At 37.4% G+C, this 144,179-nt stretch overlaps 2 protein-coding genes and 1 pseudogene across 2 annotated transcripts; all 3 read right to left on the bottom strand.

The window, feature by feature from the left end:
- Positions 1 to 13,948: 13,948 nt before the first annotated feature.
- On the bottom strand, positions 13,949 to 17,898 carry SPINK14 (serine peptidase inhibitor Kazal type 14 (putative)). Its single transcript, XM_049648879.1, has 4 exons — positions 17,829 to 17,898; positions 16,710 to 16,747; positions 15,465 to 15,601; positions 13,949 to 14,215 (listed from the first exon to the last, which is right to left on the bottom strand). Exons 1-4 carry the CDS (start codon positions 17,896 to 17,898, stop codon positions 14,170 to 14,172), a joined length of 291 nt encoding a protein of 96 aa, XP_049504836.1. The 3' UTR covers positions 13,949 to 14,169.
- A 24,114-nt stretch (positions 17,899 to 42,012) lies between these two features.
- SPINK5 (serine peptidase inhibitor Kazal type 5) lies at positions 42,013 to 116,578 on the bottom strand. Its single transcript, XM_049648878.1, has 33 exons — positions 116,524 to 116,578; positions 115,030 to 115,055; positions 111,040 to 111,167; positions 109,061 to 109,133; positions 93,305 to 93,432; positions 91,211 to 91,274; positions 89,986 to 90,113; positions 88,496 to 88,562; positions 84,573 to 84,700; positions 83,165 to 83,252; positions 81,942 to 82,069; positions 80,612 to 80,693; positions 79,131 to 79,258; positions 77,559 to 77,637; positions 77,110 to 77,237; positions 74,483 to 74,531; positions 72,355 to 72,482; positions 70,426 to 70,513; positions 67,634 to 67,761; positions 66,922 to 66,988; positions 65,692 to 65,819; positions 64,018 to 64,120; positions 62,476 to 62,603; positions 59,222 to 59,291; positions 58,192 to 58,319; positions 57,692 to 57,770; positions 54,679 to 54,806; positions 53,584 to 53,656; positions 52,371 to 52,498; positions 51,378 to 51,477; positions 47,609 to 47,739; positions 45,269 to 45,359; positions 42,013 to 42,305 (listed from the first exon to the last, which is right to left on the bottom strand). Exons 1-33 carry the CDS (start codon positions 116,576 to 116,578, stop codon positions 42,297 to 42,299), a joined length of 3,186 nt encoding a protein of 1,061 aa, XP_049504835.1. The 3' UTR covers positions 42,013 to 42,296.
- Positions 116,579 to 119,605: 3,027 nt separating this feature from the next.
- Positions 119,606 to 120,563, bottom strand: LOC125935141 (transcription elongation factor A protein-like 3; annotated as a pseudogene).
- Between the last annotated feature and the right edge of the window lie 23,616 nt (positions 120,564 to 144,179).

Raw genomic sequence — 144,179 nt, 5'->3', positions numbered from 1 at the left:
GGGGCACATTCTTTGATGATACTCTCTCTCTGTTATTTGAAAAAATGCCCCTTTCCCTAGTTCTTGGCAGTTCCTGGCTCTGCCTTCTGATAGGATCTTACTGGCCTTTGTTTCATCAAGGACCAATCTAAGATGGAGTTTGGGAAACATGTTTACCTTTGGAGCTACATTACTTTAAAATCTACTTCTTCATGGTCAAGTTCAGGGGCTTAAACTTTATTTAAGGTAAGTGGTTCTTTTAACTTGACTTATGGTTTCTCTGGCAATACAAATCCTCAAACTTTAGATGTTTCCTAAACTATTTCCTTTTACTTGCTTCCATTTTGGGGTCTGTGTTCAAAGTTCTTTCCTATAGCCATAATTCTAAGGCCTACATTATGTCTTTATTTTATTTTATTTTATTTTATTTTATTTTATTTTATTTGTTTAGTTTAGTTTAGTTTATTTATTTATTTTGAGAGACAAGAGAGCAAGCAGGGGAGGGGCAGGGACAGAGGGAAAGGGAGAATCCCAAGCAGGCTCCACGCTTGGTCAGCACAGAGCTGGAACTCATGAAACTGTGAGATCATGCCCTGAGCCAAAACCAAGCGTCAGATGCTTAACCGACTGAGCCACACAGTGCCCCTGTCTTTTCTTTCTTGATCTCCAGTCCCTGTCTCTACGTTTAAGGGTGGATGGTTTGTGACCATCTGAAGCAATAAGCTTAGGCCGGGAAGCAACATTTCTAATATGATCTTAGCAAGAAACCTGAGTGACTTTATTCAATGGAGGAAATGCATGTGTCTTTTGTTACTAATGGGGCTTTTTCAGTCTGCTTCTTACCATGCAGGTGTTTAGAAGCAAACAGCTTTTCAATCTCCTCGGAAGCCTCACATTTCTGAGGGTTCTCTATGTTCCCTTTAATTTCTACTGGCAAGATTCCAAATACTTTTCTCAACTCATGTCTTTCTCATTATATGTTAAAATAAGAAAATAAAACTCAGAATATACTCTCACTGTGACTCTTTCTGATCTTTCCCCCTAGAATTACAGGCTCAGTAGGCACATGGGATAGCTTTTGATTCATCATGGTGTGGCAGTCGTAAAAGCCAGTCTCAAAAGTGTTCACACTCATTGAGGGGTAAGGCCCTTAGCCTGTCTCCTTCAGTCTGGGCAGGTTTGGGAGTCAGTCATCAGAGTATGCCAAAGTGAGACTATGTAAGCTACTAGATGTTATAGGTCATATAAGTCCCCACAGTGTGCACCTGTCAAAACACCTGTTCTTAGGATGCTCCTTTTTGGTGTGCACTTTGAATAGATTTGAAGTGTGACTTTTGTTCAATAAAGTGTTATGCAGACTGATGCATAAAGAACCCAAAACATTTTTGAAGAAATTGAACAAGCCTAGAATGAAAGAGATAGTAAGAAATGTAGAGGCCATGTTTTGTGCCCTGCAATACAAAACATCTATGGGCAGGAGGCAGGCTGCGAAAACTACTTAGCTGTAAACACAGGCCATTTTTTACAGGAGTATGTGCTAGGCGTGGGGGAGCAGAGAAGATAACTCAGAGAGAATAATCAAGAGACCAGAGGACAGGGCAGAGAATTAATCCCAGGTAGCAGTGTGGGGCCTTTATCAAAAACTAGCAACTTGTAGGGGCACTGGGTGGCTCAGTTGGTTGAGTGTCTTACTCATGATTTCGGCTCAGGTCATGAGCTGACGGTTGTGGGATTAAGCCCCGAGTTGGAATTTAAGAAACAAAACACACTGGGTGTGGAGCGTGCTTGAGATTCTCTCCCTCTCCCTCTCTCTTTCTCCCCCTCTGTCCCTTCCTTGCTCCCTCTCACTCTCTCAAAAAAGAAAAAAGGAAAAGGAAAAGAAAAACTAGCAACTTGTGCCCAATTACTGAGATTTATAATGAAGGAAGTGGCATGATGAAATTATATTTATATGGAATCATTCTGGCTGAACATATTGTGCTGATGTGTAATGTTGAATGTTGAATGCATCCTGAAAGAGTGGAAGCAAGATGGTGATTAGAAGATTACTGTAATAATTCAAGTGAAAGAAGACAGTGGTTGCACTGAGGAATTAACAGTGAGGTGATGAAAAGTGGTTAGCTGTAGGATATATTTTGAAGATGGAGCCAAAGGACTTTGCTGACAGATTGCATGCTGGGTGTGAGAAAAAGAGTGCAGTCAAGTATGATTATAAGGTTTTTGGCTTAACGACTGGAAAAACTGGACTTGCCATTTTATGAGCTGGTGAGCAACGAGGAAGAAACAATGGTGGAGGGAAAGAATGTCAGGAGCTCAGTTTGGGACACAATAAGTTTGAGATTCTGACTAGATACTCAAATAAAAGTGCTGAGTGGGCTGTTGTATACAACAATCTAGATTTCAGGGAAGAGGTACAGATTGGGGGTACAAATCTAGTGGCAGGTGAGATCACTAAGGGAATAAGTATGGGGAAAAATCCAGTATGGGTTCAAAGGCTGAAACCCTGTAGGTGCCACCTGATGAAGGGACTCATGGAGACTGAACTGGAGCATCTTGGAAGTGTGATGGGGAAAAAAGTACTTTATAGAGGAGGGAGTGTTTCATTAAATGAAATGTTGTTGATATATGTAAACTGAATCATGGAATGTTATTCAATCTTAAAAATGAAGCAGATCCTGCCATTTTCAACATGTTATAGCTGTAATTCTTCATATTGGTAATTCATGTCTTCTCTTTTTTTTGTTTTCAGTCAGTCAGACTAGAATTTTATCAGTTTTACTAATCTTCTCCAAGAACTAGGTTTTGGTTTTGCTGATCTTTCTGTACTGATTTTCTGTTTTGTTTTTCTTTTTACTTCATTATCTTCTTTGCTATTTCTGACTTCCTCTGTTATACTTACTTTTGTTTTGTTACTTCCACTTTATTTATCTTCTCAAAGTGGAGTTTGAAGTCACTGACTTTAGATCTTCTTTCTTTTAACAAAAGAAGAAAATGTTCAGAATCGGGTTGAGTGTTGTACCACAGTAATGGGCCAGAGTGAAATCTGCAGGTTGATGGTGGTCAGGGGCTAAGCAGGCCATTCAGAACTGATTCTACTTTCTCAAAGAGGAAGTTTCCTCATCTGAGAGTGAGGATGCTGAATGAGATTCACCTAGTGCTTTCTGACTTGATTTCAGCTTATATAGTTTTGACATACTTGGTGTTTTTCAAATTTTTATGTATAGCTTCACATTGCTTTTGTAACGTGACTTTTGTAACATTTTCATCTTCTTGTAATTATACTAGTATATTTAGTATAATGATTGCTATTTTAGGTATTCCTGTCATCTTAACTATTTGCATTTGAAAAAGCAGATTTGGTGTTCTGGATGTCACAGACGAATGATTTGAGTTTGAGTATCTGAGACAGGATAGCTGAGAGCTCAGAGCACATTTCAGAACACAATACTTGTGAAAATGTGAGAAAAATAGGACAGTTGCTTTTGTGTCTCTTCTTCTCTATAAAGTAAGGTATTCCTATGCATTCACCTTTCTTTATGCATTCATTCAAAAAAGCACAAAAAATAAAAAACACAGGAAACAACAGTATTGGCTAGGATGTAGAGAAAAAGGAACCCTCTTGCGCTGTTGGTGGGAATGCAAACTGGTATAGCCACTGTGGAAAACAGCATGGAGTTTCTTCAAAAAATTAAAAATAGACCTACCCTATGACCCAGCAGTAGCACTGCTAGGAATTTACCCAGGGGATACAGGAGTACTGATGCATAGGGACACTTGTACCCCAATGTTTATAGCAGCACTCTCAACAATAGCCAAATTATGGAAAGAGCCTAAATGTCCATCAACTGATGAATGGATAAAGAAATTGTGGTTTATATACACAATGGAGTACTATGTGGCAATGAGAAAGAATGAAATATGGCCCTTTGTAGCAACGTGGACGGAACTGGAGAGTGTTATGCTAAGTGAAATAAGCCATACAGAGAAAGACAGATACTATATGGTTTCACCCTTATGTGGATCCTGAGAAACTAAACAGGAACCCATGGGGGAGGGGAAGGAAAAAAAAAAAGAGAGGTTAGAGTGGGAGAGAGCCAAAGCATAAGAGACTCTTAAAAACTGAGAACAAACTGAGGGCTGATGGGGGGGGTGGGAGGGAGGGGAGGGTGGGTGATGGGTATTGAAGAGGGCATCTTTTGGGATGAGCACTGGGTGTTGTATGGAAACCAATTTGACAATAAAGTTCATATATCAAGAAAAAATTAAAAATAAAATTATTCTATGATCCAGTCATCATACTACTGGGTATTTGCCCCCAAAATACAAAAACACTGATTCAAAGGGATACATGCACCCCTGTTTATTGCAGCATTATTTGCAACAGCCAAACTATATATATACATATATATATAAAATGACATATTTTTAGGTCATAAAAACAATGAAATCCTGCCATTTGCAACAACATGGATGGAGCTACAGAGCATAAAGCTAAGCAAAATAAGTCAGCCAGAGAGCTACAAATACCAGATGTTTCACTCATATGTGGAATTTAAGAAACAAAACAAACAAGCAGAGAAAAAAAAGAGAGAGACAAACCAAGAAACAGACTCTTGACTAAAGAGAACAAACTGATGGTTACAAGAGGGGAGGTAGATGAGGGGATGGGTGAAATAGGTAATGGGAATTAAAGAATATACTTATAATGATAAAAAAAATTAAATTAGAAAATGCACATTCATTGTGTTGTCTCACTTTGAGTCTCACAATCTGTGGGGGTACTTATCAATAGGTGAGCTGCTATCTCGTTTTACACATGCTGTAACCATGTGCAATGCCTGACTAGCAAGACTGTAAGTAGCTTCATAACAGATATGAAACAGCCAGTATTTCCTAGAATTAGCCCAAAGGGCACTACATTGACACAGTATCACCTTGTGTAGAATTCTTATGTGGAAGACATATGAATTATGTGAAGACAAAATATGTAGTCACTTAACAAATGTGTTAGGAGGGTATGGTAGATACCCCCATGAAGGGTACACTGACTTTTCCCCTTACTCGGCAGTTATTCTAAAAGAGTGAACTCTGCACAACTTCACTGAAAATAAGACACAAAATTTCTGCTTGACTCATTAGGATGAAACCCTGAAATATGGGGCCTTTCCTCTCCTAAAACTTAGTCACGATGCTAACAAGTCATAATTTCCCTTGGCATGCTGACGTAGGAGGAGGTTGAGTAAATGTGTAATCATTGGAGCTAAGTTATGATTACATACACACAAAAGTCTTGCTTTGACATCTTTCCTTAAGAGCAGTTTCCTCTCTCAATGCCAGAAAGTGTTAGGCAAACTAAGGAAAGCCCTCGCCACAGCAATGTACCTATTCCTGCCTTACTTTTGGTCACACACATATTTCTTTTTTATTTCTTAAATGTTTATTTATTTTGAGAGAGAGAGTATGTGTGTGAGTTGGAGGAGGGGCAGAAAGAGAGAGAGAGAGAGAGAGGTGAGAGAGAGAATCCCAAGCAGGCTCCGTGCTGTCAGCATGGAACCCCATATGGGGCTCTATCTCACAAACCGTGAGAACATGACCTGAGCTGAAATCAAGAGTTGGACACTTAACCGCCTAAGCCACACAGGCACCCTTTGGTCATACAGATATTTCAACAACACCAAAAAGTTAAGAATTGTTTAGCTATGTTAACGTATAAATACCTTCTGCTTGATAGTCCCAGGGGCTTCTAAGCTCTATTATATCAAAACCTAAACCCCTCTTGATTGCTACTGAATCTGCCTCTTTTCCATGTCTTTTTATTTGATTAGCAGTATCTTTATAGATGAGTGTTCATCTCAGACTTATATTTGGTTTATACCTCTACACTAGCTAGTCATTAAGATGGCATATTCTTCCTTAGTAATCATCTCTAAGAAAGGAAGAATCATAAATCATTAAGTTTGCAAAGGTCTGATTTCAAAGATATTTTTTAATTTTTAATTTTTAATTTTTTCAAAGATCTGATAGTAATCATATAGATGTTGAATAGGTCACACAATGCAGAACATTTTTGAATATGTAAGTATTCCATAGCTTTTAAATCAATTCCAAATACTTAATTTCTTTCTTAATTTTATAATCATTCCTTGATAATTATTTCTATTTCTATCATTTTCTGAATCCTGCCAGTAAGGGCCAGATCTACTTACAAGCAAGTTTTAGGAAAGTTGAAACCTTCAAAATATAAAGTAGAAGTTCTCCATCTACCAAAAGACCAGATAATCTGAGGAAGTTCCTCCTTCCTACTCCTATTGTTAGGCAACTGCCATCATGACAAGGTGAGATGAAGCACAGAGGCAATCTGAGAAGATTTTGCCATGTCTTAGTTTAAAACATACTATGAAAATGTTTTAGAGCCAGACGTCATATTGTTAGTTACGGCTTCAGTGGGGTGATAGATCTCAGGTGGTTAAGTCCTTTTCATTTATTTCTTCATTCGCTTGTTGAATAAACACCTACATTAGGCCAGGCATTAGAGTAGGTATAGGGAATATTACAATGAACAGTGATATAAAATGTCCCTGCTCTCCTGAAGTTCATGGTCTAGTTATGGAAAAAGAGGTTAGTAAAAATTATCCTTGTGATATGATACGTACAATAAACAGGTTAGACAACAGAAACATCCATGAAGAAAAGGAAGCCTGAGGAAAGCTTCTTATCTCCTTTTCTTCCCCATAGCTACAAGCAAAAATATTATAACCTGCTATTTTATTTCCCAGATTTAGCTTCCATCCTATACTTTTTTCTTCTGGGAACCAGACTGTGATTCACAGGTTTCTGCTTCCCCTGAATACTACCCAAGGTATGACATCAACCCTAGCTTAACAGCAGGCACAAGGAGATTCTTCTCCCACCCAGCTTCTCATGAGAGCCTGCCTCTGGGGAGCTAGTTTGCGACAGGAAGAATTGGATAGCAACAGAATCTGTCCTCCTCAGGTCACTGATCAAACTCTGTTCTGTACTCAGTTGTCCTAAGTTTTGTCTCATGTGGTGCAGTTGCATGCATAGAGAAGATAAACATAATTTCTAACGGCTGAGAAACATTTTAGATATACAAAGCTTGCACCTGGCTGCAATCTTCCCACAGCCTCTGTAAGAGCAGTCATTAAACCTTTACTTGACTATTAAGCGGGGACTTTACTCCTTTGCAGCGAAGCCCATTCCTTTGTTAGATTACACAGTTAGACAAAGCCTCCCTAATTTTAATTGAGACCTGTCTTTCTGATGATTCAATTTCCCTAATTTTCTACCTTGAAGCTACACAGATCACAGTGTATCTCTCTGTCCCTTGATAGAATCTCTCCCTTTTTTCCTTTCTCTCTCCCATATCCTTTGTTTATTTCTTTCCTTCCTAAACATATCTCATGCTCTCTATCAATATTCTCTTCCATGAGCTAAATGTCTGCAGTTTTGCCTTTTATGTTTAAAATTATTTTATTTTTAAGATTTTATTTTTTTAAAGTAATCTCTACATCCAGCACAGGGCTCAAACTTACAACCCCGAGGTCAGGAGTCACATGCTCTACCTACTGAGCCAGTCAGGCATCTGTGCAGTTTTGCCTTTTAAAAATGGAATGATTTTTAGCACTTTCATTATTTCGATCAAGTTTTTCTATACAATTTCCAATGTCCCATATTTTTCATTAAGTTTTCTACCTATACAGGTGCACAGACACATGCATAATATTCCTGTATATATAATCCTATATCTATTATGAAATATATGATATTCCAGAATCCACTTCATCAAAATAGAATTTAGCAGGGGTAACTTCTGGCCATGCCAGCACTCCAGCTGACCCCAGGGGAAGCAGATGAATGAAATGGCTAACTCCCCAAATTGTGAAAATAGCAAATTGTTATTGCTTTAAAATGCTCAGTTTTGGAATATCTGCCATTCAGCAGTAGATAACCAAAGCAGGGTGGCACAGCAAAACCAGACCACAGAATTGCCTTCTTCTGAATTTTAACAAATGAACTGCAAAAACAAGAAGTGTGTCAAAATTTCATGTCAGCATGTTAAAAAAAAGAATTCCGGGGCGCCTGGGTGGCTTGGTCGGTTAAGCGTCTGACTTCAGCTCAGGTCATGATCTCACGGTCCGTGAGTTCGAGCCCCGCGTCGGGCTCTGTGCTGACAGCTCAGAGCCTGGGGCCTGTTTCAGATTCTGTGTCTCCCTCTCTCTGACCCTCCCTCGTTCATGCTCTGTCTCTCTCTGTCTCAAAAATAAATAAAAACGTTAAAAAAAAAAATTAAAAAAAAAAAAAAAAAAAGAATGCCTGGGGACCAGATCTTGAAGTACATTGCAAAATTTGAAAATAAGAAAAGAAAAAGAACAACCTGAGATGTCAAAGCTTAAGTCTTAAGTTGAAACTTACCCTCAGAAGCAGAAATTATAAGATTACAGATTTCTCCACAATTTCTATTGAAAAGACTATTTGAAGAGTAGGAAGAGGGTTTTTTTTTTTTTTTTAATTGTTTTCCTCTTTTGATAGATTGGATAGGTGAGGAAAAAAAATGAAAAAAAGATGCTATGAGATGAAGGATGAAAAAAGCCAATTTTAAAAAAGTAGATTCACTCATCTCTGATGGAAACTTACACTCCAAATTCCCACATCCAAAAGGGGAAATAAATGAATCAATACAAAGCTATTCTTTCCATGTATATAAGATAAATTGCCACTCATGTCAATTGAAAAAGAGAAGAGACAGCAGAGAGGGCCTAATTCTTCCAGCAAAGGCCCTATTCTTTCCAGCTGAGCTCTCCCTATTTAATCACAAACTTCTCACCACAGGAAAAAAGGAGAGAGAACTAAAATAAGCCCTTATTTGATAGATCAAATGGCAAGGCAATAAAGCTGCATTTAGTAGTATACAGATGATTAAGGAAAATTAATTCACTCTATGTCAAAGAGAAGTATGGCTAGAGCTGTACATTTTGAGGTTGAAATTAAAATGGGAAAGCTGAAAGGTATGCCAGTCCCTGATCATAGCCAAAGAAAAATTAAGGAGAGCTATGTTATATGAAAGAAACATGATGACGACTATCTGAAAATAAATATAATCCAAGGAAACAAATTACGTTTTTCTTCAGAACTTCACCTTAGTAAAAGAACAGGACTTATTACAATGTAAGATCAAAAGCTAGATAAGGAAAATACAGCTGAAATGTAAAGAAAAATGGAGGTAATGCATAATTTATTAGCCTTTTGATAACTTCTTCCTTTATTTTGCACATTTTTCTATTGGGCTGTTGTGTTTTTCTTATCATCTATAGGAGTTCTTCATGTATTTCTAAGAGCCTCTTGTTGGATACATGTATTGGAAACATTTTCTCCTAGTAGGTGGTTTACCTTTTACTTTACTAATCTTACTAATTTAATTTACTAATTTGCTAAAATTTTGATGAATTTTAATTTTAATATTTTAATATTGCAGTTTACCATATTTTTATTTACACTTCATGCCTTTTTTTGCTAGTTTAAACAATATCTGTATTCTCTAAATTCATGAAAGTCTATTTCCTTCTAAAAGATTTTCTGAATTGTTTTTTTTGAATATCAATTCAAACTGACATTGTTGAGTCAAGATTCACTTTCTCGCATGCGCATATCCAGTTGACTCAGTATAATTTGATAAAGAGAACATGCTTTCAAAATTCTACTACTACTAGGATCTTTTTGTCATAAATCTAATGACCATACATATGTGTGTCTGCTTCTGGACTCTCAATTCCATTCCACTGGTCTATTTGTCTATCTTTGCAGCAGTATATTTTCTTTATTATTATTGGCTGAGAATAAATCTTATTACCTGGTCATGTGAATCCTCCACCTTTGTTCTTCCTCAAGATTATCTTCTTTATTCCTGTTACATTTTCATACAAATTTGAAAATAAAATTGTTGTTCTCTCAAAAAACAAAAAACAAACACTCCAGCTACCAAAACAAAAACAAAAACAAAAAAATAATTCCTGCCACATTTTTGAGTCAGATTATACTGAATCTATAAAACAATTTAGAGTGAATGTATTTCTTTATAATATTGAATTTTTAAATTGATGAATGGGTATGTACTTCCATTTCTTTGGGATTTCTTTACAATCTTTGATTAATATTTTATAATTTCAAGGTATAGATTATACATACCTTTTGTTAGAGTTTTTTTCCTTATACATTTGTTATTTTGATATTCTTGGAAGTAGTATCTTTAAATAAGTTTCACTTTAATGTATTTATTGCACCCATTTAGATATAATTTCTTCTTCTTCAATGGCATATTGACCTACTATTCAGTACATTCTCACTTCAAAAGTAGCATGTGTAGTGTGATCCTATTTTTATTTCCATCACAGTCATTAAGAGAGAAAGAGGAGGAGTTCAGAAAAGATTTTAATCTAAAATCAGTGACAGTAAGTCTTGATTGTAATGTTTTGCTTGCTTTTACTTTTTTAAATTAAAATGTATTTTTCTGTATTTCTGAATTCTTCCTGAAGAGTACATATTACTATCACAAAGCAAAATAATTTTAAATTACAAATTAAAAATTTCAATTAAAGAAAATGAACCAGGGTGTAGATTGGTCTTGTAGTTTGCATGGTATTTCAATGAACCTCTTTGGCTGCCTACACATACCCATACTCCAAGAAATTCCTAATTTTGTTTGGAAAATATATGATAAACAATTTACTCAAGTTTGTGCCTTTGAGTTGATTAACTTTTTTTGGATAAAAAAAAAATCTAATCAGAAAAACAAAAGAACTCCACAGAATTCTAAGAGTAATATTTAGTCCATTAGATAGAACATTTCCCAACTCTCTCATCCATAGAGAGAGCTCTTCATGCACTATGATAGGAGACTTCACCTTCCTGGGGGAAAAATAGGACAGTAACATCAGAAATTGCTGAAATCCTTTTTCATCTTAAGTTCTTCCCCTTCATTAGGTTCATAAACAAGGATTCACATGCAGGCAGTGAAGGAAATCTCTCTTGCTTCTACCCAAGGTCTTGCCCCCATTTGTTATTCACCTGGTCATACCTATTTAAACATTTTGGAGCGTCACTTCTCCTCAAAATCAGGTGTGTGCTGTTAATATGATCATTTTAAATGATGATAAATCTGTAGCTCATAGAGCATTAGAACTTGTCCCAAATCACATGGTTGGTATGCGAGGAGTCCGCTGTAGGGCTGGTCAGTTATTTATTGGTCTAAATGGCAGTGCTTTACTGCCACCTTCTGGGTAAATAGGGTTTGTTGCAAGTCCTAAGTGTTCATTGTGGCTAAAGTTAGGCTTTAGGCAGTGTCTGTAACAGATGAAACAAATATCTTACAAGTCGTACTAAGATGTTTTTTTCTATTATAACTCACAGGAGAGAATTGTTTTTAACAGGTCAGGTTTAAAAGATTATAGAATGGAGGCAGGATTATAGTTGAGACAAGAGAATGGAGGTAATTCCAGGAGCCAGTGAAATTAAGATGTCTAATATCTGATACTAAGTATATGGGTACAGTCTTATCATGTGAATATGCAAGTTATGAGTGTATAGACAGTAGAATAATTGCAGATGTGAGTGGGATCATCAAGCAGAGCAAGATGGGGAAAGGGAAGATAGCAATGACAAAAACCTGGGACTGATAAATAATTAGAGAATGCAAAGTAAAGGGAACGTGACGGCGGGAGTTCAAAATTCAAAACAGGTGCCGGAGCTAGGAATACTACCGGGAAGCTCCCTTAATGTTGGCAATGAGAGCATGTGTACGACAACGACTAGGTTTTAGAGACAGCACTGAAAGGAGGGGAGTCCTGAATTTGGATAAATATGCTGCCCTCCTTTCTTTGGAGATGTCTACTGTCAAGTAACAGAAAAAATATCAAGTAACAGAAAAAATATACACAGTACTGCTGTGTATTGAACATTGAAGTAAATGTTTTATTATCCACTGAAAAATTTTGTATTATTACAGAAAACGAGTCTAATCCTTTGGAATTCTTAGAAAAAGGAGAATAATGACAACTAAGTACATTGACTAAGCTACTCTAGACTTCAGAAGGTGTCAGAGGAAAACCTAAGTCTCATGACATGATAAAGATGAAGCTGACTTCTACCTTCAGATAATATATAGTAAGAGAAACCAGATATATCTCCTTCTTGGAAAGACAACAAAAAATCAGACAAAATATATGAAACAATGACACTAGACATCAGGCACTGAAGGATGCCAAATCTTGAGAGATGGGAAATAAACATGGTGAGCTCTGTGATTGGCCTTGATTTCAGCATTGTGGGAGATTCCCAGGAAAGGAAAGAGGATCCCAGATGGAGCAAGTAGATTCCCTGAATTGAGGAGACAGAGCTGAGAGGAGAGAGACCAATGTGGCCATAGTTTGCAGGACGACAGCATGAAAGAGCTGGACAGAAAGCTCAGCATATCACTGATCGATGCCTGTGCGTGAGGAAAATACGTAAAGCCAGGAAAGAACCACTAGAGAGGATTAGAGGTAACAAAGCCCAGATCTCATATAGGGTAATAGTGGCTGTTCCTGTTAGCCATACTAGAAAACTTATAATTCAGGGAACATTTATTAGACCAACAATTAGACTAAGTGGCTAATAATGACCAACAATTAGCCACTTAGTGAATACTGTACTGGTCCCACCTAACAACTCTTAAAAATAATATTCCAGGGGATCAGACTGTTTCCAAGTAATTGATCTGTGTCTCAGAACAAAACTCAAGACTATTTCTAGAAATATCAAAATATTTGGAGTCAAACAAGATAAAATTCATAAAATTATGCATTCATAAATTCATTCATAAATGTGCATATCCTAAGATATCATCCATAATGAAAAGAAAATCAACCATCCCAGAATTGACACAGATATTAGAATTAGCATTCATAAAAATAGTTATTATAATTATATTCCAGATGTCAAAATGTTAGAAACATGAAAGGTAAATCAAACTTGTAGAGATGAAAATTAAAATGTTTGAGATGAAAAATATACTGCATGGTGCTCATGGCCAATCATTACAGAAGAAAAGATTTGTGAACATGAAATCAAGGCAATAGCATTAGAATACGATCCTCCTCAGAGTTCTCAGTGCTCCTGCATGACCTAGGACTTAGAGCGGTGGAAATGGACATACATAAAGATAAAGCCTATTTCATTTCCCCCAGAGCAATTTGCTTTTCATATTCTAGACCAAAGGTGATTTTTTCCTTTTTACTGGAGCCCTGTGTCTACCTTGTAATTAGCATAGTAGTTAAGGTCAAAGAGCTAACAGAACAGATAAACACGGACCACAGTCTTACAAGGATATTCAGAGGCAGAAGAGATGCTCTTCCCAAGTCAGCAGGGAGCAAACTGGCTGAGGGGAAGAGAGCATATTAGTGTATGTTAATCTTCTCTCCATATTAGGAATGAATATATACACAGAAGAAATATAGCCCAGAGAAGAACATGTCCCAATAGGTTTCAGAGGTTAAAATGTGTCAAGAGAATTTTAAAAAACCACTGGAACATTCATGGATGCCACTGATGTAGGCCACCTTCTATGGAGAAAAGTGGGACCAGTGGAAATGTTGGGTCTTGCAGAGTCAAACCAGATGTGTGTAAATGTCTCTGTTTCAAAACTGAGTCTAAAAGTGAAGTTGTTTAACAAGGAGTTTGCAGCAAGTGGGCAAGAGGAATGGCCAGGAAGAGCACGATGCTCCATAGTTCCTAGTAGTTGTTTTTTTTAAGAAATGCTATAGGAATATGGAAGAAACTTCTGTTGTGTTCCTTGGAAGACAACTTGGAGCCTTTATATAGATTCCTTCGCCATTCACAGTATCAAGAAGCTGATGAATCCCACTGTTTGGTTTTGACCTTTGGCTCAAATGTTCATTTTGTTCTATTTCTGAGAATTGAGACACAGATCTGAGGACCAAGTTAAATCAGACTTTCAGAAAAGTTTATTTATTAGAATACGGAAGGCAGTGCATCAATGAGGAAAGAAGTCTAAGGAAGGAACCTTTGGTTATCTGATACAAGCACGGCAGGGGCAGGTCTCTGTCACTATCAAATGCAAGGAAGGGTTGTCATGATAGAGAAAAAAAGGTATCTTCTTTGACATCCAAGTTCACTCAGCTAGCATTTTCCATCATTTTGAAACCTAATCTTCCCATGAGATTTCCTAAAGGCAAGAATCAGAATCAACATTGCATTAATAAAATGTCAGACCTACAAAAACTTTTTAAAATTATTTTATCTACCATCCTTATTTTATATTTAAGGAAACTAAGAGCCAGAGCATAAAGGGAATTGACTACATACAAAAACTAGGTTTTTGGATTTTCCTATCCAGTTATCCTTCCGTGATTCTAAGATGCCATGGAAGATGTTATGGCCTATGCTGCAAACTCTTTGAAAATAAGTTATTTGGGGTTCCTGGGAGGCTCAGTTGGTTGAGAATCCAACTACTGATTTTGGTTCAGGTCATGATACCAGGATCGCGGGATCAAGTCCTGCTTCGGGCTCTGTGCTGAGCATGAAGCCTACTTAATATTCTCTCTCTCTCTCTCTCTCTCTCTCTCTGTCTCTCTGTCTCTCTGTCTCTCTGTCTCTCTCTCCCTCTGCCCCTCTCCCCTGCTTGCTCCCTCTCTCTCTCAAAAGAAAGAAAGAAAGAAAGAAAGAAAGAAAGAAAGAAAGAAAGAGAAAGTAAGTTAGGCCTGAGCTTGTGATCTATAAGGCGTATCAGTCCTCATCTTTTTCTGTTAACACCCTCACACTTTGGTCCAATTCCTCATTAGTCAGGATGATGTGGAATTTACACATTCCTGACACTGATCCTTGTATAAAATTACAAAATGATTGTTGGCATTGTGATGCCATAAGGAGCATTTTAGTCCCTGTGAACTGCACTGGCTTAAACAGAGGTCAAACCTGAAGGGGTGGTTTTGTGAGATCTCAGTGTCTAATCACTGATAATCATGTCCCATAAATCCAAAAACCTAAACAGGGGCTCTTAGCAAAAGGACCCAAACCTTGCAGTCACCTCATCATAGCTCAGAGTTTCAGACACATAAAAGATTGAAGGTATCTTAGAGACGGCAAACCACAATTTCAAACCAAAGAATTTCAGGACTCAAAGGAATAACCAAAGCTTCATGTAGCATAGGGGATTTGATCCATCACTTGGCATATGGGAATGTGAGGGTTCAGACAGAAGGCCCTGAAACACCACAGAGTACACTGAGTCTGCTTTCTACCCCAGTGGGCTTTATATTACCACATGCTCTTATGACTGGGGACTGATTATTATCTCTGAAAACTGGAGCAAATTCCTGGCTTCAAGGCTGATACGCTTGGTAGAAGAGGTACATGGTAACTGTGGTGGACTAAGTTTCTCTTCCTTCTCTTCTTTCCCCACAAATAGTACTCACATGCTCTCAACACACAAGATACAGGGGTTTTCATAGGTTACAAAATTAGTGCCACAGATGGGTTGATATAAACCAGGGCAGGGGTTCACTGTTCCAGTGAACCAACTCAAGTTTACTTTCTTATATGGACATTTCACCTGAAATTGATTTGAAAAGAATGACATTAGAATCACACAAACAGGTAGGTCACATCTGGACTTGATTAGGAAAATCTAAACATAGTTAGCATCCTATCACAGTCACACAAAGCTCTTACAGCTGTCCCTTCACAAAGCAGTGGAGGCCAAACCTAAATTTATCCTGTCTGACAACCACAACACCCTCATTGTGAGGACCTCCTGATGGTAATGGGGTACAGAGGCCTGCTACACTATGGTGGGAAAAAGAAGAGTGGATGTATTTGTGAAATTTAGCTTCTCTGTCAATCTCCTTCATTCCCAGAGTATTAGACATGGGAAAAGTCTTAGAGATTTCTGGGCCAAGTGGGCAAAAAACCCTGAAAGCTCATAATTGGAAAGAAATGCTCCACTGACATTCATAGGCTTCAATTTAAAATATTTATCATATTTCATCCACTCTCAAAATCCCCAAGCCAACTCTCTTCTTGAAGTTGTGAAATGTGAAAGCATTTAGCATAATGCCCTGATTTTTTAGGGAAAACTAAAAACAAAAGAAGGGACATGTCTCATCAGGGATGAAAACCCACATCCAGTCACAATGCTGGTGTCAGTGGCAGCTTGAAGATGTGACTCTGTTTGCTGGAACTTGAGGAGATGGTCTCAGGGGCTCTATGAGTGTCATAGAAAGATTGGTAATGTGCCTCCGATACAAGGTGGGAGAGAGTTTCAGCTGAGTAGAGAAAGAGGGATCATATTTGAGCTTAGAAACTCTTTTCCTTCTTCCTTATCCAACACCACCACCATGGCCAGGCCACCATCATCTGCCTCCTGTATGTCTGTCACCCAACTAATCCCTCCACTTCCTCTATCCCCTGGCAATTGTTGGTACTCATTTTCTAGGCACTATGGAGGGCTATCTGGTGTCCAAATGACCAAATCTCATCTTGGTTCCCAGTATGGATCACTCTACTTGGGGCTCATGTATCTACAGTGTACCTGCCATGTTCATGTGAGTGGACTTTGGAGAACATCACAGATGACCTTCCTGAAGTAAGATTCTAAAACAGCAAACCCAAAGAAAACTCAAATTAGAATCTCAATCCTGAGGAATATAGTGAAAGATTACCTTAACAGCTCCATGTGGTGGCCACCAGTGTCGAGGTTCTAAAACCAAGACATAAATGAAAATAGTTGCAGAATGTAATACCTGGTAAACCATAGCTTAATCTGTTGGCAGAATTAAAGAATTCTAATTTATTACCAAGAAAGCTTGCAATAACAGAAAACCTTTTTAAAATTTTATTTTATTTATAATTTTTTTAGATTTATTTATTTTGAGAGAGAGAGAGAGAGAGAGAGGGAGAGAGAGAGAGAATCCCAAGCAGGCTCCACACTGTCAGCACAGAGCCTGACACAGCTCTTGAACTTACAGACTGTGAGATCATGAGCCAAAATCAAGGGTGGGACACTCAACTGACTGAGCCACCCAGGCACCCCAAAACTGTTTTATTTACACATGCATTCATTTTTTTCCCTAAAAAATGTGGAATAACTCTTCTACTCCTGATGGATAAGTAGCAAGCAATCACTGGTCTCATATATGTTGCCAGTCTAGTATAACAAGTAAAGTTTTGATTAACCTGTGGTTAACCTGGGCTTGAGAGGATTCATAACAGGCAGCCAAAAAGAAAAGACATTAAGAAATGTTAGAACTTTAAAGAGGCCTTTAGCCTAATCCCCATATTTTACAGAGAGAGGAAAGACAGTTGCTACTGCCCAGGATTTCATGGTAGATGGGTAAAAAATCAAGTTCTTCAGTCCTTAAGGCTAGGTCTCTCTAAAACTCCCCACAGAACTCTTTTATAAAGGAGGACAAAAAAGGTAATGACCTACTGAAATTCATGGCAAAGCATTTTCAAAAGTTTTGCATTTTTGAGATGTGGGCATATTGCCAATCACTTTCACATTCTACCTTGAATTGCCCAAGCCCCCTGGTCCCCATAAATTAGGTTTCATGATCTGCACTAATAGATGGGGAAACAAAGGCCCTTGCACATTGGCTCGGAGTCTTTTATTTGTGGACCAACTGCATAGTCTCTCTCTATAGATACAGATATACAGATATAGTAAAATGATACTCTTACACAAATAAATACAAAATAATTCTAAAGCATTCTTTCAGATTACAGTGTCAAAGCTCACAAATCAACTTTACATAAATGCCAGAACCAGCCAAATTACTCACCAGAGGGTAATGCCCCATGTATCAGGATGAAGAACAAAAGCGAGCAGAATACTGGATGACATTTGGTCATTTTTCCTCCTGGTGCGTATGTCCTTAGAGTGATGCTCTGAGATATTGCCTTGGGATGTTCCCCTCTAGTACAATCACTAAAGCAGAGGTATTCAAGATATTAAGACCATCTTTAGGGTGAATATCCATCTCCAGCCTGCCCACTGTAACCTCTGTATACCACACTTGGAAAGCCTATTATTTCACTCTTCCCCAAGAACAAATGCTCAGGAAAATGGCAAAATTGGCTGGTCATAAATAAAAGTCTAGAACTCAGTGACCGACCTGTGACTACTTAGAAGACAGAAGTCAATCAGAGGTTACTCTTTGGGCATAATTATATTATTTTAGTATGGAGGTATTTTAAGTGTCTTTAAAAGGCAACCCCTTACCTGAAGATTAACCCAAATTTGTTCTTTGAGGGGATACAAAGAAAATGAGACCACTAGAAGCTTCCAGAAAATAAGAGCTTCTCAACAGGGGAAGCAGGTCCGTACTTGCTCATGAAGCTGAGACTGTCTCTTGGGAGTAAGGCAAAGATTGTAATATTCCAGACTTACTTGGCTGTGCTAGAATCTTCTGGTGTGGAATGCTCAGCTCTCCTGAAGCACTCTGAGAGAGTGCACAGGGAGAAATACCATTCCACACTATCTAATGGGGGCCCCGAAGTTATTTTCATTTAGACATTCAGAAAGGGAGAAATCAGTGAGCAAATCCTCCTGTGGGAGGATCCCTTTCTGAGGCTAGAGAATGGTATGCAGTTTCCAGGCCTGCGCAAGGACCACATTGAACTCCCCTATCTTCCTAATCCTAGGGAGGTGACCTGATCCTCCCTATGCCATCAGGCCTTTTTCTCTGCTTTGTAGCATATGTGAATAGGCAACTGACATAAACCAGTTGCGATATGCTGTGGTGTGATAGGTGAGACATGGTAATGTCCCTAGGGTACTCTACTTCCCAAGATGGTTGGAGGTGCTTGGCACAATGTCCAGGGCTTCCTACCCTGCCTGCTCCTGAGACAATCGGAGCTCCTGCGCTTTTTGCTAAGCATACCCCATCTCTTCCTGACATCTTCCCTGGATTCCTTTGGGAATGGAGCTGCAACAATGGAAGATCCAGCTGCAGTAAAGCAGGATGCCAGATGCCCACTCCCCCTACCACACACACGTCCCCTTCTTCGACCCACCTTGGAAAGAAGAGAAAGGAAGAGAGACGTGGCATGTTCTCTGTGGTTCTTGCCTCTTTTAAGAAGCAGGTATCAGGGCCTCAGGAGGGGGTGGAATAGCTATGTAAGAGAGAGAGGTCACTGAGGCATTGTGTGCTGGGAGGAGCAGCCCCTGGAGGCCCAATATTCAGGGTAAATCAAAGTCAAACCTCAGCAGGAGGCATTGGGTAAGGAAGCACCGAGCTGCCTAGAGGACTTGGGGGTGGGAACAGATCACTGGACAGGGAAGCCTGTGGCAGGCAATCTAAAGGGGCAATGGCATGAAGAAACACATCACGGTAGGGGAGAGCACAGCAGAAAAAGCACAGTATGTTCCACAAGAATTAGTACCTTTGGCCAGCATGCAAATCATGGAAAGAGCTGAGTAAGGAAGGACATTGGTGATGAATGAGGTCTCTAGACGCCATTTGCAGTGAGTCCTGCCTGGTTCTTAAAGTAATCCACAGCCTTCGCAGCTTTGTAACATGGAAGATATGTTGTCATAACCGAGTTTCCTCCTGTTGTCTGAATGCCCTATGTTCATCTTCCTTTCTGTAAAGAACAATTGTTCTTTTTCTTTTTTAAAAATTTTTAATGTTTTATTATTTATTTTTGAGAGAGAGAGAGGGACACAGAGCACAAGTGAGGGAGGGGCAGAGAGAGAGGGAGACAGAATCTGAAGCAGGCTCCAGGCTCTGAGCTGTCAGCACAGAGCCTGAAGAGGGGCTTGAACCCACGGACCGTGATCTCTTGACCTGAACTGAAGTTGGAAACTTAACCAACTGGGACACCCAGGTGCGTGAAGAACAATTGTTCTTATAACAAGGAAAGATATGTCAACTTTAGAAAATTGGAAAAATAGGGGCGCCTGGGTGGCTCAGTCGGTTAAGCGGCCGACTTCGGCTCAGGTCACGATCTCGCGGTCCGTGAGTTCAAGCCCCGCGTCGGGCTCTGTGCTGACAGCTCAGAGCCTGGAGCCTGTTTCAGATTCTGTGTCTCCCTCTCTCTCTGCCCCTCCCCTGTTCATGCTCTGTCTCTCTCTGTCTCAAAAATAAATAAACGTTAAAAAAAAAAAAAAAAGAAAATTGGAAAAATAGAAATTTAAAAAAAGAAATAAGAAGACATGAAATCTCAAAACCCAGACATAACTGTTAAACATATATTGAATTATATTGTTCAAGTTGTTAAAAATCAAATTTTTGTAGAACTGTATATTGTTTTCTGTCCTTTTCACTTAGAAATGTACTGTGACATTTTCTTGATCTTCAAATATAATCATATAGAATATGAATTTAGAGGCCTGGTGCCATATTTTGTCACATATTTGGATTTTTATTATATTAATATTTTTCTGGGCACCTGGGTGGCTTAGTTGGCTAAGCATCTGAGTTTGGCTCAGGACATGATCTCACAGTTATTGAGGTTGAGCCCCACAAAATCGGGTGAGCTTGAGCGCTACTTTGAGTGAGCCCTGTTTCTCTCTCTCTCTCTCTTTCTCCCTCTCTCTCTGCCCCTCATGGGACTCTCTTTCTCCCCCTCTCTCTCTGCCCCTCGCTCACTTGCTCCCTCCCTCTCTCTCAAAAAGAAATTCTTCCCTTGTTGCTCAGTTAGGTTGATTCCAATTTTCAATATTATTACAATGCTAGAAAGAACAAATTTTTATTTACCTCACTTAATGTACTTTTTATTAAATAATTTTAGTAAGTGCCAAAAACAACCTACTGGAAACTTCCAGAAGGACCTGAGTCACCTAGAATATGAAAGCGGTGGTTTTCACCGAATTAGTGGGCTCCATGCTTGTAATCCAACATGGAGCATTTTGAAAATACAAGGCCACCTTACTAAGTGAATCATTTGTCCCCCAGTTCAGAGAGGTAGAGGGACTCCATTGCATAGAAAGGATTCCAGAGGAAATAAAACATCATAGGAAAGAAATAAGCCTAAAAGAGCTTTAGCTTTTCCAAACTCCCCCAAATTCCAGTTGAACTAATAGTATTGGGTGAGGAGAATAAATAAGATTAAGGGATCACATTCCCGTCAGAAATTCCTTAGTCTATGACTTCCTCATCATCTATCATATCCCTGGCTTAATTCTAAATTATTTTTTAGTGTTTTTATTTTATTTTTGAGAGAGAAAAAGAGAGAGAGACAGAGCACAAGCAGGGGAGGGGCAGACACAGAATCCAAAACAGGCTCCAGGGTCTGAGTCTTCAGCACAGAGCTTGAGGAGGAAGTCGGATGCTTAACGGCTAAGCCACCCAGGCGCCTCACCCCCTGGCTTAATTCTAAAAGCTATAGCTTGGGGCTTTTCCTCTGGATGTCAGGCTTCTGTTCCTACTTTTGTTTCAAGTTACTTCAAAACAACATTTTCAAAAACCAGCTCCTTGCAATGTAGTCCAAAGCAGATGGTTATCACCTTTCAGGGATACCAAAATCCTCTACAGGATTTAACCTACAGTTCTACTGTTCTCCCACAGAAAGGAAACTTAGCTCCACAGCCCATTAATTACAGAACTTTCATAGTCTAGCCCATTCTGTTAACCAGTCACAATCCCACCAGAGCATGGAACTGCCTGTCTTTAGGCCTCGACATTTGTGTCCGCCCCCCCCCCCCCCCCATAGAACAGCCACCACACAAATGTCAGTCCAAACCTGGGCTAGAGGACAAAGTCTTTCCCTTCTCAAGGATTTCATGGAAGCCATAGGACAGCATTACCATTTTTCCCCCTGCTGCAACGTGTTTATTATGTGCCAAAAAAACGACACCACGGCTAATTGCACACGAACTAGAAGCAGAAGAGCAAAGACACCTCAACCCAGCAGAAGAAGAGAAATAATGAAGATAAGAGCAGAAATGTCTGTAGGAGAGTGCAGTCTTGCCTGCATAGGCTACAATGACTAACAATGTCAGCTCAGCAGGAAGAGGGGGGTGTATGTGACCCTGGTTCTCTGACACACAGCCTCCCAAAGAGGGGCAAGTAGGTTTTTTTCGTGGTTTTTTTATTAAAGAAGAAAGAAAAAGTCAAGTTTTCAACTTCAGTAGTATTTCAGTGACTGCAACTGTTTCTTCATACATTTTTCAACTGAAAGAAATAAGGAAAGGGTATTTGTTCCCTCTGAGAGAAAGGGCTCCTGGGAGCCTTCATCTGCCCCCACCAAAAAGGAGTCCTTTTTTAGCTCAGTTACCAAAACAAACAAACAAAAAAAGTCCTGTGACTTTGGAATTAAAAACTTCTATCAACCCCACCCCCCCGCCATAAGTACAACTCAAGAAGGTGGATAAACCATTTAAAACTATATACAGCAGCCATCAAATACCGTTTATCCAGTCCAGTTTCAAATACAAAACACATTTTTTTGTTCTTGTTTGCAAATGTCTTGATCTGCCACTGTGAGAGACAGTGACCTGCAGTTGCTCAGACACAGGTTTGCTATAATGTTAAAAGCTGCCAGGAAAGGGAAAAAAAATCTCTTGTTCCAAACGACTTAAAAAACTGTTTGAAGGAGTGTAAAAAGGAACCGGTAAAAACCCTCGAGTGTAAAATACGATTTTGGTTTAAATGAAGACCGAAGGCTCCTTGTTGTTTACAGTAAAAGACACCAGGGGCGCCTGGGTGGCTCAGTTGGTTGAGAGTCCAACTTCGGCTCAGGTCATGATCTCGCAGTCTGTGAGTTCGAGCCCCGAGTCAGGGTCTCTGCTGACAGCTCAGAGCCTGGAGCCTGCTTCAGATTCTATGTCCCTTCACTCTCTGCCCCTCCCCCACTCATGCTCTGTCTCTCTCTCTCTCTCTCTCTCTCTCTCTGTCAAAAATAAATAAACTTAAAAAAAAAAGACACCAGCGGAATACTCCGTTTATGCTGATCAGGTGGGGGTTAAATAAATGGAAAGGTGCTGTATGGCAACTCCAAGAACAAACCCATGTTCTGGTCTGAACACTGATCTGGATAACAGAATTCCTCATCTGTTCTTTGGACTAAGATGACCTTAATGGCCTTCAAGTTCCCCTCAGCTTGACTAAAATTTAGATAAACTTCTACCTGACTCTGAGCTCCTGACCTCCCTTATCTTAGAGCATTTACTTTAGAAATCTTATAATCATAAGTTCTTTCTCCATTGCCTTGAGATGTAATTGTTTTTAGAAACCCCTTGCCAGTTTTACAACCCAGAACCCAGGAAGGGTTCTGGAGGACCCAGGAGCCATCCCTTTGAAATGCAGCCACCAGGAAACACCAGGCAGGCTATCTCCTAATCTCTGTGGAAGGGCAGGAGCCTAACTTTTTGTGAGCACTTTTCTCCAAGTTGCAAAACTACCTCCTGTCATAAAGATATGGGTTTATTTTTCCCTTAGATAAAGCCAATGAGCTAACACAGATGGCCTGTAATTTCCCCCTACCCTCCTCTAGTACTTTTTCACTAACTCACCCAGACCTTAAAAATCCTCCTTCTTGTCTTTCAACCCCGCTGAGTTCATTCTGAGCTCTGGCCTCTCTTACCTATTGCAATTACTGCATTGAATAAAACCTTCCTTGCCTATTTAACTTTGTCTGATGTAGTTTTCGTTTTGACAGGACCATCCCACATGCCCAGTAAGATGAGTTTTCTTGTCTATTTCATTTGGGCACAATTACTGTTTTGTGGCTATTTCTATTAAGACCAATCCTCAACCTTGTGTAGTTCAAGTGTCAATCTCCCTACCCTGAAGACATGCAAATACTCTAGTGTAAAATGGAAGCACTCACTTCTTGTTAACCTTACTTCTTTCCTTAATTGCCCATTTATTTACTCTTCTCTGGCATTCAGAAGTCTGCCCTGAGCTACCCACTCACTGGCCTGCTGGTCCCTGTTGGCAGCTTCTAGCAGCTACTGCCTGTCCTCTAGGACTAACCAACAGGTGGAATTGAGTCAGGCCACGCTTCCCTTTTATTTGCCCTAATCCTTTGTTGTCCCTAAAATCCCTCCCCTGGCTGTACAGATGTACGTGAATTTCTTTACTAACAGGTTGGAGAAAGGAAAATCTTTAAAGGGAATTACCGAGAAGGGGGAAAGCTAAAATGCTATAACATAGAGATGAGATTCCTCAGAGACAAGAAGGAAAATAACTAAGAAGTCCTGAAGGCACGGCCCTGATGGTGAGCTCCCCCAGTGTCTCATCTGATTCCTCTTCCCTCAGGCTTTTCAAAGACTGATTTGCTTTTCTCCATTTCTCTTTGAGGCAGCAAATCCTGTCCACAATATCTTATGGAATATTTGGAAGAGAGGCTCTGACAATTGAAATTGTGAAGGCCCAGGTTAAGCGTGGGCCCTTAGGGTCAACTCTCCTTTGCAATGTTCTGATCAGTGTGAGTTGAAGATATCCCTCTTCCTTTTCATTGTTGCACCTAACACATACACAGACACACATACACAGACGCAGATTTATGTTCGACAAAATTAAGTGTTAATTCTCAGATGGTACAGTACAGAAGTTTTCAAATTACGTATTGTGACCCTTTCGTGGGCTGTGAAACTTATTTTGTTACCATCACTATTTTTTCAATAAAATATAGTAAAACAGAGTAAATAGAATAGAATAAAATAAAAATGACAATGCAACTTCAAAAGTGTGTGTGTGTGTTTCTAGGTGGTGAGATAACATATTTTGTTCACTGTGGGTCACATTCAATAAAGTTTCAAAGCCTCTACAATACACCTACAAGTAAGGAAACAAAAATTTGCTATTTGCAAGCTGTGTACCTCTTGCAAGGAGAAAACAAGTTTTTTGGGTTTTTTTTTTCATGTTTTCTGCCAAAAGCCTAATAGAGTGCTTTGTTCTTATTGGAATAGTAATTCAACAAGCATTTCTTATGTTCCTACTTTGAACCCTTCTCTCTTCCTCTTCATAGTTAACTGGAAAATCAGAGGCACCTAAGCTTATGTTTATTGAAGAACTGAATGAAAACTTGGGCTAGTTGCAACATACCGTACTACCCCCAAGAATCAATCTAACTTATACCAACATTTGAAAAAACCAAAGTGTTGTGGTGAGTGTTTCAAATGACACACTGATGTTATGAAAAGTCTAAGTGTAAAGTCTAACGCAGTTGGCATAAGATGAAAACAGCAGATGGGCAATCGTAATTCAAAATGTGTCATGAAAATATGTTTTCAAATCAAGTGTTACTAGCGCTAGTAATGCTAGATAAATATACTTATACTTGTTTTAAGGCACAGGATATGTTCCATCTTGGTAATTTTTTCCTTAATATACATATTTAGTAATATAAATTTTACCCTAACTACTGCCTTAGGGAGATTTTCACAAATAATATTATTTTCTTTTCTTTTCATTTACTTCAAAATGCTCTTAGTTTCTCATTTGATTTCTTCTTTGACTCAGGGCTTATTTATTGGTGTGATGTTTATTTTCCAAATATTGGGGATTTTCCAGAGACTTTTTTTATTTTTTTGTTTTCTTATTCAATTCAGATGTGGTCAGAGGACAAATACCATTGTGACTTGAATCCTTTTAAATATATTGAAATTTGTTTTACAGACAAGAAAGTGGTCTTTCTTGGTACGTATTTCTTGTTTACTTGAAAAGAAGGTTCACACTGCTCTTGTTGGGGGCAGTGTTCTCGGGTCACGTGGTTGTCAATCAGGCCACATGGTTGATTGTATTACTCAATTCTGCTGCACAATTGTTGATATTCTACTTACTTGTTTTATTAATTTTTGAGAGATGGATATTGAAATCTCTGATCATAATCATGGATTTGTTTTTTTTTTCCGTGCACTTATATTCATTTTTGATTTGAAAATCTTGAGTTTCATAAACATGTAAGATTTTTGTATCTTCTTAATTAATTGAGAATTTTATCATTATAAAATATAACTCTCATCCTTTGAATAAGCCTTTCCTCTAAAATCTATTTTGTTTATATCAATAATGCTACTCCAGCTTTCTTTTGACTAATGTTAACATGGTAATCCTTTTATTTTTCTCCTATTTGTGCTTTTATTTTTAAAGTGTGTTTCTTATAAACACACTTAATTTTTTAAAAATCCAGTCTGAAATCTCTTCCTTTAATTAGTGTTTAGACCATTCATATTTAATATGATAACTGATATACTTACTGTAACAGTTAATTTTATATGTCAACTTGGCTAGGCCACAGTGCCCAGATATTTGGTCAGACACCAGTTGAGATATCACTGTGAAGGTATTTTTTCTGCTATGATCAATATTTAAATCAGTAGATCTCATTGTTTTTATTGTTGTCTGTAGTTAAATTATTTATTATTATAAGATCAACATCTATGTACTCACCATCCTAGTGACAAGCTAGAATGGACATCATCCTAAAAGCCTCCCACATGTTATTGCCAGCTATACACTGAATATTTGTGTCCCCAGTAAATTTATATGTTGAAGCCTAATCCCCAATGTGATGGTATTAAGAGGTAGGACTTTTAGGAGGTGATTAGGTCATGAAGGCAGAGCCCAGAGAGCTCCCTTGTGCCTTGGTCTTAGACTTGCCAGACTCCAGAACTGTGAGAAATAAACGTTTGCTGTTTAAGCCTCCCAGTTTATGGTATTTTTGCTATAGGAGCCCAAACAGACTGAGGCACTGCCTAACTACAGCCCCCTCTCACAGACTCTATTCTGACTTCTGTGTTAATCACTCACATGCATTTTTAATAGTTTTACTACCTATATATGCCTCCCCAAAGAGAGATATTTTAACCTTTGGGATTTCCTCTTTGGTGAGGTGTCTAAACCTGTAGACTCTGGGTGAAGCATAGTATTTTCTGTAATGTGGGTGGGCCTCCTGTGATCACTTGAAGGCCTTAAGAGAAAAAGCCTGAGATCTCTTAGGGAAGGAGCGTTCTGCCTCTCGACTACCTTTAGAATTGAGCTGCAACATCAATACTTCCCCTGGGTCGCCAGCATGCTGACCTACTCTGCAAATTTCGCACTTTCTATAATCACATGAACCAATTACTTAAAATAAATCTTTTTCTTTCTCTCTTGTCTCTGTCTCTTTCTCTGTCTCTGTCTCCCTGTCTGTCCCTCTCTCTCTCTCCACACACACACACACACACACACACACACAGAGTTGGTTTTGTTTTTCTCAAGAATCCTTAACCAACACAATTACCTTGAGTCTGCCATCTTGCTACTTGCTTTCTATTAGTCCAATATGTTTTTCCTCTTTACCTCTTTTCTTTGTCTCTCTTGCACAAATACAGTATTTTTTTTCATTATTCCATTTTATCTTCATTGTTGGCATATTTAGTGTTGCTTTAGGATTTATAATATACATTCTTAACTTTTCACAGTGTACCTTTAAGTGGTATTATATCATTTAACTTAACACAGAATCTTATAATAGAATACTTTCATTTCTTCTCTCTGTGTTTATGCTGTCATGCATTTTATTTTCACATATGAAAAATGAAAATAAAGTTCTGGCAACCCAGCTGCTATGGATGAAATTGTGTCCCCTCCAAATTCAAATGTGAAAACATTAACCATCAGTGTGACTGTATTTGGAGATAGGGTTTTAGGAGGTAATTAATGTTAAATGAGGTCATAAGGGTCAGGTCTTCCTTTCAGTTTTTACTGAACCTTTAATGGTTCTTGATTATAGTCTTTTTTCATTGCATAGTAATCAACTCTTCAAAAGATTGTCTCTGACTAGTCTACAAACTCCTTACTGACATGAAATCTTTGCCCATTTGTATTGCCTCTCCCTACACAACACACTGCTTGACCCATAGTGATCTTTCTATATGTGTTGTTAAAAAACACACACAAATCTCCACAAAATAGCTGGCAAGCATTCAACCAGACTTTACTACAAAAGCAAATTGTATTGGACTGATGAACTTATAGGGCATAACTTTGTTCCTATTTGCAGATGTACTGTTAGAAAATTCTTCTCTTTATGTAAGCAAAATATCTGTCTTTGCATATTATGTTAATGACATGACTCCTTTCTATGGAGCCCCAGAAATGAGAACGTTCTGATCTCTCTTGTGATAGTCCTGCATATGTCCTCATCTTTCCTAGCTACCTTGAACTTTCCTTGGGTCTTTTAAAGACTTCAACAACAGTTTAATCAAATTCTATTATTTTTAGTCTCTTCCCAACATGACCAACAAAATGTCTTCCTTTGTGGATTCCCACCTGTGACTGAGTCCTCTTTAAATAATGGTATCTAACATCTAATGTTATTCCTGGTCTGATTAGTTGATAGTATTATGGATTCTTACTCTATCTTCCTCCAAAGCTGAACCTTCCACTTTTCATTAGTGTTGCTAAAGGTACTAGTGTTAAGACTAATGGTCAGATCTGCCCCTTGACCCATGTTTACTTAAAAATTGTGAGTTTTTGTAAAATGGGATGCTATGAACAGATTCCTCTCCTATTAGTGTGTATATAATCTCTCCAGCTCCCAACTTGAGTAGAAATAGAAGAAATCTTTCCTTGTCACTTATTGAGAGAAATGACCACAGACATTTTCCTTAAGAGACTACAGTTGCATCCAAAGACATGCCTGAAAGCTTTCTGCTAAAAATCTTTTATTGAAGAATCAAATCTATATATTTGCCCCACAGCCATCTGAGAGGGATTGGTTCTCTATGTGGAATCTGCCAAAGGGAACTTGGTGCCCTTGAGCATCAGGGAGACTCAGCACTGTCCATACTTTGCCAAAAAAAGTGTACCACGTCTCTTCCTACAAGAGAAATCATTTTTTTTTAAGGGAAGGCTTTGGAGATCTTAAATTGAAACTTTTATATTCTAAAATCAAGCCAGCCAAATGAGCACAGAGCATGAAAGGCGAGCAATTAGTAACTGAGCTCCAGCAAGGTGGAAAAAGGAATTCAGTGTGCTAGTGAAGCCAGTGTTAGGAGCCAAAAAAATCTTTAAATATCTCTTGCTATTTGCCATTCAGTAATACTATGATGTTGATAAAGTCTCCTTTTCGAGCTTCATTTTCCTCCTACTATCCACTATCGTTCTTCCTCTTGCCTCTTTCTCTTTCTTTTTGCTTCTTTTTGTAAAATATTATAATTATCGCAAGCTATCTCACTCATACACTTCATAGGAGCAGCAAGCTTATCAGGTAGCTAAGATGGCTTCAGGCTCTGCAGGAGACGCCATTACTGCAAATAATATGTTAAATTCAGCACTTACACAACTTCATTGCAAAATGAGCATTTGTTAGAATATACTTTTCCATCAGATCCGCAGAGAGGGAAATATTCCATGGTACAGATCGCAGAATAATTGGTGCACTCAATTTGCTCCAGTCCAAAAAAAGAAAAAAAAGAAAGAACAATTTCGAATTGTTAAATCACAGAAAATGAGCTTTTGAAAGGTCTTGAGAGGTCATTTAGTTCCAAATCTCACTCGTAAAAAGACAAACCCTCTTCACTTTACAACATCTGACCCAAAATGGTGGCACTCTCATCACAGAAAGAGATGGCTTAGCCTGAGTTTACGGCTTCCCTCTCCCTCATTCTCCTCAGGGAACTGATGAATAGAATACATCTTCTATCTTGTACTTAATTTTTGAACCAGTCTTCTCCTTGCCATGCTGTCATCCATTTTATCCAGGTCCTCATGGTGTTGCCTGCATAGTCACAGTTGCCTGCCTGTTTGTTGCCCTAAATCTACCTTCATCTGACATTTCAATCACCCTCCACACTGACGCCAGAGTGATCTTTCAAAAAAAAAATCATTTTTTGTTTTTTGATTACTTAACTGATTCCCCGTCAACAAAAAGTCCCCTCATGAGCCTGGCTTATCTCTCTTATCCTCTGCCTCTTACTCTAGCTAAACTTAACAACCGAATTCCCGGAGTGTTTCCTGCTCCTATACATCCCTGTGCCCTTGCTTAAGGTGTTTTTTCTATCTTGCATCACCTTACCCCCTTTCTCCATCAGATTGACTCCTAAGACCTTAGGACTCCTTAGTCCTCCTTAAAAGTCAGTTTAACTACTTTTGTAACAGTTTCATGATGATATTTCTCTCCCTCACCCATCAAATTGGCGTAGATGCCTCTCCTTAAAATCTTTACTACCACAATCCCATGTGTATAATTCTCTTGTCACGTTTCAAACTCTATTAAAATTATTTTAATATTTTAACCCACTCACATAGCTCTTTACCCCTGAATTGTCTTTACATGTGTTCTTGATTTTTTTTGTCTATACATAGTCATAGACAGATTTTAGAATACCTATTTTAAAACTTTCATAAAGTGAGAATTATTATAACATTTTATATTGAACATAAATGAAATTTCTGTGTATACTTACACATTTATCATCATAAAGTTTTCTGAGTTGAAATTGTTTATTTCTGAAAGAAAAGATTTTATTGAATGGGTAATGCATTACTTGACATTTCACAATCTATAGAGTAAAATACAGTCATATGTTATTCTGTGTTGTCTAACCTGTACTGAGAATGAGGAGTTCTGGTTAAATTCTACTCTAGTCGGCTAATACTGACCATTAACGTCTTTTATGGGTGATCGTTTTGTAAACAAATAAAAGTATGAGAAAATACAATCAGCACTAAGAGGAGACTGGGCATTTAAAAAATAGTCCATGAATATTCACATAAAAATCAAAGGTGTAATATAGTGTGAAAACATTTTTTTGCAGTTAAGAAAAAGAAAATATGTTCAAATCCGTCTCTGGCACTCACAGTCTGTGTAATTTTGTTATAGTCACTTCCTCTTTGTATTAGATTCCTGTTTCCTAAAAGGAGGCTAGGTGATGCTATAATCAATAAGATCTTATCAGTCTTTAATCTCTTGTGTTGTTTTTTTTTCAGCACATGAGTTTGCATATCCTGAGAGACTTTATTCTGAATAACACTTGTTATTATACTTGACTATAAATTTTAAGAAGGGTTAGAAAAGAAGGGGAAGATGATAAGAAGGAAGAAGAGCTCATTTCTGTATTAGCTGCAGAGCTAATGTTTGATACGTTTTATCACAGTGAACCCTAAACACCATTATAATTTCTATCTTACAGAGACTCTTGGGTGGCTCAGTTGGTTAAGTGTCTGACTCTTGATTTTGGCTCAGGTCATGAACTCATGGTTTGTTGGATGGAGCCCTGGATCGGGCTCTGCTCTGACAGGGCAAAGCCTTCTTGGGATTCTCTCTCTCCCTCTCCCAATGCCCCTCCCCCACTGATGCTTTAAATAAATAAATAAATAAATGAATAAGCTTTAAAAAATAATTTATATCTTACAAATGAGGATAGTGAAGTATGTAGTGGGTTGGGTATTTGTCTGATGTCACATATTTACTAAGTGCAATCTGGATTCTAATCCAGATGTGTGACACCAAAGCCCATGATTTAACCAGTAGTCATAAAGTGGTGAATTCAAATTCATGGAATGGCTAGTAATAATGTTTCTTTCATTTGCCTAGAGGCTGAGATGTTGTTTATAGTGAGGACTTCTTGTGTAATTTGTGGGTCTGCTGGTGGGGATTCCAACTACCCATTTGTATTTTTAATCTCTTCCTTAGACTTTTCCAGATAATTCTAAGAAGGAACATGGATTTTCTCTGGGTTATAAAAGATAGATCAAATTCTTATAATAGTACCCATGGCAAACAGCCTAAATAGAGAGAGTTGTCTTCTGAGCTCTCATTATACAATAAGAAAGATATAAACAGAAGATTATGGAACTTTAACCAAGATACATTTTCTGCCTGAGACTCAGTTTCCTCAAATGTAATGTGAAAATAAAAATGTCTCTATGTAACAGCTAATGCCTGAAGGACAGTATATAATGTGAATGAGTATTTGGCTGGATAGCAAAGAAATATATATATCCTTAGAGATATTTATTTATTTACTTATTTATTTTTATTTTAACAAAGCAATGTCCAAAGGGTATTGGAGGAGTGTGACAAAAGGTAGGATTTATTAAACCATGTTGTTAGAAACCAAGCATATTTTAGCCAATGTGGACTTTGTAATCTTTAAAAAAAGAGGGGCTCCAAACTGGGTATTATACTTACTGGTTCAGTAGGCAAAACATGCATTCATTACTGTAAGTTTTATGATCTATGCCACATATTGGTTTCAGCTCCTTTGAGCATGCAATCCCAGAGCCTTTTCTGTTGTATTGTGAGCAGTTCACCTATAATTAGAATAAAAAATAATGGCCTACATTGTTTTCCTTCAATTCTATAACCATTCTTCTATCAAGCTGGGAAGAAAGAGAAGAGAGTGAAAAGAGTACCATAGCCTGTTCAACTTTTTAGCAAATATGTCTAGAAGACCTTGTATGGTCCAGGTGCTGTGCTACACAACTAGGCCAGACCTGAAATAATCTGTAAATAAAATGATAATTAACAGGTTAAGAAGGAAATGTTAATCTCTCCTTTTAGAGAGAGACAGCTCTGCTGACAGCTCAGAGCCTGAAGCCTCCTTCAGGTTCTGTGTCTCCCTCTCTCTGCCCCTCCCTCACTCATGCTGTCTCTCTCTCTCTCTCTCAAAAACATAAATAAATATTAAAAAAAAATTTTTTAAAGCTACCTAAGGTAAAAGTTTCCTTAATCTGCTGTTCCCCATTTGCAAAGAGATTCCTTTTGCAGCCTTTAAAGAAAAAAACACCACCAGGAGAAGTGGAGTTAGGACTGGTTTTACCTCCCTAGGAATTAGTTCCATCCACAGTGATCCAGGTTAGCTACTTTCACAGCTCCATTTACGAATTAGCTCTGATTTTATTTTTACAAAGACCCCACAGAAAGGGGCTATACTCACCTCTATGATCCCCAGAAGAGTGTGGCATGGGACGCATTTGAACAGAAGGAAGTGGAGAAAGAGCAAATTCCATAGTTAGAAATGCAAGGTTGAATTCACTGTCTACAGTAACTAAAACCCATTTCTAACATCCCTTGCCCCCATCAGACCTAAGAGGTCACTTCTTTACTTATGGCCAGTTCAGGATGAAGCCAGAAATGTATGCAATTCTGACTTAAAAAATAAATAAATAAACATGGGGGAAATTTCTGGTCATTGGAGAAAAGGTTGTCATAGGTATCTAGGAATTCCTGTGAGCATGTCAAGGGTAGGGGTTGGTTACGATCTCAAAGTTGCGTAAGTTGTTTCTGAAAGGGCAATTCAGAAGCCTGACATCTTGATCAGCAACTGAGCAGGCTGCCCATAGTCCTTTTATTCTTTTTTTTTTTTTTAAGTGAAGTATGATTGACACACAATGTTACATTAATTTCAGGTGTACAACACAGTGATTTGACAAGTCTATACACTATGCTGGGCTCACCACAAATGTAGCTACCATCTGTCACCTTACAACCCTATTAGAGTGCCATTGCCTATATTCCCTATGCTGTACCTTTTATTCCCATGGCAATCTTTTTATTCTTCTTCTCAGTCTCTCTTCCTCTTCTGGAAGGTCTGACCCCCACCCCCTCTTTGTTAATCAGAACAATCCAGATAGTTAACTTCTAAATTTTCTTCTGACTTTAACATCCTATAATTACTGGAGGTTGAACAAATTGCAGCTAACACATGGGTATGGATACTAAAAGGAGTCCCAACTCACCAGGAGGAGAGGCAGCCCACGTGGTGGCTGCCAGAGTGATGATGGCAAAAGCAGTGATGCTCTTCATCATGATGATGAGTGAGGGTGGCAGAGATATGCTGCTCTGAGACAGGAAGTCCAGAGAAAGAGAGAGAAAGCAGTCTGCCAAATACATACACGTACACGTATATATATACACACATGCATAAGGCAGGGTCCCACCTTCGTTAAAAATTGACCTTTTCAGTGGTGATTGGTTGCTAACCCAAACTAGGGTATTAACTTCACAAACTTCCTTATTATCTTGAATTGTAGCCAGTGGAAATAGTTATACCCTGAAACTCACCTACCAGAAGCTCTCTTGCATAAAAATCCTCTGGTCTCTTAGCAAATACAACAGCATGGCTATATTTAAGAACAAATAAAAATCACAGGTGTAGTAAAGAGAAAAAAACATTAAGATGGTATGCGTAAAGGGTTTTAAGGTGATATCAAATGTAGGAAAGTTGAAACAGAAAACAGAAGCAATGAGGACATTTCTTGTTGTACAGACGTGAATACTTAGCGCTGTAATACCTTGCTTTTCTAGAGTAGGAAGACAATTTCAATATTCTATGAAGGCTTGTTAAGTGATTATAACAAACTTGTGAAATATGCAGTATTATTGCTACTTAGCAGATGGGACAATAAATACAGAAAGATTAAGTGCTTTCTATTTAGTCATAGAGTTAATAGTTGTAAGAGCCAGTTCTCCAGAATCCTAGACCTATGCTTCTATTCTGTATTTTTTTATTCATATATGCTATGTCAATAGCAACAATGATTGTTTATAATGAAAATCCAGATTTTAGCATAGAGTGTCATGCTTCTTAAGATTACAAATATGATATTCTGCTTAACACATTCTCTGGTGCCCCTATCTATATATGTCTGATAACCAACCTTTTTTTTTTTTTTTCCCAATAATATAGGCCTAATGATTTCCAAGTACTTAGATGTGGTCATCAACATCAGCTGTCCAGAAGATAAATTTACTGTGGAGTTAAGACAGAGTTAATTCCGAAAGGACAAACTCAGAGATTGGAAGAATTAAGAAACTTGACCAAAGTAGACAGCTAATGAGTAATAGAATCTTGATCCAAAACTAGTTCCTCCAATTTCAGAACTTACGATCTCCCACTTTTCATCTCCAATATCACTTCTTTTTCTCAGAAATAATTTTATAATTTTGGTTTCTCCTATTGTGAAATTTGAGTACTTACACCTCACCCATATTTCAATCCTTCTTCAGCATTTGAAATATGTATATTATAATGAAATGTGCTCCAGAAACTCTTCTTAATGGGGTAAATGATCTTCTTCCCAAGTTATAGTGGAACATCTGATTAGAGTCACAAGTTCTAAGTAGATAACAGAAATGAGAACCATGGCTCAGTGATGCTGGATCTGGCAAGGCCAGGGGCAAGCATTTAGGCCTGTGACTTTCAAACTCTTCATTACTGTTATTTAATTAAGAAATGGAACTTTACATTTCTTTCTAAATCTAATTTTATGAGGTAAGCAACAAATGAAACAGTTTTAAAAAGGCAGTCACTTAAATAGAAGCAAGACAGGATTCAAGAGCCCCTGCTTTTCCACCACATACTATAAGGCTCCATGCAAATCCATTTGAAAACTGACCTAGAAAACACACACAAAAGGAAGTGAAGCCCTGGGAGGGAGAATATCTTGTTCAAGACCATGCAGTGAAATAGATCCCTAGATTCTAGCACAGGATTTATTCTGCTAATGCCGTAACTTCTCAAACCATCACACAGCCCTGAGTCAGCATGGGGTTTCTGTCCCAACTTGGTATCCCAGAGAAGGTGAGGAAGTTTGCTGCCTGGGTCCTGCATTCATTTCTCTACTGCTATCTGGACATCACCATCCTGGCATCCCATAGGATCTTCTAGTTCAATATGTTCCTAGCAAACCTTGTTGCTAAATCTCATTTTTAGTGGCTTCTCTCCAGTTTCACTCTGCTAATATCTGCCAGTAGCAACCCAATCCAGGAAAGCTTAGAGGAGTCTTCGTTTCTTCTGATTTTCATACTCACAGCCAATCTCTCACCAACTAGGCTTTAATTTGTGTGTGTGTTTCTCTCCAGAAAGAATATAAGGGTTTTTGTTTGTTTGATGTTTTTTTTTTTTTTTTTTAAATTCAGAGTTCAAGAATAATACCTTATAAATCTACTTCCATATTCCTTCCTTTCTGGAAATTCCCACAGGAATGACAGAGAAATTAACCCTGTCAACAAATTCTACCAACACTACATTTTTCTTCCTTTTGCCATCTACTCAGTAACTGTCTAAAGATTTAAAATGAGTGTGTAGGATTGTGTAAAATTCAGCATCATCACAATACACTGCCCAAATCAAAAGTTGTCTCAAAGCGACTTCAAATCCATACCAACTTCTGTTACCAGTTCCTTTACAGGTTCAAGATCTTGTTTCAGAAATAATTGATTGGCTGTGATTCAAGGGAAGCAAGCCCTTGATGTGGATATGTATCTCACATGAATTCCTGGCAACCCTCAATAAGACCCCACACATAGTAGGTGTGAGCTTTGATCAATAGTGTAGATGTACAAAATTATCTATTCCTTCTTTTTCTCTAAATAAAATTATAAAATTTCTCTAAATAAACTGATTCCAAGTCCTCTGTTCTGCTGGGTTTTGGGGACATTTGGTCTCATTCATTATTGGGGTTTATGAGGATCTGAGCTGTTTAAGCAGGTGCCTAGAAAATCAGAAGAGGCCCTCTGATCTCTAGACAGTCATGGCAGCTGCCTGCATCTTGATGGTCCAATCCAGACATAAATGGTTCCCTTCCCAGAAGTTGTTCCCTGATTCTGTGCCACTCATGGGACAGAGTGATTTTTGATTGAGATTGAGAACTGTTGACTCCAGGGTTCAGCAGACACCTTTTATAGTCAAGTATCAGCAGTCTTTTGCCGTTTGAGGATGCTGCCAGGCAGCAGTGTTAGGCAGTGTCAGAACTTGGTCGCTTTCATTTCTCTTGAAAATTTTACTATTTGGGTTACTTCCCAAAGCACTCAAGCCATGAAGGATAATTTCTTGCCTATTATTTATGCCTTTGTCCAGTGTAGCTGAAATAAACTACACACTGTTTTCTTAGAGCTTTGTGATAGAGGGGAAGGAAAGATACAAAAAAAAACCCTAGTTAACAGCTTTTGACTATTGCTTTTATTGTGGATGTTGTGTTATTATTTCTTCTTTGATTTGACATGCTGACATTAAAATGACTATCAATGTTGGTTTTTCTCTGGAATATCTTGTGCTTCTGGGTAAGTGCTAATTGGGCTATATAGCTCCACCAGCAAATCTTCAGTGGGCACTTATAACTGGAAATCACTCAGCTGTCTACTCCTCTTTTGAAGGCATAGGAACAACCTCTGGGTGGAGAAGGATGTGGCGTTTCCTGCTTGATTTATTAATGTCTGTCCTGTGATCAAAGGCTGTGACTTACGCAAATATCCCCTGTGAACACACCTTGTCCATAACTCACTTGTAGAGACTGTGGCAAGTTCTGTTCTCAGAACAGAAGTTCTGGAAACTTTCACACTTAAAATTCCAGGCACAAAATGGATCCAGAGGTGAGAATATAATAGTTGAAAACTTCTTACTTTATTACTGCTTCCAAGACTTCTTTCATGTAAGTCAAGCCACTGGAATTCACTTTTCATCACTAATCCCATTACTATGTGCTAAAAAAATCAGCACATGTACTCTCTGTCCTGCCACACACTCCCTAGATTTGGAATTGAATTATTCCACACATAAACAGAGGTGACCATTTCTATAGGACATGAGCAATATTCTGGATCACTAGATGAAAAATCCATTCCTTTTTATCTGAAAACATAATCAGATAATGTTATTTGTATGAAGAGCATGGAACTAGGGTTCATGAAGCCAGAGGGAATGGTGTAAGGAACATGAGATTAAAAACCATTTAGCTGAATTTGTATTTCTGATTTTGGGTAAGCTCAGAAAATCACTTCCCCCCCTCTGGGCTTCAGGATTCCCATATCTGAAACATGTTGGATAAGTCATCTCTAATTTTTCTCTAACTCTGTAAATCTGAGATTTTATCAACCTTAAATACAATAATCTTTTGCTGATTGAGACCTTATCAGTACATATTACATATTTAGCTGATGACAAAATTAGTTGGTTGAAAGTACAATGTCAATTACAACAGTACACTTCACAACATATTTTCTGGGCTCAGGCTACTCTTTGCATTCCTCTTCAGCTGCAGCTTTTGCTAATATTTCTGAGAAACGCCTCATGAATCTATCTAGCCTACGGGGTAGTGGGGAGGGAGATACATCTTATAAGTTCATATTTTCAAGTAACTAGTTTGTTTTCAGCTATTAGTGTCAGCAATTTTTTATTTGTACCAGGAAGAGTTTCGAGTTAATCTTGGGGGCTAGAGAAGCCACTTATAGGTTTTAAGAATAATACCATCAGATTTGGATTTCAGAGCATTACCCTGCCTACAGTAAAGAATTCAATGGAAGGGAGAAGGCTATAGAGGGAGATCACTTATAAGGATGATATGGCCTGTCATGAAGGGATTGACCATGGATTGAACTGGAGTTTATCGGATGCGGTGATTGACTCTATGGAGGATGAAAAGGAGAGGAGAATATAGAAGACAATGCCTAGAGTTCAGGTTTGTCTTGTTTTGCTTTGTTCTGGTACAGTGTGGCTGCTTCATAGGAGTCTTCAAAAATTTAAACTGGGGAATTAAACAGATCTGTGTTTGGAATAGGTCATTTGGAGTTTTTCATTTTTTTTTTAAAGTTTATTTATTTATTTTGAGAGAGAAAGAGTGCACACGCAAGTCGGGAGGGGCAGAAAGAGAAGAGAGAGAGAGAATCCCAAGAAGTCTCTGTGCTAACAGTGATCCCATGGGGCTCCATCCCATGAACCATGAGATCATGACCTGAGCAGAAACCAAGGGTCGGATGCTTAACAGACTGAGCCACCCAGGTGCCCTTGGAGTTTTTTCTTTGTTTGTTTGTTTGTTTGTTTTAAGAGAGAGCTGTAAAGGAGGGAAACAAACAAGTCTGTTGAAAGGCCATTGGAAAATTCTGTTGGAGAGAAAAAGAGGGTCTAAAATTCATTAAAATATTACAAGTACTGTAACAGATTAGAATGGCAAAAGTACATCGTTTTCTGATAGCTTCGTGATACAGGAGAAGCAAAGATATAATGAAAAGTAGTTAATAGCATAGAATGACTTGGAGGAAGACAGCACATTATCCCTCAAAATAATCTGGAAGGAGCTCTATGGTCATATGAAATTTCCATTAAGGATGACAAATATTTTGTTTGATTTCTTTCCTGGGACTAATCCTCATATGACAAAGTCCTTGCCTCTGTTCTCTCCTCATGCTCAAAGAATGATTTATAGTCACATGTTATTTAGATAGAACTTTCATGTCAATACTGGAAAGAAAAAGGGACTTATGTGCCACAATGGCATCAAAGAAAGAACAGGAATGTCTTGCTATGTTTTTTTTTCCAGGAAGTAACCAGATACCCTCATCATTATAAAGACCACAGGACATATTGACTTCATTTACCATTATCTCTGTGTAAAATATGATATTGGCTTTGGTCAAAGTCAACCAAGAAGGCCACAAAGAATATTGGATTGGGGTACAAATGTGAGTCTTGCCACATGCTTTTTTCAGTTCCAAGCACATATTAAATGTTTAGAAATGTCAACATTTATTATTTCCCTTATTTTATTCTATTGTTATATTTCTATTTTATTTTCTATTATCATGGAGTGAGAAGTGTGGTTGGTGTTTAAAAGTACAGAAGGGGACAAAGAGAAGACAAACATGTTACAAAGAAGAGGAACAACTAACAGATTCCTACCCATTAGTGAGTTCCAGCCCACAGGTCAAACCTGGTTCACCACCTATTTTTATAAATATACATGGAACACAGCCACGTATATTTATTTACATAATGTAAATTTATTTATTCACACTACAACAGCATAGAGTGGTTGTGACAGAAACTATATATCCTACAAAGCCTAAAATATTTACTATCTGGCTGTTTACAGAAAAATTTTCCCTACCCATAGTGTAGATAAGTACTCTCCTTGGGTGTTTGTGTAGCCTTGAGAGAAAGAGGAAGATCTCAGGTGAGTCCCTTACATGAGAAAATAAAGGAGTTGACAGTGGTAGATCTATGAAAACCCATATTCTGAAAGTGGAATCTGAAACAGCATCAGTTATAGAGAAATGGCATAAGTCTGTGAGAGTGACCAAGAAGAGGTGATATAAATAGTTTTGTTTTTTTTAGTTCCAACACAGGATCATTTGTCACGTCCTGGTCTAGAATTTTAGAGCTGGTTTGTGTAACCTCAGTGATATGGGTCCAGTTTTCATCTGCCTACCATCCATTAAGACATAACTCAAGAAGCAACTCAAAAATTAGTTTACTTGATTATTAATGCAGCTATTTTGTTGTGACTGTTGTGACACAGATGACATTTTATATTCACCTCTAGTTTGTGTCCCCCCCCCCAAAAAAAAATCAACTTTCAGCTTTGTTTTAAATTCCAAGTAACATGTTCAACACATTCACACTCAACCCCAATCCCTGCATCTCAGTCCACTCTCTATTTTTCTTGGTACCCATCCCATTCCTGACATCTGCACCCCCCACTTTACTCTTGACCTTCCCTGGGTCCCTGAGCCTTTTTCCATCTCCCTGTTTAATCCCACTCCAGACCATCTTATCCTCCACTCCATCCTATTCCTAAGCCACACTTTCCCTGGTGCTCAGAATGATTATCAAGGATTGGTTAAGTCTTAAACATGGGTAACAAAGTTTTTGTGCATGTTAGCTAATAATGATAATCATAACAGAAAAAATAATGAAAGAATATTTGTAAACGGTTTATTGTTTATATTTCAAATGTTCAAAGTGACATAAAAAAGCAACTACTTCTCAAAAAACAATATGTCTTGGCCATGAAGATAGAGTTTCTGGATTTCCGAGAACTACCCACTTAGGAGATAAAATCTCATGTTAAAGAATCTCTAACCCATCCCTTATATCCTGGAATTGCCAAAGAAGATAGCAACATTGTTTTCTCACTTTTTTTTTCTTTCCAGAAATGACAGTATTTTCATGCTTGAAAAAAAAAAAAAGGATTTATAACCTTCTTTTTTTTTTTTCTGTTACCTTAATGATAACATAAGGGGAAAAACAGCATAGAATTGATTTTTCACGCAGTTACAAAGGACAATGATTACAAAATCCTAACTGTAATTGCCCTAGCAACAACTTATCTAAGAGAAAAGGGCAGAGGGAAAAAACAAAGTTAACTCCCCAAATCCAAGTAGACCTACCATTCTGGGTACAGTTCTTCAGCTGAGAACAACTTCAACCATGATGGATTCTCCATAGCTTTTTCCCTCTAGGATGTGTTTATCCCATCTAGGTGCTGTCACAGGATGTCAGTATCAAGATGCTGAACGTGACAGAGTTTCAGCGCTGAGGCAGGAGCTTACAAGCTGTTCCATCCCACCCCTACCTAGCACTTGTATTCCCTGGTTAATTTCTCAAGTGCATTAGCTCACTGTCTCATTTGGTGGCCTCTAGCTACATGTAGCACTTGAAATGTGGTTGGTCCAAACAGATATGCTGTGAATATAAAATATCAATGACCTGCTAAAATGAAAGTGTATATTGACTATATTTTGAAGTGATAAGAGTTTTGACATACTGGGTTCTAAATAAAATACATTATTAAAGTTGATTTTACCCATTTCTTTACCTACTAGAAAATTTGAGATTACATGTGACTTGAATTCTTTTTCTATTGGATTGTGCTGCTCTAGAGACTTGCAACACATTGGTAATTCTCATCTGCTTAGTCTTCTCCCAGACTGTGATATAGGAAATGGTCAATAGGCAACATGACCGAAAATGAGAAACTACTGGTTTGTGTCTTTGGATGGTATCTGTGTCACAGAGGTAGTTACGCTCTGCATGGAAATACGGAAGTTACATAGGAGAGCTGGTAAAGTGACAGATATGGAAGGTGATTCATAGCTGGTTTGGCTTTATACAGCTCTTGAATGCCTGGAGCCCATACCTCCCTACCTCTCTTCTAGACAGTTCTTCCTAACTAGGACAGCAACTTGAAACTGAAAAAAAAGTGAGCATTTTGTGTCCACCAATAGCTTAGCAAGACAAAAGGGTAGTTTTCAGCTTCTGTAAAGCCTGTAAATCCAGGCAGTGATGAAGAAATCCCAGAAATGGTGTTCTGCTGGGTTTACTTTTATTGAACAAGTAGTTGAACAGACAGCATTGTGATCAGGAGATTTTCAAGCACAGATAGATGGAGATATCTCTGTGCCCTTGGATCACAGATTCTAGGAGGAAAGAGATGGGAAAGACTGAAACTCAGTGAGTCCATTCCCCCAACAGCACTGTATCATTTTCTATAGTAAATAATAAGCTCTGAAGAATTCTTTGTATATACAGATGGTGAGAGGCAATTCAGAATTAGGGCATATATTTTCCCTCATGGCTTTCTCCAATTCTTCCATCATTTGTCCTGGAAGAGAAGATGGATAGTTTAGGTGCTAGAAACTCAGAGATATAATAGAGATGTGGGCTATACATTTATAGTTATGTTGTAGTCAGAGAAATCCACAGATCCCTGCATTCTGCCAAGAACTCACCATTTAAAATCACTTCCACATTTATTCAGTTGATTCAATGAGTACTGAACACCTAGTACATACTACCTGTTGAGACAGATACAAATACGAACTCTGGGCTTGATTACATGTGGTCCTCATGGTAATGAAAAGAGGTAGGTGTCATTAACATCGTGTCACAGAGCAGGGAACCGAGCTCCAGAGAAGGCTAGTGACTTGCCAAGGCCTTACATTTGGTCAGAACTTAAATCCAATTCCTCCAACACTAATGCTTTACTATTACAGCTTCTTTGGGTTGTAAGAATTTAATCATCTCTCTGATTTTTAGAAGAAGGCAAGGGCCTCAGGAAGTTTTCTTCCATATTACTGTGCGTTATCAGCTAGTACCACCTGGAGCAGCAGCAGCACTGTTGTTCCAAACCTAAACCTCCAGTTTAGTCCTCACATCCACCCCAGGAGATTTACTTTGGTTTGAAAGTGGAAATCTATGGTCTTGTTACATCTTTGAAAATCTTTGTCAGGAAATTTCCTTTCAAGGTAGCTAATTTTTATTTAATTGAGATATGTAATCCCTTTTCTAGAGCTCCTGGTTTTCAGAATCTCCTGATAACCAAGGGATAGTAGCAGAGCATAAGCTCTGAAGTCAGAAGACCTACACCAGACCCAAAATGTAATATTGAATAATTCTGATAATTGCAGGATCTTCCCCGGGCTGATTTTCTATAAAATGGGAAAGATAATAATCCCTGTCCTAATCACAGGCCTACTGTGAAGATGCGCACAAGGAAAGAGCACATAAAATTCCGAGTTACATAAATCATAGTAGTTATCGTACAATAGAAAATACTTCTTAGATATTAAGTGTAAGTATGTGTTCTAGGATCCTCGGTCTGTTATTCCAGGAAAGTTGTGATCTGGCATTTAATTCATTCTTCAGACTCCAGACTGTCTTATAGAATCTTTCTATACAGGAACAAAGTTCAGGCAATAGGTTTCGACCTCCAGGACACACATCATCATAGTCATCAGAGCAATGCTGGGCCATCACCCACCTGTACCCACCTTGGTGTATCCAAGATCACACCACGAATCCTACAGAGGGAACTGAACCCATGTTCTGGACATCTTTTGTTCTAATGATTTATTCCATCATCTAATACCATAAATAAGTCCTGTTGTTAATAATGTCTGTTACATAATTCTAGTGGAAAGAACACACCCAAAAATGAAAGGAAGGCACTCTCTTACAAAACCTTTTAAAATGCTTAGCCCTGGCAACTTCCTTATTTGAATAAATACATCTTATCAGTATTTCCTATGGCAAATTCCTCATAAAGTACTTTTTGTCAAGTTGTCTACATGAGATAACAGCATGATATGGTCTGAGGTGTGGTCTTTAGGATTCACATAAAGAGTATTTTTACATCCCTGCCCTGAGTTATATGTAACAGGGTATGTTTGTGAGATGGGAGGGATAATATATTCTGTCAATAAGGAACAAACCACTAAGAATTTAAATGTAATAGTTAAAAAAGAATTTATATTTAATAAGACAGCAAACACAATAATAGGAGTAGAGCAAAAGTTTATACCTTTTCTTTATGGATGTGTAGAATCCAGAGAAAAGAGATGACTGTCAAGCACACACGAGAAAAAGGAAGGTCTCCTGATTTCACCCCTATACTCTGCCTACTCTACCTGGCCTTCTAGCCGCTAACGTAAAACCCAAAACACCTAGCTTACGTCTCTTATTTTTCCAGTTTGCCATGTCAAGTCTCACTGAGTAGTTCTTTTGAACATGGTCTCATCTAGTGTTGCTTCGGAGCCCCAAATCTGGCAGAGAGGTTTCCAATTCCATTATTGCCAAAGCTTTTTATGGCAGTGGAGTGGCATGAAACCAGTTGTGAATAATAAGAAATATTTTTTTAGTAAATGTAATTGATTAAAATATTTTGTTTTATTGAATACAAATATATATTTTAACATCAAATGTAAATTTATTAAGCTATAATTTGTTAATATTATTAAAAATACATAAGCACTCTACCAGGGTCTGTTACTCTAAGTTTATACTATGGACTCTTTGTCTAACTTCATACTTTGGTCTCTTCAACATAATAATAATAAATGCCATTAGTTTGTAGACACTGTGCCAAATACTTAAAAGTCAGTATTTATTGAATATTTTCAATAACTTGGTGAGATCTTTGGTTTAGATCTTTGATTTGCCAAAGGTCTCATATATGAGGAATATAAAAAACTGAAATTTAAACCCCTAGTTACCTGAATAGTTTCTCTTATTTGAAAATTCCTACATTTTCCCCCAAGTTACATATCATCTTGCCTGAGGAAGAGCATCCTCAACTGCAATCATCAGGGAGAATGGCAAACCCAATAATGTGTGTCAAAACGTCTTTGCAGGGATTTAAGAAAGACCAGCTATTCATGCCTGGAAACAGCTTAATGCACTATGAAGTGCAAGAACATGTGGCTTACACAGAAATGGTTGAAATTTGGTTCTGTCACTGTGTGACCACTCTCAATCTTTGTCCTGTCTTTTTATGGTAGATCACAGAAAATAAAACCTACTTTGCAAAAGTCGTATGTCAGGGACATTGCTTATAAACAATCTATTAATGATCCCAGTAAACAGTAAATATTTTAAAATATTAACTATTATATTATTATCCCTGCATATTTCAGTAATTAATTATCTTCCCAAGGAAGACGTGACCAGTTCTGGGGTCACGTGACCCAGTATCACTTCCCTAGCCGAGAAACGTCCATCAGCCAGTGGAAGACACAGAAGCGGAACCAATTGGCTCTGACACTGTAATCACGAATGTGGTGTACTTACAGATGCTGGCACATCGAGAGGTGTTGTTCCTGGGGTGCTGTTCTCTTCACACCTCCCTTCACTGCGTATGTGTGTGCTAGTCTGGCGTATTCTAAAACAGAACAGAGGAAATTTAAAGGCTGGAAAAACTCACAGTTATAATGAGAAAACAACAACAAGGATCAATGTGGGTGACATCTGGGCATCACACCAGAACTGAAATTAAAGGTAGGACCTGGGATCTGAATTCAACTATTTTCCAGTAGGGATCACCCAGGTTCAGTCCTCTCTTCAGATTCAGCTCCAAATTCATTCCCCAGTCCTAGATCCATTACATAGCATTTCAATCCACCTATCTACTTATGAAATTGTTCAACATTGGAAATAAACCTGGAAACTATCTAGTCCAAAGCCATTATTTTACAGATGGGAAAACTAGATAATGTGGGATTACAAAATATAATACATATACATAATAAAATACGTAAAATATACTAAATATAGAATATAGATTTTATAAAATATAACAATACATAATCAGTTTGAATTTTATTGCTGGAAAAATCTTAAAAGGTATGAAATTTTAATGCCTCTCTTAAGAAATATCATATATTAAACATCTACTTGTTTGCCTCTGTGATGAGAAACTCACTATCTATCAAGATAGTTTGCCTTGTCTTTGGACATTGCTCAAGTCAAAATGGCTTCCCTCTAACTTCCTCTGAAAACACAGAAACCAGTACTATTCTCTCTTGCTTGGATAGCCTGGATCTTCTCTCCGTAATATATATTCCCAGTTCCTTTAGGTAAAAAATCCATCCTAAGGCATGCTTTATTAATATTTTTACCATTGAAGTGTGTGACTCAATGTTCCCTTGACTAGAGTATCACTTGTTATGGGTTTATACAGTTAATGGAATGACTAAAGAACACTGGGTGGATAATTTAGGCTCTGACCTTTACAGTAATGGGAAGTTGAAAATTTTCTGGGCTGAAGAGAAGGCATATATAAAACAAATTCCTGAATGGTTGCATTAATTTCTTGAATGGAGATTTCTTAATTCTTAAAACTCTGTAAGATCCATGGATGGATTTCAAGAGATTTATGAGCCCATAGATAATAAACATACAAATTATTAATGTTGCTTCATTTTTTTTCTTTTCTGGAAAGAGGTAACTTTCTCCATATCGACAAAGAAATTTTTGATCCCCAAATGTTTAAAGAACTACCACCTTGGATATAACAGTAGTGTAGTGGAGAGAAAAGAAAACTGTATTTAGATCTAAACCAACAAGGTTAAAATCCTGTCTGATCTACTTCTTAGCTTTGCGACTTTAAACAAATTACCTAGACTCTCTGAGCCTCAGATTCATCCTCTGTACAATATAGTGAGGATTCAGTGAGAGGATTAAAGTGCAAGTGCTTTACCTACAGACGTGAGAACACATAAAACTCTCTTCAGATGTTATTCTAAGTATATGAACTGCAGAGGGTACCATCCTCACATTCTGACCTTTGCTTATAGTGTCCTCAGAAGACTAGAACACACATGGACTATAGTGTAAATCTAGGTGGGGTGAGGCAGGATGGAAAAGTCAAGATTTGTCACCATGCTTTCACTCCGAGCTGGTCCAATGGAGGCTGGGAATGGAGGGGAGGGTAAGACAGTATTTGAGCAGAAAAGCAACAGAGCTAAAACCAATGATGACAGTATTAAAACAAATCCCTTATATTTAATTTCAAATAAAAATGGCAATTCTTAACAACCTAGTGAAGTCAGCTGGCTCAGAGGACAGTGTGCATTTCTCCAGTGGAAAAACTGAATCTCCGAATGATAATATGCCCAAGATGCACAAATCTGAGAGCCCACAGCAAGTCTGCCATTTGTTCCCAGTTGCTTTCTCTTGCATGACACCACTTCTTCACCAAGAAGACTTGGAGAGGATCTGAAATACCTGGCTATCAGGTAGTCAATAGGCCCAGTAGAGGTTATAGGCTGGGCTGACTCAGCATAGCAATAATTCTCAACTTTTTCCTTTTTATATAGTGGGTGGACGATGTTCACATTCTCCTGAGTACACAGGGGCTAATAGAAACTTTCTCTAATTGTTATAACCCCACCACTTTTCCTTTTTCTTCTACTCAGTAAAGTATATAAGCAATTTAGCCAAAAGGATAATCTTCAATGTTCTCTATTTTATATATGAATAAGATCATCCACAAATTTTGAATTTTTAACTGCTATGGTTAGTAAATTGGTACAACACACCTCAAATTGCTATCAGTGCAGTACTGTGGGTCAACACCACAGTCAAGAACCTCTACCCTTGAAGATATAATAGTGCAACTTGTAGACTTACAGGTTTTCATGACAGAGCATGCAGGGATTGTTGTATGTCTGGCCATCATCACCACAGACAGGATGTAAATTCTTCGGGCAAAGGTAACCCATCTTGGGTAATACTCGGTAGTGTTTGCACATCTCAGAATCCTAAGCAAGCAAAACATAAATCAGATTTTGTCAATGGCACTCAAGAGGGATGGGCTTGGAAAAACCTTTTGATTTCCTCAGTCACATCTGAATAAAAGATTAGTAAAGGAACTGTAACATAGGTCATAGGCACTCACTATTTAAAAATCAACCAACCCACTTCTAAATAACTCATGATTCAAAGTAATCATAATGGAATGTAGAAGTGTTTTGAACTGAATGATGACAAAACTACCAGATGTCAAATCACAGCAGCTAAAGCAGTGATATGGGGACAGTTGTAACAATTTTATAATTGGCAAAGAAGAAAGTTTTAAGATCAGTGACCCAAACTTTCATGTCGAGAAGCTAGCAAATAATAAACAAACTAAATTCAAAGAAAATAGAAGAAAACAATAATACAGAAGAGAAATTAATGAAATAGAAAACAGAACAAAGCCAACCACTAGTTGTTTAAAAAGATTAATAAATTGATAAACCATTTGCAAAACTGATAAAAAGTCAAGAAATATACATTACTAATATTAAAAATAAAAAGGGGTTTCACTAGATATAGATATTAAAGGATGATGTGGATATGTCATAGCTATATGCCAATAAACATGACAACTTAGATGAAATTAATAAATTCCTTGAAAACCACTCTTTGAAATAGACTGAAAAGATAGAAAATTTAATAGTATCATATCTGTAGCCATTCATACAGAAATACTTGTTTGCTAGTGTAGTTGTTTAGATAAATAATTAAAACATCCAAATGGACTGCTTTAGATTATGGTGAGTTCCATATTAATAGATAATCAGGGAGAATTTAGACAAGCACTGTCTATGAATCACTGACAAAGGTAGGACTGAACCACATATATCCTTAGTATTTTTTCATGTATCTGCTGCTACAAGGTTCAAAACTACTAGGATAAAGCATTATACAGAAGCAACAAAGACAGGCTGCTTTTCTTTTTTTTATATATTAAAAAAAAATTTTAATGTTGATTTATTTTTGAGAGAGAGAGACAGAATGCGAGCGGGCGAGGGGCAGAGAGAGAGGGAGACACAGAATCTGAAGGAGGCTCCAAGCTCTGAGCTGTCAGCACAGAGCCGGATATGGGGCTTGAACTCACAAACCGCGAGATCGTGACCTGAGCCAAAGTCGGATGCTTAACTGACTGAGCAACCCAGGCATCCCTGCTTCTCTTTTTTCTTATGTAGTACAACAACTCTGAACCAAGTATGGTTGATTCTACCTTCAGAGCAGACCCAGGATCCAACCACCTCTCATGACTTCTACCACCCCTGCTGTGGTATAAACTACCTCCATCTCTTCCATTGATGACTGCTATGACTAGCCAGCTGTCCAGATTTTGCTCTTGCCTCCCTGTAGTTTATTTTCAATATAGTATGCAAAGTTATTCTTTTAAAAAATAAATCAGATCACATCACTCCTCTTTATAAAACTTTGGTTCAGAATGATAGTCAGTGTCTTTATTTTTTTAATATTTTTTAATGTTTTATTTATTTTTGAGACACAGACACAGCATGAGTGGGAAGGGGCAGAGAGAGAGGGAGACACAGAATCTGAAGCAGGCTTTAGGCTCCAAGCTGTCAGCACAAAGCCCGACATGGGGCTTGAACTCATGGACCATGAGATCATGACCTGAGCCCAAGTCTGACGCCCAACCAACTGAGCCACCCAGGGGCCCCTCAGTATCTTTAGTCTGGTCTACAAAATCCTATATAATATGGCTTTCTGTTACTTTAATGACCTCCTCTTCTATGGCTCTCTTTGAGGTTACTCTATTTCAGCTACACTGGATTCTTTGCTGTCTTTAACCCCTTCCTTGGAGCTTTGCTATTCTTTTCTTGGAATGCTGTCTTCTCACTTACATGTATGGAATCAATCCCATTAGGCCTTGGTGTAAATGTACCTGTACAGGCTACTTAAAATTGTATCCCCCTCCTTACTCCGATCCCAGTACAATGTAGCAAACTACATCGTTATTTTATTTTATTATCCCCTTGGATTTACGCTTTATTCATTTATGTTATCGATTACCTATGTTCTTCAAATATAAACTCCATGAGTGTAGACAGTTTCGTCTGCTGTGTTTATGGCTATCATTCTCATACACATAAATAATGCTTGGAAAATGTGGGTGTTCAATAAACATTTGTCAAATGAATGGATGGATGATGAAATGAATAATGGATATGGTTCTCATCTCCAAGGAAAAGCTCAGCTCAAAATGAGATTGTACATTAGGAAGAACCTTGATGAGGCTTCTGGTCTGCTGGCAATACCTCATTTCTTGACTTAGGTGCTATTATCACAGGTGTGGTCCCTTTGTGATATTTCATGTAGCTGTACACTCATGAAAAGCATACTCCTTCTATATGACTATTATACTTCAGTAAAATGTTTAAAAAAAAAAGAACAGTGAATAAATCTTAAATGTTCTCAACACACACAAAAATGGTAATTATATGAGGTGATGGCAATGTTTGCTAACACTATGGTGGTATCATTTTGCAACAAAGAAGTGTACTAAATCCACACACTGTACATCTTAAATTCACACAATGTTATATGTCAATTATATCTCAATAAAGCTGGGGAAAAAAAGAACAGATTTGTGAATAGTTTATTTTCATGGTTATGGGATTCCTAGCGAAGTGTCTAATTTACTGGAAATATGTCATTACTATGTATTTCACTAGTGCAACTCATCTATTATCCTACTTAAATTGGGCAAATAATAAGATAAAATTCATGTTTGATACTTTTCTTTCTTTTTTTCTTGGTCATCGGACTAGGTGCTAAAGTCTTACTTTTCGGGGCCAATTTGATATTCTACTTCATGAGTATACTTCATGTTCTCTTACCCCCCTTTCCTCCTTTCTAGTCCCCACCTTGGCAAAGCTCTAAAAAAGCAAACAGTGGGGCGCTTGGTTGGCTCAGTTCATTAAGCGTCCAGCTTCGACTCAGGTCATGATCACACGGTTCATGAATTTGAGCCTGACATTGAGCTCTCTGCTGCCAGAGCAGAGCCCACTTCAGATCCTCTGTCTCCCTCTCTCTCAGCCCCTCTCCCACTTGTACTCTCTCTCTCAGGCTAATTTACACTAAGGTATACATTACTGATGGCCTTCAACTTGTATTGAAGTTGAATACAATACAACTTCAATGTTGCTTGAAGAAGCAAGTTTTAACCACTGTGAATTGCTGATCGGTGGAATTTCACAAGTTTGAACATGCTCAGCATACCCCTCTGGGCTATTGGGAGGAGGGCTGGTTTGGGGATGAGGAGCACAAGGAAGCTGGATGAGGAGTCTTTCTGGTCTGCTAAAATTATTTATTGGACCACATGAGCAATAAGTCACATTCATGTTTTAAAATGTTGAAAATGTACTAAATTGGCTTGGAGCAGGACTAATAATCTAAAAGAGCACAAAATAATATGCCCAGTCATCCCAGAACTCTCACTGAGCATGAACTACAGACAAAGGATTTGGAGTTACACTGGATTAGCCTTTCCAAGGCCTTTCCATAGAAATGAAGTTCATGGAGAGCGAGTGGCAACACGCCCCAAGCATAGGTGCTTTAAGTTAATGAGTAGCTTTTCTGAAGCAGCCATTCTTACCAGAGAAGAACTGGAGGAAGCTGGGCTGTTTTTCTCTGCAGAAGATCTAATGTGGGATGACTTTTCTCGAATTCTTGCCCTTTCCAAAGCTTCTTTTTGACTATAGAAGAAGACAGAAAGTAGTTTAAAGGTATAGCCACAAAGACTACCTCCTATAACTTCCAGGGGGATGTTAAGTAACCCTGAATAAAATGTGATATAGAACATTCAACCAGAGGATGATGTAAAGAAAGGTACACAAAGGCGAACTGGTTTAGAGTGCTCATCACTTAATCGACATATAACCTTGGACAAGTTGCTTCAATTCCTTGAGATTAGCTTTCCTAGAACATAAAAAGAGGGTAGTATTGATGATCCTTATCTCCAGGAACATACTACAAAGACCTAAAAAAAAAAAATACTGATTATTATTATCATGTTCACACAGTGTTTTTCATAGCCATGCTCATTAATCTCTACCATGTCCATTGTCCCCAAATATGGTTGTTTGTCAAAATAACCTAGAAACCCTTTCTAAAAAACAAGTTCCTTAGCTCTGAATTTTCTGACAATATATTTTGGGGTGTGTAAAAATCTATATTTCTTAAAAAGAGACTTCTCTGATGAGTCTGATCTAGTCACAGAACAAAGATTTGGAACAATTTCTTGTAGCTATGATCCTGAGAGTTGAAAAAAATTTTTCTTTTGAGTGACACAGTTAGTAAATATCATAGTTAGAATTTACACCTGGATTTCCTGTCTCCAAGTCCAAGTGTTCTTTCTCCTATACCAGGTGTTCTCAACTTTTAAGGGCCTTGAATCTAAAGACTTATTTTAAGGATTCCATTGATTTGTGTGCACACATTTATTTAACCAGCAGCTCCTAAAAATGCAATTTCCACATATCCTATCTCCATGCTTTAATAAAAACTCCTTTTTGCATTGAAAAATATAAAAATAAAAATAAAAATGCAATTGCCCCACTGAAGAGGGTAACAGGATCCTCTTACTCACATGATAGTTCTGCACATGTAGCACTTGTTTTTGTATAACTTTCCATCAGCACCTCGCACGGGGTCATTCTCTCGCGTGCACATGAGCTCATCATTCCTCACGTACTCCCGAAAGTTACTGCACTCATCCTAGAAAATGAGAAAGGGCAAGTGAACAGGATTTTCCCCCTTCTTGGCTTGGTGGCTTTCTCAAGCTTGATTTCAGAAAGTCTTTTCTTAGCTCTGAGTTCAGACTCAGTGCACTTCCCCTGGCAATTTAGGCCAAGGAGCACCCAGACTTTAAACTTTCCATCCCCCACTTCATTCTGAATCTCTCTGCACTGGTCCCAAAAATGCAGGGGGGTAACTCTTGACAGATCTCCTTGTCTCCCATACCCTTTCCTTCCTTGCTTCCTTTCTTCCTTTCTCTCATTTTCCACATGAGGTGTACTCTTGACCCAAGGACAATATCACAGGAATCTAATGCTACAAATGTGATTATTATTGCAAAGGACTGAACATGTCTTCTTTGCATTGAAAAGTAAATAGAAAAGGCAGCATCACACATACACACTATTGAGTCATTGATGCTCAGAAAGCCATCTGGAGGAAACAGAAAAAAGACATCAAGGAGAGAAGCTGAAGAGGAAGCTTTGAAATTAGTTTATATTACCTGAATTGTAAAAATCAATGTCAACAAACTACCTGAAACCTCATTTCACATTTAGTGTCAGAGATAAGCATGCAGTTGAGGTTGTAAAGATTTTTACACTCTATTTTTCAATCCCTATTTCTCCCAAAAAGGAGAGAATAAAGCAATAGTGGACACACACTGCAGGAGAATTCTCTACAAAATTGAGAAAAATGTTAAACCTTAAGGACAGAAAAAAATGTTGTTATAACCAAAATGCAAATATTAGCAGAGTCTCTTTTCTTTGAAGCAGAACATTAGCATTTTTATTATCCAAAAACTGGAGAATGTAAGATGCTGAGGATAAATGGCAAAATAGTCATCTTCATATCTTTTAAGAAATAATCTTTGTGGGGTGCCTACGTGGCTCCGTGGGTTGAGTGTCCAATGTGGGCTCACGGTTTGTGAGTTCCCAGCCCAGCATCGGGCTCTCTGTTGTCAGTGTGGAGCCTGCTTTGGATCCTCTGTCCTCCTCTCTCTGTTCTGTCCCTCCCCTGCTCGTGCTCTATCTTTCAGAAATAAATAAACATTAAGAAAAAATAACCTTTGCGTCATTTGAGGGCTTGGTGTTTGATTTTTCTTCATCGTTCTTTTTTCTTTCATTAGCTTCTCGCTCACTGCAGAATAAAAAAGGCTAGATCATTTTTTTTATAGGGTTATTAGTGAGTTTTTTAAACTAAGTATTTCTCTAATTCTAAACCTTAGCAAATCTAACACCATTTTCTTGTATCTAAAAAATATCTAATATCTATCTATATATATATTTACTAATGAGTCCTAATTGTTGGAATTGTCATAATTCATTTTTGGCAATGTTATCAACTTTCATAAATTCAGCTACTATGATGTCACCCGAATGATATATGCTCCTAGAAGGCCATTGCATGTTTTCCTTAGTAAAATATTTGTATGGCCCTCACGTGGTGTGATGTTTCATTTCTCTTTTTTCTTTTTCATATTAAATTAGAACTGAACTCTCCAATATTCATTTTCATTATATAGTTATATTGCTTTAAAGTTTATAAATGTTTAAAAAATATTATCTCCTTGAATCCCCACAGAAAGTCTATTTTGTAGTAATTTCTTCCTTTATATATAAGAGGAAGTGAAACACTGCAGAGTGAACTGGCGTGTCCCGTGTTCCTCAGCTCCTGAAAGTCCGTGATTTTGGCACACTTTACAACAGCTGTCTCCCTGTCCCAGATGCTCCAGGTACAATTATGCTTCTCATTATCAAAATGAAAATTTCTTATGAGAGTGTTCTAGAAGCTTACTGTCCTCTTCTAAAGTGAAGGTCTACTATATTTTTAATGTGTGATGCCCAGGGTCTTAACTTTTAAATTAAAAAGAATTATCTCTAGGGCACCTGGGTGGCTCAGTCACTGGTTGAGTGTCAGACTTAGGGTCAGGTCATGACCTCACGATTTGTGGGTTCGAGCCCCACATTGGGCTCTCCAGTGTCAGAGCAGAGCCCGCTTCAGATCTTCTGACCCCCTCTCTTTCTGCACTTCCCTGACTCACTCTCTCTCTCTCAAAAATAAATATTAAAAAAGAGACAAAAAAAACATTACAAAAAAATAACTATCTCCTCACAAATGAGCACAACGTGCCAAAGTGATTGATAAACCTCTTCACGTACAAGATGCTCTGACACATAGCACACTTGTTGACGTGCATCTTGCCATCGGGGCCTCGAACAGGGTTATTTTCTCTTGTGCAGATAAGCTTTCCCTCTCTCACCATGTTCCGGAATTCATGGCATCGATCCTGAGGAAAAAAGAGATGTTACCATGATAGTCTGATCTCTAAAACTTAAAAAAATTTTTTTCTAATGTTTATTCATTTTTGAGAGATGGAGAGAGACAGAGCACAATCAAGGTAGGGGCAGAGAGAGAGGGAGACACAGAATCCAAAGCAGGTTCCAGGCTCTGAGCTGTCAGCACAGAGCCAGATGCAGGGCTCGAACTCACAAACCGTGAAATCATGACCTGAGCCAAAGTCGAACGCTCAACCGACTAAGCCACCCAGGCGCCCCTGATCTCTAAAACTTTAAATGTAACTTGCGAGATATAAACTTATAATACTTAAGGGGGGAAATAAAAATCTAGAGAAAACAAAATGTTGGAGATGGAATGTGTTTCAAAGGAACTTTATTCAATATCTGCTTATGAAGTTAGAATCCTCTCCATAGCATCCCAGTGGAATTTTACTGTGTCAGGCAGCCTGTAGTGTGTTAACACAATTTTCAGCAGGCTGAGTGCTACACCTGTCTCCCTGCACCTCTACGTAATACTCCACACATACAAAAGCCCTGGAATGAACTGAAAGATGCTCTCTTGGCAAAAATCAAGTCTGTATTATCATATGCCAGGCATTTTGTTGTGTGCTCTAGTGGATTTCCTTGGGTTGTCATAAAAAAAACCTAGAAGATAAACATTCATTATCCTCATTTTACAGATGAGAAAATAAGGCTCAAAGTGATGAAGTAATTAAAGTCAACATTGGAATCGTGTTCAGAAATCTGTCAACAAGCTTTCCCGTCTTCTGGGCTTTCACCTGGCAGAGAATAAAACTCCTAAGCACTTGTAAGAAGGTAATGTGGCTTCGTACATTCATTGAAAAATAAGAACCTTAAAAAAAAAGGCAATGGAATGGAGTCCACAGGATCTGGAAATTTTTGGACATCTACAGAAATTTGTAAGTTCAAAGAGCCAAAGTAGAGATATGGGAAGATGCCCTTGAAAGACACCGCTAGTAACCTAGATGATAGTTAACCTTCTTTCTTTAAAGTGTGATACCCATGAACAACTCCAGAACTACTTTTAACTGCAGCAGTAAAAAAAGTCCTCTGGAATTGAATACTTGATCCAAATACTAAATATCTCACAGCCATCATTTTTGGGAGTTGCTGTATTTCCTTTTCCATACACTCTAAATGCCACACACTTATATGTTTATGATAGCACCATATTGCAATCTTTGCTTTATGGGTGCAATCTCCGGCTTTTCTATTTATTACCTCTGTGTAGTTAACTTCCCTTGAGTTTTTCTCAACTGAAAAATTGCAACAGTACCGCCTACTGCATTGATTTTGGGAAGGCCTGTTTATTAGTTTTTTTAAGGAGGTATAACTGACGTACAATATTATACTAGTTTCAGGTATACAACATAGTGATTTGGCACTTGCATACTTTGCGAAATGGTCATCACAATAAATCTAGTTACCATCTGTTACCATATAAAGTTAATACATTGTTACTGACTATACTCCCCATGTGTACTTTATATCCCCATGACATTTATTCTAGAACCAAAAGCTTCTACTGGGCTGGTTTATATGATGATGCATGTGTTCTGTGAAAAATTTTACTTTGCATTTGTAGGTAAGACCATAGTTCTCTTTTTGCCACAAAACACACACAGACAATGTCTGGATATTTTTCATATATGAATGTAGAGAGTATTTTTTGTTTGAAATTTCTAAAATAGATAATTAAAAAAAGAAAAACATTGACCAGGATTACAAATAGAATAGATGGCCCGAAGAGATCATTTAAAGTTGGATAACAAAATCTTTTCTCAAGCCCATTCATTTACCAAATGCATATGCCCAACATATTTTTAAAAAATGAAAATTACTATTCATGGTTCATTTTGTAAGTCAGTATAGACCTAATGAAAAGTTCCCTCATTAATGGGAAAACTTCCCTGGGGAAACTTCACAATTTCTCTTTTCTAATTGGAGTCCATAGATGGATTGGAGGAGATTGTGCTGTGTCACAGTCTATGTGTTAGTAATATAAAGCACTGAACATTGTTTTTTCTATTTTTTTTTAATGTTTATTTTTGAGAGAGAGAGACAGAGACAGAGACAGAGACAGAGACATGGGGCTCAAACTCACAAAACAGGAGATCATGACCTGAGTTGAAATAAAGAGTCTGATGCTTAAACGACTGAGACACCCCATTGTACCTTGAACATTATTTTTAAAGCCCAAATTGGGGGCACATGTGTGGCTCAGTTGGTTAAGGATCTGACTTTGGCTCAGGTCATGATCTCACGGTTTGTGGGTTTGAGCCCTGCAGTGGGCTCTGTGCTGACAGCTCAGAGCCTGGAGTCTGTTTCAGACTTCAGTGAGCCTGGGTCTCCCTCTTTCTTTGCCCCTCCCCCACTAGCACTCTGTCTCTCTCTCTCTCTCTCTCTCTTTCAAAAATGAGTAAACACTAAAAAAATTAAAAAAAAATGTAAAGCCCAAATTGAATACAAGATGACACTGGACCACCAAGTCAAGAACTTATCATCAGAGCTCCAAGTTTTTGATATTTGCTTTCTTGTTCGTAATTTTGGTGTCTGTTTGCTTAATTGTTTGTTTATTTGTTTGTTTTAAAACCTCAGAGAAGAAATCCCCTTGATAACAACCAAAACTTGACACTTGTCACTGGTCCTGCAAACAGGTGGTTAAGTGCATCAGAGTTGCTTTTAGGGCACTGGTTCACATGCTATTTCTTTGCCACATCTGGCCAGGGTTTCCTGTTTATCATTATGCCCACAATGAGTGGGTTCAGTTGGCATTCCATCAATATTTGTTGAAAGAATTAACCTTACAATCAAGCATCCAGCTTTAAGTGTTAGTATGTCTAACACGCACTACCTGGTTTTCATTGCTCTTTTCCCCTGCGTTTCTCATGTTGTCCTCCTCTTTCTTTTTTTTTTCAGCTGCTTCCCTTTCCCTTGAAGAAAAAAATGGGGGAAAAAAAAAACAAAAACATTTCAGCCAGAGTGAACAAACACCTCATTAATAATTAGATCTGTTTTATTTTTTCATTAAAAAACATTTTTTTAATGTTTATTTATTTTTGAGAGAGAGAGATAAACAGAGCATGAGTAGAGAAGGAGCAGAAAGAGAGACTCATGGAACCCGAAGCAAGCTTCAGGCCTTGAGCTGTTAGCACAGAGCCTGATGCAGGCCTCGAACTTACGAACCACAAAATCATTACCTGAGTCAAAGTCAGATGCTTAACTGACTAAGCCACCCAGGTGCCCTGATCTGTTTTAAAAAAAAAAGTCATTTTCTCAAACTGATGAGAAAGGAGAAACAGTTATTATACTGTAATATTCACAATTAAAGCCCCATTTTTGAAAAATACTCACAGTTTGTCCTTACACATGGCACATTTATTGCCGTGTGTTTTGCCATCTGGACCCCGAACAGGGTCACTTTCTCGGGTACAGATAAGTTGCCCATTTTTCATTTGGCTTCTAAACTCATCACACGTATCCTAAAAATAAGGAAAGATGAAAATAAGGAAAAATAAGGAAAGCCCATAGTATTTGATTGGGCTTGAAAGTCTGAAGATTTTGACTCAAGAGTCAGGAAGCCACTTAACCTTGCTGGGAGGCAATATAAATGACCTACAAACATGACCAGATTCTAATTCCTGGAACCTATAAATATGCTACCTTACATGGCAAGGAAAAATTAAGGTGGAAGATAGAATTAAGATTGCTAATCAGCAGACCTTAAAATGGTGACAGATTATCCTAAATTATCTGTGTGGCTCAGAGTGATCACAAAGGTTCTCAGGAGTGAAAGAGGGAGGCAGGGAAGTCAATATCAGAGTGATGCCGCATGAAAATGATTCAAGTGGACACCGCTAAGTTTAAAGGTGGCCATGAGCCAATGCAGGAAGCCTCCAGAAGTTAGAAAAGGCAACGAAACAGATCTTCTCTACAGCCTCCACAAAGAAACGCAGCCCTACTGACACCTTAGTTTTAACACAGTGTGAGATCCAGTTAGGACTTCTGAACTCCAGAAATATAAGATAATGCATCTGTGCTGTTTCAAGCCACTGTCGATAGCAATTTGTTACAGCAGCTGAGCCTCATTCTCCCCATCTATAAAATAAGGTTAAAAAAATGTATTTGATCAGGTTGTTGAGAGAATTAAATAAACTACGATTTATAAAAGTGCTTTGTAATGTGTTAGACTGAAAGATTTCCGTTTGGCATGAAATTTCCACACTGAACAAGTTATCAGCAATACTGACGTTTATGATGGCTTCTGACCTTCTTAGGGCAAAGATCTTAGTTGGCAACATTGACATTCTCTTTCTGTATTTTTGATAGCCAAGTGTTGACTTACAGAAAGACCGTTTTTATCAAAATCTAGTTAGTGACTCACCTTTTCTGATGCTGATTGAGTCTCATTTGATCTATAGTCAGAGTGCTTATTTTCCTCTGCTTCTCTTTCTCTGGAAGAGACAAGAGTCAATAGTCATCCTGTTAGTAGAAACTCAGGTTTGGAAGGAGCCTTTGAGTTCATATCCTACATTTCCTTCACAGAGAATCTCTGTGCATCCTCAAAGCTGAGAGTCAGCTTGGTTATTAAGAAGCTTCCTCATCACAGGGTCTATAGGGTAGATAGGTATTCTAGGTAGACAAACTCAAGTAATTTCAAAGTCTCCTTTATTTGTGTCCAAATTTACCTTTAACTTTCGTCCTTTGGTTTTCACAATCCCAGGACAACACAGAACAAGTTTGCTGAACCCATTAGCTCTTCTCGATATTAACTCATCAGATATTTAGAGGCAAGTTTCAAGTCTCAGGCCCAGTGTCCTCATCTTTTCATGCTATGTCTTGGTTTTTAATACCTCACCAATTCACCAGTCTAGTGCCTTGACTTGTAGATCAACCCATTAGGGTATTAGTTTTTAAAGTATGGAACCCAAGATAGAAAGAAGATAAGTAATCTAGAAAATACCTTAGGATCATGTTTTTTTTTTTTTTAAACTCTTTTCTGATAAAATATTTATGCCAGTGGTCTCTAAGTTTTCATGCACATTAAGAAACACCTGTGAAACTTTTAAAAATTCAGATCCACTGACTATCCCAACAGGTTTACTGACAAGATCTAGACTGGGACTCTGTAGCCTGATTTTCAACAAGCCAGGTCATTCTGATGCAGTTGGCTCAAGATCTAGTACATTTACTTTTCTTTCCAAGTTTCATTTGGTGTTGTACACAGAACAACATGTGTATGTATGTATATAACATATATACATATATATATTCTTTTTAGGGAGTTCCCTTTGCATGTATAAGAAATAGGGAAGTGGCAGTAAAATAGATCCTGAAGATTCAAACAAATATAAAATCATGAAATTTTAATCAAGTACTATTGGATGAAGAGGGTACTGTAATGATTCAGTTTAATGCCACTCGAGGGATAATCATGGCTCTGATCAAAAGCCTCCAGTGACCTCTGATCACACATGGAATAAAATCCAATATCCTTCTCTTGGCCTAAAAAAGCCTTATTTAATGTCCCCATACTCATTTTCTGCAATCTTCTATGCAATAATTTTGAGACATGATGACCTCCTTTCTGTTTTTCAGCTTGGTAATTTTACATCTTCAAAAGTTTTCACTGGTTCTTGCTCTGCCTGAAACTTTCTTCCTCTAGATGTCCACATGGTTCACTTCACTTACTCTTTACAGGTGTCCCTCACACGCCAGGCTTTCCCTGAACACCATAAATAAAGCAGCAACTGCAATCCCTTTATGTTGCCTTACTCTGCTTTATTTTCCTTATTACCATCTAGCCCTGTGCTATGTAGTTATTTGTTTATTTATTTATAACTTGTCTGTTCTATATTACATTATAATTACATGGCAGGAACTTTGTCTTGTTCACATGAAGAATGCTTGTCCATGACCAGTGCCTATTACAATGCAGACAGTCAAAAACCATTCATTGTCAGATGAGTGATTTCTAAAGATTGTAAAAAATATTCCATGTATGTTGTGTTTTGTTAAATACTCCAGATGAGTATCTTATAGTATAGATGACAATTATTACATTGGCAAAATTTTATCTTATACATTTTTTGCATTGGAGAATCGTCATTTGTTCCTTAACAAAATTATCTATTAATATATGTGGCAAAAAGAAGCAAAGTCCTAAGTGAAATGCTCTCTCAGTTATGTTAGTCATATCTGCAAAGTACAAGTTGTGCAAAAGGACAACACAGTGTAGTGCAGGAAATCATAACATTAGTTATTATTTATTACTATTCATGCTGATGCCTATTATTTACTGGACACTACTGATGGTATTAATAGTGACAATTCACATTTATTGAATGCCTTCTTTGTGCAAGGCACTGTGTAGAGAGTTTTACCTGGTTCTTTTCATTTACCTTTCAAAACAGACACTAGTGGCTATGATGATTATTGTTGCCTCTACCACCATTATAAATATGAGCAGATGGAAGCCTAGGAAAGTGGAATAACCTGTCCAGAACATGAAGCTGCAATTATCTGATGCTAAAACCCTAGCACTGCTCTACTCTACTGCCCTGCTTCTATTAACAAATTTTCGTAATGTGAATAAATATTAGGCTAGTATTCAGAGGAACTGGATTCTGATTTTGGCTCTGAAGTTCACTTCCCCATGAGACCCTGAAGTTAAAAAAATTTCAGGGGCGCCTGGGTGGCTCAGTCGGTTAAGTGTCTGACTCTTCGGCTCAGGTGATGATCTCACGGTTTCGTGAGTTCAAGCCCCGCATTAGGCTCTGTGGTGATGGTGCAGAGCCTGCTTGGGAGTCTCTCTCTCTCTCTCTCTCTCTCCCTCTTTCTCTCCCAGCCCCGCTCTGTCTGTCCCCTAATCACACTGTCTCTGTCTCTCTCAAAATAAAAAAGTTAAAAAAAGAAAAATTTCAGTTTTTCTCATCTGTAAAATGCAACATTTGAACTAATCAGATTTTCTCACATGGCCTACACTATCACAAGACTGTAATTTCTTTTCAAGGAGAAAGGTGAAAAAGATGTATGTGTGGAGAAGCATTAAATACTTATTAAATTCATATTGATTAAGTGTCATAATTAATAGCATTATGATATATGCATCAAATTTTAAAACTATGAGTACCTATCAAGGTCACCCAGAAAACTATCTCCGTGTACAAGGGTGGTTATGCTCCTTGACCCAGTAACACAAATCAAGAGTGGCTGAGTTGGATCAGAAAGCACTCCAATTCAGTACACTCACCATGGGAAAACACACAGAAGAAACACTCTGGATTATGCAATAAATGTGTTCCACACACACCGCAAGAAACAACCCTCTTAAACTATGCTGGTCAACTATTCCAAATGACCTTCGCGAACTCTCCACAGGACTTAGGCATTATATGTTCTAAAGAGAAATGCTCTATCATGATGGCAATTGCAGGTCACAGAATTATGAGAGAAAACAGACTAGGAATCAGACAATGATTAGCTGCCATTGCTAAGGCTCATTGTTTCTTACGGGATACAAGGGAAAGAGATAATACTTGGGAATTAACAAAAACAATTTTTCAGGAGGGAGCTATAAGTAAATGAGAAATAGCTAGTCATTCAGCTTTGAGACTGCCAGCTGAAAGAAGTACTTACAGTATCTCCTTACACATGGTACATTTATTGTTGTATGCCTTGCCATCAGCGTCACGTACAGGATCACGCTCCCGAGTACAGGTGAGTTTTCCGTTTTGCATCTTTCCCCGAAATTCTGCACATTGGTCCTGAAAAAGGAGAGGAGAGTAGGTCTCTTGGATTACTTGGTTTGTTGCATTGTTAAGTTCATGAAACGATTTGAGTTTCTGTTATTACAATGTCCAGCACTGCTATCTACAGAGAAAGAGGGACTGGAATCACCCATATTCTAAGAGGTCAGTTGTCATAGTTAATGATGTTGCTTCTAAGGTTCTACACAAGGAAATTATAAAGCTGGCTGGGATTTAATAGCACAGATGAAGGGTCGGCAAACTATAGCCTATAAGACTAATCTATGCAGCTGTTCTTATATATGGGGGTTTTACAAATCAAAACTGGAAACACACCCTCAACTCATTCATTTAGATGTATTTATGGCTGCTTTCCCACAATAATGTCAGAATGGAATAAGAGAAACAGAGTCCATATGACTCACAATGCCTAAAATATTTGCTATCTGGCCTTTTACAGAAGAAAAAAAAAGCTGACCTCTGGTGTAGACAGAAGGGAGAAAGAATTGCTGGAAGAAAGTACAAAGTTATACAAAATGCTAAGGAAGACAGGCTCAAGACAACTGTGGAGAAGACAAACAGGGGACTTTTGAGTCCTCATTCCTGAGAGTGAGGATGTAGCCTCCTTAAGGAGAAAAGATAGAAAAACAGAATAGCCAGAACTTATCAAAGACATATGTCAGGCCTGTGTCAGATCTGGAAGCAAAGAGAGGATCTTGATATCCGAAGGTCGTAAGAAGTGAAATCAAGCAGCTGTAATCTTATGCAGTAGTGTTCACAGGCCCAAGGACTGGGTTTATAGGCAACACTGTCATTCTGACTCTTAAAAATGTCTCAGCAAATGTGCTAAAAACTTGCCTAAATTATTTTATTTTGTCCCTGTAAGAGTACTGCTAGATAAGGGAAGCTAGAGTTCAGCGACATGAAGTAATTTATTCAATGCTGCATAATGGGTTGCAGGGTCTACCCCTAAACTATGTGGTTCTGAAAACCATGCTCTTTCACCATATTATGCTGCCTTGGTTCAACAGAAAAAATGCCCTGAAAAAGTGACCCTATCGAAGGAAAGAGAATAATAGAAGAAAATAAAGAGCATGTGATGCTGCTGAGGACTATCTCCATGTTTATACCACCTAACACTCTTATGATCAATTAATGGCCTGAGAGCTACACTATATAAAAAGGGGTCAGGAGTCTGGGATGAGGTCATCATGTTAATTATTTCCAGGGTTAAAGAAATCAAAACGAGCCATAGAGAGACTAAAATTTGCTGAGATATTACCCTGCAGTTTCAAGGGGAAACTCCCCTGTCCTTCAGAGAATGCTTTCAAACTCAGCCTGACATTCATTCCCCTTTATGCCAGGCTCTGCCATGGTGCTCTTGTCAGATACTTGCGTCCACCCTGGTCGTGGAAATTAGAGGTCCTCTCACCTGCTCTTTCCCTCCTCCGCCGCCACCACCATGAGAACTATGCCCCGCAGCGTTTCTCTGATCTTCCTCTTCTTTTCTCTTTCTTTCTTCATCTTCTTTCTGGCTGGAAATTAGAAAGGGGGAAGTACGGAATAACAGATTACAGAGAGCAGAGCCCATTTCTGTGAGTTGCTCATCGTGTGACCCAAATAGATTTGTACAGAATCCACCAGCATTTACTGAACATCCACCATGTTGCAGGCCCTCCTTTGAAAATAGAAAGACGAATTACATGGAGTCCTTCTGCCTAGAAGAGCTCTCACTACTGTAGAGGAAAACCAACATGTACACAAACACAAGCAAGGCCACGTGAGCGGTTTACTACCACTTCCTAAATGCTCACTGTGATTCTCCAGCTGGATTCTTCTCAAACACCTCATATTCAAGAGGTCCAACAAGAACTACCTCCTCCACCAAATGTGTCCTTGCTCCTGGATTCTCTACCATTCATGAAGAAGAAAACACTAGAGCCATCTCTGTCCCCTTCCCCGCAGCCCCCATGGCTGTTGACACTGTGACACTGTTTTCACATCTCCCATGTTGATCCATTCACCTTCCCTCTTATTCCTCTGGCTCTGATGAGATCTAGTGGCTCCTGGATTCCTGCAAACCCCTACCATCACCAGTAGCATTCTGAATCTTAGTCTTTTCCTTCTCTTTCCCCCCCTTTTTATTGTTTATGTATGGATCTTCCCAAAGGAACCATATTTATGCCACTTACTCTCTTACCTGAAAAATGTTAGCAGCTTCCCACTATGTATAGCATTGACTTCAAAATCCTTGATCTGGCATTCAAAGCCAGCAAAGTGGCTAAGTTCTAACTAAACTACATGACTTGCTCTTTGTTGTTCAGATTACTGTTTTCTTAATTTCAGAGCTTTACACATGCTGTTGCCCTCTGCCCCTCTCATTCCTTCCTGTACAGTTCATACCTTATCCAAATTATAAAGACCAGTTCTATTCCCCCTATAAAACTTCCTATTAACTCTCTCTTCCCTGAAGTACCAGAATACACTGTACACATCATTTTTCATTTAGCAGTTCCTCCTTCATATTTTATTAACTTGTACCCATGTCTAATCTTTAGTCAACTATATGATTTCTGAGAAGATTATTTAATCCATCTATGAACAATCATTATTCATGTTGTACATTGTAGATAGTCAGTAAATGGCTATTAAATGAGTTAAATATTTTATGTGTACTTCTGAGCTTTGTATAAAGAATTTATTTTCATTCTGTGAAAAATGTGATATTTTAAAAAATGTAGGTAGAAGAGTTAGACTGATAGCAAAATATGTGTATTATATTCCCAGTGGTAATTATAATCTAGAGAAGGGATCCATTTGACAGCAAAGGACCTAAAATTTTACCAAGAAAGATGTTGTGATCTATTAATAGGTAGGCTCTACCCCAGAACTAAGAGAGAATGTAACAACCTAGATATATTGTCTATTTCTAGAAGTGTAAATCTTGGCCTTTATAGAGGAAGATTTGCCTAAAAATGCTCTACAGATAATAATTTGCTCCTTTTATATGTAAAGAAAGGACAAACACAATGTATATTATTATCCTGGCTCTTTGCCTTCCACCATATCTTCCAGCTCACAGCAGGGGCTTCATTTGTGTACTCACAAGACAGCTTTACACATGGCACACTTGTTGCCGTGGGTCTTGCCATCTGGGCCACGCACGGGATCGTTTTCTCGTGTGCAGAAAAGATTTCCATTTTGCAAAAGGCTCCGAAATTCACTGCATGTATCCTAAAGGAGGAGAAAGGGCAAGAGTAGGGGTATTTCCTTATAAATTACTTTGTTGGGTTCCTACTAAGTGCTTCCTAGAAACAATAAAAAATGACCTATAGATATATTTTTTCCTGGCGATTGAATTTTTCAATCAATTCCTACTAAACACACACGATTTATTTATTTATTTTTCTTTTCTTTTTCAATATATGAAGTTTATTGTCAAATTGGTTTCCATACAACACCCAGTGCTCATCCCAAAAGGTGCCCTCCTCAATACCCATCACCCACCCTCCCCTAAACACACACGATTTAAAAAGAGGTTTCTCTTCCTTTTTCCTTGAGGTGTAACCCCCAAATCCAGACTGAATCTGCAATCACACATAAGACTCATTTTTGATGGGGGCAAGGAAATGACCACAAATTTGAAAAAATATACTTGGAATCAGTCTTTTTTTTAAGCCAAGAAAATGTTATCCTAGATATCCTAGTGCACCCAATGTATTATTTTTATTTTCCCCCAAATGCTGTCACCAGAAATAAAGGTAAGGCAAGGAAAACAACTGATTTCACCAAATGTGGTCATCGAAAACTACATGGTGGATTAGGAGTAATGCTAGATTTGGTGTCCAGAGGTCTAGGTTTCAATTCTTTTGTTTCCATTTTTTAACTGTGAGTACTTTGAAATATGAAGATGTGGATTCAGATACCAATAGTCCCACTGCCTTTGTAAGCAAGTTCTTCCTTCTCTCTGGATTTTAAACCTTCATTTAAAACTCGGGAATGAAGTAAATCATATGTTTGCCAACTATGGCCTGTAAGCAAAATCTGGCCCACCACCTCCTTAAATAAATAAAGTTTTATTGGAACATAGCCATGCCCATTTGTCTGCATATCATCTACGGCTGCTTTACAGCTACAACAGCAGAGTTGTGACAGAGACTGGATGGCCACAACCTAAAATATCTACTATTTGATCCTTTAAGAAAATTGTATCAATTCCTAGACTCGATGAACCTTGAGTTCTCTGACACAGGCTTTCAGTAATTGCATGTTATTTTTACAGAGAAACTGCAAAACCTCATCTTTTAGTGTGGTATTAAACTTCCAGGACAACTACCTTTTCAGCTTCTCTCTTAGCTTTTGCTTTGGATTCAGCTTCTTCTTTTTCTTTTGCTTCTTGCTGGCTGCAGGAGGGGGAGGGAGAAGAATCTTTCCTAGTACCCAGTACATGTTATCCTAAATGGGAACTCTCTCTAGATAGAAATATCCCATTACCTCCATACCTCTACCAACTCAGTTGGGAGTAGGAGAGTAAACGCACACCTGTCCATATTGTTTTCTGTGTTTAATGTTGCTTAAAGAATAAGACACACATGTCATAGCAAACCAGTAAACAAATTTACCACTACAGTTTTCTGGAAAATAAAGATATGGTTTTTCTCCCCAGAAAGCAATAAGGATGCTTGAAAATATTTACTAGATGTTAGCAAATGTTCCATTTGTTACCACCTAACGATCACATCTTTGGATTATTCATGGTAGTATGTAAGCAGAGAACAGATTTCTCAGTCCTTGTATGCCATTAACTCTGGGGGACTTTGCCCTTAGCACATAGTACTCCCTGGAACAATTCAAGTACAGTTTAGAACACTGAGAACACCTCAAAGAAATGTGTTAAGGATATGGCTTTTTAACTGTAAATCCTTGAAAATAATGCAAAGATAGCTTCCATATCTACCTCCTAGAGAAAACCTTCAAAATCACCTCCCTTGCCTGTCCCAGGCCTATCTTCTCTCACACTCAGCAGCAGTGGCTGTGGTTCTACTCACAAAAAGGCCTCACACATGGAGCACGTATTGCCATGCATTTTTCCATCTGGGCCTTCGATGGGGTCGTTCTCTCTGGTGCAGGGAAGTCGTCCATTTCTCACATAGTTACGGTATTCACTGCACAGCTCCTGCCAAATGACGGTGGATTTAAGAATCAGGTAACTAAATACTGGAAAACTTCCTCTACATTACCCCTATAAAACCTATGATACAACGCCCCCAAACATAGCAGATACATCAAAACGGTGATATAGAAGGTCAACATTAGCCAAGATGCTTTTTAGGGACTTTTTAAGGTCACACATTATCTGGAGTATAAGATTACTATTACTTAGTTCATTAGAAAACCTTCAATTCAACTCAAATATTATTCTGGGCTAGATACTGTGAGACACATAAAGAAGAATTGAGCAGGGGTGCCTCAGTGGCTCAGTCAGTTGAGACTCTTAATTTCTGCTCAGGTCATGATCCCAGGGTCATGGGATCAAGCCCCACATCATGCTCCATGTTGAGCATGGAACCCGCTTAAGATTCTCTTTCTCTCTCTCTCTGCCCCTCTTCTCCACTTGCACTCTCTCTCTCTAAAAATATACAAATAAGAAAGAAAGAAAGAAAGAAAGAAAGAGAAAGAAAGAAAGAAAGAAAGACAGAAAGAAAAAGAAGTAAAGAAAGAAAGAATTATCTATTGTTCTTTTTGTAAAAAATTTGTGGTTGGCAGAACAACAGCTCCCATCCCTCCTATTTGTCCAAGTCCTAACACCCAGAGCCTGTGATCATATTACCTTACAGGGCAAAAGGAACTTTGCAGGTGTAATTAAGTTAAGAACCTTGAGATGGGGAGATTCTCCTGGATTATCCTGGTATGTCCAATGTAACTGTAAGGGTCAGTCCTTAACAATAGGAAGAGTGAGACAGAAGAGATGGAGAGGGAAATACAACTGTAGAACAGCAGTCAGAGATGTGATGTTGTTGGCTTTGAAGATAATGGAAGGGACATGGACGGCTTCTAGAAGTAAGAAAAGGCAAAGAGACAAATTCTCCCCTAGAGATTCCAGAAAGGAACAGAGCCCTACCAGCCCTTTGATTTAGTTCACTGTGACCCAGGTCAGACTTCTAATGTAAAGAACCAAAGACAGTAAGTTTGTTTTGCTTTAGGCCACCAGGTTTGTGATAATCTATTAGAGCAATCAAAAAAAGTAAATACAGAGTGTTTAGAGTCTTTGAAGAAAATGCATAGAACCATCTATAACTTGGAATAAAAAGAATGAGATAATTGAGAAATAAAGGAAAATTTCTGGCATAATAGATGATAGAGCTATTAAGTATATTGTATAAATGGGGAAAATCTTTGGAGAGCAGCTAATACTTATTCCGAGCCATGGAAAGTGGCCAGAATTTTGACAAATAGAAGACAAGGACAATCATGTCTGAGTATGAGGAAAACCACATAGAAAGTAAAGTTCATTGTGTGTATAATATTGAAGACTTAAGACATGTGCTGTTATATATGGGTAAGTTCCTTGGGACTTCATAAAAATAATATACATAAAGATAGTTTATTATTTTATAAGTGAAGAAACTAAGATGCAAAAATGTTAACTGTCTGCCTTATTGGTGGGGAGACAGAGCCAGTATTTGAGCCCTGACAGTCTCAGCCCAGGTCTTTAACCACAATGTGACTGAGTCCATGAGATGGGATACCTTGAATTAATGCTTGGGATGTCCGAGAAACAACAAGGTGGCCAGTAGAGCTGGCACAAGGGCAGCAATGGGTAGAAAATAGGAAATGAGGCCTGAGAGGTGGCGGAGGTCAGATCATGGGTGGAATTATAAGCCACTAAAAGGGCCTTGGTTCTTACTCTGAGTAAGTTAGAAGCCATGGGTGGCACAGATTGCCTTATGTTTTGCAAAACTGCTTTGGTTTTGGAGTTAAGGGTAGATTGTAGGAAATAAAGATGAGAGCAGAGAGAACACTAAGGAGTGAGGTCTTCCAAATTAGAAAAGGACACAGGAGAGGAACAATGAAGATCTGAGACACATCCTGTAAAAATGATACAAATGGTGATAAAGTGCAAAATCTAAGGCGCATCATGGGCATTCAAGCCAGAACTTGTGGTCCAATTGCTAGCTCTCAAATTTTTAACTATATACATTTCCTAACTTCTAATCTGAGCCTCTGAGTCCTCTTCTATAAAATACAGATAACAATCACATACTTTGAATGGTTATTACAAAGATCAGACATAAAACTGTTATATCACATGACATATGCCAGAAACTAAATAATTAATAGTCATCACCATCATCATCATCATCACGTGAGAATGTAAACCCAAGGCTCAAAAATGCTGTTAAGTAATTTTCCCAAAATCTCACAGATAATTAATTGGGATTAAAATTTAGGTTTTATTTGTTTTGTTTTGTTTTTTGTTTTATTTGTTTTGAACTAAACATCCTTATATAAAAAGATATGGAGAAAACTTTGAAATCTGCCTCTATTGATTTGCATTCATACAAGATAGCAATCTGTATATGCTTCTTTTTTGGGATACTACAATTCACATGGTAAGTGGAGAAAATGGTGATTGACTTCTTCTCAAATGCACAAGCAACTAAATCATACTTGGAGTGAATAAACTGAATAGGAAGAAGGGATCTTCTTATACACGAGAATCCAATACATGTCCTCAGTCTGAGAAGTTACTAAGGACATGGGATAAGGAGGTGGGAGCAGGAGGCTTGCCTGGAGAGAATGGAACAGTTATGTGGCTCTGATGGCCTGGAACAACTACCTGGACTGCTTCTCTCTTCACTTTCTCAGCCCCTACTTTCTCCTTTCCTTCCTTGCTATTATTTTTCTTCTCTTCTTCTTCAAGTTTGCTGCAATCAAAAATAAAGAAGATACAAGCTAAGTACAGTTTTCGATTCTCTTTGGTAATGTATTTTAAAAAGGAATGAGGATCTTTGAGACAAGGTCAGATTCACTCTTCGGTACAAATTTATCCAGACTAAGAGGTGCTATTACTTTGCAGACAATAATAATAAAAAATAAATAATTCAGTAGTTTACAATTCTCCTTAAAAAAATAAAACTAGCATTTTTTTTTTTTTTATCAGTATGTGACCCTCATGTAGTCTTTTTCTATCAGTCAGTGACTTTAGTGATCTGACTTTAGGCAAGCCACATTGCCTTGATTTTTCTAAACTGTGCAACTTTTCCTGTGTAAATAACAACCATATCAATGATCAAAGCAGAGGTGATACCAAGTCAGATGATGGGCCCTAGTCAAAATAAACCACGTTTCACTATAAAATTAAAACTTTAGATATTATTTTAAGGGCATTAATATTCAAGTTGAATTCACGTTTTAAAGTATAATAATGATCCAAGCCCAAGAAAATTCAACAACTAACATTTTGAGGTTGATCAAGAGCCTAAGCTTCTGGCATTCTTGCCATGTTCTACTGATACACAGCTTATCAAAGCTTGAACATCTATAGCATGGATCACATTATATCCGGTCATCTCCAAAGAATGAACAAATGGAGCAAGTAAGAGAAGACCCTTGATTTCCTGAATCTGAGCCCATCGCCTGCCCTACTGGCCTAGTGTGTCAACCTTTCCTTTAAGGAGCTATGTGCATATACCTGAGATTGGGCGAGGACATGCAAAAAGTTACAAGACAGAAATCAACTTTGCACCTCTTTCAACAGATACTATTTAAACATTTTCCTCAGGGCTCCTGGGTGGCTCAGTCGGTTGAGCTTCCGACTTTGGCTCAGGTCATGATCTCACGGTCTGTGAGTTGGAGCCCCGTGTCGGGCTCTGTGCTGAAAGCTCCGAGCCTGGAGCCTGCTTCGAATTCTGTGTCTCCCTCTCTCTCTGACTCTCCCCCGTTCATGCTCTGTCTCTCTCTGTCTCAAAAATAAATAAACATTAAACAAAATAATAAAAAAAATTTAAACATTTTCCTCAACATTTACTTTAGCGTGAGACTCTGTAGAGGACTAAGAATCTAAGGAGGAGGAGAACCAGAGGAGGTAATAATCAATTTCTCCTATACTGTTCCACACAATGGAGCTCAGGTCCGACTCACCAAAACAGCAGCAAAAAAAGTCCCTGGACCTGGGTTCACAAGAAGACATTTCAATAAACACCTATTACATGGCCCTGCCTATTAGGGGTTTTACTCTCTACACTAAACCACTTATCAAAGTATTTATCTCACCTGGGCATGGTAATGTTCCTAAAAGGATAAATGTAATTCTCTCTATTCCATTTCTCATTCAGGTTATTCTAACAGTTCTTGCACACTGGCCTCATAGATCTCTGTTCAACTGGTTCTTCCTTAGCCAATATTTGAATATATTCACATAATCATAAAATGTCAGAGGTGGGAGAGAGACCAATGATATCAGTGCATCCAGATCATCAAACTTCTGCTCCCTCTTTGTTATGAATGATGATTATCAAGTGTTACAAACATACCAGCACTAAATTAAAACTTTCCCATGACTTACCTAGAGGACAGAAAGAAAACTGAATAGAGAATCACATTGTCACTGTGTGATTCAATATTACTTTCTGCCTTGTCCATGTGCTTTTCAGCTTACCTAGCTCACAACCCATGGCATATATTCTACACATTTCTAAAGAAACTGAGACTCAGACGTGATGGATAATAAAGAGATGCAGTAGAACAGATGAGCACCGGTACTCACAATAGACTTGCACACATGGAACACTTGTTTCCATGCATTTTGCCATCTGGGCCACGGACAGGGTCATTCTCCTTGGTGCATATAAGCGTCCCGTTCCTCACCTGGTTCTGAAATTCACTGCAGAGCTCCTGGAAAATATTTTCTCAGAATGATTTCTTACCCTGACTATTCCTTTGCCTATTCTGAGGAATAAGTGATGCAGAGTAAGAAGGAAAAGAAAAAGTGATTATGTGTAGCAGTAAATCAGTAAGTATTTACAAAACTTCCATCACGGACCCAGCATTGTCCTGGCACCAGAGCAGGTCTGGAAATATTTAACATCATCATTCCCCTGAGACTGCTTACAATCTAGGTGCAGAAGAAGGCTGACAAAATTGGTAGAGAACAATATAAAATGTATGTTTGTGTTGTGTTACATATCAAAGTCTATAAATTATAAATGAATGATCAAAGGTGAGGGGGGTTCAATGGACCTAGAAGAAGAGGCTTCTTGGAGGAACTGAGAATACTGGTCAGCCTTCACAAAAAAGAAGGAAATCCTGCCTTTTACAACTACTTGGATGAAACTAGAGGGAACTCTGCTAAGTGAAATAAGTGAGGTAGACAAAAAATACTGTATGATCCCACTCATATGTGTAATCTAAAAAAGCTGAACTCATAGAAACAGAAAGTAGAACGGTACTTTCCGGGGGCTGGGTGGGGTGGGGGAAATAGGGAGATGTTGGTTAAAGGTTATAAACTTCCATTTAAAGATGAATTAAGTTCTGGAGATCTAATGTAGAGTGTGGTAATTACAGTTAACGATACAATAGTATGCAATACAGTATACTTGAAAGTTGTTAAGAGACTAGATCCTAAATGTTCTCACCACAAAAAAAGAAATGTATTTGTGTAATTATGTGATGTGATGGAAGTGTTAGGTAATGCTATGGGAGTATTATTTTATAATATATAAGCGTGCCAAATCAACACGATAGACACCTTAAACTTATACAATGTGATATGTCAATTAAATCTTAATAAAGCTGGAAAAAATTAAAATAAGAATATAGTCTCCAAAAATTATTGGTAAACCTCAATTTGTCTTTAGAAGGCCGAGAAAGAAAAGAAAATGATGCCCAAACTAAGAAATAAAGACATATTTCAAAAAAAGATATGGAGGAGAAAACAAGTATGATCCCTTGGATAAACTGACACCTTTCTGGGAGTCACTTGATAAAGCAGAGGGATGCAGATTTCATACAGGAGAGGTACAAGAGAAGCAGAGAGAAGGAAAAATGGTTTAGGACCATTTGGAAAATCTAAGATGACTTAGCAGCTGATCAGATATTATGGATAAAACAAGTGTTCAGTTTAAAATAAAAAGATGGCTCCAACTAACAGAAAGAAAGTTAATGAGCAAGTGAGTCAGTGTAAAGGTCAACTTTTAAACTGTGTCAACTTTCCCCAAATAAATAGTAGGCTTACACCTTGCAGCTGTTAGGAAATAAAACACATAAAGGTAAATCCTGTTTATGGCCATTATATGAGAGTATTTCAATATCATATATGGACAGATTTTATTGTGTTGCCTATAAAATTATAAAATTAATCATGTACAGTAGATTAAGAATAATTAGAAAGTCAAAGGATTTAATAATTATTAACTAGGATGAGAATATTAGTACTTTCTCCATGTTTAGAGGGTGAGAAAGATAAAATATGATAATATATGTGTACTTTGTTTTATAAATTGGACTAATGAAAGCAATAGGGACATTGTACTGTGTATTTGAAATAATAGAGGTTGGAATGATGTAAACTGAAATTAGTAAATTGTAAAAATTGATATTAATAATCTGTGCCTGACAACAGAAATCTAAGAAAAGCCAAATATGGAGAATATACCTTACCAAGTAAGTTAACCCTCTACTTTTTATAAAATGAAACTCAAAATTTGAATTATCATGCAATATAATTGATACTCTGGAAACTTCTAATCAAGACCTTTTTTTCAGGGTTTTTGTTGTTGTTGTTCATTTCAGGCACGACAATTGAAAAGGAAAACATTTCTGCTAATGAGATATCTAGAATGCTTTAAGGAGAAAAAAATGTCAAGGCATAGCATTAGTAGTCCTGAGAAAATTACCTTTGTAGCTTCCCTTTTAGTCTTTGTTCTTGTTCTTTCTTCTTGCTGACTATAAGGAGCAGGGGAAGAAAAAGAGAGAAAAAGAAGAAATAGGTCTTAACAGAGTAGATTCTTAACGTGTACAGGTTGATCATCCGTTGCTTTAACAGGTCTCAAACACCCACAAAGATCCACTCATAGCAGTTTGTCATTTTAGTGGATAATAAACTGAAATGATTCACTTTACCTCAAGATAATAGTCTGTAAGAAAAAGTCCCTTCATGAGCAAAGGCAGCAATAATACTTCCTGTTTACGGATTCTTTTGCATCTGCGATAACTCCTTCTACTTTGGTAATATTTGGCTTCTGTGGGGCAGTCAAGCATGGTTAAGGGGACAGACTCTGGAGTCAAACTGCAGAAGGATCACAAGAAATGTCTGACCCTCTCTGTGCCTTCCTCATCTTTAAATGGGGAAGGGGAAGGGAGGGATAAGAGAAGTAGCAATGAAATTAGTTTTATAGGATTGTTGTGAGTGTAAATGGGTTAATACATGTAAAACAAGTAGAATAAGTATTCGGTACATGATAAAGTGATTGTCAAAAGCAATCGGTGTCATCATCACTGTAATTATTATTACGAGTCAATCCTCCCAAAACAGGCATATGATGGAAATAAAGTGGGGGTGGTGGATCTTAACCATTTTGGATAACTAACAGGGCTGCAAACTGAGTTCAGCATAATTGAACCTACAGCACAATTTAATCCTGGTGTACAGACGGAAAAAAAAATTAAACAACATGTAAGAAGTTTTAATTTTAAAATGCAAAAATGTTTTAGATAATATGTAAAAATTAGGTTATGTTTCAGTCAACATAAGGCTTGCTCCCATTGATCAAATTAAACTTCCTTAAAAGGTGAAAAGACAGTTTGCATTTGGTATGAATGTGTGCAAGACGAGACCATGGAGGGAAGAAGGATTCTCAAAAAAGGCAACAGCCTTTGCTAACATACCCATAAAATATGAGGTAATAAATAAAACTTTATTTCTTTTTGATAAGGAATTAAAAATTTTTTTTAATGTTTTTGTTTATTTTTGAGACAGAGAGAGACAGAGCATGAGCAGGGGAGGGGCAGAGAGAGAGGGAGACACAGAATCCGAAGCAGGCTCCAGGCTCTGAGCCGTCAGCAGGGCTCAAACCCACACACCTGAGATTATGACCTGAGATCATGACCTGAGCTGAAGTCGGACGCCCAACCGACTGAGCCACCCAGGCGCCCCTTGATAAGGAATTTTTATAGGGATGGGAGAAAAGTACTAAAATAGTTCCAAAATTATGAGATTTCTCATACTTTTTTATATGGAAACTGACCTAAACTTTGCCGTGAGTCTAAGCTGACTAAAATATTTAAGAAGCATTTTCTTTCCATCCTGGGAAATCATCAGAGGAAGCAGCAGAGCTGACCACTAGGTGGCAGAATTCCTTCCTCATCACTGAAAGACTGATGTGGAGACACAGAAAAACAGACTGAAACAAGCCTACGTTCAGGCAAATATAATTACTAGAAGTTGATAATGGCATTGCTAAATGATTATCTTCTATCTATACCATAGGGTGAGAAACATCATTTTCTTCATTTTTTTTTTCCTGCACTAATGTTTCTAACTTTCCCAACTCTCTGGGCCTTTATTTTGTCATCTATAACTTGTGATAATGTAAGAAAGATCTATTTCATGTTTGTCTTAAAGATCAAATGAGACTAGGCAGCAAAGCTTTTTGCAAATATTTGTCAATGATATGCATTCAATAAATGTTGGTTATAATGATTATATGTTCATCATCTTGACTTCCATCTAAGAGGTTTTTAACGTTTCCGTGCCCAACCACTATGGGACAAATATTGTTCTCTACCGGGAAAGACTGAATGAATCGTTTCAGAGATTCTGAGTTTATAGCAAATCAATTGGAGTGTTTCTTGGGACAGAGATCAAAGCCTTAAGGAATATCATAGACTCTTTTTTTTTGAGAATACATCATGCCATTTATTCTACAGTTACCCTTTAGTCCCCTGTAAACAAGGATCCAACTTCCACTGTTCCTAAAACAGGCTTCACCTACTTCAAATATTACAAAGTTCATCTTTGTGTTGTGCTCAAATCTGTGTCCCTATAGCTCTCATCCATTTTAACTCTACTTCTTAAGATCACACAGAATGAGTAAGAAGAAAGGTAGTAAACTAAAACAAACACTCTCCTAAAACCTGCCATGCACCATAATGATATTTTATATGTAATCTCATCCATTTCCTATTTTAGCTGATAATCCTTCAAGTAACTAAAAAGCAATTAGTGTGGTTACCACAGAGTATTCTCTTCTCTGAATCAAAGATCTTGAGTTCTCTCTAAAACCTCTTTATATCGCAATCATCATCATCTGAAAGCTCTCCACTTGCTTTTAGGTTTTGTATTTTAATGTGTGTGTGTGTGTGTGTGTGTATGTGTGTGTGTAGTTCATTGAAATGTGACACCCCAAATAGACTGCTGTACTGAAGAGAAAAATGCATTATTCACAACTGATTATTCACAAATGTTTGAAAACTTCGCTCGGTTCCTTCTCCCCCACCATCAGCAGTCCTGAGCTTTACTCACAAGAAGGCCTCACACATGGAACAGGTGTTGCCATGCACTTTCCCATCTGGGCCCTTGATGGGGTCGTTCTCTCTGGTGCAGAGAAGCTGTCCGTTCTTCCTTAATTTGCGGTATTCGCTGCACAATTCCTGTGAAATTGAGGAAGGAAGTTCGAGGTCTTGAACATAGGTTAGATCAGACTGGCAAAACAGCTGCATTTTTTCTCAAATGGGGATCAGCAAGTGGCTTATTTTAGAATAGGTCTTAGAAGACATGACTATTTTTAAAGGATGAGTTATAAACACTTAACCTAGAAATAGTCACATATGCACATGTGTATATGCTCACATGTAAACAAACACAAACTGTACAAACGTTTCCTACAACTTCAGGGGATTTATGAGTTCCCTGAATGCCATCTATGGAGCCCAGGTCCACATGCCTCTGACTTTTGGAAAAGTTTCCCTTACCTCAAAGGAAGTTGTGTTCTTAGATTGTCTCTTATTTCTTGACTCACTTTCCTTCTTTTTCTTTTCTTCTTCTGCTTGACTAAAAGAGAATATAGAAAGAGATCTGTAAGGATCATAGAACGCCCAAATTGCAAGTGATCTCAAATATCAGTTAATTATTGTAGTTAACATTTAGTAAATTCTTACTATGTACCTAACCTCATGCTCATACCATGAAATCTTCTCAACTGCATGTTGTAAAACTTCTATTACGACCCCACAGGTAAGAAAACTGACAGACAGAATGGATCACTTCCCCAAGGACACTTGCAGTTTTCCAATCTTCCAGTACTCACAATTTTCAATACTCAGTATGTCTCATTACTATCTAGCTTTGCTTTAATCTGCCAGTAAATTCTCTACTTACATCATCCGTGAAACCCCACACAGGTCATTCTACCCCTGAAGTCCTCAAACTGTTAGGAAGTTTCTCTTGGCATTGAGCTGGACCCCTTCCAGAGTTTCAACTCATTGTTCCCACTTTCATCCATACAGACAGCCTACAGTGTTGATTCCACATTTAAAAACAAAAGATACTTGGGTATTTCAAGGCCATAACTCTCCCCTTGCTAAGTATGCCATGTCTTAACAGTCCTCAGGGGAGATGGTTTGTATTCATTTCCTCTAAATATGTTTTTGCTTTTCTGCTGAAGTGGAGCTCTCACAAAGGAACACAAAGTTAATCTGGACTCAGTGCTTACATTTTCTAGGATCCCTTCTATAACAACAACAATTGTCTATTGAAGAGAGAGATGTTGAACATATAGCCACACATATCAATTTACAGCTATACTAATTGTGGTTAGTGCTATAAAGGAAAGTCCTCGTCACCAAGATGGAACAATTGAGGGGTTAGGGGCATGGAGTAGGCTTCACCATGATTGTTTCAGCTGACAAGTCAACACATGGAGGGGTTTACTGTGCCAGATACTCATCTTTCCTATTCCAAGTCGTTCCCCCAGGTCCTGTGTATGGACTAATGTACCATTTTGCATACTGATATGTTTGCTTTGTGATTTGTTGTGTGATTTCAGATGACTTCACAACCTGCTCTGTAGGGGTGAGATCCTTGTTTTATATCCTGTACACTTCCAGAGGAACTCAACCAGTGATTGATATGCAGGAATTATTCTTTGGAGTTGGTTAGGAGTGACATCACCATGATGGCAACATAGGTGGTTCCTAACTTCCCTCCCCCTCACGAGAACAACCGACTTCTATTCAAGAACACGACATGACTGAGAGAATCCTACAACACAGGGGTGAGGCTGAAGCACACACTGGACCTGAGACCAGACTGCATTAAAAGGGTAAGAGAAGGAGCTACACGTGGACCTCTCTGCCTCTCTCTCAGGACAGAACAGGAATTATTCTCTGATAATTATGACATTGTGCAAAACTGTCACTGACAAGAAATAAAACACAACTTAATTTTTAAGAAGTAAATACAACAAAGCTAACATTAAAAAATTTAAAAAATGAAGCAGAAAGGACAAAAGTCTCCCTCATTTTTCCAGCTACAGCGCTACTCACAAGAACACCTCACACATAGAGCAGGTGTTGCCATGCATTTTCCCATCCGGGCCCTGGATGGGGTCGTTCTCTCTGGTGCAGGGGAGTCTTCCATTCCTCACAAGCTTACGGTATTCACTGCACAGCTCCTGCCGAAACAGAGAAAGCAAGTTGGGGATACTTGCTTTTATGCCTATTCCAAGCAGAATACTGGAACATCTACAGTGGCAGAAACTAGTGTTATGTTTCTTTGATTCCAGGATTTCAGCTGTGTTTCTCTCACATGTAAAATTCAGTTCAACAAACAAAACTCATCATTTGCTAAGAGATGGGAACAAGTTGAACACAATAGGATGTCAAAATATAATAAATGAGGTGGGCAAGTAAACTCCATTTTAATCTAAATGGAATAAAATAAGTGCAAACATGTAGGTACAAGAAAATTTGAGAATGCAGAGGTTGAGGCCATGAGATCTGATTGTGAAAAGCAGAGAAGATGTCATGGGACAGGAATAATTTGTATGAGACTGAAGAGCAAACGGGATTTTGTGGGTAAGAAGACGATTGGGGAATACGCATACTAGATTGTTAAAACAAACTAAGAAACAAAGTTGTAAACTACACGGGCATATAGCAGAACATGAATTTCTAAATGAAGGTAAGAAGCCAAATAAAATAGAGATAAGGAGGTTGAGGTGTATGTTGCAGTTAATGATGAGCCATTTGTGGGCTTTAAGCAGATTAATATTTTGAAACTTCAGTTGTGTTAGGGAGGATAGTTGGATAAGGGAAAGACTAAAACCTAGAGGGAGAAGTAGGAGACTTTCATCATCTAAACAATAGGTGATGGGGGGCCTGGGTGGCTCAGTCAGCTGAGCATACAACTCTTGATTTTGGCTCAGGTCATGATCCCAGGGCTGTGGGATCAAGCCCTGCATCAGGCTCTGTGCTTACTTGGGATTCCCTCTCTCCCCTTCTCCCTGCCCCTCCACCACTTGTATGCTCTCTCTCAAACACACACACACACACACACACACCCCAAGGGAAAAAAACCCCAAAACAATATGTGATAATAACTTAATAAAAGGCTATGGAAACAAATATTATAACATTTCAGGGATAAAAATCAGGCTTTCTGTGTGCAGAATGAAGGTATTTTTATCCCAACTCAGATGTGAAATTTCCAAAACTCGCAGGTAGAAAATATACACGTAGAGTCTCTGGAAACTGGTTTGCCAAAGTCTAGCACAGTCTGTACTGGTGAAACCAGTACTAGAAGTCAGTTTTTTCAGACTTCAAAGAAGTTATTCTTATTGTACAGGATTAGTCTCTGAAGCAGCGAGAATGGATCAAGCACCCATAGCAGTCATCTCAATGTCATCTCCAGAGGAAAGGGTTAAGATTTCCTGGGAATTTTTGCAGGACAATATTCTACCCTATAGACTCTGAAATATGTTCAAATTATAGTGCCCAGTAGGACTCATTGGGTGGGTTCCACTCACTGCGTATGAAGGTGCTTTTCCAGATTCTCTTTTACTTCGTGCTTCATCTTCAGCCTTTTCCTTTTCTTTAGCTTCTGCTTGGCTGAATGAGAGAAAACGAGAAGAATCCATAGGACCAAATACAGGCAATTATTTGTCCACATTCCTGCACTGATAATTTCTCCTCCCTCTTTAGGAAGAGCAATTTTGGCCTTTTATCGCTAAACCAATGAGAAACAACAAAATAGCCTCCAGTATGGTAAGATACCATAACTTCTTCATAGTTTTTGCTTAACATTGAAAGAAATATAGTGATTGTGGATTTGGAAAACTTGCTTTCTGTAAATTACCTTTCTTGCCTGAGGTCAGAACAGAAATGTCATCAATGTCCACAGAGGAGGTATCAAAACTGGTACCATAGTGACAGTATACCTGGAGGCTGAAAGTGGCCTTTACAAGCACATTGACTGGTTCCCTTGTTTCACAGTGAGGCAGAGACAGTTTTGGCTATACTCTTAGGACAGGACTACAACTAAACAAGTTCTCTCCTCTTAAGTCTATAGTCTATCTATCACATCATGCACACTCTAGCTTTATTAATTCACCTTACGTGTATTGTTTACTCATGGCTGTGTTATCTAAAAACAAAATATAGGGTGGTGGGAAAAGACCAATAATTTTCATACACTGATAAACCAAATGAGCTTACATTTGCTTGGCACAATGGAATTGCATAGTATGTACAGCTAACTGATGGCATTTCAATTACACAAGGCTGTCAATCAAAACAAAAGACCATAGATTTGAAATGTAAATCAACTACTTAATCTGAGCTCAATCAAATAAACTGGGAGCAATTCCAAATTTTGAAAGCAAACTGTCAATTCTAACTTATTGAGAAATGTCACATTATATATAGTAATATTTAATTTTATAAGGGTTCATGGTCGTTTCATGGGCAACACTAACTCTAATAATCACTTTCTGCTTTAGGTGTTCACTTTGGGCCCTAACGTCTCCAGAGGATGAGATGCCACAAACTTGTACAACAGGTTCACATATGATGCTTCAGCAGTGGGAAGAATCTGATATTTGCACAAGCTCATGGTTGTCAGGATGTTCCAGTGGTAAGAGAATGAATGTCGGGGAAACAGACATATTGGAATAAATAGTTCCCAGCTTTATTGGCTTTATTGCTAACATTCTATGTAAGTATTCAACTTATTCAACTCCTTTCCCTATTTTGAGCCACAGCTTCCCCATCTATGAAAGTAGCTAGTTCTATTAGACCATCTGTAAGTTCCCTTCTCTCTTTGGTGTTCTTTTAGACACTTTGACATTCTATACTCACTAGAAGGCTTGACACATGGAACACAGGTTTCCATGCATTTTCCCATCTGGACCACGAATAGGGTCATTTTCTCTGGTACAGAAAAGTATTCCATCCTTTGCATGATGCTGATATTCACTGCAGAGTTTCTAAATAATGAAAATGAGACACTTTAGATATAGTTCTCTATTCTGTTTATACATTTTAGATACTGTGGAGGATTTGAGTGACAGGAGACTGAAGTTAGAGAAAATATAGAAAAAAATAAGGAAAGAAAGGGAGGGAAGAATTGAGGAAGAAAGGAAGGGAGGGAGGAAGGGAGGGAGGGAGGAAGGAGAGAGTGAAGGAAGGAGGGTAAAGAAGGAAGAGAAGGAAGAAACTGGAAATGAAAGATAAAAGGATAGTTTTGATTTGAGAACTAAAATTAAAGGATTGTGGGAAAGAAACCAGTTGAAGATGAGGGCTTGACAAAAAGATGGAGTTACATGAAGTCAGAAGGGGACTAATGAGGTAGGCTGTTTTATGAAACTATGAAACTGCACACTAGAGAAGGTGGGCTAACTCACTGTTAGAAACAACTTAAATAGAGTTTCTTCATGGAGTGAAATGGTCCAAATATCCTCCAGGATACCTTCAAATGTTGGCTTGTCATACTACCACTGGATTGTGCCAATATTTCTGACTCTATGAACACAATGTGGAAGATGAACTGAATCTTGAGGACTGAGGGAGATGTTGGCTACAGACATGGAGACTAGGCAGAATGCTAATACCCTGACACAAAGGAAATCTATTAGAGATATGAGCTAAGTCAGTAGCAGGAGAAAAAAAACAACAACAACAGATGCCTGGTTAAGATATGTTTAGAAAGTAGAATGTGGTATGATTTTAAAGGAAGCATATTAAAATGTTACCCTGAAGACCTCCAAACAACTACCACACATATCAAACTTTGAATTCAGATAGTGCTTTGATATATTACCTTCATTTAGGAACTATTTTACTAATATGACTTGATTAATTTTCTCCAAATAGAGCTAAAAATTGTAATGCCATAATTATTCTTATAAATCTTATGAATTAATAACTATAAATCACTTTCCAGAAGATCCATCAGTAATGGAGGAAAAATGAACCAACATCGAAAAGGCTTTCTAGAGTAAAATGTAAGCACACACACACACACACACACACACACACACACCCCGCAAAAGTCAAAACAAGGTGATCAAACTAATCATCACCTCAATTTCTCTTTTAACTTTAACTTTTTCTTTAGCCTTCCTTAGGTTTTCATGTGCTTTATTTTTTTCATCTGAAAAACGCCGTTTCCTGGAGAAAAACAAGACAAAATAAATGTATACAGATGCTTCAAATCTTTATGTTACAAAATAGTCATTTAGGTGAAGGTGGAAAAACAGCCACATGTTCATGAGTTCTAATACAAACATTTTCCAATCAACTTAAAGATCCTAATTAGATTGAAATCTTCACTCTTTACCCCCCCAATCCCTTTCATTTTGCTTTCATGTATCCACTGCAGTGATCCTTTTTGTCATCTTCCTTTTTTTAAAATACCCTTAGCTTAAATTCTACCTTCATTGAGAAGACGTCCCAGATCTCAAAGTGGAAATGGGTTGTATAACTGTCACTGTATTTTCATACCTGAATATTCTCTTATGGGATAGTTCTCACTCTGTCTTGAAATGTGTGTGTTTGCAGAGGCACTTATTTGTACTCTTTAACTTTAAGCTTCTTGAGAGCAGGGATCTTCACTTGTACATTCGTTCAACATTTGGCCAGTAACAATTTTTTGTCAAGTGCAGGGCACTTGGGCATATACTACAGCAGCATACAAAACAGACACATACCCTGTGTTCTTGGAATTTAGAACCCAGTAGAAAAGACTAACAGTCAACAAATAGTCATAGGAATAATTACACAATTACCAGCTGTGATGATTGTTAGGAAATAAAATTAAGAGTTACAAGGATTGATTTCAATTAGGAATTTCAGGAGTCTTATCCAAAGAAGGATAATCTTGAAATGCAATCCACAGAGGGGGAGACACTAGCTGGCCAAGACTGAGACAGACTTGCTGGAGGACAGCATAAAAAAAAGAGCTTGGAAAGATCAAGGATATGAATGAGTGACAAGACCTTGTCTGAGACATCTTCATAAATGCCATGATTTCTATGTTGTGGGATTTGCCCTTCCCCAAGGTCAGATGCCCGAGATGAAAAGATAATCTCATTCACATACGAACCTCATGTTTTTGTGGGTGTCAACATCTGTCTATCACAATGGGATAATTACTGAAGGAAAACAGTCAAAGTCTTGGTACCTGCTTTTACCCTCATTCTGTATTATGAGTAGCTCATAAAAAGGCTTACAAAAGTGGTGGCAGGAAATATTAAGAAGTATTTTGTAATCCAGTCTTCTAACTGGAAAATCGAATCCATCTGTACTCAGAAACAGACATACATCATGAGGATCTATTTACTAGGTGATATCATGTTTTGTAGAGGGCAGAAAACTGCTCAAAAAATTCTAAACAACAAAGCTGTACCTCAACATCGTGCTTATTCACTGTGCCAATCAATCTCCACTTCACGCGCCCATTCACTCCAAAGAAACTGCATCTATACTCACAACATTTCAGCACACAGGGCACATTTGTTGCCATGCATCCTGCCATCAGGGCCACGAACTGGGTCACTCTCCCGTGTACAATAAAGTCTTCCATTCTTCACTTGGGTTTCAAATTCCTTACAAAAATCCTTCAAAAAGATAACTAATTACACTTAGCACTTTTCTACTCTTGAACACAGAAAATGTATACCATGGATTTATAGTCACAGAATGTCAGGTGTAGAAGATGTTGGTAAACATGTAACATATTAATGAAGATTAGTAAGAAATAGAAATAGTAATTATGTCATGACATTACTTGGTACCTGTATCTACTATTTGGTTTATTAAAAGGTAAAGAGCATTATAAAGAATAAGGCTGAGCATTTATTTCGTAAAACGAGATAGCTCTTGTTAACTTCCAAGTCTATGAAAAAAGTATTATAAAAAAAAAAAAAAGATCTTTCAACTAGTCCCAACAAAGACATAACAAAACGCAGCTGCCAAGACAAAAGCAAAAATTTGTCAACAAGCAGAACAGAGAATCTGTGAGATGTGATGCTTAAACACTATTTAATATGGACTGAATCAAGAACAATCCAATATGGCTTGCAAGGAAATAAGGTGGCATCCAATGACATTACACTTTCTTTCATTTGTTCTCTCTGTGAATCTGGGGCCTCCTTTACTTATGTTCATTTTTATGGGCTCTGCTTCCTTTATTGATATCTATTTCTAATACGGTAGATAGAAAGCACAGAAAATGAATCTAATTTTCATTCACTTCCCACTGTAGAGAGAGGAAAAACATCAAGACTAATATTTATTTAGAAAACCTTAAAAGGCTGTGACTTCCCCAAATGTTCCAAGAAAGGTTTGTATCCAGATTTCCCAATACTTTAGTTCAGTGGTTTCAGGTTTTTCTCTCTGTTTGGAAATCCTACTATTAGATGAAGGCTAAACTTTATATCTATGTCTATATTTCTATCTATACCTCCCCTAAATTGCTCTAGACTTAGGGATCTCTCATGTCAACAAACATGTTTTGTGATGGTGTATATTACTATATAACCTACAAAAAATGCTTTTCAAAGCCTTTTTCAACTGTGTGACCCTCATTTTCCCATTTCAGCCAAGAAAACATGAGCACAAAGAATGTGGTTTGGAGTCTGAAGACCTGAGCAGCTAGATTGCCTTTAACTCCCTGGGAGATCACAGCAAAGCCCCATCACCTTAGAGACCTCAATCTCACCTACCTACACAATGAGGCTTTTGGAATAGATGCTCTTTAGGACTTTTTCTAGATCTAGTATTCTCAATTTTTAAAAAAGAACTCCTATTTCATGAGGACACTTTAAAAAAGGACTCTAATTGACTCTTAATAAGAAGATACTTGTTTTTGGAGGAGCAGTGGGTGTGCTCCAAACTTCCTGGTTATAATGATGTAGGAATAAAGACATAGAAGACAATCACCTGATAATCACAGCATAGTAACAAAATTACTGTTCAATGGTTCCCATAAGAGAAACAATGATAATTTCAGTTTATAAGTTGTGATTCATCTAAGGAGATTCTGAAGAAATACTTTTGTGAGCAAACCACTGACAGGTTAATTATGGGGCAGTTATTGAGCCATCACTATAAAGCATCCCCATTCAATACAATCATGTCCTGTGACCCCACCAAAACAATGACCCCAGCTACAGAGAAAAAGAGGGAAAAATAGCCAAGACATGATAAAAGACAATGGAAAAGATCTGTGTTTCTGAAGTAATAAAATGCTCGATATTACAAGATGACCCAACATTTTTGACTGAAATTTAACCACCAAAAGAAGTGCTTTTCAAATCTTAGTGAGTATTCAACAAATTACTGACAACTCTGAATGCTCCACTTTTCTTCATTTAAACTCTCAACACTCTATTTAGGGTGGAAAATATGCTTCATTGAATAGTAGTATGAGGTGGAAGCTTAGCCCAGGTCCACCAAAAACTGGACCTATGACTATCGTAGGAAAACATTTGCCCATCATCCACAAAAATAGTATCTTGTGATGCCTCTCCCGATCTGATGGGGAACCCCAAATGTGGGGTGAAAGAATTCACCCAAGGCAGAACAAAAGAGATAAAAGTTTATTGAATACATCACAAGGGTGGGGGACAGGAGAGCAAAGGAGAGGCTACCTGCCAGGAGGCAGTGGGGACTGTATTTAAAGAGGGAAAGTGAGGAGGTATGGGAATGTTTGGAATTTTCCTTTTTTGGTAAGAGTGCCTGGTTGTAAGTAGCTGATTTGTTAGTTAGGACTTGTGAATATTTTGAGGTGGGTTGCCCCAGGGGCCTGTCTGTATTCAGCCAGGGGTTAATGTGGGTCCTTCAGCCTTGATCAAATTTCCATTGCTCAAGGCTATTGTCTAAAAGCAGCTTCTAAACTTGTATTATCATGAAAAGGTACAGAGTGTGTAATCACATTCCAACAAGAAAGTAAAAATTGACATTTATCCAACCTCTTTAATTTGGAACAAAGAAATTGAGGTTCAGAGAGAAGAGATGACTTGGTCAGTTTCACAGAGCCAGAGCATAACAGAACTATAGCTAAAATTTAGGTGTTCTGACTTCTCAACAAAAAGTCATTTAGAAACATAATTACTGTCACTGTCATTGAAAGTACGGTTTAATAACTGTGGTGATTTAGGAAACCCAAGTTGTATGATCTACAATGCTTATTCAATTACGAAAGGAATAATTTTTGTATACTAGGTTAAACAATAAAATCATACAATAATTTGAAAAAACTTAAAGGGTACTTTAAAAACTACAATCTCCGAGTGCTTGAATGGGTCAGTTAAGTATCTGACTCTCGATTTCAGCTTAGCTCATGATCTCACAGTTTGTGAGACTGAGCCCCACATTGGGCTCTGTTCTGACAGCATGGAGCCTGCTTGGGATTCTCTGTCTCTTTTCCACTCTGTTCCTCCTCTGCTAACACTCTCTCTCAAAATAAATAAATAAACTTAAAAAAATAAAATAAAAATAAAACCTACAATCTCAATATTTGTGTGGGGTTTTTTTTGTTTAAACAGAAGCAATACTTTTATAAACATAGGCCTCATTGAATGTAATAACCATAATGGAAAAATAACTCCAATTTGTATCAGTGGGATCATATATAAAATACACCAGTGATATACTGTTTAAAAAACTCTAACTGGGTGTTGTATGGAAACCAATTTGACAATAAACTTCATATATTGAAAAAAAATAAAAAATAAAAAATAAATAAAATAAAAATAAAAAACTCTAGACTTATTTAGAAGTTATTCTGTCTATATTTATGTTGCATTAAAAAAATTTATTCAAAGCAAAATTAATCTACACTAAACCAGAGAGAAGTCTGGGGGAAATTAAGTAGAACTTAATTTGCATGTTTTCTTTTTTTTCTTTCTTTTTTTTTTTTTTAAGTTTTTTTTAACGTTTATTTATTTTTGAGACAGAGAGAGACAGAGCATGAATGGGGGAGGGACAGAGAGAGAGGGAGACACAGAATCGGAAGCAGGCTCCAGGCTCTGAGCCATCAGCCCAGAGCCCGACGCGGGGCTCGAACTCATGGACCGCGAGATCGTGACCTGAGCTGAAGTTGGACACTTAGCTGACTGAGCCACCCAGGCACCCCAAATTTGCATATTTTCTGACTTACATTCTTTCTCTCTTTTTTTCTTAAGCAAGGAGGGAAATTGCTTGAACTTTAGGTGTGGAAATGCTATTTTAAGATTGAATCTAATGATTAATATACTAGGAATAGTGAATGTGGTAAAGTTTGAAATTAAGGGAAACAATTTATTGTAAAAATTAAGGACAATGACATTATTGAATTACCTCAAAGTGTCACACCTAAGTCTGTTAATATTTTGGCCACAAGAACCAAATTATGTTGGTGAGTAATTTACCTTTTCAGCACTTCGTTGAATTCTGGTTTCACCTTCTTTCTTGGCATTTTCTTGAGCTTCTTTTAAGCTGTTATGAAAGAAAACTGTTGGTCAGTTTATGGCTCAATCATATTTTCAGCATCCCTGTGCTAGGTACTTTCACATCCTTGGCCATAACTGGTTAAACCGATCCATTTACATGAGACAAGCTTTTCCCTGTCTTGATTGAGCCAGAAAATTGCCAAAGATAAGGAAGGGTGTGAAACTGACTCACTGACAGTCAATTAGAAGCTCTGTTCTGTAAAAGTAGATGGGTGTGACTCCTTGATTGACAGAAGATTGTTAGGAAAATCCCCTTTAACAGGCAGAACTAAGAGCTTTAATACAATGCTGTGACTACAGTGAAACCAAACTAAGCATTTAAAGTATTGCCATCCACGCCCTTATGTAAACCTTTTCTATACCTTGTAAAGTATTTGTTTGCCTTCATGTAAAAGCACCTCTGTTAAAAAAAAAAAAAAGCTACATTGAACTGAGCTTCTAAGTCCTCTCATATCTATTACCTACTTGCAGTCTCACCCTGGAGATGGGCATTATTAGTTCTACAGAGGAGAAAACCAAGAGTTAGAGAGGTCAAATTCTCTTTTTTAGCTAGTGCATGAAAAGAAACAGAAAGTCACAGAACTGAGGCAGGCTGGAACACTAAAATCACATGCCTCCTAGATAAGAAAGTGGAAATTAGGCTTATTTCCTGTCTGGAAACCGGTTATAATCACTGTTTTGCAAACCTGATAGGATGTGCCCCTGAATTCCATAAGAGCACACTGTAATTTTCAAAGGCAGGTGTGAAGTTTATTAATCTCTTAAATCTATTGAAGTAAATGGAACATTTTAAAGCTTGCTGACATATAGAGAGTCCATACCTTGTTTAACAGCCAGAATGTTCAAAAGACTCACTGGATGGTCTTCATATCTCAGCCTCAGTACTCACAACAATGTCAGACACTCAGGAAAAGATAACCCAATTCTTCCCTTTCATAAAGTTCCACCTTTTATTTTAATAATGAATTCAGCCACATGACATTATTGTTATTATTATCATCTTAAATTAGACTTACTTTTAGGAAGAGTCTCTATACATATTCAAATGAAACAATGCATGTCAAATGACTGACGTAGATTATTCCATATGAAACTGCTTTCTAAATTTTAAAATATTGTGCCTTATAAAACATGGTGCATTGTCCTGTCGTTATAATTAAGCAAATTAAGAGTACTGAATTTAATAATGTGATCATCTCATCCACTTCTTTTAAGAAACACTAGCAGATGACATTAATCAAAAAGAAAAGCCACTCTGAGAGCAAGGACTATTTCACCTTATGAAGACAAAGAATTATATGCTTCATGAAAAGGACTGTATCTCTCTGTGGAGTGGTTCTCAACACAGCAACCAAATGCATCCTCACCAAGTCCACCTACGTGCCCTGCTTGGGGATGACGATACTTACAAAAGCTCAGCACACATCGCACATTTATTGCCATGTGTTTTTCCATCAGGTCCAAGGACGGGATCATTTTCCCTTGTGCATCCAAGTCTTCCATCTTTCACATAAGGCCGAAAAGCACTACATACATCCTGAAGAACAGGGAAAGGAACTTGACATTCACCATACTGATTGTAATGCCTTCCACACTGTTTTCAGAATTTTTATAATTCTCAGTGCTTCTCTGCCCAATGCACAGTAGCCACCTGGAGCAGTGCCAGATGCCTAGAAGTAGCTTAGTAAGTACTGCATTAATCATGTGGTTTAGTATGGTGCCCATTTACCTATTCATTTACTATTAAACACAGATACCCTAGTATGTACTAGAACCAAGGTAGAACACGGTCCTTGCACTCAATTTGCTCACTATCTACTGGGGGACACAAAGAGACACTTAAAATATGATGTGTGGGGCACCTGCATGGCTCAGTTGGTTAAGCGTCTGACTTCAGCTCAGGTCATATCTCACCAATTCATGAGTTTGAGCACCTGATTGGGCTCTGGGCTGCCAGTGCAGAGCCTGCTTGGGATTCTCTCTACCTCTCTCTGCCCCTCCCCCACTCATGCTTTCTCTCTCTCTCTCAAAATAAATAAATAAACTTAAAAAAATATACATGACGTGCTAAATGTCTTGGTAGGTGCTCTACGAGCATAGAAAGGGCACCAAACCTTGACTTAGGCAAAACATTCATCTAGAAAAAGTCAAACGTGACATGTCTGAGATACTTATTTCTTTCTCCTATCATCACAAGTGCATAGAATTTTAGCCTAGAGAAAAGCCATTTAATACAAATCTCACTTTTAGATATGGAAACACTGGTACAGTGTGGGTAAGTAATTTGCCGAAGATCTCCTGACAGCAAGTGACAGTGTTAGGGTTTCAATTCAGGTTAAGTGCCTGATGCATAATGCCCTTTCAACTACAAATGTAGTTTTGTTTTGATTGATTGATTGATTGATTGATTTCTCTTTTTCATAGAAAGCAGAAAGAGAGCTGAAAGGTCTCACTACCAAAATAAGCGGTTCCAGTTTCAGGAACTATCAATTGCTTTTCATCTAAATGAGCCATGTTTAAATGAGCAGAAGTTGCCTCCTTCCTCACACCCCACCCAAGAAGGAAGAGGAGAGCATCTTTTCTCTCTCTGGTCAGCCTCCCAAGGGTTTCCACCATTTTGACACTTGTCCTCACCTGCTCTGGATTACTGGTCTCACATTCCCCTTCACTTTTTATGCCAACTTGGGACCTGGTTTTGCTGGAATTGAAAGTTAGTAGACACAGAAGTTTAGCATCACAGAACATCTTACCATTCAAAAAATAACTTATTTTCATTGTATTACGATTCTCTTTTACCCTTGAAAACAGATGTCACACTGCATTCTTTTCCTGACTTACTCTTTATAATGACAGCCTGTGTTTATACCTTGGAGTCAAAGAAATAGAATCACGTTGGAGGGCTAATAAGATTCAGACCTGAAAATATGATTTCCAGAATTTTCCTTCCTGTGTCTAGAGGGGATCCATAACAGGAGAGAGGGAAAAACTACATCTTGTAACTAGATATGCCCCCAAAAAACTATGCTGCTGTCATTGATGGTTTTTTTTAAATATACAAATTCAAGTTTATTGGATGTAACTTGCTACTATACTATTCTTTGTTTGGTTGATGCTAATATTTTAGTTGTCATGGAAAGTACCTAAAGTCCTAAGAATTTTATTTGGTCTAATAGACCTTTAAACCATATCTGAAAACAGAACCATAAATGTAAAAAACACTTTCTACTTTATAAAAAGATAAAAACCACAGCATTTGTGTAACAATAAAAGACCAATATAAGGAGAAAAATGAAGTCATTAAAAGCGATAAGAAAAAAGTTATATCAAAAGATATCATCTGAGGGAAAGAAAAAAATTGAATCCTAATGTTATTGCAGAGTCTTCTAGCAGACAGAGCTAAGACAGAAACACAATGAGCAGTATGGCTGTCACTGTATTATAAAAGAAGTATACCAGAAATCAGGAGAGAGAAATTTACACCTAAAACAGAGAGTTAAAGAATCTACCACAGGATCCCCACATAAAGCACAGTAGTCATTAACTGTTCAGTGTGCTCATAATAGTATTACAAAATGCATATCTAACAAAGCCTGTCTGTTCTCCCTAATGTCTATTTGTGTTTTCATTTATGTTGGCCACTGGTGAGAGTTGAAGGCATAATTTCAGAGTACATCTCTGAAAATGGAGTAATGTGAGGGACTAGAGTGATTTAATTCAGTTGTGTTTTGGTAAAGATACTAATTACAAGGAAAGATAAAGCTTGCAGAAGCTTGAAGACCGAATATTTATTATATCCTTTACTAGCCTCAAGCACTGGTTCTTATCATTTTTGCAAAAACTGAAGAGTAGACAATTCAAGACTGAGGGCACAAACCAGAACCTGAAAAGCAGGTATGCCATCTTGTTGACTGAAGACAATTGATAACCAAACTAGCACTGAGGGTGGAGAAAGAATCAAAGAGGGACAAAATATTGGACAGTGAGATGCTTTAGCTATGTGACAAAGGTCGAATAAATGGAAAGAAGTTCAATATTAAAAGTTCCAATTAATCTACTCTAATATTATAAGTTACAGAGTATTTAATAAAAAAATACTTTGATGATTAAATAATTCTCTGTGAGAAAAGATACACTCCTAGACACATAGAAATAGATAGGTGTCTGTATGTATATGTATGGGTATGTATGTGCATATACATACATGTGTACTTATCTGTGCATGTACCTAGATATATCAGATGTCTACTTCACAGAGACACTGATAACTATTTGATAAATTACACACAAAAGTGCTTTGTAAAATATAAATTGTGACACAACATATTTTTTTCCCTAAGAATATAGTAAAAGGAGGGACACCTGGGTGGCTCAGTCAGTTAAGTGTCCAACTATGGCTCAGGTCATGATCTCACAGTTTGTGGGTTCGAGCCCCACGTCGGGCTCTGTGCTGACAGTTCAGAGCCTAGAGCCTGTTTTGGATTCTGTGTGTGTGTCTCTCTCTGTCCCCACCCCACTCATACTCTGCCTCTCTCTGTCTCTCAAAAATTAATAAACATTAAAAAAATTAAAAAATTAAAAAAGAATATAGTAAAAGGAGTGGTCCTCATAATTTATGGATGGCTAACTCCCACAAAATGAACTGCCATTTTAAAGACTATAAGAAAAAAATATGTCCTGTAATTATTCGGAGAGCATGCATTAGGGAGAAAGTCTGCTGCCGATACTCACGCGTTCTCAGCACACAGCATACATTTGTTGCTGTATGTTTTCCCATCAGTGCCACAAACAGCTGCATAATCCAGAGTACAGATAAAACCCCCATTTCTTTCTCCTTTTCTGAAATCATCGCAATTCAACTGCAAGAGACATTATCAAGGAACATCAAAATACAAGAGATAAAATATTCCTTAGGTACATAAATGAGTTAATATTTTAAACCCACAGCAATATAACTACACTGGAGAACAAAACAGGTTTAGGAGACTATAGTACACTAAAAAAGTCATGGATAATAAAACATGGTCCAAGAACAGAGATACAATTAGATTTCAGGAGAAAGAATTTCTATGTGATTTCAGTAGGGCAAGTCAGGCACCTCTGTGAAATTTAGTTTCCTGTTTGTCTGTCAAATCCTGCCTGTCTTCTCTACAGAGTAGTAATGAGGCCCAGTAGATAATGGATATGAAAACTCTCTGTAACTATAGGCTGTAACAAAGTTTTTATTATTACAGATGAGGATAGTGATCAGAAGCCAGATTGCTGGGTTCATAATTCTAACTCTCCCACATACTGGCTTTGTGATTTGGGAGTTACTTAACCCCCCTGGGCTGTAGTGTTCTTACTTGCAAAACGTGTACAATATTACTAACTTCTTAGGATTACAAAGAGGTTTCAATGTATGAATACATGCCCAGCACTTAGAATAGTGCATGGCATTTCGTAACCATCGACTGTTGTTGTTTTGTTGTTATTTTAAACATTTTCCCCACAGACAATCAGGCCAATAAGACTAAACAACCTTTTTTGGATGACGGAACAAATGCCCAAATCTCAGCTCTAGTGATACGACATGTACTTAGGGACACAGCTGTGCAGGGAGAGAGCAACTGCTTGAGGTGATACCTGGAGACCAGCGTTTGAATCTCAGACCTGCCACCCACTCACTTCACCTCTTTGAACCTCGCTTTCCTCCTTGCCTGACAAATGGAAATTCACACCCTGTCCATAGTACAGATTTATGCTGGGGATCAAGTGAACACTTGAGAAACCTTATTTGGCAACACTATTGTGACATGAGTTAACTAAAGAAGACCTCAAGTTAACTTGCATTTAATTTCTATCTAAAAGCAAATAATAACACTAGGTATTTTTTCAGTTATCAGAGGGCAACATAAATTTTTGATGTTATTGTCATAACAAAAATATTTTAAATGAAAATGTGGAAAACTTACAATGTATAGATCTGTGACCTAGTATGTCACACAATACAAAGAATAAAAGTACAATGGATACAAATATATAATGAATTTGTGAACCAAAGGTCACATTGAGGACTTCGGAAAGACAATAAAAAAGGAAAAAGAATGTAGAATAGTGAAGAAAAGCTATGGGACATGCCCAACTATTCATGTCATATGTTTAGGAAGAAGTTAAAATAGAGGCAAAACAGGGTAAGTAATGGCTCTATGTGTTATTTCACTTGTTCGGTTGTTCATTTGTTCACTTGCGTTGTGATGAGAAGACAAAGACCATAAATATGATCATTTTAAATTATAATAAATGCTATGAAAAATAAACTGAACAATACCCACAATAGTGGCAATTTTAAATACAGTGTCGAGAATGGTCTCTCTGTAAAGGTAATATTTGAGGTGAGATGGGATTAATAAGAAGTAGCCAGCCACTGAAGATCTGAGGGAAGACTATTTCAGGCATAGAGAAACTACAATTGCAAAGGATTTGTGATAGGAACTAGACTGTCCTGTTTAAGAGGCACCAAGAAGTGTGGCTGAAGTAGAAGGAAAAAGCAGGAGAGCTGCTGGCTTTCTCTCTAAGGTCATTTCTGGAGAAACGACAGAAGCATGGGTGATAGGGATTGATTTTATTAACTTGGAACAATCACTGTGATTCCCCTTCACCAGCAAAAGCAAAGGCAGCATACTAGGTCACAGGTGTTGGCAGGGTGATGACAGGGCAGATCAAGAGCCCAGCTGTGAGGTGATGAGAACAGGTGCAGGTAGTTACTACTCCACTTCCTCCTCCCCCTCCAAACTCCAAGGGCTGGTAGATCACAACCTACAGAGAACACCTCTTCCTATTGCTAACAGATTCTGAGAGCGGACAGATGGATTTCTAACCTGTGGAGTAGGGAACAAACTGGAGGAGCAACACTGGTTCCAGAACATTCTGATCTGGGCTTCATCCCTTTTCCTATCCTTACACTCAACAGGAGAGGCAGAGCCTGAAGTGTGGCCTTAAACACCATCTCACTCACTGTAGCAGAAAAAGTAACTAAAGCTATCATGGAATCTTAAGAGTAAAAATATTTGTTTACATGAGGAGCAAAACAAGGTAAAAGAAATATGGTAACGTGAGCAATATTCAGTATCAGTTGAAGCAGAATTATTGGAATGCATAAAAAAATAATTTATCAAAAGTGTAACTATGCTTTAGAGAGATAAAACATCTTCAACGTGAAACAGGAAAAAAGTTATAATGGGAAAAAACTGGAAGTTTTAGATATGGAAATATTTAAACGGCAATAAATAAAACAATATAAAGAATAAAAGAAGGATAGGTGCACATACCTAATGAATTTGTGAACCAGACAATCAGATCAAGAAACTCTTATAAAAGGCAATGATAAAGGAAAACAAAATTTAACATAAAAAATTTAAAGAACATGGTGAATAGAATTAGAAGTCCCCCAAAGGAGGCAAACATATATAGACAATAATATTTGAAGAAATAGGGAACATTTCTAGAACTAATGAAAATTGAAAAAACAAGAGAAAGAGAAATAGACATAGCAAATCAAAAATAGCATCTGGTCAATAACAAATTGGGGGAGGTTTAGGGAATTTTAAGCAAACCAGACTAGCCTAACATATGTTAGGGGAGAAAATACATATATTGACAATAAACAAAGATGTTAGCAATAGTGATAAATAATTATAAATATGGATATTTGGTTAAGGGTAGTCATAATAAGAACAAAAATAGGTATGCGACCTTTAACTCATCATCACACAAAAGCTGGAAAGAAGAGACTACTTTTAAAATATGTTTTTATTAAAGTCTGGTAACTGAAACTATGAAACATTAGGAGAACCAAGTCCTAGAAAAACAGAAATAACAAACTGTAAATGGGCTAAACACACAAGTTAAAATATAATTTGTTATTGGATTTTAAAAATTAGGATCAAATCAGGTATGGATGATAAGAGAAAAGTTAACATTAAAAAACACACAGATACTAAAACAACAGGATAAGAAAGGATACAAGGTAAAAATGAATAAGAAGAGAGCAGATGCAGTAATATTAATACTAAAAGTATAGAATTCAGTTCAAAATGCATCATAAGTGACAAAGAAGGACTCTATATAAAGTAAAAGAAAAAGCAGAACATGAAGACATAGTAATCACTGAGTATTCATTCAGTTAATTAAACAGGCTTTAACTATGTCAAACTACAACCATCAGAATGTGATAGAATTAGATAACCAGGGGGCGCCTGGGTGGCTCAGTCGGTTGAACATTCAACCCTTGATTTTGGCTCAGGTCATGATGTCACAGTTCATGAGATCATGCCCTGCGTCGGGCTCTGGGCTGAAAGCATGGAGCCTGCTTGGGATTTTCTTCCTCCCTCTCTCTGTCTCTCTTTGTCTCTCTTTCTCTCTCTCTCTCTCAAAAATAAACTAAAAAAAAAAAAAAAAAAAAAAGAATTAGATAGGGGTGCCTGGGTGGCTCAGTCAAGTGACTTCAGCTCAGGTCATGATCTCACTGTTCATAGGTTCAAGCCCCACGTTGGCCTCTGTGCTGACAGCTTGGAACCTGGAGCTTGCTTGGGTTTCTGTGTCTCCCTCTCTCTCTGCCCCCCCCCCCCCCCATCAGTCTCTCTCTCTTAAAAATAAATAAATATTTTAAAAAATTAAAAAAAAAGAATTAGATAAATCAGTAGCTGGAGTTACAGACTTCAGCATGCACTTCTCAGAAATTGATAGATCAAGAGTAAAAAGTTAAGATGCTTAAGCCATCAGATTTTGATAGAAAACTACATCCATGACACAGAAAATAAACTTTTTCCAAGACATAAGAAACATTTATAAAAGTTGAATACTTATTAGGTCACTAAAAAAGTGTTAGGAAATTCCAAAGGATCAATGTCATATGATCTATGTTCTCTGACCAAAATTCAATAAAATCAAAGTTAATATAAAATAGGCAAAAATCAAATAATCAAATCAATAATATAAAGAATGTATTACTGAATAACTTTGCAAGGGAGGAAAATTAAAGAATGTTTGGCAAAGAATGACAAATGGAAACACTTGAAGTACCAATCTTTAGATAATCATTAATATCTTTAAGTACCCCGGTCACAGAATTTTAAAAGTTAAAAATTTTAAACTAGGTATTGTGCAATCCATTATAAGATGTGCAGGAGAACAAGATTAAAGAAACAAGAATGAGTGACACAGATAACATAAACAATAGAGAAGATAAACAAAAACAGCTGGTAAGATAGATTTCTAGTACAATTGATATGAGAAAGAGAAGATGGAAATAAAAAATACAAGCAATGACCATTGAAAATAACTGTGTAAATGTTGAGATATACGTACAATAAAAGCATATTAGGAGTATCCATATGCTAAAACATCTGAAAACCAAAATGGAGATATGGCTTAAAAAAAAGTGTAAAACACTCTCCATTGTTTAATAAGAAAAGTTGAACAGACCAAAAGCATTAATCCAACTGATATACTGGCCTGAGATAATCCCTCCCCAAAATGCCACAGTCCTAATAGCCTTAAAATCCATTTTTCTAAAGTTTTAAATTAAGAGGAAAACTTATATTGAATAACAATAATTTGTTATTCCAAAAATTGAGAAAGCGTGTAAACTGAGAAACAATTACAGTTTTACTGAGGTTTTACTTAACATAAAATTCATGAATTTTAAGTGTACAATTCAGTGACTTTGGGTTAATTTATGGAGTTTTACAACCATCACCATAACTCAGTTTTAGAATATGTCTGTCACCCCAAGGGGTTTCCACTATGACCATGTACAGTTAATCCCAGTTCCCAGCTCTAACCTTAGGCAACCACAGAATTTTCTGACTATAAATTTACCTTTCCTCTATATTTCTTATAAATGGAATCATAAATATGCAATTGTTTGACTCTGGCTTTCACTTTGCCTAATGTTTTTGAGGTTCATCCATATCATAACAGTAACAGTAGTACTTTCTTTTTATTTCAGAATAATATTTCATTCTATAAATGTAGCTCATTTTGTTCCATTATCAGTGGACTTTCAGACACTTAGATCATTTCTAGTTTTGGATTATTAAAAAGAATGCTGTTATGAACATTCACATGCATGGCATATGAGAGAGAGAATTTTAAATAGGCTCCACACTCAGCGTGCAGCCCCACTTGGGGCTTGATCCCACGATCCTGAGATTATGACCTGAGTCGAAATCAAGAGGCAGACGCTGAACCCACTGAGCCACCCAGGTGCCCCCAGTGTAGCTACACTCTCGAGTACTCTTACCAGAAATCTGCAAGTGTTCCAGTTTCTCCACAACCTTAAAAACATTTTGTTTTTTTTTTTTTTTTGTTTGTTTGTTTTTTTTTTTTTGTCTTTATGATTATAGCCATTGTAGTGGGTGTGTAATGGCACCTCATTGTGGCTTTAGTGTGCATTTCCCTACATAATAGCAATGTAAAACATCTTTTTAAGTGTGCACTAGCCATTAAGATATTTTTAGTGTAACAGCTGTTTTTAATTGAATTGTCTTCTTATGTCTGAGCTGTAAGCGGTCCTTATATATTGCAGATAGAAGTCTTTTACCCAGTATATGAATATATGAAAATCAGAAATTTTCTCCCAGTCCATAGGTGCTTTTCTGTTGTTTCAAGGATTTCATTTGAAGCCCAAATGTTTGTATAGGCATACTTTGGAGACATGGCAGGTTTGGTTCCAGACCACCACCATAAAGCAAATACTGCAATAAGGCAAGTCAAATGAATTTTTTGGTTTCCCAGTACCTGCAAAAGTTATGCTTACACTATGCTAGTGTTTTAATAGTGCAATAGCATTATGTCTAAAAAACACCATGTACATACCTTAATTAAAAGATAGGTTTTTTTGGCTAAAAAATGCTAATCATCGTCTCAATTTTCAGTGAGTCTTCATCTTTTTGCTAGTTGAGAGTCTTGTCTCAGTATCAATGGCTGCTGATAATCAAGGTGGTGGTTGCTGAAAGCTGGTGTGGCTGTTGCAATTTCTTAAAATAAGACAACGAGGAAGTGTGCCATATCGATGAGCTCTTCCTGTCATGAATGATTTCTCTGTGGCATGCAATGCCATTTGGACTTCTTTCAAAATTGGAGGCAGTCCTCTCAAACCCTGCCACTGCTTTATCAACTAAATTTATGGAATATTCTAAGTCCTTTGTTGTCATTTCAACAATCCTCACAGCGTCTTCACCAGGGGTAGATTCCAGCTCAGATTACTTTCTTTGCTCATCCATGAGAAGTGACTCCTCATCCGTTCAAGTTCAATCACAAGATTGTAGAAATTTAGTCAGATCTCAAGCTCCACTTTTAATTCTAGTTCTCTTGCTCTTTCCATCCCATCTATAGTTGCTTCCTCTGCTGAAGTCTTAAACCCTTGAAAGTCGTCCATGGGGGTTCTCAACTCCTGTTAATATTGATACTGTATTTTGACCTCTTTCCATGAATCATGAATGTTCATGAATGTCAATTTCTACCAAAGAAAAAGACTGCCACAGGATTTTGGTAGGGAAGATGTTGAATTTATAGATTACTTTTGGGAGAATTGTCATCTTGATAATAATTTCTCGATTGTTCATCAGTATACAGAAATAAAGTTGAATTTGCATTATTTATTTGCATGCTGAAATCTTGCTAAACTCACTTATTAGTTCTAGTTTATTTTCTTTTTGGATTTTCTATATATAGTATCATGTCCCTACAATGAAAAAAATTGTTTTTTTCCCAAGCAGAATGTCTTTAATTAACTAAAACATTTTGCCTTATTATATTGGCTATACCCTCCAGTTCAATGTTGAATAGAAGTGGTGTGTTGAATAAGAGCGGTAAGAACAACCATCTTTGCTTTCTTCTCAATCTCTTTGGCCTCTAATCATTAAGTATGATTTTAGTTATAGGTTTATCATAGATGTCCTTTATCAGCTGAGAAAGTTTTTGTCTATTGGTAGTTGTGTGTGTGTGTGTGTGTGTGTGTGTGTGTGTGAAAGAGTGTGTTTATCTTGAATGAGTGTGGAATTTTGTTAAATGCCTTTCTGCATCTATTAAAATAATCGTGTAGTTTTGCCTTTATCAATGTGGTGTAATAGATTTTCTGTTGTTAAACCAATCTTGCATTCCTAGAGTAATTCCTACTTGGTCATGGTTTTATCTTTTTTATGTTGTGGATTCTGTTTGCTAATGTTTTGTTAAACATTTTTCCATGTACGTTTATAAGTAATATTTGCCAGTAGTTTTTCTGTAGTTGTGTTATCTTCATTTGTTTTTTTAAAACTTTTTAATAATGTTTATTATTTATTTTTGATAGACCGGAGGAGCGGCAGAGAGAGAGGAAGACACAGACTCTGAAGCAGGATCCAGTATCTGAGCAGTCAGCACAGAATCTGATGCAGGGCTCGAACCCTACAAACTGAGATATGACCTGAGCTCAAGTTGGATGCTTAACCGACTGAGCCACCCACATGCTCCACTTCTTTTGGATTTTGTATCAAAATAATACTGGCTGGTGTTACCTCTACTTCCTGAATGAGTCTATAAAATATTGATACTGTTTCTTCTTTCATTATTTGCTGGGGATCACCACTAAAGTCTGAACTTTTCTTTGATTTAATCATGGATTCAATTTTTTTGCTTGTTATACATGTATTTTGATGTTCTAATTTTGGGGTCAGTTTTTAATAATTCATTTATTTCTAGGATTTTTTCCATTTCATGTCAGTTGTCTACTTTTTTGTGGCACAAATTTATTCATAATACTCTACTATAATCCTTATAATTTCTCCAGGGCATATATTGATATCCCAAATCGCATTCCTGATTTTGGTTAAGTATTGTCTTCTCTCTCTCTCTCTCTCTTTAGGTCAATTTATTTAAAGATTTGTCTCAAGGAACCAATGTTTGGTTTATTAAATTTTCCTATTGTTTTAATAAAGTTTTGTATTATATAGATTTCTGCTCTAGTCTTTATTATATCCTTCCTTCTGCTTGGTTGAGATTTAGCTTGCTCTTCTTTTTCTAAGCTTCTTAATGCGGAAGTTAAGATTATTAACTTGTGAACTTTCTTCTCTGATTTATGCATTTAGAGCTCTATAGAATGCTTTAGCTAAATGCCCAAGTTTCAAATTGCTATGTTTTTAAAAATTTTATTCAATTCAAATTGTGTTCTAATGTCTGTCAGGAGTGTTTCTTTTATCCATCAATTTTTTAGGAGTATGCTGCTTAACATGCAAATATTTGGGAATTTCCAGAATTTCTTTCTCTTGCTGGTTTTGTATTCAATTCTATTTTTCAGAAAACATACTTTGTATGATTTTAAATCTTTTAAATTTATTGAGATACGGGCTCCTAGGTGGCTCAGTTGGTAGAACACCCAACTCTTGATCTCTGCTCAGGTCATGATCCCAGGGTTGTGGGATCAGCCCTGCATTGGGCTCTGCGCTGAGCATGAAGCTTGCTTAAGATTCTCTCTCTCTCCCTCTCCTCCTTCTCCCCCACTTACACTCTCTCTCACTCTCTCTCAAAAAAATAATAGATTTATTGAGATAGATATCTTATAGAATGTTCCATTGTTTCTTAAAAAGAATGTACCTTCTGCAATCATTAGGGAAATACTCCCTATATTTCAGTTAGTTCATAGTGTTGCTCAAGTATTCTATATCTTTGATGGTATTTTCTCTAGTTGGCTCTTTCAACTTTTAAAAGTAGAGTATTAAAATTTCTGACTATTATTGTTGAATTGTCTCTTTCTTTACTTATAGCATATTTAGTTTCACACATTTCGAGCTTCTGTGAGTAAGAGCAGTTATAATTGTTATATCTCCTGATGTATTAATACTTTTAAAATTATAAAATGTCCTGGGGTACCTAGGTGGCTCAGTTGGTTGAGTGTCTGACTTCAGCTCAGGTCATGATCTCACAGTTCGTGAATGTGAGCCTTGCATCGGGCTCGCTGTTTTCAGCACAGAGCCTGCAGAACCCACTTTGGACCCTCTGTCATCCTTTCTCTCTCTGCCTGCCCACGCTCTCTCTCTCAAAAATAAAAATAAAAACATTAAAAAAATAAAATTATAAAAGGTCCCTATTTGTCTCCAATAATATTTGACTTAATGTCTATTTTGTTAGATAGTAGTATAGCAAATCCTGCTCTCTAGTGTTATACTTGTCATGGTATCACTCTTCATTTCAGACTCCTGTGTCTGTAGATCTAAGGAGTATCTATTGGAGATAGTTTATAGTAGCTTTTTTTTAATTAAACAACAATCTCTGACTTTTGATCAGAATGTTTAAGTCATTTACATTTAGTATAATTATTGATATAGTTGTATTTATATTTGCTATGTTTCTGCTTGTTTTCAATATACTCTTACCCTTTTTACTTCTCTGTTCTTCCACTACTGCCTTCTTTTGGGTTAAATATTTCTAGTATGTCTTTTTAATACTTCTGTTGATTTTACATATTTATTATATATATCATTTTATTGCTGCTTATTCTAGTGATTATCATATTCAGCCCAGTTTATCCCAATCTATTACAGATTAATATTTAATTCTGGTAAAATATAGACATTTTGCCCCTATATAGCTCCATTTCCTTTATTCCCCTTTGTACTATGGTTATCTTAAATATTTTATCTATACACCCAATAAAACAGCATTATAGTTAATGCTTTATAAAATATTCCCCTTTGTACTATGGTTATCTTAAATATTTTATCTATACACCCAATAAAACAGCATTATAGTTAATGCTTTATAAAACATTATATTGTTAAAAGAAACTAGGTAAAAATAAGGGAAATATATTTATAAAGTAGTTCATTTTAACCCATGTGTTTACCATTTCTGGTTCTTTTCACTTCTTTCTATAAATCCAAGTTACTATCTGGAAGTGATTTCCTTTCATCTAAAAGACTACCCTAGGGGCGCCTGGGTGGCTCAGTCAGTTAAGCGGCCGACTTCGGCTCAGGTCATGATCTCGTGGTCCGTGAGTTCGAGCCCCGCGTCGGGCTCTGTGCTGACAGCTCAGAGCCTGGAGCCTGTTTCAGATTCTGTGTCCCCCTCTCTCTGACCCTCCCCTGTTCATGCTCTGTCTCTCCCTGTCTCAAAAATAAATAAAACATTAAAAAAAAAAAATAAAATAAATAAATAAATAAAAGACTACCCTATTATTACTTGTAAAACAGGTCTGAAGGCAATAAATTTTCTCCAATTTCACTTATTTGGAAATGTCTTTTTTTGACTTAATTTTTATTGGTTAATTTTGGTGAATATAGAATATGGATAAACATTTTTTTTCTTTCAGTACTTTGAGCATGTCATACCATTGTGTTCTGGCCTTCATTATTCTAGATGAGAAGCCAGTCATTAATTTAAACCATTATATACAATGTGTCATTTTTCTTTTTCCACTTAAATTTTTTTCTCTTGATTTCAGCATTTTAATCATGATAGGCCTAGGTGTTGATCTCTTTGTATTCATACTATTTGGGACTTGTTGCAATTACTGAATGTGAAGAGTAAGTTTTTAAAAATCAAACTTGATACATTTTAGGCCATTATTCCTTCATATAATTGTTCTGTTTATTTGATCTTTTTTATTTTTGGTATTTCTATTGCACATGTATTGACATGCTTACTACCTCAGGGATTCTTTGTGTCCATTTTTAACCAATATTTTTTCTACTTCCATTGTTAATTTTTATTTATCTTTCTACAAGTTTACTAATTCTTTTTTATGCAGCCTCAGAGCTTCTTTTGAGCCTCTCTACTGAGTTTTTTGTGTGAGTTATGCTATCAACTCCAGAATTTCTATTTGAGGTATTTATCTTTGTCTATCTCCGTCTCTATCTCTATTTACTGAAAATGTGCATTTATTTATTCTTTGTTATTATACTTTCCTTTAATTATTTCAGTAGTGTTTGAACTATTTAAACACTTTTAAAATAGCTGCTTCAAGCCTTTGTCTGCAAAATCTAACCCCCAGAGGCATTCAGATAGTTTCCATTGGCTTTTTTTCCCCCTGGGTAGGGGTCATACATTCCAGTTACTATTTTCATATTTCATAATTTTTGTTGATGGCTAGACATTTTGGATAATGATTTCACTATAAAGAATATTTTTGCTGTTGTGTTGCTTATTTGCATCTTCGGCTGGGCTAACTCTCTGATTTCTTGCTGTCCCACAATGTACAGTTGTTGATACATCTGCTAAAAAAATGTTTATAGTTTTTATTTTTTTAAGATTGGGTCTTTAGGTTTTTCTTTCCATATCTCTATAGCTTAGCAGATGGCCAATGATTAGACACAGTTTGTGCTCAAACATCTCAAGCTAGTAAGGCTTCCATCCCCTACAGATAGGCCTGTGTATATTGAGGAGGACATTCAAAGTTCAGAATACATTTACATCTACCTCAGCATTTGCTTTCCACTGGGATTTTTTCATGTGTGTTTTCTAAGTGCTTGTGCACAATATTATGGCCAACGAAGACTTTGTGAATTGCTCAGCCTTTCTTTACTCTCTGCTGCCTATATATGAAGACCCAGCCAGAAATATGCTTGCCTCAACCATGTTACCACTTCAGGCCATTGTCTTTACTCTGGGTGAAGATCATGACATCTACTGGAAACACCTCTGGATACAATTGTTGCCCACTGCTCTAAATTACTTCAATAAGACAGTGCAGTTGCTGACCCTCATAGTCTGCCCAACTGGTGGACACTCTATACCAACCCAACAACAAGAGTGAGATGGGAGTTTCCTTAAGAAGAACATCACAGACTCCCATTGTTCTAAATCAAAGTTCAGCAGTTTTTCAAGCATAAATGCTTATCAGATTGACATAGGCTACTGGTCAATTTCCAGATGCTATAAGGGTTGTTTTGGTCAATTTTGTCTAGATTTATAGTTGGTTTTTGAGGAAAGGATTTGCTAACCTTGTTATTCAGCTATAGCCTTAAGTGCCACTTCTCAGGGTAATTTGATATTGATTTCAAAACCAGATAAGAATAATTAAAAAGAGAAAAGCATACACTCATTTTACTTAGGAAAAGAGTTTCAAATTTTCTAAATAAAATACTAACTATAATTCAACAGTGTATTAAAAATATTAAAAATATATTAAGGTTAGTATGATTTACCCTAAGAAAACATGAATAGTTTAACATTAGCAAATTTATCAAGAAATTTATTACATTAATAGACTGAAAGAGGAAAGTTAGAAAATTATTTCAATAGTTGCAGAAAAGGCATTTGACAATGATCAAAACAGATTTAGAATATTAAGAACAGAAAGAAATTTTTCTAAACCTGCTATAGTTTATTTAAAAAACACTTACAGTAAACATACTTAGTGGAGAAACTTTAGATATATTCCTTTTAATATATGAAGAGAGTGCAATCTGATGTTCATTATCATCACTACTATTTAACTTTTGAATTCTAGATCCTGGCCAATGATACAAGAAAAGAAAAAGAAATAAAGGGGTGATGAAATGCAAAAGGAAGTTATGAAACACCTACTATCTCTTATTACCCAGATAATGTGATGAACTACCAAGAAAAAATGATAAAATTAAGAGATAAACTATCAGAATTAACAGAAGATGCCATAAAGCTATTCAGTGTAAGATTAACCTGTAGAAATCAAAAGAATTTTTCTATACCAGCAATAACCAGAAAGAAATACCATAAATAAAATACCAATCAAAATAGCAATAAAATTACAAATTTTGTAGGTATTAGCAAAAATCATAAAAATCTCTGTGGAGAATATAGATTTCATGAAGTTCACAGAAATTATTATGAAGTAACAATAAGGTATTCTGTGCTCTTGAGTTGGTCAAGTTACTACTATAAAAAGTCAATTTTAGGGGCATCTGGGTGGCTCAGTCGGTTAAGCGTCCAGCTTCTGCTCAGGTCATGATCTTGTGGTTTGTGAGTGCAAGCCCCACACCTGGCTCTGTGCTGACAGCTCAGAGCCTGGAGCCTGTTTCAGATTCTGTGTCTCCCTCTCTCTGCCCATCCCCCACTCACACTCTGTCTCTCTCTTAAAAATAAATAAACATTTTAAAAAAGTCAATTTACTCAAATTAATTTATAAATTATTTGTATCCCTAATCACTTTGGGTTCCCAAACTCAAGTTAGATTTTTTCATAAACTGAATAAACTGTTTATTTGTAATATAGGGGGGAAATATAGGTCTATACATAGGTAAGTCAACTTTGAAAAAGATGAATTAAGAAAGGGGACCTGCCTTATTAGTTATTAAAGCAATGAATTCATCTAAACAGAATAGGTAACTCAGGAACACATACATACACACATATGAACTTAATATCCTACACAGTTGGCAACCTAAATCATAAATAAATGAATCAATCAATTAAAAAATAAAGTCTCTACACAGACCAAATACATTAAAGACTATGAGGAATTAGACGAGGGTGGTAGAAATGAAAATGGTAAAAAGGAGTCATACTTGGGATATACTTTGGAGGCAACACCAATGACAGTTGTAGATGGACTGGATATTAGAGTTGGAAAGTGAAAAAATGACATACTAGTGAAGTAGAAATTGATGCAAGAGAGAAAGGATTTCTGTAGGAGGAAAATTCTTGAACTGGAAGAGCACCTTATTCTGAAAGTGAGTATCAGGGTTGATTTTTGATGGGAGGTATCTAAGCACAAAAAGTGGGTAGATTTTTCTCTCTTATAGTAGACAGAAAGTAACAACAAAAACAGTGTAATTACATGAACTGATTCAAACACAAATAAGTAAAAATCTAAACAGAAATTATCTGAAAGGCCCAGAGACAAATATGAACTACCTTAATTTACAAGTACTTTCCTAGGTGGGAAAAAGTAACCATAAGAACTTAAGAGGTAAAAATTATAACTCAGGCATAAAATGATAACAGAAAGGTATAATGTGTTCAAATTCTAAAATTTTATTTCTTAAAAATCCTACTTGATTAAAATTCAGCAAATATATGCCTACATGTGAAAACATCTGACTAGCAATATTTAGAAATAGTTTTGTTAAAATTGGTATGTTTGTATAATTCATTTTTTGGTTTGTATTTCCTTGTATTTTATATTTTAAAACATCACTGATTAGTTTCTCATGAAGGAGAAAGATGGGGAAGAGAAGGTGGAGGAGAATAGATCTTACTGAAGGAGCCTCTCTCTAAATGTGACCAGTAAGGGCAGAATTGGAACTTACCAGTAAACCTTTGGGATCTCCACAGACTTTACAGAGCACAGAAGCAGCTTGCTTTTGCTCAGATAAAGGATTTTCAGGGATTGACCAATTGAGTGGTGACTGTGTTATTGTTTTGGAAGTGAGATTGGTTGAGTTCAGGCAAAGAATTTGGTTGACTAGATTTACTGTGGAGGCTAAGATTCTCAGACAGACCTGAGTAACGTTGACAGGGAAAATTTTAGCTCGGTTAGCCCAGGGACGTTACAGCAATTTGGGTGTGCCTCCCCTGACTGATCATTTTAATTATGTGTCAGGGACAGGAGTGGAGGAGAAAGAAGATGTTGAAAAAGAAGCTACAGAGGAGATCTATAGTGATATGAGTTGTCACGATTCCTAGTGGTAACCCCAGCTTTGTCAATAACTTACTGTGACACGGTGTACCCTAGAAATTTCCCTTAATCTGGGTCTAGAATTCTTATTTTTTTGTAGAAATACAAAAATTGTGTATACATAAAAAAATAAAAAGTGAAATCATTGTGTGGTGGCTGGCAGCTGTATGGTTTCATTTTATTTGATTTTTTATCAAAAAAAAAATTTTTTTTTTTTTTACCACAGAGCACTTTTCTCAAACAAATATTAGCCTGTATTCCAATCTACAAAATAGATACAAATAAGCAACTCTAGTTGAGTTAGGGAAACTACAGGTATCAGAAAGGACATGAGTAGGAAATAAAAGAAGGAAAGAAAAAACAAAGAAAAGGAATTAGATGCCTGCTAACACGTGTTAAACCTTGTACTTGGCTTTTTAAACCTAGTTTCTCATTTGGTCCACATTCCATTTCACAGATGAAAAAACTGAGACGCAGAGACACATAAATTGTCCAAGTGACATAGACAATAAATAAGAGTTCTGAGATTTGAACTTAGTTCTAATAGTTCCATGAAGGCTCTTGGTGAAGCCGAGACAGGACAGGAGGAATGAGAAATGGCTATGGAAGGCAGACATCACACTTACTTACTCCACCTCTTAGCGTCTGTCAGTGCCCAAAATGTTTTCTGAGAGTTAGGTCATGGGTTGGGCATAGGGACAAGCTGTACCAGATAGTTAGCCCACCCCTGGACTAAGCCATGTTCCCTCCCTTCCTAAGTAGTTGGCTTCACAACAGGTATGACCTAGTAATTAGGAAATAAACAAATAGTTTTAAATAGTCAAACATAATCTTGAAAGTAAATATGACAAGTTGACTTCAAATAATCTCACCGTTTCTGGGGCAGCGGCCTGAGTGGCTCTTGTTAAATGCCTAGCCCTCTTCTGGGATTTTGCTTGTTTTTCCCTGGAAGAGAGCAAGGAAGAACATAGCTTGCTTAGATATGTTTTCCCAATTTGGGGGATAATAGCATACATGTCAAACTTAATTTTGACTCTTACCCTGAGCTCAATCAGGTATATCAGAAGTGAGGTACATGCAGAAATGAGCCAAGGTACCATAAATGTCTCCTCAGTACTGAAAAATATCTCAGATATGGTTCCACAGAAGGCAAGAATCTTTACCTTTAACTGCATAATGACTACTCCCCCATCCCTTTCAGTGCTTTCAACATCTAGGTGGTCACCAACTCTAAAAGCCATCTCTGCCATTGTTGGAATAGTCTCTTTGAAAGACCATGTTCACACTGAACCAAAATCTATCTGTTTGTTTCTGGTTCTACACTCTAAGGTCCCACAGAGAAAATTCAGAAATTTGAGGATAGCTTTTATGCCTTGCAGTTTCCTTTCCAGATTAAGAAACCGAGTTTATTCCGACATAATTTAAGTAAGTGATAAAAATAATAATTGAGTGAATGACTTCAAAGAGATAAACTGCCTTGTATGTCTCAAGGCATTCTACTTTTGTTTTAAATTATTTTTCAATAAATGTACTAGGTTCATAGTTTCAGTCTCCTGTCAAGACAATCCTATGTAACAAGGAGGAAGCTTTGTAGTAACTAATACAACTGCTAGTTTACATTCAGGGTTCAAGAGAATAATTTGCCATAGGTCTCCCCCCATCCCCACCTAAATCTTGATCTTTTTCCTTCATCTTCCCCCAGTTTCTTCACTAGCAGCAGCATGTGTGATCATGGCTTCATTATCCCAATATTATTGACTATGTCAAATTAAATCCCCTGAGATTTAATTAGCATTTAAAAAGCTAATTATAACATAATTATCTTAAATGGATCAGCTTAGTGTTGGCTTAGTATCAGTGTTGAAGTTTTGATGGTGGTCAGAAATTAAAGATGACCTCCCTATTCAAAAACAAAATAGAACACTTTGATTTGAGGATTTTCTATTGATAACAAGCCTTCTTCCACCTTTGGGTGTCATCAAAGAGAAGGAAGTCAAGTTAAGAAGCATTACATGGATGTTGGTAAACTTTCAGGACACTCAGCCTTTCTGAGCTGCCGGGATGTAGAAAATAAAATTAATTCTTTAGACCTTTTCATCCTACTGTAATCCTAGGTGTCTACAGACACTGGCAGCTCACAGGGTCAGAGTGCAAGATGTGTCCTGCTTAAAGCCTTCTACTGTTTGGCTGCCATAAGGAGAGCCTGGCATCATTCCCAGGGTGGGGGGGTGGGTGGCTTTTCTCACTCCTGAGGGTACCACAGAGTCAGGGCTTAACACATCTAAGAATTCTTTTTTCCCAGAGTCAGGAAACTCAAACTGGAACTATATCCTTAAAAGACTATTAAGTGCTACATAAGGTATTAACCCTCTACCCTCTGGAATGTTTTAGAATACCATTTGAGTGATTTAAAAATCTTTCCAGGAGGCACCTGGGCGGCTGAGTCAGTTAAGGGTCCACCTCTTGATTTCAGCTCAGGTCATGATGTCGAGGTTAGTGAGATCAAGCTCCATGCAGGGCTCTGCGCTAACAGTATGGAGCCTGATTTGGACTCTCTCTCCCTCTTTCTCTGCCCCTCTTCCGCTCCCTAGCGTGGTCTCTCTCTCTCTCTCTCTCTCTCTCTCTCTCTCTCTCTCTCAATAAATAAATAAATAAATAAATAAATAAATAAATAAAAGTTAAAAAAAAATCTTTCCAGGTAGGAGGTACTTATCCAACTTCTGCTAAGCATTTTTATTTAACCATTTAGATTTAGAAAAGTACATTTGATGGGATATAAAAAGAATACATTTACTATTTCAGAGAATAGCTGGTAACTCAAACACTCAAAAGAACGAGAACTTTTACTCACAGTATCATTTTGCATGTGGCACACCTGCTGATGAATGCTATTCCATCCGGGCTTTGAAAAAGTTTTTTATCTTGGGAACAAAATAATTTTCCATTTTTCATCAATGCCCGATATTCATTGCATGTTTCCTAAGGAAAAGATTTAAAGAACTGTGTTTACTGAAGCTCATAAAACCAAGGCTTTACCTTCTAAGAAGAACTTCCTTGAGCAATATTATTTAATGACCACTACCTGATTTCTGTCGAAGCCAATCACTCAATTGACACAAATAACACGAATTCAAATAATGACTGGATTGTCCCTTGGGGATTGAAAATCCACTTAATAAGCATTCATCTAAAACAACGAGTAAAATGGAAAGACCTGACCTCATATTCCAGGGCTGTCATTCCCAAGCCCAATAGCCTTCTCAAATTAAGTTCTCAATGGCTAACTTACCCTATCTGTAAAAACAGGATATAATTTCATATGTTTCATATGTCTTGTGAACATTAAATATTATAAGTATGTGAAACATTCAAAGGTGCTTGATACATAGTAAATAATCAATAATTACATTCCTCTCCCCTCTTCTTCCTCCTTTATTATTATTGTTGCTATTATTATTATTATTGGAATATGATGCATATAAGATACCCAGAACACAGTAGGTCAATAATAATTGCTGTCAAAAGGAACACGAAAAGACTACTGAAAAGGTAAATTCAATATATTTCATGGAAGGCTTTCTGTATGTCACTATTTTCTAGGAACTTAAAATCAATGGTGCATTTGCACTATCTCATAAAGTACTAATTTAATATGTCATACTTGCTATCAGTTTAGAAAATCCACTAGGTATTTAGAGCAAGCCTTTAGAATGTAAGTTCTGTGGGGTTTTTATTTTGTTTTGATTTTGCCAAAAAAAAAATACTGCCTCAAGATGTTTACATAAGAAAAAAAAATTAAACGATGCTTTTGTGTCCAACTCTGACAAATACAACCTCTTCAAAAGAATTGATCATAGAATTCTGTCCAGCCTCCTATATCTTTATAATAATCATTCAATAAGTTAACAAAAAGTCATTACAATATTAATATACTTTGCTAAGTGCCATGTATATAGCTAGATGCATGGATAGAGCAATGAGGCAGGAGCATCCTTGCCTGAATTGTGCTTACCATCTAATGGATACTAATGGATAATGATGTACTTCACTTAGCTTCTTTAACATGGGAGGCAGTTGGTAGCACTAGCAGAATAATTAATGGAGAAGAGGAATAAATAAATAATATCAGTGACAAGCCCTGGGAAATTTTGCTAATGGTGACCTACTAAAATACCTCAGAAAATGATTATCACCACCCAGTGATGTTATCTGAGTAGCACAGTAATAATTTCTGGCAACTGACTGATGACTAGGCTGCTTGAGCTCTGTGTAGTCTCTGATTCTATAGTATCTTTTTTTTTTAAGTTTATTTATTTATTTATTTTGAAAGAGAGAGAGAGTGCATGAGCAGGGGAGGGGCAGAGGGAGAGGGAGACAGAACCCCAAGCAGCCTCTGTGAGCCTCACAAACTGTGAGATCATGACCTGAGCCGAAACCAAGAGTCTGATGCTTAACCAACTAAGCCACCCAGGAGCCCCTGATTCTACAGTATCTTATGCCAACATGGAAAGTTACTGCTTAGCTTGCTAGACATAACTGATTCTAAAAAGTCTAGATGCAACTTTGTCATAGAGAGAAGAGCCTGGTATTTTTTGTGATGGAAACATATCCCTTGTGAGTTAAGATAGAACTCAATGCTATTTTTCTGAGTTGTGAAATAATCCAATGGATTCTCTTGGCAAACAGAAAAAAGGCCATAAAAATTAAAAGCAGGAGGTGGGTTTTTCCCTGGAAAAACCTTTGGCTTGTTTTCATTTTGTTTTGTTTTGCTATTGTTGTTGTTGTTCATGTCTTCTCCACACGTCTCAGAAAAACTAAAGCCCTCCAGGGCCAAGCTCTTTCCTTTACTGTCTCTGACATAGCTCATTGTCTTCTACTGTCTCTCCTCCAATATCATAATACAATCCCCCAGGAGCTGGCATCACCTCCATTCTGTGTTAGGGCACTAACAAGGTGCTTTTGACTATAATAACCCTTCTGTGATAACAAATTTAAATGTATGGTAAAGATCCTTGCAGATGACTACAGTCATTTTCTGTGCTGTTCCGGGTCATGTTTATAACATTCAACATGCTTTTCTGGAGCTGTCAAGAACTGAAGCTACTGAATTTGGAAAATAAAAATTCCAGGGCCATAAGAAACATTAAATCAATACTTCTCATTTCTGACAAAATATACAAAGATTGCTATCAGAAATATTTCCAGAGACATAATTATTTGTGTTCTTCTTGCCTATGCCAACATAAAGGGTGGCTAAATTTATTTTTAAAAGAAATAGAGTTTGTACAAAGTCCCAGTTGCAAAATTGCCTGGATGGCTCAGTCGGTTAAGCGTCTGACTTCAGCTCAGGTCATGATCTCGCAGTTAGTGGGTTTGAGCCCCGCATCCAGCTCTGTGCTGACAGCTCAGAGCCTGGAGCCTGCTTCAGATTCTGTGTCTCCCTCTCTCTCTGCCCTTCCCCTGCTCATGCTCTGTCTCTCTCTCTCTCTCCTTCAAAAATAAAAACATTTAAAAATTTTTTAAAAAATAGAAATATCTATCAGAAATCACCACCCATTATCATAGAGTCTGAAAAAGCAAATTATGGCTTCATGTACAGTGATATTTATACAATACTCTTCTTTTTGCCAGTATAAAACATGCAAGTGAGCATGCTCTCTGACTCCTTCAAATCCAAGTTTTTTCTACTCTACCCTACTACCCTACTTATTCCATAGAGGTTTCTGAGCCTCTCCTCAGACAGCAAACTTAGATGAAATAATAGAGACTACGGTGAAATTTTCTACAGGGGGTGCCTGGGTGGCTTAGTCAGTTAAGTGTCTCATTCTTGATTTTGGCTCAGGTCATGACATCACGGTTGGTGAGACAGAGCCCTGAGTCAGGCTTTGGACTTCAGATCTTTGTTTTAATGCTGTCTTTTTAGAGAAAACTTCTTGACTATCCTAAGAAGAACTGATACTACCTCCAACCCCAGAAATTCCTACCTTCCATCCTACTTCATTTTTCTTGTGACACTAATCATTATTTAATGTGCTATACATTTTATTAATTGACTCATTAACTTGTCTGTTTTTCTCCACTAAGATGCAAGTTCCACAAGGACCGGGTTCCTGTCTGTTTCCTTACTTTCCAATATCTCCAACATCTCAAACAGGGTCTGACAAATGGTAGATGCTGAGTAAATATTTATTGAATGAAATACATACACTGACATACATATACGAATATATACTAGGTAGAGACAACCCCTTTATACACAATAATCACAAGAGCACTCACTTCAGCTTTCTATGTATGTTGTTACTTTTTCAGGTGTTAAACTGAACAATACTAATTCACTGGTATGTTTATGGAATTTTTTTTAAGTTTATTTATTTGGAGAGAGACAGAGAGAAGACGCGGGGGGTGGGGCGGGCGGGGGGGTGGCGCGCAGAGAGACCATCGCAAGCAGGCTCTGTGCTGTGAGCACAGACCTCAACCTGGGGCCCGAACTCACAAACTGTGAGATCATGACCTGAGCCGAAACCAGCAGTCAGAAGCTTACCAACTGAGCCACCCAGGTGCCCCTGTTTATGGAATTTTGAAGCACTCCTTTAGCATGGTAGATTGCCTCTTACAGACATCCATCATCATTTGTACATTGATATGCGTGTCTGTGTGTGTGTGTGCGTCTGTATGATTCATGTCTTCCTTCATAAAGACTTGTTTCTGTTTTTAACGAAAGCTATTAGTACCTATCAGTATAATATGTCTGTATTATTAACTTGAAGGTGTTGGCCACAGATCATTTTTCTTTAGAGATCTTGGAATGGATTCAATGAACAGAAAAAGCAGGACTAACCTGATTTTCACCCTCACTGGCAGCATCTGGGACAAAAATATAGAAACCAAAGTTAAGGGAATGTAAACTATTCAATAAACAAACAATTCACTCAGTGCAGTGTCTTGCTTATTTTAATGGCAATATGTTATAAAACCACAAATTGTTTTTGAACACATTAAAACTTACGATGGCAAATAAAATGAAGGCACTGCACCAAGAAATCAGCACGTACACTCACAGAGGTCCAGTCACTCATAAAAGTCTAAATTACTTTGGAAAATAATACTCATATACTTTCTTACCCCCTCAAAATATCTAATTTCAAAAAGATCCTTTCACAGAAAAGTATGAGAGACCTCTCTTAAAATTATAATGTAACAAATACCAAGTATATCACAGCAATTATAATTTAAAAGTATAGTGTAGTGTAAAGTTCATATCATATATACACATAAAATTAAATTTTCTCAATTCTGGCAACTCTGCCTCCTTATTACAGCTACAAGAATTAGAGATTTGACAAAAATTAAGAATGATTAAAATCCCAGGCTATTATACTCTCTTAGTAACAGACTCCAGCGCCCCCCTTTTTTAACGTTTATTTTTTGAAAGAGAGAGGGCGAGCAGGGGAGGGGCAGAGAGAGAGGGAAACACAGAATCTGAAGCAGGCTCCAGGCTCTGAGCTGTCAGCACAGAGCCGGGTGCGAGGCTTGAATCCACAGACAGCAAGATCATGACCTGAGCCAAAGTAGGTTGCTTACCCAACTGAGACACCCAGGCACCCCAACAGACTCCCTTTTGTACCTACACACTTATTTTAGGAAAGTGGCATCATTTATGTATAATAATCTCCAGACTCTTCATCTCTGTGATTTTCTTTTAAAAAATGCAAATGCTTCAGAGAAGATTGAGCCTAGGCAATTCATGTTTCCTTCAAATTCAAATAGCAAGTGCAAAAACTTACCTTTCACTTCTTATAAAAGTCTCTTACCCTTTAGGAGAGATGCTCTCAGTCCATTTAGGATTTGGTAATACAAAAATAAAATATACTAGAAGGCACTGCTACTTTAAAATAGGAATAGATGATTGAATTTGATTTTTAATTGTTTATATATAGTACTGTATATATATATATGAAATATACATCTACATTTTAAATATCTACTACATACATAATTCCTATCAGTATGAGTTGATGTAGTTGGTTACGGGAAGATGAAGAAGAATCTATTAGCTTTTCAGAACTAATAAAGAATTAATAGAAGGATTTCTCATTGGTAAAAATTCAGATTATGTCAAACTACTTGCCATTTCTAAAGATAACAACATATTTATTAAGCCACATATGTAATCCTTCAAAACTCTGTCTGGCAAGATATTTCAAGATTATACATACACACATACATATATACATACAAACACACATTTCAGGAGTAGGGGGAGGGAGACAAGTCCCTGCCTAGGGCTTTACCATGTGTGGCAAGAGGCTTAGATTACATGCAAATTGCTCACCTTGTATAAGGCAAACAGCCAGGGTCAGAAGCATTGGCACTGTGGCTATCTTCATGTTGAAGATGATGTAAGTTGGTTACAAGTCTGCTCCGTGCATTGCTCACCAGCTGGTGCTCTAAGACTGAACCCGTGGAGATCCAGCCTACTTTTTATATATACTGGCAAATACTGGTGACACCCACAACAACAACCAACATTATAAAACCAGTTGTTCAAGGTCGTGCTAGACTTAATACACCACATCAATTTAGTTTCCATCCTTTAGCATCCTGTCAAGGGAGCAGATTTGAACCGATAATGTTTATTTCTACAGTTCTAATACGTTTTCATGATACCTCCCCCAAAAAGCGATAGATTGAATCCAAGAATGTCATTAAAGTTTAATACTCCACGGTTATTAGTATCTAAGAACTGAATTCTTCACCAAGACCAGACACATTACTTTTCAGACAAACATGTTTCTAACTGGGCTCCCTTCATAAGTGGGAGGGGAGGGAAAAAGACAGATGGATTACCCTACTAGTCAGAGACTTACAGATTCCCACATCTGGAGAAAGTTGCCTGTAGTGAGAGAAGCTGTTGCTTCCATCCGCAGATGTTTTGAAGTGTCTCAATTCAGTGCCATGGACTCATGTACAAGTTAGAATTAACAACCCACAGAGCTAACCCAGCAAGATTCTAACACTGAGTACATGGGAAAGCTGAAATTCAGAAAAGGAACACTGACTTTCCCCAGAACACACAGTTTAGAAGGAAGACTCAAGGGTGGTACTTGAAGAAGACCACAAGTTCAACACTTTTTTCAACTTTTTTCATGGCTTCCATCACGCATTAGTAAAGGCAGAAACTGTGTGAAATCAAAGCTTGCACATAACTACTTTTAAAAATTCTCAACCTGAAGGACATTTTACATTCTAAGGTCTCACTTTTTGGTCTAACCAAACATCGTAATCATAAACATTAGAGTCTCCATCTTTAAGTTTCCACAACCCATCACTCCCCAAATGACTGTTTGAAAAACTTGTCTCAACCAATTTTCTCCTAAATTTAGTTTACTCCTATGTTGACTCATTATTTAGTCTCCCAAGGAGGAAAGAAAGAATAAAGTATTTAAAAATACGAATATATCAATGTAACATTTTTCTAGAGATAGTATCTTCTCCTTAGTTCCTTCTTCCATTTTACAAGTAATGCCTTTTGTCTACCTGCTTACTCTACTCCAGTAGCTCAAGAAAGCACCTGAAAAATTATGTAAAAATGGTTGAAGCCAGAGCCCAACAGTTTGATTCCAGTACTCCAAAGGGTCTCTACATTCATAGAGGGAAAGTTTTAAACTTTATGGGATCAAAACCCTTTTAAAGGTTCTTCCAGAAAACTGATCTAAGGCTAGCCAATTTGAGAATGATGTCAATATTCTGGATACCATCAAAGCCAGAGTATTTCCTTTTCTTTTTTTTTTTAATGAAATAACTTATTTCCTATAAAAGTATAATCATTGGTTTCAAGGTCTGTGGTTTGTTTCTTCCAATAGTTTCGTAAAATGAGTGTCTACAGAAAGCAAATTCAAACTGCATTACTGTTATAGATTAGAAAATTGATATCCATCATGGCGTAATCGAAAGAGAATGGAACAGAGAGTCAGGAAATTTGTTTCTATTCCTGTCTTTGCAACCTTACAGCGTAATGGAAATGAACTTGGCTTTGACGTATGGTAGACGTGGGTCCAAATCTTGACTCATCGGTTACTAGCTATGTTGCCTTGGGCAAATCACTTATTTTCTCTTGGCCTCAGTTTCCCAATATGCAAAACAGGGGTAATAAAATTGCAGTATACAATTGTTGTAAGAGTTAGAGGAAATTCTTGTGTGTGTGTGTGTGTGTGTGTGTGTGTGTGTATGTGTAAGGCTTAGAATAATTTTGAGTATAGTGATAAGTCTTATAGTTAATTATAGTTGGTTTTGCATTTTTATGTTATTATAATGGTGTAGGTGTATTAGTTAATGTCAAAGATCCCAAGAAAAGTCAATATCACTTGGACATGGACCTCAACAACAGATTTAAGTTTACTCATCATGGAATCACACCCCCAACACGTTCTGAACTAAGATTAAAAAGTCAAGATATAAGTTCTCCTTTTCATTTTATTATATTCTCTCTTTCTTTTTTTTTAAGTTTTATTTTAGACAGAGGAAGCGTGCACACATGCGCAAGTTCCAGCAGGGGAAGGACAGAGGAAAGAGAGAGAGAACCTTAAGTAGGCTCCACACTTGGTGTGCGAACCTGACATGGGGCTCGATTCCACAACCCTGGGATCATGACCTGAGCTGAAATCAAGAGTTGGACCTTCAACCAACCGAGCCACCCAGGCATCCCCATTTTATTATGCCCTAAACCACAATATCTAAAACAAATCAGACCATTTGCTGTTTAAAACTTGTCAAAGTCATTGCAAGATTTCAGTCACCATTGATTCCTTAGCTTTTTCTGTACAAGTGTCCTCTAAATATTGACACACCAGTACCAATTTTTTATTTTTTATCTGCTCTGTCAGATCATATGAAATGGGACCCAACAATACACTCTATTACTGGTGATAAGGAAGTTTAATGGCTTAAAGTAGAATTGGTGACTGTGTAATATGCTCCGATGAACCCCAAACCTAGCCCAAATGGATAGTATTCCCAGGAGTGGAAGTGGTGTGAAGGCAGAACAAAAGAACCAAAAAATTATTGCATCTCTAAAGAATCTCTGCTATGAGGAAAGGTTGAGGAGTTGGTTTCCTTCTTACTGGAAAAGTGCTCCTCAATGACACCCAGTACGTCTGAAATGATGAATAAGAAGTTTGGAATGGATAGCCTCTTCTATGAGGAGAGGGAGCCAAAAGAAGATTCAATGAGCACTCCCAATATTGGAAGGAAAACCAGTTGCCTCTTGACATCAGGGCTTTTTCTCCATTTCATTTCAGGAATGTTCTAAATCCAGAGGTGATTCATCACATACCATGTTTCTGACAACCACAACATTTAAATTCAAATGAATGGGATTGAAGTTTTAGAAAAATGGGGTTTGGGTTATGAGAGTACTTTTGTGTGTGAGTGTGGTTCTGAAAACTGTTTTTCTTTATTGTTATTTTACAATGTACCATGAAAACCTCTTCCATGCACATGAGTGAAAATGTCCTACTGACAGAGAACACTGCAGTTGGATCAAAAGGCTGCTGGCAACAAGAGTGCCAGCTAAAGCAAGGTATCAGCTAAAGGTTAAAGCCAAAGTTTAGCTAATGCTAAAGCAAAGTATCAGCTTAAGGTTAAAGCACATAGCATGGCAAATGCCTGCCAGGGAAAGCAGAGTCGGCAATATTTTCATCAGAGAAATCAGAATTTAAGACCAAAGGCATTAGAGATATGGGATATCATGTAAGCCCACTTGGCCCCTACCTCCACCCATGACTTTCCTGACACCCATGATCCCCTTGGCGAGAAAGGATCCCGTACATCTCTTTGCATCCAATGTAAACCACCCATTTTCTGTTTTTTCCTTAGCTCTTCCTGAGCCCTTGACATATCTCCACGTTCTCTCATCATCTCCTCGAGTGCCCTTTCTGTAAGTCCTCCTGATAATCCTTGGGGGAATCGTCTGTTCCCCTGTCCGTTTTTCTTTTTGCTTTCCTGGGCATGTCATCTTCAGCCAGGCGTTTTTCCGCATCCCACAGCTCGCTCTCAGGATTTGCCTGGGATTCTGGCTTGCTCTCACACTGCGGCCTTCCCTCATTCTCGGACTTGCCCGGCTTTTCTTGCTTTCCCTCATCTTCTGGTTGTCCCTCATCATCTGGCTGTCTCCCATTCTGGAACCTTCCCTCATGCCCTGGCTTCCCCCTCCACTTCCAGCTTCTCTTCCTCATCGGATTTCCCTTCATCTTCCGGCTTTAGCCTCGCTTCCAGCTTTCCTTTCTTTTCATCATAGAGTTTTTTCCATGTTGACATTTCCCCTTTTTTCCTGCCCTGCAGGGAACCTGGACAGGTTCCTCTGTCCCTTCTAGTCTTGCAGAGTGCTGGGGACTGAGGCGGAGGAGCAGGCCGGCAGGCCCCCGCGTCCTCTGGCTCCGGAAGCGCGTCGTCCTCCCCTCCCCTGCCAGCGTTCAAGGAGCAGGTTCTGCGCAGGTGCAGGGACGCGCCAGCAAGGCAGGCAGGGAGCGTGAGTAGTTTTCCTTAAATTCCAAATTCCATCTTTTTTTTTTCTTCACTCTTTCAATTATTCATGAAACATGTAGAACCTTTTTTTCTTCTCATGAAGAAGGAACGAAGCTAGAGTACAAGAAGTATAAACTTTACAGTTCAAAACAGGTATCAAGTGGTCCAGAATCTGAATTCACGTCAAGGATATTGACACACAGGAAAGAGATAAGAAAACTATAAAAGCAAACGAGATTTTGTAGACCAGTAGTGTTGCTAAAGGCCAAATTTATTTCCTAAATCCGAAGTTATCAGACTGTGGTTCAAATCTTCTTTTTCTATGTAGAGATATCCTTGATGATGACCATAGTTTAATAAATAACTATAGTCTCTTAAGATAAAATCACTTTCTGCATTTTCAAAACAATCTGCCATTATTAGCTGTCTTGATTTGTTTATGCAATCACGTGAGGTAGCAAAGTACGTGTTATTCTTTTCTTACCTGCCCCAGATGGTAGCATGAATGAACCCCAGATCAGGAACTAGCTTGGAAAGTAATCCCAGCCTTGCCTCTTGCTCACCTTATACACCCGATAAAGCTCTCCCAGAGCCTTTTAGGGAGTTCAAAGAGAATCTAGACATTATAATGCTGTAAACTAGGGACAGCGTGCTACTGATCATTTAGTTCTTCTCATGCCTGCTCTCACACACTCATACAATTGCACACATACACACACAAAACCATTCACCCATAATGGCTTGGGCAAAATAAATGTGTTGCGATCATGACTGTAAAGTATATACCCTAATAGATCTTAGAAGATGAAGTAATTTACTTCTTATTTTCTTATCCGTAATTTCCTTTCCTATAATTCTCATATTTTTCCCCATTAATTTAACAGGTCTGTCTGTATTCTCTTTTTTGAAAGATGCTAACTGGAAAACAGCCTTCACCCACCTTCTTATCTTGCACTGTTCCATTAACAGCTAACTTCACTCCCTCTCTGGAAATTCCCCTCTGTTTGTCCACAAAGCCTTAGAAACTATAGAGATAAGCATCTCATTTTATCTAAGAACAAGATGGGATGGGCACTGTTTGATCACAGACCCTACTATTTATAGATATTGTTGCTTTTATTAGATTAGGATTAAGAAAACAGGAAAGTTTCAATACCTAATTTTTAACTGGATTAACTTTTACATACTGGGTTATATTTGTTCTAAAATACAATATCCCTACAGTTGATGCTACTAGAACCACTGCTCCATGACTCCACACTGTCCATCACCTGGAAATTCAGTACATTCTGGAGTCTCCTAGGAGTCATTCTGACTCTACAAAACAGAAGTTTGTGGAGCTATGGTCCTTGGGAAAAAAATCACAGTGAATTACTTTGAACTAGCTAGTATAATGAATTTTGTTGAAAGAATATTGTGTATTTTATATGTGAAATATTTATGTGTCTATGTATACAGTAAGCAAGAACAAAATTGCTATAAGTAAAATTCTGAAAAGATAATCTGTGTTTTTGATTTATATATCTGTATAAAATTATTTGCAAAGAAATATAAAATTTGCTAGCTTTTTTTAATTAAAAATTTTTTTAATGTTTATTTTTGAGGCAGAGAGAGACAGAGCATGAGTGGGGGAGGGGTGGAAAGAGAGGGAGACACAGAATCTGAGGCAGGCTCCAGGCTCTGAGATGTCAGCACAGAGCCAGATGAGGGGTGTGAACTCGTCAACCACGAGATCATGAACTGAGCCGAAGCCAGCCGCTCAACCGCTCAACCGACTGAGCCACCCAGGCGCCCCTAATTTGCTAGCGTTTACTGTATACTAACTGACAGGTATAACAGAAAACCTAAAAGGAAACTATTTTGTTCTTTTTTTACAGGTAAAGAAATCGAGGTTTGGTAAAATTCTGTAACTTTCTCAAGGTCGTACAGCCTATAAGAAGTAGTTTTTACATTGCAAGTAAAGGCAAACTCCAAAGCCCATGCTCTTAAATATCGCACTGTAGAGACCATGTTACCTACACCTGTAATTAACTTATCTCAGATACTCACTGTTATAGTCTCACTTGTGTCCCTCCAAAATTCATATATGAAGCCTTAACACCCAATACCTCAGAATGTGACTGCATTTGGAGATAGGTCCTTTAAAGAGGTGATTAAGTTAAAATAAGGCCATTAGGGTTGGGCCCTGACCCAAACTGACCATTGTCCTTATAAGAAGAGATTTGGACACGCAGGGACACACCAGTGAAGCATGCGCACAGTGACTTACACCAAGCACCTGGCTTGTAGGTGGTTAAGCTGAGAGTCGTATCTAGGTCTTAAGACTTGAAAAATTTCATTCAATCAAGTAACACATTGATTGTGTCATGTGACAATCTTTATTCATTAGACAGAAAAAAGCAATAAAGGGATGAATAGTAAGCTTGAAATCAGAGAGTTCTAGGGTATAGGACCAAATGATTTAAAAAGTTAAAAATGTGAGTCCAAAGTGAGGTGCTATGGTATTCCAGCAGATTGCATAGTACTCCCACATGAATACAACAAATATTGACTAAATGCCTACATTTGCCTGGCACTGTGTGAGAGGCTAGTGTTAGATTTGTGAATAAAAAGTCATTACCTCTATCTTTAAGAGGTTATGGTCTAGTGGAAGTGGTGGAAAACAATCATACAAATCATTGTTCAGTCAAATCTGTGAAAGTGTTTTTTAAAAAAATGTCCATGGAGTAAAGCCAGTATATTAGCACAGGTATTTAGCCTCTGAAGGGGGATTCCCTGATGAAATCAGGCTCAATTTAAAAAAAATGATCTGGGATTATAGGTATTCCAACTCACCTATCTGAAAAATTCACACAATCAGAATGCATCATTCCTTAAATAATTATGAGAGCCTAAGTTTTGCTCTGGCAATTTCTTTTATCTGATATTTTCAGTTTTTACTGTATCACTAGTTAGTTATCTAACAGCTAGGCAGGAGTTGAAATTAAAATTGAATGTGAAAGTGATTTTGAATCTAGTGGGTTTTTGGTTTATTTTGAGTGATAACTCTCAGGTGATATTAATGCGTTTCAAAGCCTCACTAAAAAACTAATCTAGTTAAGAAAATATTTTTCCTTAAAAGTAATTTTAATATTTCTGAGTGAGGAGCTGTAAGTGGTGGACATTTATTTGCCAACCACAAGAACACTCTTGGAAAATGCAATAACTAGCTTTAGTCTATAGTATAAGATAGCAGTTATTTTTTCTCTCACTCTTAGAATATACTACTTATGCTTCTGGGAGAAGTGTTTCGTTTTGTTTTTAATTTTTTTTTAATGTTTATCTTTGAAAGAGTAAGAGACAGCATGAGCAGGGGAATGGGAGAGAGAGGGAGACAGAGAACCCAAAGCAGAGGAGGAGCAGAGAAAGGGAGACACAGAAGCAGAAGCAGGCTCCAGGCTCTGAGCTGTCAGCACGGAGCCCAATGCGGGGCTCAAACCCACGAACCATGAGATCATGACCTGAGCCAAAGTCAGATGCTTAACTAACTGAGCCACCTAGGTTCCCCCGGGAGAAGTGCTTTTAAAGTGTACAGGAAATTATTTAAGAACTCTATGCAGTTACTAGCATTAATAAAGGTATTCACCTTACTATTATACTGTACTTATATGTAAATTTTATTCCAGAATAATAATACTCATAGAATACTGTATAGTACAATACCAATTTGTACACAGTATAAATATGTGTACGCTGTTTATATTTTATATATTTGATCCTCATATTAACCCTTTAAAGTAAGTAGATAATTTGTTATTTCCATTTCATGGTTGGTAAAACTGAAAATCAGCACGATTGAATGATTTTTCCTCAAATCTATTAGCCAAAGAGTTGGCAAAGGAATCCATGTCTCTTGACTTTTATTCTGATATGGGTTTTTTTTTTCACTCTCATATTTGATAGATCTAAACACTAATTCAGTGATATTAGGAAAGAAAAGAAGGAGAGGGGTGCCTGGCTGGCTGGGTCGGTAAAGCATGCAACTCTTGATCTCGGGGTCATGAATTTGAGCCCCACGTTGGGCACATAGATTACTTAAAGAGAAAAAGAAAACTAAAAAAAGAAAAAGAAAAAGAGGAGAAAATGTTGAAAGAGTATGAAAGGGTGTTTTAAAATACATATTCTCATTTGGGCCTCATTACTAACCTGGTGAGTAGGTTAGACATATAATATTGTTAGTATCCCCATTTTACAGAAATTTAGAGAGATACAGGAAATTTCTCAAAGGCAGTAAATGGTTAAAGTTGGAATCAGATAGGAATTTAATGAATCAAGATTCTATTGTCTTTTTCCAATGAACTTTGGGTCTCCTAACAATGTAAAAGATGCTTAAAGATATACTTTTCAAAATTTCATTAGTAGGAAAATTATGAGAAGGCTTTGAGAAGACAGGTGGGAAAAGGAAAATACCTGCTTTATATCCTGAAAAGAGAAACACAAATTAGTATGTATGCTAAGGAGTTCACTGGTTTGTTTTTAAATGATAAGTAAGATTTATGTTCTGGCTACAATGGAGTAGTAACAGGGAAAGGATATTTCTTCCTACCTGAAAAAAAAAAAAAAAACCCAGAAAAACTACACAGTTTTCTGACATCGGACATCAGATAGTACAGGTCGGTGATCTCTGGGAGAGGGAACAAGTACAGAGTAAGCAATACCTACATTGCTCACTGTCTATAGACCATTTTCAGGCTGCTACACAGAGAGAGAAAACCCAGGCAGAGCCTAGCAGTTTCCCTAAATGCAGATACACAGCTGAGAGTTGGGGAGACCAAGGGAGTTAAAATTCACATGGCATGGGTGCCTAGGTGGCTCACTCATTGGAGTCTGACTCTTCATTTCAGCTCAGGTCATGATTCCAGGGTAATGGGATTCAGCCCTGCTTAGTGCTCTGCACTGAGAATGGAACTTAAGATTCTCCCTTTCTCCTTCTGCCCCTCCCCTGCTTATGTGTGTGCACACACTCTTTCTCTCTTTCTCTCTCTCAAGAAAAAGGAAAGAAAAGAAAAAAATCACACGGCATGGACTAAGAGAACTTCAAAGAAAGGTCTTCAGAGAGCTGCAGCAAATAAGAGTCTTCAACTGAGAACTAAGAAGTAAATGTAATTGAGAAGGCTACTCAAGTCGAGGGGAAAAAAATCACCCTACAGGGAACAATATACAGAACTTAAACAGGAGAGGAGATACCTTGTATTTCATCAGTAAAAGGGAAAAACCTTGTCATTCAGTTAGTGATCTGAGAACGGTATTGCTCTAGCAGTGGGGCAAAATTAACCCCAAAGCCTGCTTTGGTTCCATCAAAAAAAACTTAAAATCAAGACTTCAAAGTATCAAACTATTTCCAAGTAACTTAACTGTGTCTCAGAACAAAGCTCAAGAACAGAGGAATACAAAAATATTTATCACCCAACAGAGTAAAGACAATGACTAGTCTGCAATAAAAACTTAACAAACTAATAGGAAATAGAACCTGTAATGAGAAGAAACATCAATAGAAAGAAATGGATTGCTGGGGCGCCTGGGTAGCTCAGTCGGTTGACTTCGGCTCAGCTCATGATCTCGCCTTCTGGGAGTTCAGCCCCGCATCAGGCTCTGCGCTGACAGCGGAGCCTGGAGCCTGCTTCAGATTCTGTGTCTCCCTCTCTCTCTGCCCCTCCCCCACACGCGCTCTGTCTCTCTCCGCCTCTCAAAAAAAAAAAAAAAAAAATTAAAAAAAAAAAAAGAAAGAAATGGACTGGACTCAAGAGTCCAGTCAAAATGAAGTAAAATGTTTTAGGATTTTCCTGAACCATCTCCTACAGGTGGAGCCTGACAATGTCTGGGTAGGGAAGATCAATTCTCCAAAGTGCACCATAGAAGACCAGTGATTTTTTGGAAATGTGTGACTTGCTGGCATTTTGACGTCCTGCAAACCATGATAAGAGTATCATCCATTTGACAGCATTGTTAAGCAGATTGAGATGATTCTGTGAAAAAGCCAAAGCCACTATTATATTGGTAAGTGTGAATTACATAGTGAAGACTACTTGAGAGCCAAAAGTACTTTAAACTTCGAAGTTAAGTGTTTGGCTTTGTACCAATGCTACCTGGATTCAGAAACTGGCTTTTGTGATATGTGGCCAGGGACAATTGACTGAAACTCCCTGTCTCAATTTCTTCACTGCTAAACTCAAAATTGTAACAGTGATGCCATGAAGATTACATGAGGTAATTCCTGTAAAGACTTCAGATGATTCCTGGTGTATGGAGAATACAAGTGTTAGATGTTATTAGAAAGATCTTCTTGTTACCCTGTTGACAATATTGAATTAGAGATCACAGTGGGGAAATCCAATTCTTGGGCTTTGAAAGTATTGAATATTTTATGGAAAGTGCCAAAACCCGGGGCCTAATTTTATGGGTACAAACTAAGCCTCCAGGGTAGAGGAGTCATTTCCTCATCATTGCCCCTTCCTTTGGACAGCTTATTGCACTCCAAGTGGTGAGGCTTTGGCAAAGAATTGGGTCACCCACAATGAACAATAGCCACACGTGGCTGGATGGACTGATAGGTCATTTGAAACATGAAAAAGTGACACTTTTTCATATAGGTCAGAAAATGAAACAGCTCATTTTAAGCTCTTACATTTTCAAATATTTCCTCTTTTAAAAGAGAGGAAATATTTTATCAGCTCTCTGGGGATGGGGGTGGGGGAATGCCTTTTCCTACCGTTATGAGTCCATCTTAGGCCTTTAACTCATTAGCAGGTTCATGAATACAGCCAAATAGTACTTAATGTGGAATTTGGGAGTCTGCATTTTAATTCCAGTCCTCACTTTTAGCTGAAGTGAGACTGTGAACATGGATTAAATTTCTAAATTACTCATGAGGCAAGGCACATCGGAAAATTGACAAAAGGAACAAAATGAAGGTAGACTAATTACATTTTACTAATCAAGTACATCAACCAATGTAATAAAAACATTGCCTTCAGACAGGATTTTTAAGATAGTAAAACTACTCTGTACAATACTATAAGGATACACATATATTATTATGCATTTGTTCCAACCCATAGAATCTACAACACCAAGAATGAACCCTAAAGTAAACTAGGGACTTTGGGTGATAATGATGTGTCAAGATGAGTCCATCAATTGTAATAAATGTACCTCTCTGGTGAGGATGTTGATAATGGGGGAAGCCATGCATGTATGGTGCAGGATGTATATGGGAAATCTCTGTACCTTTCACACAGTTTTGCTGTGAATCTAAAACATCTCTAAAAAACAAGGCCTACTAAAAAAAAGTTTTAAAAAATACAGTCTTCAAAGGCAACAACGCCTAGAACAGCATTCAGTAGATAGCAAATTACATGATGACCCTTTTGACTAAAATACCCTATCATGAAGTCACATAGGGAACAGCTGTGAAAAAAAGTGTAAGATTTGGAATAAAAAAAAAATGGGTCCCATAAGTTATCTGTGCAATTTTAAACCTATTTATTTACATCTCTTAGCCCATTTTCTCATTTAAAACATACACGTAATACTGCCATCTACAAATCAGTTTTGTCGTGAAGATAAAATTAAACAGTAAGAGTAGAAGTATTCCATGAGCTATAAGGTGCTAAGCCTAAGCTCATTGCTGTTCTTGGTCCATGCTGGTATTATGTGCCTCAAGCTGCCTCAACTCATATATTTATCAGCCACATTCACTTACGAGGCTAGCTCGTTACATCTCAAAATCTTAAAAAAAAAAGGAGAGTGGGAAAGAAAGAGCTGACACTCTTTTTTTTTTTTTTTGCCCTTAGATTAATTAATATATGCAATTTTAATTAAAGTTCTTAAAAAATATGATTTGTCGTCATCTGGGTGTGGCTGCAATAGTAAGATGCCACTGCTGTGAGGGTGGCTGGTGGTGGCACCAGGCCAAATCTGTGGTGGGTGTGGAGACATCTAGAATAATAAAGTATCACTCCACCCAGTTGTCTGTCACCTAATTAACTGGTGTGCTCTGAAAACAACTCTTGGGAGTCACAGTAATCTCTCAAAGTTGTGATGCAATGGAAAATGGCAGCCTACTTATGGCGGAAATGCAGAATATCCTCTGACGTTTGTTTTCTGGGAAGAGAGTCAAATGGAGAGAACAATTCCCATGGAAGTTCACCCTTGACTCCTTGCCCACTTGAATTACATTTCTGAGCCCAGCAAAAAGTGCTTGCATAAGCAAAACTGCCAGAAAGAAAAAAAAATGAATATTGCAAAATAGATGCCTTTGCCAGAGCACACTTTTTCCTTCCATTGCTCATAGAATTGAACAGTGAGGGTAGATATAGCATGGAGCCCTGTTAGAAAAGAAAAAAAAAAAAAAAAAAAAAAAGAAAGAGGGGAAACCTGTCAGGTTTTCCTGTTTTCAACAAGAAAATACACTCAGCTCTCTTGAGTGTCTAGTCTTTGTGAGAATTCAATAGCCAAAGAACTAGGTGAACATTTATGAATAGTCACAAACTTATCATAGTCTTTGAACTGGAATGGGTCTTGGTATATTCTAGTATTTTCAAATATCTTCATTTTATCTGTAAGGCTGATGAGGGGAAGCCATAAATTCAAGGACAAACAGCTGAGAACAGCAAAGCTGAAACTCATTCCATGTCTCCTGACTTCCAACTCCATGTGCTTTCTCCCACACTTTTTCAATCACCTACTCATGCCTGATTTGGGGATTGACTCTTCTTTCACACCCTGTATTTTGGGGAATAAACTCAGACTCATCTATACATAGAATTTTATGTAATGGTTTGGACTCTAGGTTACATTTTATTAGCTTTACTCTATCTTAACTGGAGGCAATTTTGTCCCCCTTCTCCACACAACCCCGGGGACATTTAGCAATATCTGGAGATAGTTTTAGTTGTTACAATTAGGGATCTTCTATGGCACTGGTGGATAGTGGCCAAGGATGCTGTTAAACATGCTGTAATACACAGGAAAGCACTTCTGGCCCCCAGAAAAGAGTTACCCAGTCCGAAATGCCAATAGAGATGTTCAGAAACCCTGCCTTATGCTTCCTAGCCAGAATTAGCTTCAAAGTTTTATTAATTATCTTGGTGATGAGACAGTTATTTCTGGAACAAGGGATTCTGCTGTGACCCACAGAGGGTATAAGGGTACTGTTAGAAAAGCCAAGTATTTATTTTTTAATGATTTATTAGATCGGCCAGTTTCTCATCTCTGATTTTTAAAATTGTATCATTACCTGCCTGCAGAATGTATACACAAATCCAGAATCCATCTTGGCCAGAGATACACTTTTAAGAGAAGATGTAGAACCCTGGAGATTTTACTTTAGCCTTCTTTCTATCCTTTTCCTCCTTGTTTTGCAATCATTATTTTGTCATTAGCATCTCCATGGCTGAACTCCTCTGAGATCTAACTTCCAAGGACCTTCTTTGAGTGGCTTCTTACCTTTGGTGGAACTTCACCAAGCTACCTAGGTATTCACAATTGGCCACATTCTAAAGGTTTATTTGTATTGCTGACTCTCTTCACTGTTGTAACAATGGCCTATCTCAAATTTCCACTCCAAAGACTGCTTTCCTAACTTCCTCTCTTCCTGTTCCTTTAGAACTCTCCTAAGTGTCTTCTGTTCTTTTTCTGGGGCTTACAATGTTTCTGTCTTTGCTATATTGAATTTAATGCTTAAACAATAAAATTTGTTCAAATAAGATTGTGAAGGTAACCATAACATATGTAACAAATAAAAGTATTTTGTTTTCATGTAGAAAGGGGAGGACCAGTGTGCCTCACCCAGCTTCCACCTTCATTACTTTCTACTTTTTTTAAGTTTTTATTTAAATCCCAGCTAGTTAACGTACAGCATAATATTAGTTTCAGTTGTATAATATGGTGATTCAGTACTTCCACACATCACCCAGTGATCATCAAAAAAAGTGCACAGAGAGGGGGTGCCTGTGTGGCTCAGTCAGTTAAGCAGCCAACCCTTGGTTTCAGCTCAGGTTATGATCTCATGGTTTGTGAGTTCGAGCCCTGCATTGGGCTCTGCACTGACAGTGTGGAGTCTGCTTGTGATTCTCTCTCTCCCTCTTTCTCTCTCTCTCTCTCTCTCTCTCTCTGCTCTTCCCTCTCTCCTTCTCTCTCTCAAAATAAATAAACTAAAAAAAAGTGCATAGAGATTAAATTACCAGTGTGTATCTAGTATCTAGTACAGGGAGTACATGCAAAGACATTATATACATATTCGTTGATCAAAATGAAAGAGGGAAAAGATACAAACCGTTTGAAAATTAGTGATGCCAAGTGTGGCCTTTTCTCCATGCTACATTTTCCCCTGCATCTCAGTTGCTCTGAGTATGTTGAATCTTGTATCAGTTGAATATTCTTCATGGTATGAAGAAGTGTATCTTTCACCACTGAACACATTACTGATTTGCTACCCTCTTTCTTCATTTTTAAAGTCCACTTCTCATTTTCCATTATCTCTATCAAGATGATGCCTTCTTTGTGCTCACTTCAGCAGTACATAAACTAAAATTATTCATTCATTGATTTGCTGAGTCATTACTGATCATCAATTTCAAAGTCTGTGGAAGTTACTAAAGATGAATCAGGTATAAACCTTGCCTTCAAGGATCTTCTAATTTAATAGGGTAGTTAAGGCTAATCCCCAACATAGCTCTACTTTGAAATAAACAGTGATAACCACCAAAAGATGAAGTGCCATGGGAGTTTGTAATGGGAAAGTTTACAATCAGCTGAAACATTAAGAAAAGATTTATAAGAGACATGAAATTTGATAAAAGCCTTGAGAAAAGAGTGATCTGAAACATAAAGACACTCAGGTGAGGTTCAGGAGAAGTATATTTTGAGGAAAAGGGATATTGTGGAGTTTAACTAGACTGTAATAAAAGGTAAATTAAAATAGTGGTAGATACAATTAGAATAGGATAATGAGACCAAAATGTAAAGGGCACAATACCTAAATCTTGAGTCTCATTCTATTTTATTTCTCATGGCTTTTTCTACCGATATTTTAAGATAGCAAATATTTTCTTTATTGAAAGTCTTTGTACTGGGTTAATGTTCTATTAAAATAAACATCTTAATTAACTATTCTGCCTTAAATATTTGCTGAGTATGCAAAAATTTTGACATGCAAATTTAACAGTAATCTGATACATCTTTGTAAGTCAGATAATGTAATCAGTGGAAATGGTTATCACTTACATATGGTCAATAAGGAAAAGTACTTAAAACTCGGCCAAAATTAACAAAAAAGACATTTAAAAATGGAATTGAATAAGCAATTTTACTGGAAATGAGCCAAGCTTTATGAATAATATTCTGAAAAAAAGTAAAATGAAAAATTATCAAAGTTATTTAAAAAGAATACTGCAAGCTTGTGGTTTTTAAATGTACCTGTATATTTATATGTCTGCATCTATTGATACCTGTTGCTATCTATCCAAACATTCAGTGGTGATAACATTTACCATGACAAATGCAGTAACAGATTGGTACTGCTAAGAAAAAGTTGCCACATGCTAGTTTCTTTACTAATGCTGATTATCACAATGGTAGTACCTGGTACAGGAGAAACATTAGAGGTAGAAATCTAGAGACACAAACTATAACTTGGCTACTAATTACAACTCATCTGGCCTGGGGCAAACTGCATTGTCCTGTTAAAACAGAGATTACTCATTTATGCCATATTGAGAATAGACCAAATAACTTCTAATTTCAAATAATGACATTAATAGTAATTTTGTCTTCCATGATGCCTGACCTCTATGAAAAATTGTCCCACCCAATTTCTTTGAGGAAAGAGAACTCAGGGCCCTTCTTTCAGCGTGGGGAGGCATGACTACTAATCAGACAAAGGGTGACATGTTGTCCGAGGGCAGTCAATACATAGGCTGAGGATACTTTGCACGAGGACTTCTGTGTAATAGGGGTGATGGATATTATTTTAGCTAAATAATGCCCCCCCTGCTGGAATTTGAGTAGTGTAATATGGAAAGAATCAACATACTGATAAATGGAAAAAGAAATAAGATACAGAAAAGTAGGTGAGGGCCGGATAGTAGAGTCAGAAGAACCAGTGAAAGGGATGGCAAGAAAATCCATTGCTCGTAGTGATGAAGGCAGGTGTTCTAAGCATTACAAATATATTGGCACAGCTCTCTACAAAATATGGAATTCAAAATTGTAAGATTACTAAACACCAAAGCATGGGCACAGCAGTCCAACACACTTGAATTTTCCCCTTATGACTATGAACTGACTGTAATGAAATATCAAAATCTTAAAAAAAAAAAAATCCAGTACCTTGTCTTTGAACAAGTCTTAGGTGCCTGAAGCACATTCTCAGTCTTTCCTATTGGATCATTTATTTGAACTGTGATCCTTTTTTTTTTTTTTTTTTTCTTTCTTTCTTTCTTTCTTTCTTTCTTTCTTTCTTTCTTTCTTTCTTTGTGATAGAAACTATATAACATAAGATTTACCCTCTTAAAACATTTTTAAGCATACAGTACAGTATTTTTAACTACAAGCACAATGTACCCATCTCTAGGACTATTTCATCTTGTGTGACTAAAACAACTGAACTGAACAACTCCTTGTTTCCCCCCCACCCCCTAGCCCCTGGCCTTGATCATTCTAGTTTCTGTTTCTGTGAAGTTGACTACCTCAGATACCTCATGTCAGGGGAATCATGCAGTATGTACCCTTCTGTGACTGTCTTGTTTCACTTAGCATACTGTCCTCAAGTTTCATCTATGTTGTAACATGTGGCAGGATTTCCTTTTTGATGAAATAATATTCCATTGTATGTATATGCCACATTTTCCCTCTGGGATCCTTTTTTCTTACTATGACATGTTATCCTTATAATACATTCCTGTTACTAGAAATAAGTAGTTTGGGTAAAACCTTTTCTCCCTGGAACTTAGAGAACTAATGACTATAATTTTTTCCACCTGTCATCTGATTTAATGTTTCCTCAAAACCTATGAGGCATTATTATCTCCATTTTAAAATTATTATTTCCATGTATAATTCTGAGGTTCAGAATCTTACCCCAAATTACAAAACTAGACAGTGGCACAGACTGCCTTCAAACCTAGAAATGTGTGGCCACAAAGACTATGCTATTGTGATGCCTTCCAAATGTAAATTACCAACAGGCTGTTATCCCACACCTCTAAGGAAAATGATAGTGCGATATTTTTCAAAATACTTCTATGTCTTTAGCCCGTATCTTCATATCTTTGCTCCAGTGTGGAAGTTAAATGAGAAAGGTAATATCATTTCCATTTTCAGATATAGAAACCTAGCATGCCACTCAATCTGGAGACTGTATAAAGTAAACCATTGCAGAGGAAAGAACACATGCCTGCCTCCTCCACTTACCAGGTGTATGAACTTCTGTGCTTCACTAATAGGGAGTTCCTATGTCAATAATGATATTGATCTCATAGAACAATGTTAGGATTCATATTAAATGAAATCTAGCTCAATAAATGGCAAGTAAAAGATATTCAATAAGATGATTGTTCTCTTGTTATTTTCATTCCAGATCCCACCCACCCTCTTTTTAAGAACTAAATCACACTGTGTTTAATGTCCATCAAACTCTCCAAGGTCAAATTATAATGTGAAATATATGAAGGATGATTCATCATATAGGATTTCCTTAGATTTAGAGTGTCATTTTATCCCAGACTACTCATGTCTATTTCTGCTCACTTGCTAATTTATTTCCACCCCGCCTTGTTCTAAAAAGAATTTAAGGCAGACAACTCAACTCAAATCAAATTGCCAGGATATAAACAGTGACATAAACTTGAGAGAGCTCATTCTTTCAGTGGTCTTTCAACTTAGGAACTGACTGTAGAGGGGTGCCTGTGTGGCTTAGTCAGTTAAGCATCTCACTCTTGACCTCAGCTCAGGTCTTGATCCCAGGGTAATGAGTTTAAGCCCTGCAATGGGCTCTGCATTGGGCTCTGCACTGGGCATGAAGCCTACTGAAAAAAGAAAAAAAAAAGCCTGCTTGTAGAAAAGAAAAGAAGTGCTGATCTGAAAGCCAGATACATTTAGAATTAAGTACTAATTTCATCATCAAAAAAGCTAGATTTAGGAAAATTGCCCTCTCTGAGCCTCAGTTTCCACTTGTGTGAAATGAAGGAGTAGGATTAGTTTATTCTTCATTTTTATTCCAATGTTTATGATGATATGTTATTATGGGTGTAGAACACCAACAGAGAACCTGGCCACTACCTTAAAACTGAAGTGGAGTGGACTTCCTGTCCACTTGTGACCCTTTCCTCCACTAACCTCTTCTATCATACACATATTGTCTTCATCACCCATTTGATGCATTATTTTAAGATTAAATTATGATGTGCTTTTTGTTTTCATAGGTGTGTAGTTAACAGAGAAGACACATAATTAACAGAGCCTTATCCATGTTCATAACTCCAATACCTGATAGAGTATTTAAAGAGAGTGAATACTTGATGATAAGGGAAACTTTTGTTGTTGTTGTTCTCTCGGGTTTAAAAATTTAAACACCTTAAATGTGTTTACAATAATGTGTTCTCTGGTTCACACAAAAGAGTTCTGTCATTAATGTTGGTCCCAGACATTGTAAAGTCTTTTCACCTTAATTATTATGTTTGATGCCTCCACCAGCCTCAAATCTTGCACAGTGATCTACATCCTACTACTGATCTACATTCCTGTAACATTTTACAAGCAGGGAAGCAAGACAAGTGAAGAACATGTGCTTTAAAATTGGATCAGGTTCTTGGTTATGAATCCACCATTATCAGCAATGAAAACAACAGCAAATTATTGGAATTTCTGGGTCTTGGCTGAGATTAAACAATTCTATAGTTATCAGGAGGATTAATTAGCTAATATTTGAAAATTTCTAGGCTTTAGTAGGTACTCAATAAATGGTAACTATTATTCATTCCACAAAATACTAAGGCATATATAGGAAGAAAAACATAAAATTGTCTTTGTTCACAGATGATATGCCTGTTTCTCTAGAAAATCCAAACAAATACACAAAACAAATCCCAGAACCAATAAGTGACTATGGCAGGGTTGCAAGATACAAGGTTAATATGCAAAAGTCAATCACTTTTCTATATTCCAGCAATGAACAAGTGGAATTTAAAATGAAAACCACAACACCATTTACATTAGCACCCAGAGAAATGAAATATTTGGTTCTACATATAAAAAAATATGTACAAAACCTATATGAGGAAGGCTACAAAACTATGGTGAATGAAATCAAAGAACTAAATAAATTAAGAAATATTTCATGTTCATGAATAGGAAGACTCAATACTATCAAGATGTTAGTTCTTCTCAACCTGATGTATAGATTCAATGCAATCCCAATCAAAATCCTTGTAAGTTATTTGTGGGTATTAACAAACTGATTCAAAAGTTTATATGAAGAGGCAGAAGACCCCAAATAGCCAATACAATGTTGAAGGAGCAAAACAAAGTAAAACAAAACAAAACAAAAACAAAAACAAAAAACAAACAAAAAATAAGCAAGCTGGAAGTAATGCTGCCTGACTTAAAGTTTACTGTAAAGCTACAGTAATCAAGACAATGATGCTGGAACAACTGAATATCCACAAGCAAAAAAAAAAAATCTTAATTCAGCTTTTACACTCTTCACAAAGATTACCTCATAGTGGATCACAGATCTACATGTAAAATGACATAAAACTTCATATAAAACTCCTAGAAGATAACACAGGAGAAAACCACAATGACTTTGGATATGGAGATCACTCTTTAGATACAGCACCAATGGCATAATCCATGAAAGAAAGAATTGATAAGCTGGAGTTCATTAAATTAAAAACTTCTGTTCTGCAAAAACAAGCGAGTGAGAAGACAAGCCACAGACTAGGAGAGATAGTTGCAAAAGATGTCTGATAAAGAACTGTTACCCAAAATATACGAAGAACTCTTAAAATTCAACAATAAGAAACAATCTGATTTTTCAATCAGATTGGGCCCAAGACCTTAACAGACACCCCACCAAAAAATATAGATAGATAACAAACAAGCATATGAAAAGATGCTCCATGTAATACTTCATTGGTAAAATGTAAATTAAAACAACAAAGATACCACAACATAGTGATTAGAATGGCCAAAATCCAGAACACTGACAACACCAAATACTGGTGAGGATATAAGCAATGGAAACTCTCATTCATTTCTGGTGGGAGTGTGAAATGGCACAGCCACTTTGGAAGACAGTTTAGCAGTTTTTTGCAAAAACTTTTACCATACAATGCAGCAACATAGCTCCTTAGTATTTACTTAAAAGGATTGAAAACTTATGTTCACACAAAAACATGTACATGGATATTTATTCATAATTACCAAAATTTGTAAGCTACCAAGATGTCCTTCAGTAGGTAAATGGATAAATAAACTGGTGTATCCAGAAAATGGAATATTATTCAATCTAAAAAGAAATGAGCTATTAAGCTATGAATAGATATGGAGGAACTTTAAATGCATATTACTAAATGAAAGAAGGCAGTCTGAAAAGGCTAGGTACTGTCAGGTTCCAACTGTATGAAATTCTGGAAAAGGTAAAAGTATGGGTACAGTCAAAAAGATCAGTGGTTGCCAGGGGTTAGGGATGAATAATTATAGCACAGAAGATTTTTAGGGCAGTGAAAATACTTTGTGTGATACCATAATGATGGATACATATCATTACACATTTCTAAAAACTCATAGGATGCACAGTGTAAAGAGTGAACCATAATGTGAACTATGGACTTTAGTTAATGATATTTTTTATGCTCATCAACTGTAACAAATACTCCACCTGGGTGGGGTAGGCTATGCATGTGGAGGCTGGCAGGGGTATATGGAAAATCTCTTTACCTTTCCCTTAATTTTGCTGTGATCCTAAAACTGCTATAAAAAATAGACTTGATTTTTAAATCTTACCTTGTGATTTCATTCACAAAAAATCTTCCAGTGACTCCTCTCAGCCTCAGAATCAAGATGTTCATTTTCATTTCTGCTTTTCAAAGACCATGTAATTTGTCTGTGGCTTACCTATTGGAATATAAGGGAATCTATATGAGTCCTTTGACCTTAACAATCTAGCTTTTGAATACCTCTTCTTGTCCCTCCATTTGTCACTATAGAAAGAATAGGATTTTAAAGCTAGTCATAGACAGAAAAACAGATTGACAGAAAAACGTCATACCTATAGGATCTTACAGATTTCACTTAACCTGCTCCATCTGTGAAAAGGTGGTGGTAATATAAGGATTGCTGCTAATATCTATATTATTTAGAACTCAGGACCTGGCACATAGTAGGCCCTCAATAGTTGGCATTGATGGTGATAATGAGGATGATGATTTTCTGGCCACTGAGCAGAGATGCAGGAAGTAGAAAAAAATTTTCTTTCAATACTTTAACCAAGTTTTAACTAAATCATTATTGACTTATTCAGCTCACATGTGTTTTTCTACTAGACAGAGTGACATCTGTACCCCATATTCTATCTCATGTTGTTGTCTTTATATAAATAAAACATTCACCAATCCAGTGTCTTACAGATTGCCAACGGAATTTAATGATTAATGTATGGATTCTGGAAATAAATTGCCTGGATTTGCACCTGCCACTAACTGTGTAAGGTTGGACAAGTTTCTTTATCTCTCCTTGCTTCCGTTTATTCATATGTAAATTATGGATAATAATAGCTGGATAATAGTAGCTGGAAAATAGTAGCTATCTCTTAATTCAATAACTAAAATTAAATAAGTTAACACATGCATAAAGTGCTTAGAATGGTTCCTGGCAATCATAAGCTCTCAGTAAGTATTTGCTATTATTATTATTTGATTCTTTGTTCTCTCTAACCCTCTCCCCAGCTCCCTCTCCAAATATTTAGCATTAGCTGGGAGGGTCCTGAGTATTTAATGACTTGAGATAGAATGCAATTTGGATTTACAAGGCTTGAAAAGAAAGACACTGGTAATGCTGGAAGAGTTTGTGGAAACTGGTACAGCCTTTCTGAAGAGCAATATAGATAGTCCATAACTATTTTAAATGCATATCTTAGTCCGTAATTTAACTTAATGCCAATGAAATAACAGATCAAATGCACTAACCTAAACATAGATGTTTAATAATTGTATAGCTCTATATAAAACAAAATAACAACTTAAACATACACCAAAAAGAAAATGGTAAAAGAAACCATAGTGGAGCACCTGGGTGGTTCAGCTGGTTAAGACTCCGACTTTGGCTCAGGTCATGATCTTGTGGTTCACAAGTTCAAGCCCCGCAAAGGGCTCTATGGTGACAGCTCAGAGCCTGGAGCCTGTTTTGGATTCTGTGTCTCCCTCTGTCTGCCCCCCCCCCCCCAACTCATGCTCTGTCTCTGTCTCTCTCTCAAAAATAAATAAACATTAAAAAATAAATAAATCACGGATTATTCACAGTGCAGCTATCTAGACTTGAGTCTATCAACTCTTGCACCCTAGCTGTACTCTTTATCACCTGTCCCACCTATCCTGAGCCTATCTCAGTAAATGTATTTCTCAAGTCAAAAACCTAGGATTCTTATCTGACTCCTTTCTACCTAATCTTCCAGTAAGTCCAGTCAATTCTTCCTCTACAACATATCTGCCTCTACGCTGTTACCTACTGACCCAAACCATCTCTCCTATGGACCGCTGCTCTAGCCTCCTCATCAGCTTCCTTGCTTCCATTTTGACCCCCATGCTGATCAATTTTCCACACAGTAGTTTGAGATATGTTTTAAAAATACAAATCACATGAATTAGACTAACTACTTAGAACTTCTGATTGTTTTCCATCTAACTTCACATTGGAATTACATCCAGACTTTCAGCTCTGGCCTACAAGATGCTAATGAATCTTTCCAATGTCAATTTGCACTATTGTTTTTTCTCACTTATCATATTCTTTCACCATCAGCCTTTTTCCTGTTTCTCCACCATGCAAGCTCCTTCCTATGTTAGAATCTTATATGAGCTTAACCTTCTGTCTGGAAAGCTCCTCCCCTAGTTTTTGAGGAGTTGACTCCCAGACAGGCCTCAACTTAATTTTTTTTTTTTTTTTCAGACAGACCTTTCTTTGTAACCAAATCTAAAGCAGACCTTCCAGCTACTGCATTCCCAATCCTGGCTGTTTTTATGACCCAGTTTATTTTATTTTCACTGTAAAATAATCACTCGCTGGCATCCTTTTGTTATTAATCTGTTTACTTCTTTACTATGTGCCTTTACCACTAGAATATAGGCTCCATAAAGAAAGACTCTTTCTCAGATTTTACTCCATGAACCTGTATTTCATGATTATTGTTATTGGTATTATTGATGCGGGACCATAAGGCACACTGAGGGCCAAGCACAACCTAGAATTACCTGCCCCCCTACCCAGGTGGGATATGTGTGACGTTCCTCAGGCACTCCTGGCTGCCCAAGGACAAAGGAAAGGACTGAAAACAAATGGGTAAGCTGATAAAGTCTCCATCAGTTTACAAATATCTTAGTAAATTATAAGAAAAAGGAATCTTATCAATAGCCTAATCTCCAGAAACCTATAGACTCAGCTTCCTGGAGCCCCAACATCACCCTCCCCTCCACAGTGATATGGGAAAGAAAGGCAGAAGGAAATGGCAGATAAAATTGAATTTCTTTATAACCTGCAGCCCATTGACAAATACGTGAGGCAGGCAGACTAAAACATTTCTCTAGGAACCCCCTACTGTCTTATTGTTAATGCTTTGCTAGAGGGGAAAACAACCTTAGCTTGACAAATAGCTAGGCCTTCAGTAATTTGTGAGTCTTTAGCATGTGGAAAATCCCTTTATGAAAATTCCTCTTGACTTTACTTCCCCTGGCCCCATAGTATATAACCAGTCACTCTTCACAACCCCAGGGCAGCTCTTTGTGCCCCCGGGTCCTGTCCTGTGCTTTAATAAAATCACCTTTTTGCACCAAATACATCTTCAAGAATTATTTCTTGGCCATCAGCTCTGAACCCCACCATTCACCCCAAAACCCCATCATTATCATATTATTATTATTATTATTATTATTATTTATGTGACTTGAGAATTTTCACTTGGTTTCCCCTATTTCAGAGCAAAAATAAGAGCATTCCTTTGTATAAATCTCATATACTACAAATATAACTTCTTCCACTCATTTTTTCTTATGCTCTCATTAAAAAAATAGTAAATCCATTAATTTGGTGCCGATGATATTTAATTTTCTTAAATCTTCTCATCCTATCACATTCCCAGACCTCTTTTTATACATTATAATTTTTCTATAGCAATAGGACTTGAAGTATCAACTATATCTCTGTCAGTCATCTAACCTACTATACCTCATTTAAATGCCCTCAACAACCTGAAGAGGTGATATCATCATGTCTATTTCATGAATAACAGCTAACATTTGTTGACTGATTATTCTCTACCAGGCACTGTTGAACATGTTCTCAAATTAACCAATCTTCATGACAACTAACATTTTACAGATCAGGAAGCCAAGGAGAAGAGAAATTAATTAATTGGTCTGACATTTTACAGACGTTATTAATGACAATGTCAGGACTCAAACCTAATTCACCTGACTCTGGCCTCATTTTTTTCAACTTCTATATTATCTAGCTTTCACATATGAAAAAGAAGTTTCCTTTGGGAGAGTTTGAGGAAATGGAGAATACGTAGCAGAATGGGGTTTGAATGAAAAATCACATACTCTAAACTATTAAACTATTTTGCTATCCCAGTGATATTTAGTACCTCAGTCAAGAGTATGAAGTGTTTTATGATTAGCCAAGTTGTTAGAACCCTTTTCTCACTCCCTAGACCATTGCTTGTTCTTCTTGTTTAGCTGTCCCACACCATTCTTTATTGACAGTTTTCCTCTTCATAGGATTGGTAAGAAATTCTGTGGCTGATCACTACCCACTGCTTACACCCACCCTTGTCCCAGCAAATGTGAACAAATAGAACTGGCACAAAAAACCTGAAACATTGTAAATGCAGGAGACTTTGCAGTCTGTCAGAGTTAATAGTCATCCTTGAGGAAGGATTACCCATATTCCAGGCACAATGAACACTTTACACGCGTTATCTCATTTGGTTCTTCACAACAACCCTATGAGGGAGCTATCATTATCTCCATTTCCAGGTGAGGAAACACAGACTCAGAGTTTAAGACTCATCCAAGGTCACACAGGTAGAAGTGAAGCACCGAGATTTGAGTATGAGTTTTCCTAACACTGTGGGCTACTCTTAAACTCTTAAACACTACACATATAGATTTCTAAATAAAATTAGGAGGGAGCTTTTCACTAGAGTTCTATTCTAATCCTGTTTGTCAAAAACTTTTAAAATTCTAACATGGGCGGGGTGCCTGGGTGGCTTAGTCGGTTGAGCATCTGACTCTCAGTTTGAGCGTCTGCCTCTTGATTTCACTCAGGTCATGATACTATGGTTGTGGGATCGAGCCCTGAGTGGGGCTCCGTGCTGAGTGTGGAGTCTGCTTAAGATTCTCCCTCTCTCTCCCTCTGCCTCTCTCCCACACTTGTGTGCTCTCTCTCTTGTAATATGGGCAATTCAACTTAGTAAGTCACACAAGAAAAATGCTGAATAGGGGAGGGCTCAGGAGTCAGTGAGGGCATCCTGAGATAGAACATGGTTTCTGTCCTTACATAACACAGGTGCATAAAATGTTCCCAGCCCAGACATGCAACATCAAAGTTCTCATTGGATTACACATTTAAAGCTGTCATTCCCAATATTGTTATGGTATCATAGCAACTGATTCAGGTCAGAATTCCTGCATTTTAATTCTTGCCTAATAGTGAAAAGGAAAGAGTGTCTTACTGTCAGAACTCAAGAAGCTCTTAGAGTTCATCTAGCCCAACCTCTTTCATTGTCTAGATTAAGAGACTGAAGCCCTATTGACATTAAAACACGAGACAGCAACTGGATGAATCTCGAAGACATTCTGCGGAGTGAAAGAAGCCACATACAAAAGACTAAATGACCACCATGTAATGTTTTTATACAAGAAAACTAGAGTGAATTACCTGTTTAAAAAAAAAAAAAAAGACTACATGGCATATAATTCCTTTTATATACAGTTCCAGACAAATAAAGCAAATCTGTGGGGATGGAAGTTCAAATAATGGTAACTTCTGTGGCCAGGGGTGGGGGAGGCATCAACCATAAAGAGGCACAAAGAAACCTTTAAGGCAATTTTTATACTTTAATATCAAAGGTGATTCTATAGGTCTATGCATATATAAACATGCAACAGACTGTACATTTATGACTTGCGAATTTCAGTGTATGTAAATTATATCTAAAAGGAAAATGAGAAAGAAAATAGCTGTCTGTATACTAAGAGGCCTGTGTGAATCTCATCTTTTACTGAATACTCAGAGACCATTTTGTCTCTGAAAACTCTGAATACTCAGAGACCATTTTGTAACCATTTTGAAAGTTACATTCAGTACTGCAGATGTGGGAAGTTGCTCTGTAGAACAGGGAAGACATTTACTCAAGATCACAGACTAATGACATAGCTAGGTTTGGATTTTATATTTCATGCCATAATGGCTTAGAAATACCTGAAGCTCTAAAGAAGTTTTGATGGAGGCCCCAGCCGTACTGTGGAAAAAATCACAGGAGAAAGGGTATTGAATTTGAAGCCAGATAATTTGTATTTAAAGATCAACTTTACCATTATTTCTATAAATTACAATGCCTGGCACATGGTAGGCATTCAATTTATTTTTAATGAGGGGTGTGTGAAAGGATGACTGAAAGAAATATGATCAGTAATTTAACTTCTGAATTTAGGAAGAATAAAAATAAAAATTTTTATGTATTTTAAACAGTAATCTTCAAAGTATGCTCCATACAAAACAAGTATTTACAATTGTATCTTTAGAAAAAAGGCTTTTAGGGTCAAATGTGGCTTGTCAATCTTTTTTTTTCTTAATGTTTATTTATTTTTATTTATTTATTTTTTGAGAGAGGGAGAGAGAGAGAGTAGGGGAGGGGCAAAGAGAAAGGGAGAGAGAATCCCAAGCAGGCTCTACACTGCTAATGCAGAGATCATGACCATGAGATCATGACCTGAGCCGAGATCAAGAGTCAGACGGTTAAATGACTGACCCACCCAGGCACCCGATTTATCAATTTTGGTTTAAGCAAATTAAATAACTTTACCTAGCTGCAGGACTCCTTTCAAGTGCTAAAAGATATGTGAAATCTAGAGAAAAATTAAATATAGAACATTTCCTAAAATCATTTAGCCACTAAATTATCATTAGGTTGGACTATTATTAAAATCT

The sequence above is a fragment of the Panthera uncia genome (genome assembly GCF_023721935.1).
Source record: "Panthera uncia isolate 11264 chromosome A1 unlocalized genomic scaffold, Puncia_PCG_1.0 HiC_scaffold_17, whole genome shotgun sequence".
Taxonomy (NCBI): domain Eukaryota; kingdom Metazoa; phylum Chordata; class Mammalia; order Carnivora; family Felidae; genus Panthera; species Panthera uncia.
This window is presented reverse-complemented; position numbering and strand designations above follow the sequence as displayed.

Bases quoted from the DNA above. Each gene is read 5' to 3' on its own strand.
- SPINK14 (XM_049648879.1), bottom strand. From the start codon at position 17,898: ATGACCAAATGTCATCCAGTATTCTGCTCGCTTTTGTTCTTCATCCTG. The intron at 16,748-17,828 runs GTGAGTAATTTG...TCTTGGTTTTAG, and splicing joins ACATGGGGCATTACCCTCTG to AACCTCGACACTGGTGGCCA. The intron at 15,602-16,709 runs GTAATCTTTCAC...AATCAATTTCAG, and splicing joins CACCACATGGAGCTGTTAAG to GTGAAATGTCCATATAAGAA.
- SPINK5 (XM_049648878.1), bottom strand. From the start codon at position 116,578: ATGAAGATAGCCACAGTGCCAATGCTTCTGACCCTGGCTGTTTGCCTT. The intron at 91,275-93,304 runs GTGAGTATCGGC...TTTCAATTCCAG, and splicing joins ATGCTGTGTGCTGAGAACGC to CAAAACCAGGTCCCAAGTTG. The intron at 57,771-58,191 runs GTGAGTATTTTT...TTTTTCTTCAAG, and splicing joins GCCATGTGTAAGGACAAACT to GGAAAGGGAAGCAGCTGAAA.